At 55.6% G+C, this 136,292-nt stretch overlaps 27 protein-coding genes across 27 annotated transcripts; 16 read left to right on the top strand and 11 right to left on the bottom strand.

Annotated features, from left to right (window-relative positions):
• Positions 1-1,986: 1,986 nt before the first annotated feature.
• HRG_07309 (uncharacterized protein) lies at positions 1,987-2,811 on the top strand (the record flags this gene model as incomplete). Its single annotated transcript, XM_044865780.1, has 3 exons — positions 1,987-2,001; positions 2,085-2,708; positions 2,788-2,811. 3 exons carry the CDS (start codon positions 1,987-1,989, stop codon positions 2,809-2,811), a joined length of 663 nt encoding a protein of 220 aa, XP_044718744.1.
• A 1,912-nt stretch (positions 2,812-4,723) lies between these two features.
• On the top strand, positions 4,724-5,230 carry HRG_07308 (kinetochore sim4 complex subunit FTA2 domain-containing protein; the record flags this gene model as incomplete). The annotated part of the gene is made up of 2 exons (XM_044865779.1): positions 4,724-4,909; positions 4,961-5,230. 2 exons carry the CDS (start codon positions 4,724-4,726, stop codon positions 5,228-5,230), a joined length of 456 nt encoding a protein of 151 aa, XP_044718743.1.
• Positions 5,231-8,417: 3,187 nt separating this feature from the next.
• HRG_07307 (MOZ/SAS family domain-containing protein) lies at positions 8,418-10,031 on the top strand (the record flags this gene model as incomplete). The annotated part of the gene is made up of 3 exons (XM_044865778.1): positions 8,418-8,829; positions 8,897-9,024; positions 9,156-10,031. 3 exons carry the CDS (start codon positions 8,418-8,420, stop codon positions 10,029-10,031), a joined length of 1,416 nt encoding a protein of 471 aa, XP_044718742.1.
• A 927-nt stretch (positions 10,032-10,958) lies between these two features.
• On the bottom strand, positions 10,959-14,083 carry HRG_07306 (reverse transcriptase (RNA-dependent DNA polymerase) domain-containing protein; the record flags this gene model as incomplete). Its single annotated transcript, XM_044865777.1, has 9 exons — positions 10,959-11,073; positions 11,148-11,451; positions 11,497-12,001; positions 12,043-12,912; positions 13,392-13,475; positions 13,535-13,569; positions 13,632-13,680; positions 13,762-13,790; positions 13,846-14,083. 9 exons carry the CDS (start codon positions 14,081-14,083, stop codon positions 10,959-10,961), a joined length of 2,229 nt encoding a protein of 742 aa, XP_044718741.1.
• Positions 14,084-23,107: 9,024 nt separating this feature from the next.
• On the top strand, positions 23,108-23,407 carry HRG_07305 (helix-turn-helix, psq domain-containing protein; the record flags this gene model as incomplete). Its single annotated transcript, XM_044865776.1, has 1 exon — positions 23,108-23,407. The coding sequence occupies one exon, from the start codon at positions 23,108-23,110 to the stop codon at positions 23,405-23,407; it is 300 nt and encodes a 99-aa protein (XP_044718740.1).
• A 357-nt stretch (positions 23,408-23,764) lies between these two features.
• On the top strand, positions 23,765-24,407 carry HRG_07304 (DDE superfamily endonuclease domain-containing protein; the record flags this gene model as incomplete). Its single annotated transcript, XM_044865775.1, has 4 exons — positions 23,765-23,965; positions 24,050-24,063; positions 24,123-24,223; positions 24,283-24,407. 4 exons carry the CDS (start codon positions 23,765-23,767, stop codon positions 24,405-24,407), a joined length of 441 nt encoding a protein of 146 aa, XP_044718739.1.
• Positions 24,408-25,680: 1,273 nt separating this feature from the next.
• HRG_07303 (uncharacterized protein) lies at positions 25,681-26,025 on the bottom strand (the record flags this gene model as incomplete). The annotated part of the gene is made up of 1 exon (XM_044865774.1): positions 25,681-26,025. One exon carries the CDS (start codon positions 26,023-26,025, stop codon positions 25,681-25,683), a length of 345 nt encoding a protein of 114 aa, XP_044718738.1.
• Positions 26,026-34,298: 8,273 nt separating this feature from the next.
• Positions 34,299-34,697, top strand: HRG_07302 (uncharacterized protein; the record flags this gene model as incomplete). Its single annotated transcript, XM_044865773.1, has 1 exon — positions 34,299-34,697. One exon carries the CDS (start codon positions 34,299-34,301, stop codon positions 34,695-34,697), a length of 399 nt encoding a protein of 132 aa, XP_044718737.1.
• A 2,579-nt stretch (positions 34,698-37,276) lies between these two features.
• HRG_07301 (uncharacterized protein) lies at positions 37,277-40,481 on the top strand (the record flags this gene model as incomplete). The annotated part of the gene is made up of 10 exons (XM_044865772.1): positions 37,277-37,513; positions 37,718-37,795; positions 37,890-37,962; positions 38,131-38,214; positions 38,472-38,740; positions 38,828-39,095; positions 39,436-39,753; positions 39,826-40,021; positions 40,067-40,077; positions 40,222-40,481. The coding sequence occupies 10 exons, from the start codon at positions 37,277-37,279 to the stop codon at positions 40,479-40,481; spliced, it is 1,794 nt and encodes a 597-aa protein (XP_044718736.1).
• An 804-nt stretch (positions 40,482-41,285) lies between these two features.
• Positions 41,286-43,052, top strand: HRG_07300 (subtilisin-like serine protease; the record flags this gene model as incomplete). The annotated part of the gene is made up of 2 exons (XM_044865771.1): positions 41,286-42,266; positions 42,765-43,052. The coding sequence occupies 2 exons, from the start codon at positions 41,286-41,288 to the stop codon at positions 43,050-43,052; spliced, it is 1,269 nt and encodes a 422-aa protein (XP_044718735.1).
• Positions 43,053-51,299: 8,247 nt separating this feature from the next.
• Positions 51,300-53,188, bottom strand: HRG_07299 (reverse transcriptase (RNA-dependent DNA polymerase) domain-containing protein; the record flags this gene model as incomplete). Its single annotated transcript, XM_044865770.1, has 7 exons — positions 51,300-51,339; positions 51,393-51,419; positions 51,488-52,014; positions 52,069-52,203; positions 52,252-52,418; positions 52,487-53,046; positions 53,097-53,188. 7 exons carry the CDS (start codon positions 53,186-53,188, stop codon positions 51,300-51,302), a joined length of 1,548 nt encoding a protein of 515 aa, XP_044718734.1.
• A 128-nt stretch (positions 53,189-53,316) lies between these two features.
• HRG_07298 (Endonuclease/exonuclease/phosphatase) lies at positions 53,317-54,083 on the bottom strand (the record flags this gene model as incomplete). The annotated part of the gene is made up of 3 exons (XM_044865769.1): positions 53,317-53,389; positions 53,448-53,909; positions 54,007-54,083. The coding sequence occupies 3 exons, from the start codon at positions 54,081-54,083 to the stop codon at positions 53,317-53,319; spliced, it is 612 nt and encodes a 203-aa protein (XP_044718733.1).
• A 2,937-nt stretch (positions 54,084-57,020) lies between these two features.
• On the bottom strand, positions 57,021-61,472 carry HRG_07297 (endonuclease-reverse transcriptase domain-containing protein; the record flags this gene model as incomplete). Its single annotated transcript, XM_044865768.1, has 15 exons — positions 57,021-57,465; positions 57,540-57,568; positions 57,623-57,694; positions 57,743-57,830; positions 57,909-58,455; positions 58,534-58,710; positions 58,775-59,156; positions 59,234-59,768; positions 59,941-60,029; positions 60,081-60,225; positions 60,365-60,405; positions 60,468-60,600; positions 60,656-60,702; positions 60,751-60,966; positions 61,053-61,472. The coding sequence occupies 15 exons, from the start codon at positions 61,470-61,472 to the stop codon at positions 57,021-57,023; spliced, it is 3,366 nt and encodes a 1,121-aa protein (XP_044718732.1).
• Positions 61,473-69,244: 7,772 nt separating this feature from the next.
• HRG_07296 (heat-labile enterotoxin alpha chain domain-containing protein) lies at positions 69,245-71,081 on the top strand (the record flags this gene model as incomplete). The annotated part of the gene is made up of 4 exons (XM_044865767.1): positions 69,245-70,243; positions 70,307-70,831; positions 70,898-70,903; positions 70,971-71,081. 4 exons carry the CDS (start codon positions 69,245-69,247, stop codon positions 71,079-71,081), a joined length of 1,641 nt encoding a protein of 546 aa, XP_044718731.1.
• Positions 71,082-73,067: 1,986 nt separating this feature from the next.
• HRG_07295 (centromere DNA-binding protein complex CBF3 subunit) lies at positions 73,068-73,574 on the bottom strand (the record flags this gene model as incomplete). The annotated part of the gene is made up of 2 exons (XM_044865766.1): positions 73,068-73,248; positions 73,336-73,574. 2 exons carry the CDS (start codon positions 73,572-73,574, stop codon positions 73,068-73,070), a joined length of 420 nt encoding a protein of 139 aa, XP_044718730.1.
• A 159-nt stretch (positions 73,575-73,733) lies between these two features.
• HRG_07294 (centromere DNA-binding protein complex CBF3 subunit) lies at positions 73,734-75,285 on the bottom strand (the record flags this gene model as incomplete). The annotated part of the gene is made up of 6 exons (XM_044865765.1): positions 73,734-73,811; positions 73,873-74,012; positions 74,087-74,504; positions 74,702-74,793; positions 74,871-75,102; positions 75,163-75,285. The coding sequence occupies 6 exons, from the start codon at positions 75,283-75,285 to the stop codon at positions 73,734-73,736; spliced, it is 1,083 nt and encodes a 360-aa protein (XP_044718729.1).
• Positions 75,286-77,032: 1,747 nt separating this feature from the next.
• HRG_07293 (uncharacterized protein) lies at positions 77,033-78,312 on the bottom strand (the record flags this gene model as incomplete). Its single annotated transcript, XM_044865764.1, has 2 exons — positions 77,033-77,131; positions 77,182-78,312. 2 exons carry the CDS (start codon positions 78,310-78,312, stop codon positions 77,033-77,035), a joined length of 1,230 nt encoding a protein of 409 aa, XP_044718728.1.
• A 3,639-nt stretch (positions 78,313-81,951) lies between these two features.
• Positions 81,952-83,119, top strand: HRG_07292 (RNA recognition motif domain-containing protein; the record flags this gene model as incomplete). The annotated part of the gene is made up of 6 exons (XM_044865763.1): positions 81,952-82,352; positions 82,414-82,504; positions 82,564-82,653; positions 82,709-82,800; positions 82,855-83,020; positions 83,087-83,119. 6 exons carry the CDS (start codon positions 81,952-81,954, stop codon positions 83,117-83,119), a joined length of 873 nt encoding a protein of 290 aa, XP_044718727.1.
• A 787-nt stretch (positions 83,120-83,906) lies between these two features.
• HRG_07291 (rasGEF domain-containing protein) lies at positions 83,907-85,934 on the bottom strand (the record flags this gene model as incomplete). Its single annotated transcript, XM_044865762.1, has 3 exons — positions 83,907-84,032; positions 84,085-85,448; positions 85,496-85,934. The coding sequence occupies 3 exons, from the start codon at positions 85,932-85,934 to the stop codon at positions 83,907-83,909; spliced, it is 1,929 nt and encodes a 642-aa protein (XP_044718726.1).
• A 5,325-nt stretch (positions 85,935-91,259) lies between these two features.
• Positions 91,260-91,889, top strand: HRG_07290 (uncharacterized protein; the record flags this gene model as incomplete). The annotated part of the gene is made up of 2 exons (XM_044865761.1): positions 91,260-91,330; positions 91,388-91,889. The coding sequence occupies 2 exons, from the start codon at positions 91,260-91,262 to the stop codon at positions 91,887-91,889; spliced, it is 573 nt and encodes a 190-aa protein (XP_044718725.1).
• Positions 91,890-92,444: 555 nt separating this feature from the next.
• Positions 92,445-94,580, top strand: HRG_07289 (PIF1 protein; the record flags this gene model as incomplete). The annotated part of the gene is made up of 5 exons (XM_044865760.1): positions 92,445-92,906; positions 93,207-93,462; positions 93,528-93,760; positions 93,956-94,047; positions 94,109-94,580. 5 exons carry the CDS (start codon positions 92,445-92,447, stop codon positions 94,578-94,580), a joined length of 1,515 nt encoding a protein of 504 aa, XP_044718724.1.
• A 666-nt stretch (positions 94,581-95,246) lies between these two features.
• HRG_07288 (PIF1-like helicase domain-containing protein) lies at positions 95,247-96,537 on the top strand (the record flags this gene model as incomplete). Its single annotated transcript, XM_044865759.1, has 5 exons — positions 95,247-95,424; positions 95,466-95,652; positions 95,715-96,053; positions 96,141-96,192; positions 96,319-96,537. 5 exons carry the CDS (start codon positions 95,247-95,249, stop codon positions 96,535-96,537), a joined length of 975 nt encoding a protein of 324 aa, XP_044718723.1.
• A 602-nt stretch (positions 96,538-97,139) lies between these two features.
• HRG_07287 (MYND finger domain-containing protein) lies at positions 97,140-97,706 on the top strand (the record flags this gene model as incomplete). The annotated part of the gene is made up of 1 exon (XM_044865758.1): positions 97,140-97,706. The coding sequence occupies one exon, from the start codon at positions 97,140-97,142 to the stop codon at positions 97,704-97,706; it is 567 nt and encodes a 188-aa protein (XP_044718722.1).
• Positions 97,707-101,295: 3,589 nt separating this feature from the next.
• Positions 101,296-107,197, top strand: HRG_07286 (PIF1-like helicase domain-containing protein; the record flags this gene model as incomplete). The annotated part of the gene is made up of 8 exons (XM_044865757.1): positions 101,296-102,263; positions 102,338-103,073; positions 103,169-103,360; positions 103,435-103,536; positions 103,612-104,403; positions 104,607-104,701; positions 104,772-107,022; positions 107,078-107,197. 8 exons carry the CDS (start codon positions 101,296-101,298, stop codon positions 107,195-107,197), a joined length of 5,256 nt encoding a protein of 1,751 aa, XP_044718721.1.
• A 984-nt stretch (positions 107,198-108,181) lies between these two features.
• HRG_07285 (PIF1-like helicase domain-containing protein) lies at positions 108,182-113,491 on the bottom strand (the record flags this gene model as incomplete). The annotated part of the gene is made up of 10 exons (XM_044865756.1): positions 108,182-108,376; positions 108,458-108,884; positions 108,947-109,460; positions 109,902-110,449; positions 110,520-110,617; positions 110,818-111,588; positions 111,671-112,328; positions 112,772-113,167; positions 113,214-113,363; positions 113,421-113,491. 10 exons carry the CDS (start codon positions 113,489-113,491, stop codon positions 108,182-108,184), a joined length of 3,828 nt encoding a protein of 1,275 aa, XP_044718720.1.
• A 5,137-nt stretch (positions 113,492-118,628) lies between these two features.
• On the bottom strand, positions 118,629-122,728 carry HRG_07284 (PIF1-like helicase domain-containing protein; the record flags this gene model as incomplete). The annotated part of the gene is made up of 12 exons (XM_044865755.1): positions 118,629-118,798; positions 118,849-119,020; positions 119,075-119,453; positions 119,519-119,955; positions 120,165-120,452; positions 120,521-120,928; positions 121,006-121,066; positions 121,127-121,646; positions 121,712-121,997; positions 122,044-122,181; positions 122,268-122,352; positions 122,460-122,728. The coding sequence occupies 12 exons, from the start codon at positions 122,726-122,728 to the stop codon at positions 118,629-118,631; spliced, it is 3,213 nt and encodes a 1,070-aa protein (XP_044718719.1).
• A 6,612-nt stretch (positions 122,729-129,340) lies between these two features.
• HRG_07283 (PIF1-like helicase domain-containing protein) lies at positions 129,341-134,394 on the top strand (the record flags this gene model as incomplete). Its single annotated transcript, XM_044865754.1, has 14 exons — positions 129,341-129,397; positions 129,464-129,484; positions 129,543-129,569; positions 129,620-129,845; positions 129,939-130,726; positions 130,770-131,164; positions 131,207-131,631; positions 131,885-132,041; positions 132,610-133,570; positions 133,642-133,710; positions 133,765-133,815; positions 133,887-133,914; positions 133,963-134,057; positions 134,149-134,394. 14 exons carry the CDS (start codon positions 129,341-129,343, stop codon positions 134,392-134,394), a joined length of 3,546 nt encoding a protein of 1,181 aa, XP_044718718.1.
• Between the last annotated feature and the right edge of the window lie 1,898 nt (positions 134,395-136,292).

Genomic DNA, 136,292 nt, shown 5'->3' with positions numbered 1-136,292 from the left:
CAGAGGGAACAATCCTGCGAATCGTGAAGCCGCTATATGGCATCGCAGAGGCAGGAGCCCACTGGTTCAACACATATCACGACCATCACTGCCGCAAGCTTAATATGGAAACCTCTTCGTTTGACCCGTGCCTTCTGATCACGGCAAACAACATCGCCGACAAGGACCTGTTTGGCATCGCGGCCTTGCAAACGGATGACACATTCATTGTTGGCACAGATGCATTTCTCAAGATCGAGGAGAAAGAACTCTGCTTTAAGGCCAAGCCAAAAGAGATTCTCCAAGAAGGTTCCATCTGCGACTTTAACGGCAGCCGCCTGACCATACAAAATGGCTGTGTCATCGTCAGGCAGAAGGGCCAAGCCCAAAACCTCGAGGAGATCAATCTTCAGGCATCAAGTAGGCATCAGGATTATGCTGCTCAACGCGCCGGGGCATATATCGCTTCGATTTGCCAACCCGAAGCAACATACGATTGTTCCGTTGCGGCACGCCCAAGAGCCCGTTAATACCGACTTCAAGGCTTTGAACAAGCGGATTGAATGGCAGATCAACAATCCCGACCGTGGCCTATGTTACATACCCATCGATCTCGAGAGCGCGAAGATCTTTGTGTTCACCGATGGATCATTCGCCAACAATAAGGATTTAAGCTCTCAAATCGGCTTTGTGATTATCATCGCCAATGAGACCGCGCAATCAACCGATTCATTTTCCATCCGCGGAAACATTCTTCATTGATCTCAACTAAATGCAAGCGCGTTACTCGAAGCGTTCTTGCATCAGAGATCTATGGATTGACATCGGGCTTCGATCTCGCATTTGTGATCAAGCAAACGGTCAATACGATCGCACAACGCCTTGATCTGAAGCAAATCCCGCTCGTCATTTGCACAGATTCATATAGCCTCTATGAGTGCCTCGTCAAACTTGGCACCACAACAGAGAAGCGACTCATGATAGATATCATGGCGCTGAGGCAGGCATATGAATCAAGGGATATTGCGGAAATCCGTTGGGTCAACGGCGCAGATAACCCTGCCGATGCTATGACGAAGGCATCACCAAACAGCGCCCTCACGCAGTTTATTAGCGACAATCAGCTAAACGTGAGGGTGGAAGGATTCGTTCATCGCAATAACACAACAATTCTCGACGAGATTTAATCGGTTTTTTTCGTTCCCTTCTTCTGCTTTACCGTCGTTCTTTTATTCCATTCACATTAACGAGGAGATCCTCGTGTCCATATTCCAACGTGGGACCGATGGAATCAGCTAGCGCATCCGGCGCTCGAAATGCGGCCCATGATGGCGTGTGGCAGAACACACCCAGTGTGGGGGAGGGAGAGCTACAGTCAGAGCACACTATCCAACATAGTGATGCATCGTGGTAGGAGTTTGTTGGTGTTCTTGTTCGTGTTTTTCCTATCTCATCTTAATTCGCTGTGTTTGGTGTGTTTTTGGTGGATTGATTAGTGCGCGATCATCGATTTAGAAAGAGGTTCCAGTGTTGGATCCACCTGTGCACTAGGCACCGATCGCGCACGTATAACTAATCGACCGCGCTAGTCACGTGCGAGTAAGAGGTGAGACACAGGGAGGAAGGTCTTTGCACACAGTTTGTATGGGACACGTTTCCCTAGTTACACAAGATATAACCAATTGAACCAGTTCGAATAACCTCACTGCAGTGAAGAGCCTGTCCACAGTGTAGTTATTTGAGACGCCGAAATGCATATCCAACCGTCACCTGTCCAAATATCCGTGAAGGCTGCAAGGGCTGCGCCATGGTTTGCATGCGTCTCGAGTGATCGGAGCCGCTGGAGCAATTCTTCCAGCTCTTCCCCCCAACTCTCTATGACTTGTTAATTTCGCATTTCTCGTTCTCTTACACGCTCACAGATATTCTACTTGGAGACGCTTATTTTTACAATCCTTTCCCGTTCATTAGTCAAGGAGGGCGGCCCCAAACAAGCTTGCAAGCCAAATGTCAACCCTCGCGGTAAGTGACATCAACCCAGGTGATACCGTAGACTGGAACGGCCTTAACTAACAGCAGAGTCCCTTTCTCTTTCTCTGCTCTAGCGCGAGAACAAATTAGCCCGAATTCGAGACAACCAGAGGAGATCGCGCGCCCGACGGAGAGAATATGTCCAGGACCTCAAACGGCGACTCAGAGAATACGAGACTCAGGGCATCGAGGCCTCTACCGAGGTCCAGATGGCCGCGAGAAGAGTAGCCGAGGAGAACAAGCAGCTCCAGGAGCTCCTCAACAGGCATGGCATTAGCGACGACCAAATAACCCGTTTCTTGCAGTCGGGCACCTTGCCACTTGATTCCAACCAAGGCCAACCCTTTCACGCCGAAGACCCTAGTGCCGCTGTCCAGTCGCTACAACGGCTCCTGATGCCGCGACAACTGGCCAGTCTAGATGAAGACTTCTCCTATATTTGTCGGGACAGTCGATTCGGAACCCTCCACCACCGAGGGTCGACGACAAGTTCGTCCGTCTGGGAGCCGTCGCAGCTCGTGACGTCCTCGTACGGCTATCAACATCACATGGGCATGGCTACTGCAGTCATGGAATCGGCTGTTCATTCTCCGTATCCACCGACAACCCCATTGAGTCGCGCGAGCACCACGCGACAAGGCTGCGTCTATGGCGGGCAACCGTCCCCGTCGATGCACGACAGTCCCGGCCAAGCCATGGTAACAACACAGCCTACGTCTACTGGCGGCCGTACGGTAATGCACTTGCATTATTCTGTGCCGACTTATCCAAACGCAGTGGTACCGCATTATGATTCCCTAGGGAGCACCTGCTGACACGCGTTGACGAGGGCCTGCAGGGGCGTATCGCCGATTCCATTGGTTGTTTTAAATATATATTGAAGATTGGCACTGTTGGCCATGCCCTTACCGATTCACTAAAGCTTTTTGATATCCTTCTGTCTGTGGACCAGGGCAGCCCCGTTAGGGAGGACCTGGAAAAGGGATTCCTGGCCTCTGTAGCAGTAACGCATCAGGACTTCCTGAGTAAGGAAAGCTACCCCTTTATGCGTGGGCACAGCCAAGTATGCACGGTAGAGCCCCATACTCAGGAGGTCTCCAGAACTCCCTAAGGCCTCCTGTATAAATAGCCCCTTCAGACTGCCCTTTAGAGATAGAACATGCATCTTGAATCTAGCTGTGGTGACCCCTTTTCCGATGTGTATTGACACAACATTTCACCAACACCGTCATATAAGAGTAGAACAGACTTCCTGATTCCTGTCGAGCTTCATTGTAGCCCCTGATGTGAGCTCCAGCAAATCATCTCGTGAGTCACAGCAATGCGACTCTAGCCGTCTAGTGGCATCTATCTGCCCGGTTTACTCATGCGCCTTCCTCCTCTGTCGGAACTGTGATCTACTAGTGCTTGGCTGATGCCTGCAAGCCGCCCCTAAGAGAGAATGCCTAGCAATTGGCCTTACTCTTTGGCCACCCTTCCATCAGATAATGCTCATCCTTGGCTGGAACACCGTCAGATTCTGCATCTATGCGCCGGTCATCCGACTCATCCCTCTCTAACGTCATCAGCAAGCCAACTACCAAGCAAGAGTAGGGACAGACTTCCAAAGTGATTAGGTGGTCTTAGGCCAGACTAGCCCACAGGATCCCCCGTAGTGAGGGTCAGGGGGTGGACCTGAGGCAGGTTCACCCCCTGATCTCTACTCCCTCAGCTTAGTCCGAAGCAGGGCAATACATATTGAAGTAACGGAAAGTGGCGAGGCTTGCAGGGAGGCTGCCTGCGTGGCAAGGGCAGGATGCTCACGTCGGGATTAACAGCTTCAAGGAGCGGGTCAAGTTGGTGAACAGGTGGTTGCACGACGTGATGGTCACATTGCGTCTCCAATCTGCAAGGCATGGTCGGTCGCATCTCGGAGAGGATTCGTAGGAAGGAAGGTCGGCCCCAGGATCGTGCCCGGGAAGCCGGTATGACCAGAGGGCGGTCTGAGGGGCGGTCTCGACTGGCTAGAGCCGGCGTAGCTACCCGCTCCGTGGTGTCGTTGGCTGGGATATTTAACGCCGGGGAGAAGGGGTGTAGGGGAAAGTTTGCAATGGAGGGCGTGGAGAGGTGCAAGACGACGATGAGGCCGGATTCTGGCCACTTGATGCACCTCATATTGCCTTGTTGCTCTAGCCTGTAGCATCAGCGAGATATACTGTATCCTGCACGGCTGAATGAAAAGAGACGTGCAAAGAGGCTGGGAAGGCGAAATTGACAGGGAAGGATGGGTGCGACGGGAACCGCGATGCCCATATCGGCACAACGGGAGTAAGTAGTACCTCAATGAGACATGCGTTGCATTTGGGACAAGAACTGGGCGTAATGGTTGGAGTTTTGGTTACCTCCAATCATCCAGCCAGCCCTGACGACCGTGACGCGCGCACTGCAATACAACCGTGGTTCTCTCCAAGTCAGGAAGCTTTGCCTCGCCAGCTCTGTTCTCATCCACTCGCCATCAATCACAGGCTTCATTTCCCGCCTCCATTATTTCCAAATTTCACTCTACTATGTGCTCTATTTTTTGAGCAAAATATGACAACATGGCACGACAAGGACGGCGACAACAAAACGACGGAAGAAAGCCAAAGCGGACGCGGAGCAAATCTTCTCGAATTAGGGCCCCAGGAAGACTACAGCCACCTCTAGATGTGCTGATGGTCTATTCGACGAGGACATGGACGTTCAAGACGGACTTCCGCCTTGCCATGGTCCGAAGTTGCATCCCTCTGCACTCGCCAACGCATCGATCACCTGGAAAGATATGCTCGATGACCACTTGGAACCATATTCGGGCCACTCTGAGATCATGGCACATGTTTTCAAGGTTGAGATCGAGTCTAAGCACTACGCTTTGAAGGTGGTAAGTAGTGGTGAGGAGCTGTGGCAGCTCGAGAGGTTAACTATGCCTTAGTTTATGCCGTACGATATTTCGTATGACTACCACCAATTTTACACTGCGGGTATCCGCTGCACTGAAGAAGAGTTGGAATGGCATGTTATGCCCTTTTACTCAGAATGCCGCGCATACGGTCGAATCAAGCAGGCGCAAGACAGGCGATTACTGCCGCATCAAGTTGCAGTTCCATGCCACGGCTTTATTTCCACTTGGAGGAAAAAGACATCCGAAAACTGGAGGATGAGTGGAACCTTGATTTCAGTGTTGAACAGGACAACGCCCTAGAAACACCAATCCGTCCGATCTATGCCATTGTTGAAGATCTTGCAAGTGCAGGTTCCGGGTCAGTGTCAAAAGCTTGCCGCGCAACCTACGAGATCTGCGATCTTTACACTCGATGGGGATATTTGTCCGTGATATAAAGGAAGATAACTATAGAGATGGGAAGCTTGTTGATTTCGGAACTGCTTGGACTGAACCGCACGTTATATTGAACCACTACGATAGGTGTATGCATTTTGATGCGGTGGAGGAGAGGGTGGGGGATTTGGCGATGTTTGATGATATGGCCAACGGGCAACGGCATCGCTAACCTTCGCAAGGTCAGCGCCATGAAGAACCGGGACTACTGTCATAAGTTGCCCAGTCGTCTAAAGGATTCGGACGAGTTTAAAAGCCTATAGCGGCGTGTAACAAGCATTGGGCCGGCTATGCTTTTTATCAATGTCGTGAAGGACGATGACTTGAGAAGCGAATCTTGCTTAGGTGCAAGGTCGGAAGGCATGGCTTCCCGCAGTCGCAGGAGGAGCCTATTCCGCACCACCTGTCGAAGGCGCCCTGTATGTCCATCATGATCAACGTGGCAATATCGCCCTGGTCGTGAAGCAATGCTAACGCTAGGTCGAGCGCTGAGCATTTGGGCAGGCCACCGCGTGCTGGCTGTGGATGGCCCTTTGCGTGATCGCGACCCAGGCCAGACGGCGGGCTATCAGACGCTCGAGTCCTTGCCGAGGCAGGCCAGGAGGAGATGGGCCTCCAGCCTCTTGGGCAGATAAGTCCCTCCTGCCCGGTTTGGGGATCATCACTACCTCCGCCAGGCGGTAGCAGACCGGGTGGTGGCCCTGGTGTATGCAGCCCTTATACAATTCCCTCACCGCTTCGCCGAATGTGGCTCCAGATCCGACGCAACATCCGAACTGTGATGCCGTCGACTCCCGGGGAGATGTTTCCAGTGGAAGTGCACGAGTGAGCCGCGTCGGCGAGCACGACGCTGCAGTCGAGGGTCCTCTGCCGGACCTCCGGCGCCTAGGGGTCCGTGATGTCGTCTGCAGTCACGCGCCTCTCCAGGATCTCTGTCCGAAGCACGTTTGCCTTCTCCGTCTGGGTCTCATAGAACGTTTTGTGACGGTCACGGACTGAGCCAGAAGGCTGTGGACTCTATTACGAAGATTCTACTCTGAAGAAGAGAAAGGAGAACAGAACAATACAGCCGGGTGTCCTCTCCCTAAATATGTCTTCCGTACGTGTGGGCCGTGGCTTAACAACATGTGGGTCATGTACGCAAACGGGGTGTGACGGTGCTCAACGAAAGCCGTCACACGTTTCGCCTACTTGTATAGGCGGCCTGAACGGACTCGCCTTCTCGGCCACCGCATGATATTGCATACATCATCGTCACTCTCGGCGCCTTCCAGAACCATATTGACTTGCTGATATTGCTGAGAACCGATATTCCTTACGGCGTACTTTTCGATCTTGGTGAGCCGCACGAGTTGGCCGTGTGAGCGCCTGGGTCTGGCAGGGTACTCCTTATGGTCGGTCTGTCGGAAAGGGTTCGGCGCAGTTCGCGCACCTCTGCGGGTGCTTGCAGTCGTTATCACGGTGGTCTTTCCCGCCACATCGTCGGCGGGCCTGCTTTCGGTCGCAGGCGTAGCGGGAGTGGTGATCCCAATCTTGGCGATCAGTCGGGCTAGTCGGCTGGTGCCCAAGAGCCGCCACCTCCTCTGTATCGCCGCCTCGAAGGACACAGTCATCGTCACAGTAGGCTGGTCGCGACGGAGCGTTCGGAGTGTCTCTTAGCAACATGGAGCATCAATTGGTTCGGCGCCTGTCTGGGGCTTGATCCTTCTTTGATAGCTTGGCCAGTCCACGGCGGCCCCCCAGATATCCGTGAGCTGCCTCGGGCAGTCAGCCACAGCGTAAGTGTGCCACTTCTGGAAGCCTTCAACCGCTCCGAGGCGGGCCGGGCCGCCCAGTCGTCCTGCCGTTCCACAAGCAGGTCCCTCGCCTCCCGGTCTGAGGCCCGAATAGCCCATCCAGTCTTCACCCGGGCGATCTGTGGCATGCGTTCTATCCCTAGGTTGAGAGTCTTAGCTACGTGAGCTCTGATGGCATGTCCCTGGTAGCCCCATGCTGGGGACTTGTCGTCGAGCCGCATGAAGACACGCAGGTCATCCTTGTATGTATGTATGTAGTGTATTTCACCCGGAGGATTTCTCCTATAGGGCCTAGACGTAAAAGCTACTGACATTTCAATACATTAATGCGTAACACCTTAAGCCCCACGGACAGGTCATCCTTAGGCGGCTGGACCGGAGGCGTTTCCGGGGCCGTGGGTCGAGGCGGACCGGCAGGGGGCCCCCTGCCTGCACCATCCCCTTCTGGGCCATAGCGGCGTAGGTCGGTGTGGTCCCGTCTGAGTAACGAAACATGCACGGACGATTTCGAATCATGCACGGAGACTTAAACCCCATTTGGAAGAGGGACCCGCCCACAACAATTTGGCGCGCGCCTCCCAACGCCGTGGCCGCCTCGTCGCGCCTACCACTGGCACCGAATAGTGGCTGCTTTACGCTTAGCCTTCCCGGAAGTCTTGCTGTTTGCAACGTTAACGACGTAGCCTTGATCTTGCTGATCATTCCGAAGTGCCTCAAGAGCCTCGGAATATGTGCAAAAAAGTGTGTCCTGGATAGATATAGGCTCAGGGCCTGAGCCCTCGATCGTAGTCATCGTGGCCGCGGCGGCGGCGGCGGCGTTGGCTACAGTGGCCGCGGCAGCCATCGCGTTGGGAACGCGCGCGCCAAATTGTTGTGGGCGGGTCCCTCTTCCAAATGGGGTTTAAGTCTCCGTGCATGATTCGAAATCGTCCGTGCATGTTTCGTTACTTCCAAAATTTGGTGCTCTTCCGAATGGGGTTTAGCTCGGGGGTGCATGTTTCGAAATTGGGGGTGTATGTTTCGTTATTCAAATCCCTTTCCCTTGCAGGCAGGAACCTAACCTAGGTATGCATGCAGCAAAGCCATGGTTCATTCATTATGCTTCTAACAGGGGCTGATAAGATTTCCTGTCTTGACCGCCTAGCGATGAATAATTTACCAGCACCCACCTGCCCTCGGCATCGAGTTTCCAGCATCAGCTACGAGTCCATCAAAAGTCGCCCACGCACCCTTCTCCGGCACCCTCCTTCCGTATCATGAGGTTGATACGCCGAGTGGTGAGGCGGCTGTCGGGTCGGACGCACCGCGAAAAGGGCAAGGCGTCTCCCGAAACTCTGAGGACGGGCTGCATTGCCTGGGTGGAGAAGGAAGGCCAACCGCGGCGAGCCGAGATCCTCAGTATCAAAGAAACGAAGAGTGGCAAGCATTTCTATTGCAACTTCGACAACTTTAACAAGCGACTGGATGAGTGGGTTCCTGTGGCCAGAATCGACTTCAGCCAGGATGTAGAATGGCCGAATCCAGAAAAGGGCAACCTGAACGATTCAAAATCCAAGAAAGCGCCGTCAGTACAAACGAAAAGGCCCCAGTTTCGACGAAGGCACAAAACGCCCCGGAAAGAGGAGCAGTCGGTTCACTCTGAGGCCACAACTCCTCATCCTTGGACAGGTGTGCCCACCATCACAATGTTTTGGAAAGCGACGACAGATCCATCTGCTGACTCCGTCACACCCAGAATTCGTGGAGTCTCAAACCCGAAAATCATCGTCGATTGGACCCGATGGCGATCCCCAGACATTCACCAGCGTCGGGGCTAGTGCTACGCCGGCCGCCACCGACGAGCTGGACGCGGACGAGGAGGAAGTAAGGAATTATGAAGAAAGCGGGTTCAGTCGCGAAGAGGAAATCGAGAAGTTGAGAACCTCAGGTTCTATGAGTCAAAACCCGCCGAAATTTCGCGAGTACGAAATATCTCGAGAGTCCAATTCGGGAAGAACGACTTGTTTCCGTGGTACTTTTCCCCCTATCCAGAAGTGTTCAGCCAGGATGACGTCATCTTCATCTGCGAATTCTGCTTGAGTTACTATGGTGACGAGAAGGCATTCCTGCGACATCGCAGAAAGTGCACGCTGCAACACCCACCGGGTAATGAAATATACAGAGACGACTACGTGTCCTTTTTCGAAATCGATGGCCGTCGTCAACGCACATGGTGTCGGAATCTCTGCCTACTGTCTAAAATGTTTCTCGATCACAAGACACTGTACTACGACGTCGACCCCTTTCTCTTTTACGTCATGTCGACCCGGAGCGACAAGGGCTGCCATATCGTAGGATACTTCTCCAAAGAGAAGGAGAGTGCGGACGGATACAACGTGGCTTGTATCATGACTCTGCCGCAGCACCAGAGGAAGGGATACGGAAGGTTGCTGATTCAGTTCTCATACGAGCTATCCAAGATCGAAGGCAAGCTAGGATCACCGGAAAAGCCGCTTTCAGATCTGGGCCTCTTGAGTTATCGCCAGTACTGGTCCGAAAACATACTCGATCTGCTGCTAGGCTACAACGAGCGAGACGACAGAGTGACGATAGAGGTGATTTCCAAAACTCTAGCCATGATGACTCAGGATGTCGAACACACCCTGCAAGCAATGAATATGCAAGTCTATCACAAGAGCGACCACAAGATCGTCATCCCCGACAAGCTCATCAAGCAAAGGGAGAAACAGAAGCAGAAGCAAAAGATCTCTCGACCCGGCCAGGATACAGTGGAAGCCGCCAGTGTTTACAGCCTGGAGCCGGACGTGGGGCTGGTAAAGATGCGCCGCAACGATATGTGTGGTGGAAGAAAAGGTGTCGCATCGAGCTGACCCTGTTTGGAAGGAGGATACTTGTTTCCTGTGTATGCAGATATCAGGTCCCTCCTGACAGCTATTTAAGCTCGGTCAGTGGACACCCAACGCTCTTTACTCTCTCTTTTGTAACAGTAACAGTGTCACGAAAAGTAGGGCCAAATAGGCATAAAGTTAGTATTTCAGAATCGTCCGGTGCTGCTCCATTTTTCCTTCTGTTCTCTGTGTCTGTTCCTTCCTTCCTCGCCTTTTATTCCTGGCCACAATCTCGATCTTCTCCGTCTGCCTCACACCTCCGTCAATCGTCGGGGTGGCTGCGCCCCACTTTTTCCTAGGACACCGTCCTGACGGCCGGGCTGACTGTCTCAGCCGACGCATCAGAAAGCAGGCCTGACGTCCTGGCTGACTGTCTCAGCAGGAGCATCAGCAAGCAGGGAACCTCTAGAGGTCCTACGAGCGGCTTCGCAACACACCCTTAGTGACGGCCAACCAGGACGTTGCTAGAGATGCGGGAATGTCGTGCACGACTCATCTCTCGCCCTGGGCCTCTTTTATGGCTATCACGGGATGTATCACATCTCGTAATTCTTCAAGCTTGGCCTCTCTACTCAATCGTTCCTTTATATCCTCAAGCCCAACCATTCGTTGGAACTCGAGGAGCTTCTGCCTCGGCAATGCCTTCGTCAAGCCATCTGCTCGCATATGTGTCGTAGGCACCCAATTGACCCGAATTCGAGCATCTTGAACCTCTTGTCGTAGCCAATGCTGATGAATGTCTACGTGCCTCAGTCTCGTCGAGAGCTTCGTACTCTCCTCTTTGAGAAGTCTGATCGTCTGGGCATTGTCGCATTCCACTACCAACGGAGAGGGAATTCGGATGTCCAGGAATTCAACAGACGGCTCAGGAAGATCGCCTCCTTTGACGCCTCTGAGAGAGCAAGCAACTCAGCCTCCGTGCTTGACGTCGTGACTGTCGCTTGCTTTGACGCTCTCCACGCCACTGATCCTCCAAATAGGGTCATGACGTAGCCTTGTGAGCTCTTCCTGTCGACTGAATTGTCTGCGAACGATGCGTCACTCGAACAGAGGAACAGCTCCGCTTCCTTCGATCCTCCTCCGAGACGTAACGCGTACGATCTCGTTGCAAAGAGGAAGAGGATAACTCTGTCTGCTGCTTTCTGGTGCTTCTCATCGGGATTGTGGTTATGTCTTGCCAGTCGGGATACGGCAAACGCAATATCTGGTCGCGTTGAAATTGCTGAGAAGAGCACGGAACCAACCTTCTGGAGATACTGATGTTTTTCCCTTTCATTTGCTTGGCTTGTAGCTGGCAGGAGCTCTTCGTCAGAGATCATTGGCGTGTCTGGGAGCTTGAGAGACTCAGGGGCGTTGTCGTTGTTTAACAGGAACTTATACGCGATCTTGTCGATATAGGCGTCTTGCGTCAGCCAAAGCGTCTTCCTTTGACGATCGCGGAGGATACGAATCCCCAAGAACCAGCGAGGTTCTCCAAGCCGAGTTAGGTTGATCTTTTTCTGTAGTCCCCGAGTAGCTTCTTCGACGACCCCTTCGTCCTCCTTCCGGAATGCCCAGATGATGTCATCAACGTAGAAGAAGACGGTCACCGCTCCCTTCATCATGACACACGGCTCCTGGGGAACTTTTCTGAATCCCAGTTCCTCTAGAGACGACGTAAGCATCTGTTGCCAGAGGAGCGGCGAGCGGCGTAGTCCGTAGAGAGCTTTTCTCAGGCGTAGGACTTTCCCCCTCTTCTGGAACCCCGGTGGCATCCTCATGAAGATAACTTCTTCGTCGTCGAGGGGGGCATGAACAAAAGCATTGACTGCATCCATCTGTTCCAATTCGAGGTCGTGTTTCGCGGCAATGGCCATTAGCGTACGAAACGACATTCCTGCGAGGGTAGTCGCTCGAGTAGGCAGGTCCCCCTTTTCTTGCTGATTGCCACAGACAACGAGGCGAGCTTTGCACTTTGGAGATTGCCGTGCTTATCAGTCTTATAGATGAATACCCACTTGCAACCGAGGACCTGCTTTCCAGCAGCCTTCGTCCAGAAGACCTCGTCAAACGAGCCCATTTCCGCATGTGAGGCCAGGTGGTCTCTCTGAGCCTGGGTGAATTCCTCTCTATACGGGTGTTTTTCTAGTTGCTTCTGCGTCTGTGGAGGCTCGGGTAGGTCTCTCTTGTGGACTTTTGCGCTTTTCGGTCTGAACAACCTTCCTGCTGTGAAGGCTCCGTGCACCCCGTCCTCAATTGGCACCGGGACGAAGTCGGCAAAACGGTCGATGTATGACTGATCCAGCTCTGGTTGATCAAATGGTTCCAGAGCTTTCAAACGCGATTCTTTCATCAGGCCTTCAAGGTCGGCTTGAAATGCCGCTCCTCCAAGAGAGCAACCCACCCTCAGGGTGAGCCTCCTCTTCAGGATCATCCTGAACACGGACTCTCTTCTGAGCTTGCAACGGCTCCAGATCGACTTGGAAAGGGGCTTTACCACCACCCCATTAGGGTCAGCGTATGGAAAGTGAACCGAAAAGACTCCATGTGGTTCTTCCTCCGGGTCAGAAGCTGGTGGCGTTAGGTATGCATCTTCCAGCTCCGCGCTCTCCGTAGTCTTCTTTTCCTGCTCTTCGCTTTGTTGTTGTCCCTGCTCCTCGACTTCGTTATCTTCAGCCATTCTGATGTCATCATCCTCGAGGTCCTCGATATCAGTGTCTTCATCGGTCTCTTCGTCAAGGATGGCCTGATTCGCCGTCTGGTCTTCCGGGATTTCAATCTGTTGGATCATCTCTCCGATGCTCGCAGGCAGCGGCATCCGCTCGCCTCCTCCTTCGAAGAACGTATACTCGTCAAAGACAACATCTCTCGTTGCAATGACCTTCTTCAAGAGAGGATCCAAATTAGGAAGATATTTGTAGACTTATAACCGATGAGGTATCCGATGTGAGCTCTCGGGTCGAGCTTCCACCTCTTCCTCAATCCAAGCTGTGCATTTGCTGTCATTGCGTAGGCTCGGCAGCCGTACGCACGAAGATGTGAGAGCTGATTTTTCTTCCCTGTGAACAAGTCAATGGGAGACTTCCAGTCGGCTTCTCCTTCGTTAGCGTTTTCAGCGGCGAATCGAGGCTCTCTTGGCGTTCGGTTTCGGAGGTAGCAGGCTGCTTCGATGATCTCTTTCCATAGTGAATGCGGTAGTCGAGAGGCAATCCTCATGACTCTCGCTCTCGGTAGAGATCCTCCTGACCTCTCGGCTCCACCATTCTGGTCCTGAGTGTTGGAAGCTGACATCGCCTTTGTCATCCCTTTCTTCCTCATCCAGGCTGAGATTTTCTTCGTGAAGAGCTCGCCGTCAGAGCGCACGACATTCGTCTTAAATCCAAAGCGAGCGAGCATAAAGGAGGAAAAGTCTTTCAAGACAGCTCCGTGTTCCTTTGCCTTGTAGGTCTTCATGAAGTAGGAAAGACCATTCCAGAGAAGGCGTCTGTGATAAACATCACACGGACGTAGTTCTCGTGGTCTCTCGCAAGGTCGGTCCAGTCTATCCAGATCTCGTAGCACGGCTTGTCTCTTTCCTCGTCAGGTGGACGGCGGGAGACTTGCCTTCTGACCTTCCCCTGAGCACAGTACTCGCATTCGACGGTTTTCGGCCCTTAATCCGGACCCCTTTGTAGGCCTAGCTTGTGCAAAGCCATTGGACCAGGGTGACCAAGACGGGCGTGCCAAAGCTTGCCGTCTCCTTGAGAGGCAGGTCGAGGATCTCTTGAGCCGGCTCTTCGAGCTTTCCTTGTCTCCTTCTTCGATGCCTGGAACGCACTGTTGAAATCCGGGAATTCGGTTTCCACGGGCTGGTATTCAACAACAAACTGCTGATATTTCCTCTCGGTGATCCCGATAGTCTGGCCCTTTCGGACTAGCCTCATAGGCTCAGACAGCGTATCCCAAAAGATCTGATCGTCGTCGATAAGAGTCTGCAAAGAAACCAGGCTCGATGAGAAACCGGGACAGTAGGCAACCTTCTTTAATCGGAGTGTTCGGTGGAAGCCGTCAGGCATCGTCGTTGCGACATTGACTCGCCCGAATCCTTCGATTCGAACGAGAGAGTCACCGGCGACGATAAAGTCATTCTTGGCCTTTTTAAACGATCGGAACCGACTGAGCTTGTTGTTGATATGAAGAGATGCGCCGCAATCAAGGAGGGTTGAATTCTTAAGCGGATATTCCGATCCCTTAGGCCAGGGACTCAGCTGAGAACACGAAAGCTGGGTTTGCTGAGCCCACAAGCCTTCCCCTCATCCTTGGTTGCTATTTCTGCATTTTCTTTCGAATATCTTCAATTCTCCTTTTCAGGACAGGATCGTCAGCGACTCTCTCGTGTCATCTTGAGATACCTTTCAGGGGCGGATTATAGCCCTCTGGTCTGGCTTCTTCGATAACCTGCCAGCAACCTCGAGCTCGTGTCCCTTGCGTCTGCAGGCAAGGCAGGGATCTCTTTGGAATATGGCTCCCTTCCAAGGGCTCTCTGTCCAGCTTCTTCTTCTTCGCTGGCGGTACTTCGTCCGCATCGTCTGCGTCTGCTGCTGCTTTGTCCGCATGAAATGCGCCTCCTCTTTGATAGCACCTCGGGTTTTTCTGCTTCTCTGCTTTCGGCCAGATGCTTCACATCTCGCACGACTCTCTCAACAGTCCATTGACTCTCCGTCGGAGCTTGGGCTGCAAGAACGGCGGCGACTGCGGCCGTTGCTGCAGCGGCCATCGCGGCTACTGCAGCTGCTGCCGGATTGTGAACAACGGGGTTAACAGGAGCAGCAGCAGGAGGACCATATCGGTCGAAGTCGAACAGTTTCCCTGGGTAGCCTCTGATTTTGCGTCGAGTATCCTGCTTCCTTGTTCGTACTGGTAGCCTAGGAGTTATCCAGAGGCCTAATCAATGTGGCAACGTCTCTAAGCCACTGGCCCGTTTGGGCCTCCATTAGCTTATACTTATCGGCGTCAGACATTATGTCTTCCCATTTGTCGATCCAGGAGTCTAGATCCTTTGCGTTAAATCTCTTTAGGTGGGTCGAATACTTGGTCCTTGTGAGATTCATCATATATCCCGCTTCAGGGGCCGTCGACGCTTCTAGACGTTTAAACCACTGACGAATTGGAAGGTCTTCGTCGAAGGCGTTCTGCTTCGAGGATACCACTGATTCCTGCATCGCTATGCGAGCGTTGGTAACCAGTTTAGTCTCATCTTTATACTCTTTCCTCCTGATATCATAGTCCCGCATCGCGTCGTTATAATCTCTCTTCTGAACGGCAGAGAGGTCAGCGAGTCTAACAGCATCAGGGGCGTAGTGGCGGAATTCAGGTCGCTCAGGAGGTTCGAGGGGGTCCTCGTTGGTAAAGATCAGGCTATGGATCGTCTTGTCAGTTCGATTCCTGAGCTCCCTTCTCCATTTGTCCCAGTTGCTTGGTCCTGAGAGGATCGCTCGTGCAGGGGCGGCAGAAGACTTCGACATCTCGTTGATTTGAGAGTGGTTTTCGGTCGGAATGGAAGTTACAGGAACGTAGTTCCTCCCGGCTCATGACTGTCACGAAAAGTAGGGCCAAATAGGCATAAAGTTAGTATTTCAGAATCGTCCGGTGCTGCTCCATTTTTCCTTCTGTTCTCTGTGTCTGTTCCTTCCTTCCTCGCCCTTTATTCCTGGCCACAATCTCGATCTTCTCCGTCTGCCTCACACCTCCGTCAATCGTCGGGGGTGGCTGCGCCCCCACTTTTTCCTAGGACACCGTCCCTGACGGCCGGGCTGACTGTCTCAGCCGACGCATCAGAAAGCAGGCCTGACGTCCTGGCTGACTGTCTCAGCAGGAGCATCAGCAAGCAGGGAACCTCTAGAGGTCCTACGAGCGGCTTCGCAACAAACAGAGACCTCTTTTACCCCTTCTCTGCGGGATCAGCTTTCACATCCGACTTGTCCCTCGTGCGTGCCTCGTGGTGAGATCCGACAGCATCTTTAAAAAATGTTTATCGTTCTGCCGATAAATTTGTGTCAAGTGCACGTGCGTAAAGTCACATTGACCCCATGCATCACTCATGAAAGCCCACTTTTCATGCTCGTGGAATGGCCCATCCCTTTGAGTGTCGAGGAGGAGCAAGGGGGTCACGAACAGGGATCTCAGCCAATAAGACCACTAGGCGATTAGGGGTACATTGTTTTACTAGCAAATTTGGCTATGGTAGAAGTCCCAGCAATCCTGCTTAGTACATATAGCTACATCACACTGGTTAACGTAATCTACCCCCTACCCGTACAGACCCCCCACTCGGACAGAAATTCCCCACCAATGCTACTCGCACCTCACCACGACAACAAACTGCGCACATGGAAGACAATTTATTGCTAGAGGCAAGTAAATCAATTTCGGACTATCCATTACACGTACGGGAAGTTGGTTGAAGGACCTGGATTTCTAAGTCTGTGTGGCGCACGCTATCTTGGGGCCCTTGGCCCCTCCTCTTCTATCTGTCGTTGACCCACTCCTCGTCTTCTCGCCGTGGCTCGGCCCGCTTCTCCTGTCCTTTTCTTTCCATCGCTTGACTCGCTCTTCAATTCGCTCGTGGTCACAAAATTTCTTCGGATATCTGACGGCGAGATTGCTTGACGGCGAGCCTCTAAATAACATGAAGTCATATGACGGATCTCGACGAAAATACCCTATGTGAAGAGGGTACTAGAAGGGTGAAAACGTCTGAGAAGTCTGCTGGTATATGGAGTACTACGATGGGATGTGTCGACTTGCCAAAGCCGGCGCGACGTGACAGCCATGCCCGTCGAGAATATGATGCGGATGTGTACGAACCATGCGGCGGCGTTTATTTGGACCAGATACTTCTTTAACCAATCTATGGCAAAGTCATCGGAAGTCCAGCTCTCATTAACACTGATATGCCAGTGTTGGGTTACTCCTGTTTCATACCGACTTGCTTGGCGTAGCTTGCCTTGGAAGATAACCTTGGCTGGTAAAGCCCGTCTTAGCAACCAGCAGACTCGAGTATAGTAACCTATTCGCGATTTCTAGAATGCGTGGGTTGAGGCAAGCCTTGCTGGTCAGACCTGGTAGGGACTGTTGCCGTTACAATGACAACCATTTGAGCACGGGTCTCTTTAAAATTATAGACATCCTCGTCAAGAATCCCCCACTTTTGTTTCGTCGCCGCGAGTCGATCGTACCATTGTTGAATCTTTTGCGGGTCCTCGCATTTGGCACGTTGGTGATCGTATCGGCGAGAGTGCTGCGCCTTGGTTTAGTCGTGACGGCCAACGAAATGCGCATCCAGTTCTCGCCGACAGGATCTTACCTCGCTCTGAAAGGATAGATTGGTCGTCCGGCGAGTGTAAGCTACCGTCGGCAGCATCCTCACTCACCCATGACAAGATCTACTGTACAAGAGACATCTCTTTCGATGCCTTCGCTATTCATCTGCGTGTCGTGCCAGGGTAATACACCGCGCAATCGATCATATTTTGTGGATGGAAGGACGTCGTAAAGTGCGCGATTGCGTCCTTTCGGATAGTTTCGAATTGAGCCTGTTGATAAGCCCTGACGACGCGGAGGAGCCGTTCTTTGCGCAAAACTGAAGGTTGTTGTGACGCAAACATTGTGTAGTTGTACGGTGCGGTCGGTGGAGAATTTCTGTCCGAGTGGGGGGTCTGTACGAGTAGGGGGTAGATTACGTTACATCCCTTACGAGTCTTCGTGCCCGGCTTCTTGCGTGCATTGCTGCTAGCTGTGCCTAACGGCTTGCGCCGACTTCGTGATCTTATTTCCCCAGCTTTAAAGCCTTGACAAGGAAGGCAGCGAGAGCTTTTGCCGCGATTGACATGTTTATGCTGTGTTATAGGCGTAAATATGTCTCCAGCTCGAAATAGTTGTCTTGAGCTACCGTCTTTGCTATAAGCCTCGCAAAGATCTCTCACAATGCGTTGCCGCCACTCGCGCTGTGAGGTTATTCGCGGCCAGCTTGGCTGGCCCCAAAGCTGAAGAAGGTAGCTGTTAACAAGGGCAGTCTCAAGCAGGAAGGTCCACGCAAGTGCCCGCCAATTCCCTACAAACACGGTGGTCTAGTCCCCCCCTGCTCTTAGTTGGTCACCAATATCAACGCCGCCCATTTGATCAATGTAGTCTGCAGAGATAGACGGCACAGGAAGACGTAATACAGGCTCGGCACCGAATTTTTGCTGTATTGGGCGTGCTCGAGGCTGCGTTGTTGTCGGCCGGCGCCGAATTCGCTCTTCGAATTCCTCGCCGGAATAGACTGTTGAGAGGAATAGCACAAGAGCGTTATCTTTCCAAGCGAATTGGTTGACCTAGAAGAAGAAGACGAATTAGTAGGGGAATTACTAGAGAGCCTGTCTTCTAGTACTCGTACCTGACCGTCAGGGGTTGGCGCAGTCTTCAGTGTGCCCCACGGCCAACAGTCCCCCTTTGTGTCAGCTTTCTTCGCCTCCACGAAGGGTTTGTAGAAGCCACAGTTGATTCGGGCTATCGCACGGAGGATGAGCAAGTGGGCATAAAGATCAGGGACTGGAAGACTCTTAATTCTGCTATCTAAGGTGGGAAAGAGGCGAGATCTTTATAGACTGCCTGAATATGAGAATGGAAGGGAATGGTAGTGAATGGAAGCATCTGATCGGATCATCTGGAAGCCACTGATGCGTTGATGATGCCTCCTAGAAGTTTCTGTGGGGAAATGTGGAAACGGACTGTGCGAATAGGGGGTCAGACTGTTGGAGGCTGATATCCTATGTGTGACATACCCCCCCAGGTTGTGCTGGCTAGTGGGCAGTGCAAACTGAAGAAAGAAACTAGATCCCTAGCAACGTAGAGATATCGACGAGACCGAGTTGTTTGACGAAAGTAGCAAATTTCTGGCCTGGCAGAGCTTTGGTGAGCGGGCTGAGCGCCGTGGCTGAGTCACTCGGACCGGGGTCCGGTGTCGGATATGGGTGCTGAATGTCATGAAACTCATCCTGATCATCCGAGTCCTCATGATCAGATGGTTCGGGTTGTACCACAATCGTGGTGGCGTCTCCTTGGTCTGAGGTTGAGGAGATTGCTCAACGGGGTCAGGTTCAGGTTCATCGATTTGAGGGGATTTCCTCGTAATCCGACTCGTCCTCGATGTGGGCTGGAAGCTGTACTTCCACGCGCTGTGGGATAGGTTCTGGTGGCTGATCATTTCCGTCATAGAAGATGCTTTCATTGAAGGTCACATCTCGGACCCTTCGGACTTCTGATGTGGACGGAATCCAGATCCTGAAAATGTTCGTGGAATCATATCCAACGAGATAACCGATTTCTGTGTGAGGGTCGGTCTTTAGGTCCTTCTTCTGTCTGTTCTGAAGGGCCTGGGGTGTCAAGGGATAGGCTCTGCAGCCGTATGCCTTGAGAAACGTGATGTCAGGCTGGTCTTGCTGGTAGCCTATGTCTCTGTTGTTGTCTCGCAGCCACTGATGAAGCAGCTGGAAAGGCGTTCGAAGCTGTGGTTCTGCATGGGCGATCTGTTGTGCAAAACACTGCTGCTTTCCAAGTCTCTGGCCAAAGATCAGATGGTAAATTGGCATCAATTCCCATTGTTCTGGCCTGGGCAGATATTACCCCCAGATCGCTCTGCAGAACCGTTTTGAGCGGGAGTGTAAGGGCAGAAGGTTCATCTTGAATCCCTTCCTCGATCCAGCTCTCATACGCACTCTGAAGAGAACGATCGTTATCACGGTGGATAATGCAAATGTTGAGATTCCATTGGCGTTGAACCATTGCCTCGTGGTTTCTCAAAGCAGTCATAACGGACCCTTGTGTCGCGTCATTCAGAAGGTAGATGAAGATCATGCTTGTAAATTCATCTTTGATAAGAAGAACAGCTTCCTTGCCGTTGAATGAGGTGTTCATACTGAAGATATCAACGTAGATTCTCCAGAATGGTCTGGGGCTCGGTTTTGAGGGGTTCGGCGAGAGACGACCTTCTTTCCCTTCCCAAGGGAACACGCGGTGCAATCGATGGTAACTGGGCCTTTGATCTTCGAACCCGTCGTGTTCTCAACAAGATGCTCTAGGGCTTGAGCGTTCAAGTGACCTAGGCGCTTATGCCAAAGCGTAGCATCTGCTGTTTTCACTGTGCGAGGTGCAGATGAAGATGTGAAATTGGAGGCGTGAGAGTCCTCCTTAATCGGGTTGAACTCGATGACCGGTTGACGAAAGCGGCGTTTCGTATGAAATATAATCTGATCGTCTTTAGAGACGCGTCCAGATAGTGGATTCCAGTTGTATCCCTTCGCAAGAAAGCGGTCGAGGATGCGATGTGTGGAATTTTGGCACGAAGGCAACTTCGTTGAGCTGAAAAAGTCCTCCTTCTTCAAGCTTCATACGGACTGTGCCGTAGCCAAGGATCTGAAGTTGACTATCGCCTGCAAAGAGCTCTTCTGGCTCTGCAGGGGCGGTGTAGTCAAGAAAACGGGATCGGTTGTTGCAAATGTGTGTGTCTGATCCGGAATCAAGGATAAAGGAGTCATACAGCGGGTAGACTGCCTTTCCCGTCGAGAAACTGGTTGATGGAGGTGTTGAGGGGGACGATTTCTCCATTTCCTTCTTCTTGAAGTCTTGTGCTTTCTCCGTCATCTTCTTTGCCCATGGATTGGAGTCGAGGATTTCCTTGATCTTCTTCTCAACCTTCTGATCAGGAGTCCAGCCATCAGGCCGAGCTGATTTGATGAGATAGAAGCAATCTACGAAGCGGTGATATTCTCCGCAGACACACATAGGAACACCATCAGCGTTCTTGCTTGAAGACCACTTAGGCTTGTCCTCTTTCCTCTCCGATTTCTCTCCCTTGCCTTGGAAGGCAGCTCGAATGATCCTTTGCTGTTGTTGGCGGCCTTGATTCGGTGAGCTCGTTCAAAGATCTCACTGATCTTAATGCCGTCCGGGAAGTCCGTCTTCCAATCAGGCTTGCCGAATACGGCCTCGTCTTCCATTTTGTTGACCCAATAGTCTGTGAATGGGGCGTTGATGGACGAAACAGCCTGTAGGAAATCTTGGGTAGGGCGAAGGTCCTGGACATCAGGAAGCCCTAATTGCTTTGCCTCAGTGAGGACTTTCTGCCATTGGGTGACCCAAGCTTCGATCTTGGTCCTGTTTGGCGACTGAAGGGTGGAACGATAACGCTGAACAACTTTCCTCTCGAGTGCCCAGTCGGTTGGGGCCACACGAGCCTGAAGCAAGGCAAGTTGCTTTGCAACGTCGTGTTCCTCGGCAATGGTGCTGTAGTAGTTGCCGATGGTCTTGACGATGTGTTGTTGAAGGCTGGCGAGTGCCTTCACTTGATCCCTATACCCTGAAGCTTCGAGCGGTATTGGGTGTGGAGGAATTCGAGACGGCGAAATTCCTCCGAGGTCAGATCCACGAGATCAGATGCTTCGTGGTTGATTTGTCGGAATGTTGGTTCAACTGGCTGCTGAAGAACCGGCTTACCCTCCTTGACGGCAGGGTCCAGAAAGTCCCAAAGACTGTGGGACGTGGCGAATTTCTTGATGATAGAAATCCATTGTTTCAGTCGCTAGGGCCGTTGAGCACGGTGCCCTTGGAAGAGCCATCAAGATCTAGAGCTGAGCTCATTGTGGAAGCTATTCTGCGCAGCGGAGTGAACAAGAATAAGATACCCAGTCAGTGGCAGACCGGGCTCATAACTATCGCACGGAGGATGAGCAAGTGGGCATAAAGATCAGGGACTGGAAGACTCTTAATTCTGCTATCTAAGGTGGGAAAGAGGCGAGATCTTTATAGACTGCCTGAATATGAGAATGGAAGGGAATGGTAGTGAATGGAAGCATCTGATCGGATCATCTGGAAGCCACTGATGCGTTGATGATGCCTCCTAGAAGTTTCTGTGGGGAAATGTGGAAACGGACTGTGCGAATAGGGGGTCAGACTGTTGGAGGCTGATATCCTATGTGTGACACGGGCTGTGCCTGTGGCCCCAATCTCTAGCTGACGAAGAGCGTTGAGGAGGTTCGGCGAGGAAAAGAGGTTATCAAAGAAGACATGGTATGTCTGTTCTGGTAGTTGCTTGACTAGGGCAACAACGACGCTCTGGGTCGGGTTGAGAGAAATGCTGCCCTCTGCTGTGCCTATGGCCCTCTTCCTTTTCTTCCCAGCAGCCGGGCCAAGGGCATTACCATGCCCCACCCCTTTCGGTAACACCCACCTTTCGGTAGCGCAATTGAAAAATTCTCCACCAAAAGTCTACCATTTGAACTACATGAAATATGATCAGAACTTAACATTATAAACACAAAAAAATATCATTCCGTAGAGAAATGGACGCTCTTATATGTCCCGGCGCTTTTTTACCATTCGCCCGGATCTGGTGGTGACTGGAAGGGCTTCGGGTGCCACCTTGACTTCGATCACTGAAGCTGTCTCCACCTCTGAGACCGCCTCCTCCTCTGTGTCAGAATTCAGCACAACGGCTATCTCTTGGCTTTTAATTTGGGAATGGCTTCCTCAGCCACCAAAGCTTCACTGAGAGTCATGAACCGTCTGTTCGGGTTCGGAATTGCTCTCCTCTTCTTGCCTCTCTGCAGCCGGGCCACTTCTTCCTCTAGCTTCGCGATTCTGTTGCTGTGCTCGGCAAGCGTCTGTTCTGGGCTTCAAAGCCTCTAGCTATCACGGCGTATCGTCTCCGGGTGCCAGGAGTCTTGTTCTTTCCTCTCGCAGAATGTTAAAATGCAGGGTAAGTGTTGGCAGGGCTCGAGCATGAGACAAACTGGGAACGTCGTTCAACCGGTGTGTCGTATTATGCTATGAGGATTGTCTATCTCCAAGGGAGAGGAAGTCACGAAGCTAGCTTTGTGGCCTCAGCCGTACTCAGCCGTACACGTGACTGTGTACGTATGCTAGCTAGGTGAGTGGGGAATAGAGGCGCGGACCCCGCGCCTTTAAGTTAACGTAATCCACCCCTTCCCGGTCACACCCCTACCCGCTCAAAATTCCCCACCGACACGACCCGCACTTCATGGCGAGACAAGCCGAGCACGATGACGGAAATTCGAGACCAATCGATTCCACGCGAAGAACGGGTCCTGCTCGCCGTCAAGGCCTATCAGCAAGGCCAATTCGACAGTACCCACAAGGCCGCAACGGCATATGATATCCCTCACTCGACAGTATCTGGTCGACTGCGCGGTGCCCGCCCCCGACGCGATGCGCAGATGAACAACCGGAAGTTGACGGCGACGGAAGAGACTGCCTCGTACAATGGGTCTTGTCGATGGACGAGCGAGGATGCCGCCGACAGTGGTCTACACTCGCCGCATGGCCAACTTGTTGCTCTCTGAGCGCGGCCAAGAAACTGTCGGCGAGAATTGGGTGCGGAAGTTCGTTGGCCGCCACGACGAAATCAAGGCGAAATACTCTCGTCGATATGATTACCAACGTGCCAAATGCGAAGGTCCGAAGACGATCCAAGAATGGTACGATCGAGTGGCAATGGCGAAGCAGAAATGGGGGATTCTTGACGAGGATGTCTACAACTTCGATAAGACGGGGGGGGGTTCAAATGGGAGTCATTGCGACGGCAAGAGTCCTTACTCGGTCTGACCGGCGAGGTCGGCCTATGGTCATGCAGCCAGGAAATCGAGAATGGGGTTACGGTGATTGAGTCTATCAATTGCCTAGGTTGGGTTTTGCCGGCGATGGTCATCTTCCAGGGCAAGGTGCACCAAGCAAGCTGGTACAAAGCAGGTGTGCCCAAGGACTGGCAGATTGCCGTGAGCGACAAATGGACTTCCGACGACCTTGGATTGCATTGGTTAAAGGCAGTTTTCGACCCATACACACGGCGCCGTACGGTTGGAACACGTCGACTTCTCATTCTCGACGGGCACGGCAGCCATGTTACGCCGGAATTTGACAAGTACTGTACGGATAATGCCATTGTGGTACTCCAAATGCCAGCTAATTCCTCACATCTCTTACAGCCTCTGGATGTCGGGTGCTTTTCGCCCTTGAAAACGATATATGGGCAGAAGGTTCAAGAGAAGATGCTCGCAGGGTCAACCACATTGAGAAAGAGGACTTCCTGCCTCTATACGTCGAGGCCCGCGGACAAGCACTCTCCCCGTCGAACATCAGATGTGGATTCATGGCCACAGGCCTTTCTCCATTCAATCCGACCCCGGGTTCTGTCACGGTTACGCGTTCAGGTTGACAGGAATAGCAACCATGATGCACGGCAACAACTTGTCGAGGAGGAGCAGGCCCGACGGCAGAGAGAAGAAGAGCTATGCGTCCCAAGACAGCGTGCACCACAACGGTGTAGTAAATGCAGGTCTTTGAACACAATGCCCGGACGTGTAATAGCTAGACAGTTCTGAATTGACTTGCTTGTTTGTCTCTTGGACTCAATTGCCGTCTGTTGTGTTCGGTTGGTCGTGACGTGAGGTGCGGGTCGCGTCGGTGGGGAATTTTGAGCGGGTAGGGGTGTGACCGGGAAGGGGTGGATTACGTTAGATGACAACAGGCGGTCTGGTGTCGCGAAGACCGTCGCGCCATGCAGGCAAAGTGGAACGCGCTCCTACAGGTGCGCTGCAATTGACACATATCCAATGACTGCTCCCGACACACCCTCAGGGATCAGGCTCCGCCGGATTCCTGGAAACCAGGCGCGGGAGTCGAACACCATGCACCGCATCCGGGTAAGGGACCAAGGATACCTAAGAAGGGGAAGGATAACAGCCATATGCGGGGTACCCCCGCACCGCGCGCAGCTACCGGAAGTTACAGGGGTGGTTAGCCATCCCCTCCCGGGCTCATAACTTGTCGCGAAGACCATTGCGCCGGCGATGCAGGCAAAAGTGGAGCGCGTTCCACTTTTGCCTGCATGGCGCGACGGTCTTCGCGACAAATAGACAGACGCGAGGACGAAAGCGGGGCGCGAAGGCGAAGCTCGCAGGAGCAAGCAGCCGAGGCAGGGGTGGGGCTCGAGGCGCGGGCCAATTAGGATGCTGGCGGCGTCCCCTTTGGGAAGTCGGCGGCACGGATTCAAAATTTGGGCAACTTCTCCAGGCACGCGGCTGCGATGGATGGATTCCCACCAGTGGCAAGCCGCGAATAAATTTCAGGAATACTCGAGTACGTGAGTACGATGGGTAGCAAACCCATTTGAAACAATAGAGCCCCATGTGTCTTCATGCTCTACCCGAAGGTAAGCACATACCGGTAGTTGTTTCCGGTGAGTAATCAAACATGCACTCCGACTTAAACCCCATTTGGAAGAGCCCCACCACCAAAATTTGGCGCGCGCGTTCCCAACGCCGTGGCCGCGGCGGCTGCCGCCCGGTCGCATTCAATCAGCACGCATTCAATCAGCATTTAATTATCACCAACGCTGGAAGCTGCGTTCCTTGGAGTCGTTCAAATATATCAATACGCCCGGCCCGACCGATTTTCCGATATATATACAATGTGCACACCTTTGACTACCGCCCGTGAGATCAATCAACGCCGTGACTATGACTGTGACGGTGCCGGAGGATCCATAGGATCCGTCTGATCCGTCTGACGCGGCGGAGGACGAGGCACGTAAGGGACGAACGTATGCCCGGCCTGCCTACCAAAATTGTATGGCGCCGTGTCCCTCTGATCCCCTGGCTGTCGGGCAGGCTCCCTTGCCGATATAACAGCGAAAGTCACATCCCGACTTCTTGGTCGAGGTCTTGTATATGCCCTCCTTGGCATCCCAGCACCTATATTGACCACTGTATTCGCAGCGGATATTAGCTTCCTTGCGCCTTGGCTTGCCGGCAGTCTTGCTGTTTCTGACGACTACAACGTAGCCAAGGAGCTCGTGCGTGGCCTTCAGCGTCTCTAACGCCTCGTCATACGTATCGAAAGACATCTCCTCGATAGCCTCAATGTCGCTGTTTGTATTCATGTTGCGATCGGTCGAATTCATCGTGACGGTTGTGCGGTAGGCGGCGGCGGCGGTGGCGACGTTGGTGATAGCTTCAAAACGATGGCTTCAAAACTGTGTGCAGAGGTGGCCTCGGGCGCCGCGCCAAATTTTGGTGGTGGGGCTCTCTTCCAAATGGGGTTTAGGTCGGAGTGCATGTTTGATTACTCCTGGTTCTCAGCAATTCGTTCTGAGATTGGAGGCTTTCGAGGGTACTTTTCAGCTTCCGACTGTCTCGGTCAGCATTTACCGAGGATCTGTCGACTCCTTTGTCGACCAGTCGGCGCAAATCCCGAGCAGTGGGCTGCTGAAGGGCGAGTGAGTCTGCGGAGCTATCGCCAGACTCGGAATCGTCTTCCGCTTTCTCCATGATCTGCGACAAAACGACATCGGGGTCAAATGGTACCATGCCCCACCCAGAACCGGTACACCCCCCACAACCGGTACAGCAAAAAGGCGCCATGACCATACAAACTATATCAATTGAATTGAAGCCATTAGCCCATACTAAATTATAGAAGAAATACTACTCTGTAGTGCGTTCAATGCTTAATCGCCATGGGTTGTTGGGTTTTTGGTTTGTCGCCGCGCCCGTGTGTAAGTAGGCGACGAATCAGGTGACTTTACCCTCCCTCCCCCCTTCTCCTCTTCAACCTGATTAAATGCACCATTAATCGTATCTGGCACCTCTTCTTCTCCCTGTCGAAGCATCTAGACACTACCTTACATATATCAGAGTTTTATGGACATATTATTAGGATTGGGGATCATTATTTCCTTCCTTGGCCTCATACGATCCAGCGTAGCCGCTGAGGCCTGGAATCTCTGATCCTTCAGCACCAACTCTGCTTCATTGCGCTCAAACACTCTAGGTATCTTTCTCAAAGTCCTCTCGAGACTACTAGGTTCGATATTTTGTAGCCTGTGGAGTTGTCGGCTCGTGCTTGGTGTCATTGGATCAGAGCTTAAGAGACCAACCTTTGGCGTCGTTTTTCGGTCCAGTTGCCAACTCGTGCGGCTCACCAAAATCGATTGACACGAGAGAGGCGCTGTCTCCGAGAATTTCATGTCTCGTCGATAACGTGCAGCTGCTTCGACGATCAGCCGAAGACGCAAAACGGGACGCCAGGCAATGGGCATCCTCATCTGGAAATGGCCATCGGACTGTCGCACACGTGGAGGAGGATGGGGCGGACGAGGCGGGCGCAGAATCTACAGCGACGTATCAGTCTAATAGCATCGGAAACGCAACGCGGCTGATCGATGTCCGAGGTGCATGGGACCCGAACCAGGTAACGGCCAAGTCGCCGGAGCTCATGGAGATGATGCAACAGCTCTATCAGTTCCAACAATCAGCGCTGTGCTCGACGGCCGAGCCGGAGGCCGCCGTGGTACCCGAACGAGGGCGAGATGGATAAGCATGTAGGGGTATTTTCCGGGGCCGCACTGCCACAGCAGAATCAGGTCAGGGCCACCAAGTCGCAGCAGATGAGTGCCTCGAAGGAGAGGAGAGGATGATCCAGGGCATACAAAGTATAACCGTGGTCCGGGAAAGCGACCGCCGCGCTGCGTTGCGGAGGGTCATGGCCGGCTTCGGGGAGGACAATGTCGAAATGGCGACGGCCGACTTCGACGAGACCGCAGGCGACGCAGAGGCGGGAATGCATGTCCAATTTGGCCTATCAACCTCTTGCTCTGCGACGGGCAGAGAGTTGGCAACACGGCTGACGCTGAACAAAACGCAGTCGATCGCTTTCTCAATCATATGCCGCCAGCTCGATTTGATGCGACAAAACGACGGAGGCGATGTCGGCCAGCTCTGCCAGTTCGTCCGCGGCGAGGCGGGACCGGCAAGTCGCAAATCATCGAGGCACTCGTCGAGTTGTTCAGTAGGAGGAGCCTTTCGAATCGCCTGCTGATCACGGCGACGTCGGGGACTGCCGCAGCGCGGATCAATAGTAGCACGATCCACTCCACCTGCAGGGTCTCCAAAGACCAAGGGGCGGCCGCGAACACGGCCAGAGATCTCGACGAGGACTGCAAGCAAGCGGATCGGTTCGTCCATGACCAATTTCGGATAGATTGGCAGGAGAAAGACGCGCTGGTCATACCATGCGCTATCTTCGTCAGAACGTGTTTCCATGTTATACCGGTACGCTGGTCTGTGAGAGGAGAATTGTTGCAACCCGCGGTAGAGTGATGGTGAAGTCCAGTGGTTGGCGGAGGGCTGGCATGACCAGATTACCAACTGTTGTAGAGACGAGTTGCGGGAACGGGTTGGGCGAGGAAACTCGGGGTGTCGCTCTTAGACCCTTCCACTGCTGCCTGGTGCAGCAATGCTACTCGACGCCAGCTCACTTTCTGGCCGCAGTGAAGACGATTTTGCTTATGTTGAAGGGGTTGCAGCCCTTGCAGCTCAGTACTACCAAGCAGCCAGAAGCGAGGGTGCTGTCAGTCGCCCAAGACGAGGACCTGCTGCACTGTTGTGAAGCCAGAATCGGTACGGTAACGGGAACCCAGGCACCCATGATCGGCGGAAGGGTCTAGGAGCGACACCCCGCGTTTTCTGTACCCAACCTTCTCCCCCGAACTTCTCTTGTGCGACAGCTGGTAATTTTGTCCTACAGTACCAATCATCCGCCAACCACTCACTTGAGTTCACCATTATTCCGCCATAGGCTAGAACCGCTACTATATGTCCAAAGGCACATGTTCAAAGGCTCATACCGGCGGCACAATCACAACCGCGGCCAGCCAAGCCCCTGCGAGCAGAGTCCCCTGCCTGGCCGACCTCCAGAAGTATCGCTTCCCAGAAAGTGAAGCAATAACAACGACAATAATCATGCCACTGAAGCAGAAAAGAACCGGGCCACGTCCGCCTCCACCGCCGCTTTACTCTCGAGCCCGAGGTGCCCCAGTCCGACATGCCCAGTACGAATAGCTGGAAGGTAAGGAGCACCGCTCCGCTCCGGGACAATACGACCAGGATAACGAGCGGCGGGCGCGCGCGAGAGTCCGTACAGCGCGCCATGCACGACCTCAGCCAGATAGAGCAAAAGCTGCAGGACGAGGCCAAGAAATAGCGCCTTGCCGTCGAGAGCTCCGACTGTAGCGTCCTGGCCGAGGCTGCCTTGGCCGGTCAACCTCGGGAGCCGCGTCCACGAAAACGGGGGTGGAAGATCACCGTACCGACAATGCCGATGGCAAGCATGAAGCAGCCGCAGCACGCACTGCTGGGGGCGGCCCAGATGCCGACAAGAACTTGGCTAACGCCGCTCGACGAAGATGGCCAAGAGAAGGATGCCAGGAGGCTACTTCCCGTTAACAGTGAGCAACTGCCTCTGCCCTGGTGCGGTCGGCTGGGTTATGTGAGAACGCCTGGAGTGCGGAATCGTGGCCTCGCTGCCCGTTTGGTACGCTACCCGCCGCTCAAGAGCTGACTTTGCGGCTAGGCTTGTCTCAACATGTATCTGAGGGCCGCAAACTCGCCGGTGTTCTCCTCAAGGACCTGTCGCCTGAATTCGATTCACGACCATAGGTACCTTTGAGGGCCCGTCCCAGCCCGAGCACGCCACCAAGAACCGTCCGGACAAGACGAAGCCGGGCGACGTCAAGCGAGGCCCCACCTTTATGGAGGACATTGGCATCGCTAACGCCGCCGACATTATCAAGATGATTCGGTGGAACGACAAGTATGGAATCAAGATTATTAACATGCCTCCGCCATTCATTCAAGCACTAGAACCGTCACATAAAGGCCCTATAGGGACTTCTCCGGGCGAAATAAAATCCATCCATCCGTACTGTAGGCATGAATTCTGTCACTCGGTGGCTCTGCTTGCGCTCGCACTCCCGCTATCCTCTTGCCACTCCCTTCTTAAGTTTGCACTTGTTCCCTGTCCCTCCGGTCCTCGACTCATCTTGTTCTTCGGCGATGGACCAAGCAAGGGCGCCCGCCGCCTGATGAGGGCGAATCACACCCCGCCGCGTCGTGGAAATGTGAAAAGTGATTCTGCAAACAACAATTACACCGCAGATAGACTGCTCGTAGGGCCTCGTCTGGCAGTCGCCATTCTTCGAATTTCCCCCTCTTCTTCTATTGCTGATCTGGACGTGGTCCCGATGCTGACCCGTAAACCTGTAAACAAGCGGCGCAGTGATGGCGCTCCAGGTATGGACCGAGTTCAGATCGCGAGGGGAGGTTTTCAGGCGGATTCATTCCTGTTGCCTGCCCAGACCCTAGGGTCACAATTGCCTCGAAGCTGGCATGACCCATGCGGAGATGCCAGAGTTTCAACCAATCCATAGTTGCCTGATCGAACTGATGAGCCATCGTGAATATTGTCCTGGCTTGAGGTGAACCGAGTTATAGTGTGCCTACTCCGTCGAGCGAGGTTCAATGTGTTGCGAGTGGCTCCGGGAGCTAGAATATTGATGACCTCCAGGTCGCCGGGGGGGGGGGGTTGATGGTCTGAGGACGTATTCTTTGTTCTGCAGACGGATGATCTAACATCACATGGCTGCAGGGACTTCTACATCCGCGTTCTGTAATAGCGGGCCAACTACAGGGATTCGTTATCATACTTACAACCGAAGCTTGCGCGAATGTTGGAACCGCTTCGTGGATGGCGCGGAGTCCCTGCAGCCACGCCGCAAGCAAAAAGCTGTCTCATAAAAAGGTCTAGAACTGGGTGTCAGCAATGCAGCCACGGATGAGCTAGCTGGTTTCGCAGTAAACTAACAGGGATTATCGCGCTAAGCAAGGATCAAAAGCCATCGCGCCTTGACTACCCACCAGCTTTTTGAGTACCTACTTAAACGAGTACTTAAACACGCACGGCGACTTAAGCCCCATTTGGAAAAGGACCCGCCAAAGTCGCCGTGCGTGTTGGTGAATCATGCACGGACGATTTCAAATCATGCACGGAGACTTAAACCCCATTAGGAAGGGGGACCCGCCACCACAATTTGGCGCGCGCGTGATTACACGACAGCGTACGGAGTACGAAGGATGCATTCAATCTGCAAAGATCACCAACGCCGGAAGATGCGTCCCTTGGAGTCGTTCAATTGAAACTATTACTAAGCCCGGCCCGACCGATCTTCCGATGTGTATGTAATATGCACACAGCAGCGGAAGGTGCATTTTGGCCGCCTTTGCCTACCTCTGTGACTGTGACTGTGACTGTGAGGAAGGATCCGTCCGACGCGGCGGAGGGCGAGGCACATAGGGAACGAATTTGGGGACCGCCCGCCCGCTAGAATTGCATGGTGCCGTGTCCGCCTGATCCCTTGCTGCTGGAAATGCTCCTTACCGTCCCGTGAGACTGTGCCGGCGGCTGTGCCCACATGAAGCCGTGGTGATGTGCCTGTGCCGAGGGAGGCGGTGGCATCACATAGGATCCTTGTGATGCCGGCGGCGCCTGTGGAAGTGAGGGTACCTGTGATAACGGCGCCGGCGTTGCGGCTGCTTGCGACTTGATGAAATCACCGATCTGCTGGGCAAGATCGTCAACCCGGCTGCTCACGGAAGCAAGCGTATTCGACCTCTTGGTCACGACAGTAGTGCCTGTGCCCTTCCTCTTCTTCTTCTGCGCCCCTGCTGGCTGTGACCCGAGCTGTATTGTAGCCCTATGCTCCTCTTGCTCCCAAGCACTAAGGATCCGGCCAGTCGATGGCTCTAGTGGAGGATGTCTCGGGCCTATTGTTCGCACGCCGGCGAGGCTGGACAATATCGGGATCGGGCTCATGTCGTGATTCGATATACTGCCGTAGTTCATGCTGCCTGTAAATTAGTATATAGCTAGATAGGGGCTTAGTAGTATTACTTACAGTAGGACCATACAATAGCCAGTGGGTATCAATAAGATCGAGGAAATTTCAGCAGCCTCGCCATCAGCTTGAAGGATATCACGGATTGTATGCCGGCAAGGCAGACCCCATTGGGTCGTGAAGGCACCCGTACAATCCGTTGGCCGCTGGCCCCGTTTATCGGATAACTCTTCTGTAGCTAACTTCACTTGCTTGAAGATCTGCTTTATTGGATGCCAACCAATTTTCCGGTATAGTGACTTGAGGATAGGATATTTAGTCCATTCGACCTGGACCTTCGTGAACTCGTCTTGAAGCGCTTCGAGATGCGTTTTCTGCCGTTGGTCAACAAGTTGACGGATAGAGACCTGTAGCTGCCAGAGATCGATAAAACGATGGCGTAAGATACTCTTGAGCTCGTGATGTGTGCTTTCAACACGAGAAGTTACCGTGATATCGTAATTACGGTGCTGTTGGATGGCATACCTACAAAACTGGGCACGCCACGGATAGTAGGCTGTATGGAAGTAGTCAACGAGGGCTAAGTAATTAGCAATAAATATTAATATAACGGTAAATAGGGCTAGGGTTACCTGGCTGGTCGGAAAACTCTATACATAGGATATTCCACTGCTTGTGACGGTACAAGTGCACGAACAAGGTCGAGTGCGACTTGGATAAAGTGATTGTCTACAAGAGAGAAAGAGGTTCCTAAGGAAGACTCTGACTTTCGCTATTTACATTGAATACAAGTGAGACATTTCATAAAGTATGAAAGTCACATGATCGTTCCCTCACACTGCTCACTACATTCCTCAGGCGTGCGTGCCCTAACGACTGAAGCCCAGGCATCACGGATACCGTCAGCTGTATGCTTGAAGGTCCGTTGGGGCAGCGGCGGCGGGATTGGGTTCCCCTCTTCATCCCGTTCCTCATCGAGATATTGGTCCGCTAGCTGGGAGGCAGGTTGTATCTGTGCCTCGGCGGTATGATCGATCGGTCGGTCCTCGATAGCATTGGCGTTCGTTCGGTCGTTTGCGAGGGCAGCCTCGGCGCCGAGGCGAGTGTCTGCTTCATCTGCCCTATCTCCTATAATCTCGGTACCTTCGAGGCTACCAACCCACTTCTTCTTGATATGTAGGATCACGTTTTTCATCATGTGCCAGACGCAGAGTTGTTGCTGTGAATAGGGAAAACAGAGGAAAGGGCGTTCTTGAGGCCATATCAAAATCAGTAATGATAACGCCTGGAGGAGGAATACTAGCCCGTCGGCCGGTATCGTAGAGTTGTGAGAGAATCCAGTTGAAGGCGCCTTCGTCTTCCTTAGCGGCAATACCAAAGGCTACACTATAGCTCTTGTGCAGTCCCGTAGTCCCAATGATTTGCAGGAGTGGCATGTTGAAACGGTTGACAAGGTACGTATTATCCATAATAAGGAGTTCGGGTTACGCTTCCAGTCAGCAAGACCGTCAGAATATATCCAGAATATCCTCCAGATCTTGCCATTAGGGCTACGGTCAACTGCAAAGAAGGCGACTTCCCCGTCGGCCTTTGCAGCGAGGAGTACGTCGAGGAATGCTTGTGTAGATGTAGTAGCGCCGTAGTGTTGAAGACGAAGCTGGCGCTGAATGCATCCTACATCACGATCGTTGATTAGGACCTCAGGATGGTCACGTTGGGTAGCCTCGGCAATATCCTTCCGCTTATTAGCTGCGTTGTTACTATAGGTCTCAACGAGACGGTATAGAATGGCCGCAATGCCTACCTGGCATTTGACAAGACAGTTGTGTTACGACAAGTGTTGCGTCAGCAGGGCGCAGGCTCCTTTTCGCACTGCTCTTCAGAGCCTACGTATAGATGCTCCTACTGTCCTAGACTGGGAGCTGCTCTGCACCCGCGTCCAGGCCAATCTGACCTTAGCTGAGGTTACGTGCTTTGACGGGGCAGTACGCATCTACACAACGAATGCCCAGGTCCGCGAGTTCAACAGGGATCATAAGGAACGCCTAGCTGTGCCTTGCAGACAGGTTCGGGCAACAAATGTCGGTCCAAAAGCCGCCGAAGCTGACTCTATGACTGCTGGCAACTTACATAACCAGTTACCCATTTGCATTGGGGCAAGAGTTATGTTGACTGAGAACGTCTGGACTGATGTTGGCCTTGTTAATGGTGCACTGGGGACCATATATGACTTTGTGTCGCATCGAGCGGACCCTGTTTGGAAGGAGGATGCTTGGTTCCCGTGTATGCAGATATCAGGGTCCCTCCTGACAGCTATTTAAGCTGGGTCAGTGGACACCCAACGTTCTTTACTCTCTTTTGTAACAGAGACCTCTTTTACCCCTTCTCTGCGGGATCAGCTTTCACATCCGACTTGTCCCTCGTGCGTGCCTCGTGGTGAGATCCGACACTTTGCCTATGAGGATCACGTACAGGATCCTCAAGCTCATCATCCCTTTGTCATTATGGTCCGCTTCGATCGCTATACCGGCCCCCCTTATTTCGACGACCCTGAGCTAGCCAACGTCCAGCCCATCTTTCGCTCCTGGCGGGACTTCATCAAGGGTAGTATGCCCTGCTCTCGCACTCAGTTTCCCTTGACAATCGCATATAGCATCACTGTGCACAAGGCACGGGGTGCTACGCTTGAATGGGTTGTTGCCGATATATCCCATCGCGATTTCCAGTCTGGCCTCACCTACGTCGCCGTCTCGCGCGCCAAGACGTTGAATGGCATCATGTTTGATGCGTCCTTTGATCTCAATGATATCCGGCGTCGCACGGATGGCTCTATGGCTGCTCGGGCTGCTGACGCTGCCCGGCTTGCTGGCCAGGTTGTGACTGCCCAGGAAGTATTGAATTGACTGGTCATACATTCGCCTGCTTGCAGCAACTCTCAATGTGACAATTTGGCTCTCTTATGGGTCAGCAACAACGGGGATGGGGTTTTTCTAACTGAGCCATTTGATCATATGCACAGGAGCGGACAGGAGCGTTTTGGATGACGATTCAATAAGGGGAATTGCTGGCTTGCTTGCAATCCTCTCCAAGCACAGCCTTTGTAGCACATAAATTTACAGCTTTGCTTACTCCTGTGACGGCGTATTCGGCGGCAACCCAGGTATCTTACGGGGTACGGAGTAATAAGCAGGGTTGTCTGATCATTTGTACGATAGAGCGCACATCGCAGGAGGGTATCACGTGCGTCAGCAGGGAACAACGTTTACCCGACACGCGCACAACCTATCAAACCTCACAGCATGGTCTAGATAGCGAAGAATAACAAGAACAACACGATCACCGATCAAAGACCCAACTGAGCCTCAGTTAGCCTATCCACACTGATCAGTTGTTACCTTGGCTGGTAACCTCAGAGCAGCAAGATAGAAGAGACTTCCTCAACGCATCCTCACGATCTGTGGCGCTCTGCGAAGAAAGAAGTGCTACAACGCGAGACTGACTACGAAGACCCGACCGGCGCCCACTCTATTCAGTCAACCGTGCCTAGTTGTTTGCCTCAGCCGCTGACCTCTTAGGCGTGCCCTATCGCACATACAAATCTCTGGTATCCCGCTTGATTATCAGCTTCATTGATCACTCTCGATCAATTTGACCTCTCTTGACACCTTCTTGCCCTATTCCCTCGCAGATTTTCCTGTCAAGCCCCATCCGACATCATGAGCAGCAGCGCAAGCGGCACCAGCGCGAACGCGAACGCACCGGCGCTCGACATCAACGAATTCCTCGATATTGCTGAATTCAACCGTGGCCTCGCCACAATCTTCAACATGGACCTCTTCAACACCCCAGTCAACGAGACTTCCGATGAGATCCACTATAATACCTACGTTCTCGCCCGCATCGTTGATTATAAAGTCTCCTCAACATGTCAAGGTCTCGAGCTGCTTGGATCATTCCAAGAAGACTTTGAGGATTGGGAGGAAGACGACTTCAAGAAGGTAGATCAAGGGTCCGTAAGGTCCTACGGAATACCCTAAGGTTCAGAGGAATCTATACAGGAAAGCTGAACGCAAAGATCACGGCATTCCTAGTAAATCTGAAGAACCGTGACCGACTTCCTGAGTGGGATGAAGACGATCTTCGTGATGCCATCTTATACGAGAAAACGGCCGCCTACCGACGCCAACAAGAACTCCTCAGACGATCGCCATCGCTAGCAACAACCCCAGCACCAACCCCAGCACCAACCCCAGCACCAGTCACTCCCGATCTAAACCTCCCGCAAGACCCCCCCAATGACCAATCCCTACCCCTGTCACGATCGAATCAACAGCAGCAGGAACTTATGATCAGACCAGCTATCGACCGCGAAGCTTACCGGACCGTGCCCCCAGTCCAGGTCCCCAATGAAGACCTCGATCCTGCCATCGCCAACCAGTTTTCTAAGCTATGGGATCGAAAGCTCAACTATTCAGGTGACGCCTACGATATCCTAGATGATAAGATCCGTTACTTTCTCGATGCCTGCCTCACAGCTAGCATCAAACCGTCACAATTCCACGCTTTGTTCTCAAATATCCTCACGAAGAGAGCAAAGAACTTCTTCGTGCATCAAGTCAGCCGCGATTCAACGTTCGCGGAGATGTATCAGAAGATGAAGCAGCACTTTGATACGGAAGTCAATAAGCAACAGTATCACACTGACTGGACCTCGATCAATTTCACACAGCTTCGGAAGGAATCTCCGAGAAGCCTCTCTGTGAAATCCTCCAGGCTCTTCTTGACAAATTGCAGCTATGCCAGAGAGCTCTTGGGAATAGCTATGGCGGCGAAGACCAGCTAATTTCAACGACAATTCGAGCATGCCGTGGCGTGCCTGAATTAGAATTCGCCCTCTTCGTGCCGGCTAAGACCTTCGAGGGACTATCTTCACAGCTAAGATCGTCACTCACAACCGTCAGCCAAAGACAGCCCGGACAGCCCAGTCAATATCTTCAAGATCAAGACCAATTCTTTACTGACCGCCGCTATCAGCACCCCGCTGACAAAGGAAGAAGTGGACGAAGCGCTGCTACGTCTGCGGCAAAGAAGGCTGTTTTTCAACGAAGCATCCGGATGACGAGAGAAAGAGGGCCAAGGAAAGATATCTTCGAGAACGAGGATTTCACGGCCAGAAGTCATCTTCCCGTCCATTTACTACGTTCCTTGCCGATTACGAAGGGGACCCAGATGAAGATCAGACCTCTGATTCTGCTGACGATGACTCTGACGATCAAAGCGATAGCTTCTTTGCAGCTGCCTTCCTATCTAGAGCTTTTCGCCACCGCATTCACACCGTCGAGGAGAATCGATATGCGAGGAATCACAGCATTTCTTGCTCGATCGCTACAACCGGACCTCTTTCCAAGGGATCCTGCCTGACACGGGTGCAGCGAAGATATCTACAGCTGGGATCGACCAATTCCGCGCGCTCCAACGAGAGATGCCGACGGTCCAGCTACGGAAGAATGCGACGATCGCAACGGTCAGATTCGGTGGAAACGAGCCGACGAACACGATCGGGATCACAACAGTCATTACCCCGATTGGAGAAGTCGTTTTCCACGTTATCAATATGTCAACGCCCTTCTTGCTATGCCTCAAGGATATGGACCGTCTCGGTGCCTATCTCAACAACGTCACGAACGAATTGATCTGCGGCGATAAGAGGATTCCGATCGTACGCAAATGGGGTCATCCGTGGTTCTTCCTACGGAAGGATGAAGCCGCTATTGCCTTCCTATCCGAAGCCGAGCTTCGGCGCCTACACACTCGCTTTGGCCACCCGTCAGTACACAAGCTACATAAGCTACTGACAAGCGCTGGGCATGATGTTGAATTCGAAGCAATCGCGATGATTCGAAAATTCTGTCATTTTTGCCAGATCAAGGCAGACGCACCGCGCAGGTTCAAATTCACGTTAAAGGATAACTGCGATTTCAACTACGAATTGATCGTCGATGTAATGCATCTTGACAGCCGGCCAGTCCTTCATGCCGTTGACCTAGCAACCTCTTTCCAAGCCGGACGATTTCTTCAGAATATATCGGCTAAAGAGACGGGAAGCACTCAAATTGTGTTGGATTGACACATACCTAGGCCCTCCAGATGTTATCACGCACGACGCTGGTACGAATTTTGCCTCCTCTGAGTTCCAAGCAGAAGCGAAGCTGCTAGGAATAACCTGTCACCAAGTGCCCGTCGAAGCCCACTGGTCAATTGGCAAGGTGGAGAGATATCACGCCCCGATTCGAAGGGCATACGAGATCTTGAAAGCCGAGCTAAAAACAGCATCAGCTGAGTCGTTGCTTCAAATGGCCTTCAAATCCGTCAATGATACCGCCGGACCTGACGGTCTAGTGCCCACACTACTAGTCTTTGGTGCCTACCCTCGGATAACGATGGATTCGCCGCCTTCTGCTTCCGCGATCACACGTGCGAAAGCCGTGACGAAAGCTATGGCAGAGCTACGCAAGCTTGTAGCTAAAAGGAAGGTCAATGACGCCTCGATGCCCGTAATGGGCCCAACACGATTGAGAAGATGCCACTATCATTGCCGCTTGGTAGTGAAGTTCGAGTATTTCGTGAGAAAGGAGGATGGAAAGGCCCATACAAGGTCCTAGCTGTGACAGACACAGAGGTCACAGTTGAGCTAGACAACGGGCCAGCTAAATTTCGCAGCACGGCTGTCCAGCCCTACTTTCGCCACCCGGATTCGCAGCAGCAACGAAGTCACGATGTTCTACAGCAGCCACACGCTGACAATCAGACTGCTGACAATCAGGCTGATAGCATCAACGTTGAGACCGAAGTGCCTAAGCCATTCGAATATCCCGAGCCGGAGAGACCACGCAGACGCGGCAGACCAAGAAAAGTCCCTCGAGATCAGCAGCAATACGATACCTTCGTTCCTTCTAGTTATTTCCTTAGTCTTAGCCCTTTTTCGTTACCTCGATCTCAATTTTCACCCGCTAATATGTTTCTATCGCATAAGGAGTGCGCCGCCCTCGACCTTGCCGTAAAGTTACGTGCAGAGAAGAAAATCACTACCGCCGGACGACCGTTTGAAGCCTCTGATGACCTCGAAATCACGAACCTGCTAGGCGCAGGCGTCATCGTGCCCGAACGATACGATATGAATAAGCATGGAAAACACAGGCTATTCAAGTCACGAATGGTCCGGGAGGTCAAAGGCAAGAACACTGCTACACCGTACGAGAAGTCTCGTCTTGTGGTACAAGGATATGGTGACGACGAGAAGCGTGAGATCCTCACGCAGGCTCCAACAATCTCCCGTCCTGCCCAGCGGGTAGTACTCGCTCTTTCCCCTTTCCTTTGCTCTTTGAAGATGTCTCTTGCTATCCGAGACATTACGATGGCCTATACGCAGGCATCGACCACTTTGAATCGCACTATCCTCATCTCTTTGCCACACGAATTAAAGAGAGATACCCAGGGGAACCATCCTTCGTGTGGTCAAGCCATTGTACGGAATCGCTGAAGCAGGCGCTCATTGGTTCAATACGTATCATGAGCATCACCGCATCAAGCTACAGATGGAGCCGTCAACGTTTGATCCATGTTTAATGATAACGACCGCAGAGATCAACGTCACGACCGCAGAGACCAACGCGGATACCGCACTTCAGGTTAATGCCTTCGGCGTTGCCGCGCTTCAGACTGATGATACGTTATTGGTAGGCACAACAACATTCCTGCAACGTGAAGACCGCGAGCTATGCTTCCAAGCCAAGCCAAAGAAGACCCTACGAGAAGGCGATACCTGTGATTTCAACGGCAGCCTCATTGCTCTAGAGAAGGGCTATCTTCTAGTCATGCAGAAAGGTCAGGTCAACAACCTCAAAATTATCGATCTATCCACGGAAGATCGGGCCCAACGATACGTGGAACAACGTGCCCGTGGCGCCTATATAGCCTCAATTTGTCAACCAGAGGCTAGCTTCGATTATTCAATCGCGGCACAATCACAAGATCCAACCGCGGAGGATTTTCAGGCGTTGAATAAACGGATCCAATGGCAGATCGACAATCCACAAAGAGGCCTTCGATTCGTCCCAATAGGTCTAGAAGCAGCAAAGGTCTTCGTCTTCACAGACGGATCATTCGCCAACAACAAGGACTTAAGCTCTCAGATCGGATTCGTTATAATCATTGCAACCGAGACTAAGTCAGATGAGTCATTCACGATCCACGGAAACCTGATCCATTGGAGCTCGACGAAGTGCAAGAGAGTCACCCGCAGCGTCTTGGCTTCTGAGATATATGGATTAGCTTCAGGCTTCGATTTGGCATATGTGGTTGCAGGGACGATCAACCAGATTACAAGCCGCCTTGGATTACCGCAAATCCCGCTCGTTGTGTGTACAGATTCGTACAGCCTGTACGAGTGCCTAGTGAAGCTTGGCACCACCACGGAGAAACGTCTGATGATCGATATCATGGCGTTGAGACAGGCCTACGAACAACGCGAAATCACCAACATCCGCTGGATCAACGGAGCGGATAACCCGGCCGATGCAATGACGAAGCTATCTCCAAACGGGGCCTTAACCCGATTCGTTAACGACAACGAGATCACGATCCGGCTCGAAGGCTGGGTTCAAAGGAAGGAAGATATGACCGCATGATTGACGATTTTGATTTAAGCTTGCTATCGATTGTTCCTTTGTGTTGAGATACCCGTTTTTACATGTTGTTTGGGTGTTACGTTTAGTGCGTTTTGTTCGATTCTTAAAGAGATGCCAGTGTCTGATCATTTGTACGATAGAGCGCACATCGCAGGAGGGTATCACGTGCGTCAGCAGGGAACAACGTTTACCCGACACGCGCACAACCTATCAAACCTCACAGCATGGTCTAGATAGCGAAGAATAACAAGAACAACACGATCACCGATCAAAGACCCAACTGAGCCTCAGTTAGCCTATCCACAAGGGTCGTATTTTCACTACGATGGCTGGCCCCCCCGCTTCTCAGCAGCGCCTTACTCTTAATTACTCTTAACTTGCACATCTACGCGGACATCATTGTTTGTACGAAATAGCATCATCTTCGACTACTAGGCATTATGGCAAGGTCGCTGCAATGCCTCACGGCAGCGATATTTACTCTTATGCTCCCTTCCGTCGCCTTGGCTCTCGTTACAAGATTGTCTCCGCTGCCGTACCCAACCAGGTCCAACTATCACGTCAAGGGAATACAGCCTGACTTCTGGCCTAACAAGGATGAACTTTCCGGCAACAACGCTGGTGGTGTGTCGATGAACCTGCTCTGGTTGTCATGGGAGCCGAGTATCAAGTCTACCCTTGCGCCGCCAACGAGCAAGAATACGACAGTCGCTGCTTCACTATTCCGACCCAGGTGGACTCGACCATCAAAGACTGGACCGATCGTGGACTCGTCGTGACCGCTATACTCTACGGCACTCCGGAATGGGCACGCCAGGGCCGTCCCTGCTCACCAGCGGCGCCGGAATGGACATCTTCTGCGTGCCCAACAATCCCGACGACTTTGGACGCTTCGCCGGCATGCTGGCCCAGCGCTACGACGGACTTCACGGGCATGGGCGTATTGCCGACTTTGTCATCAACAACGAAGTCAACAGCAACGACTGGTTCAATATTGGCTGCGGCCGGGGCGTACCATGTGACACGAATCAATGGCTCGACCAGATCGGGTCCAACTACAACGCCGCCTACGACCGCATCGTCGTCGAGCAGCCGACTGCCAAGGTTCTGACCTCGTTGGACAACTTCTTTGGCAAGGAACTCGACGACGCGGCTCACGGCCGTCTGTCCGGCATGACAGTACTTGACGGCTTAGCCGCCCGAGCTGGGAACCGCCAATGGCGGGTTGCCTATCACGCCTACCCCCCGAACCTATTCAGTCCCGTCTTTTCCGCAGATGATTATCCCAAGGTCTCTTTCGGTAACATCGGCATCCTGCTGGGTTGGTTGAGGCAAAGATACCCAAGCAACCCGCATACCTGGACCGTCCAGCTCACCGAGAACGGAATCAACTCTGGCGACCAGTCCAGCGAGGCGGCCCAGGACACTTCGGTGTGCCAGACATTCCGCAACGTGCTCGGCACACCTGGCATTGAAAGTTATATATATCACCGCATGCAGGACAATGCCAACGAGGGCGGCCTCAAGCTCGGTCTCCGCAAGGCCGACGGCTCGGCCAAGTCCGCGTGGGCAACCTGGGCGCTTGCGAACCGCAACGACATCTCCCCTGCCCGGCTCGCCTGCGGCTTCGAGGACCTGCCCCATACCGTGCTGCGCAGAGGCTACAACCCCAAACGGGGCCACGTCGCCTCCTCGAGGATGCTGCCCCCCGGATTCACCTCCGAGTCGACTTGGCGTCTGTTCCGTGATGAGCAGCCGGACACGGTCATGCTTTACGAGTGTAAGGTGGGCGGTCACCCTCCTGACACAGCAATCTGGATGCGAGGCCAGTTTCCCTGGGACCCGTCGGCTACATCTACACCAGACAGAAACCGGGATCCGTCCTCTCTACCGTTGCAGAGTCCCGGCCAACGGCGACCACTTCGTATCGTCCCGAGCTGACTGCGAGGGACCTTATGTCAGAGAGATGGTGCTCGGCTATGCGATCCAGTGACACCGCCATATGTACCCCTTTTTGCGGATATGGGAACTCTTGCGGGAACCTTTCAGAACGGTCAACTATATCAATAGGATGTTCACGGTCGGGCGTCCGGCCGACCATCCGGAATGCCGCTGCTTGAGGCTCTCTTATGGCTCGACGAGCTCGTCAAGTTACAAGGGGGGGGGAAGAACCAAATTGGTGTATTTCTACTTCTTCGGCCGTACAATTTGTGCCTTTCTATTCGATCGAAGCTGTTTACAAAATACCATTCCCACCCCTTTGGGTAACACCCCTTTGGGTAGCGCAATTCAAAAAACAATGGTGCCGCCGCCGCCGACGCCCTGGACGGCGCGCGCGGCGATGAGCATGCCTATGCTATTGCTGACAGCGCACAGCAGGCTGCCGATCCAGAAGATAACGACGGCGCTAATGAGGACGAGTTTGCGGCCGAATATGTCCGAGATCTTGCCCCAGGCCGGCACGAAGGTGGCGTTCCCGAGCAGGTACGCGCTGCCGATCCAGACATAGCCTGTGACGGTCACGGACTGAGCCAGAAGGCTGTGGACTCTATTACGAAGATTCTGCTCTGAAGAATAGAAAGGAGAACAGAACAACACAACTGGGTGTCCTCTCCCTAAATATGCCTTTTTTTTTTAATATATTCCGCCATTGACAATAGTCAGAGGCACTGCGTCAGACTCGCTAAGCCTAATCTAGAGCTGTCCAATACTCGGTTCCGAGCCCAAGGAATTCGTCCCGATCTAATCCCTGAATTTCTCTTACATCCTTCAATCCGTCTCTTGCTCACTTGACCTGTCCCTTCCAATTCTGGAGCCTGTCTGATGAGGTACAGACCACTCTCCTCCGCCGCATTTGACGAAGAGTCCACCTGCCTTTAGCCGTCCGGTGTAGCTAACCTACCAGCTGTGGGGCAACCACAGGTATAGGTAGAGGTTTGTGCTGAAAAGAAAAGGTTAAGACAGAGGATGTATGTTAGTAGGGCGACGGTCGTAACTTGGCGAGTTCCCGGCGATATACCGGGCACCCAGGATCTGTAGCCTTGTGTGCTCCTTTTCCACCGCACGCTGCACACTTAAAAACGTCCGAGGTGCAAGTCGACGCAGAATGGCCCGGTTGGGCGCACTGTCCACAGATCGGAGCTGGCGCCTTGCAGCGATAATGCAAGTGTCCGTAGAGGTGGCAACGGTAGCATCTCGCTGGTTGAAGTCCTGAACAAATGGTCGCGTGTATGCACACTCGCCATTCGCCATCTCAACCGTTCGTTGTGCAAGCAACCTGTCCACCTCCTCTTTCTTATCCAGGTGTACCACCAGAGAGCGGTATTCCTTGTCGACAGACGCTGTCCCGAGCCATCGCATCTTGTGCACTTTCACCCCGTTCATCCGCTCAAACACGGCGCATCCGATATCATCCGTCGCAACCCCACGATGGGCTCTATCAACCCGTAGAGGGTACCACTGTTCCCCATATAGCGTTCCCTTGTCGAAGTGTGTCTTTATCCAGGTGTCGTTCTGCCGTACTTTATCGACGTCCGTCTCTCGAAAGAGAAGCCGAAAACGCCCTTTTCCCTTAGAATTGACGCCCAGACAGGTCACACCCAACTTCTCGAGGGCAGCGTTCGCGCGCCGACGAATAGTGCCGGCGTTGCCTTCCTTTATGTCGCTGTCTAGGACCCGACTCACGTCTAAGCCAATGCCAGGCAGTGGCCCTGGGACTGGAGAGGGTGGTGGCGAAAGTGGCAGGTGCTGTTGTCACGAATAGTAGGGCCAAATAGGCATAAAGTTAGTATTTCAGAATCGTCCGGTGCTGCTCCATTTTCCCTTCTGTTCTCTGTGTCTGTTCCTTCCTTCCTCGCCCTTTTATTCCTGGCCACAATCTCGATCTTCTCCGTCTGCCTCACACCTCCGTCAATCGTCGGGGTGGCTGCCCCCACTTTTCCTAGGACACCGTCCCTGACGGCCGGGCTGACTGTCTCAGCCGACGCATCAGAAAGCAGGCCTGACGTCCTGGCTGACTGTCTCAGCAGGAGCATCAGCAAGCAGGAACCTCTAGAGGTCCTACGAGCGGCTTCGCAACACACCCTTAGTGACGGCCAACCAGGACGTTGCTAGAGATGCGGGAATGTCGTGCACGACTCATCTCTCGCCCTGGGCCTCTTTATGGCTATCACGGGATGTATCACATCTCGTAATTCTTCAAGCTTGGCCTCTCTACTCAATCGTTCCTTTATCTCCTCAAGCCCAACCATTCGTTGGAACTCGAGGAGCTTCTGCCTCGGCAATGCCTTCGTCAAGCCATCTGCTCGCATATGTGTCGTAGGCACCCAATTGACCGAATTCGAGCATCTTGAACCTCTTGTCGTAGCCAATGCTGATGAATGTCTACGTGCCTCAGTCTCGTCGAGAGCTTCGTACTCTCCTCTTTGAGAAGTCTGATCGTCTGGGCATTGTCGCATTCCACTACCAACGGAGAGGGAATTCGGATGTCCAGGAATTCAACAGACGGCTCAGGAAGATCGCCTCCTTTGACGCCTCTGAGAGAGCAAGCAACTCAGCCTCCGTGCTTGACGTCGTGACTGTCGCTTGCTTTGACGCTCTCCACGCCACTGATCCTCCAAATAGGGTCATGACGTAGCCTTGTGAGCTCTTCCTGTCGACTGAATTGTCTGCGAACGATGCGTCACTCGAACAGAGGAACAGCTCCGCTTCCTTCGATCCTCCTCCGAGACGTAACGCGTACGATCTCGTTGCAAAGAGGAAGAGGATAACTCTGTCTGCTGCTTTCTGGTGCTTCTCATCGGGATTGTGGTTATGTCTTGCCAGTCGGGATACGGCAAACGCAATATCTGGTCGCGTTGAAATTGCTGAGAAGAGCACGGAACCAACCTTCTGGAGATACTGATGTTTTTCCTTTCATTTGCTTGGCTTGTAGCTGGCAGGAGCTCTTCGTCAGAGATCATTGGCGTGTCTGGGAGCTTGAGAGACTCAGGGCGTTGTCGTTGTTTAACAGGAACTTATACGCGATCTTGTCGATATAGGCGTCTTGCGTCAGCCAAAGCGTCTTCCTTTGACGATCGCGGAGGATACGAATCCCAAGAACCAGCGAGGTTCTCCAAGCCGAGTTAGGTTGATCTTTTCTGTAGTCCCCGAGTAGCTTCTTCGACGACCCCTTCGTCCTCCTTCCGGAATGCCCAGATGATGTCATCAACGTAGAAGAAGACGGTCACCGCTCCTTCACCATGACACACGGCTCCTGGGAACTTTTCTGAATCCCAGTTCCTCTAGAGACGACGTAAGCATCTGTTGCCAGAGGAGCGGCGAGCGGCGTAGTCCGTAGAGAGCTTTTCTCAGGCGTAGGACTTTCCCCCTCTTCTGGAACCCCGGTGGCATCCTCATGAAGATAACTTCTTCGTCGTCGAGGGGGGCATGAACAAAAGCATTGACTGCATCCATCTGTTCCAATTCGAGGTCGTGTTCCGCGGCAATGGCCATTAGCGTACGAAACGACATTCCTGCGAGGGTAGTCGCTCGAGTAGGCAGGTCCCCTTTCTTGCTGATTGCCACAGACAACGAGGCGAGCTTTGCACTTTGGAGATTGCCGTGCTTATCAGTCTTATAGATGAATACCCACTTGCAACCGAGGACCTGCTTTCCAGCAGCCTTCGTCCAGAAGACCTCGTCAAACGAGCCCATTTCCGCATGTGAGGCCAGGTGGTCTCTCTGAGCCTGGGTGAATTCCTCTCTATACGGGTGTTTTTCTAGTTGCTTCTGCGTCTGTGGAGGCTCAGGTAGGTCTCTCTTGTGGACTTTTGCGCTTTTCGGTCTGAACAACCTTCCTGCTGTGAAGGCTCCGTGCACCCCGTCCTCAATTGGCACCGGGACGAAGTCGGCAAAACGGTCGATGTATGACTGATCCAGCTCTGGTTGATCAAATGGTTCCAGAGCTTTCAAACGCGATTCTTTCATCAGGCCTTCAAGGTCGGCTTGAAATGCCGCTCCTCCAAGAGAGCAACCCACCCTCAGGGTGAGCCTCCTCTTCAGGATCATCCTGAACCCGGACTCTCTTCTGAGCTTGCAACGGCTCCAGATCGACTTGGAAAGGGGCTTTTACCACCACCCCCTTAGGGTCAGCGTATGGAAAGTGAACCGAAAAGACTCCATGTGGTTCTTCTTCCTCCGGGTCAGAAGCTGGTGGCGTTAGGTATGCATCTTCCAGCTCCCGCGCTCTCCCGTAGTCTTCTTTTCCTGCTCTTCGCTTTGTTGTTGTCCCTGCTCCTCGTCTTCGTTATCTTCAGCCATTCTGATGTCATCATCCTCGAAGTCCTCGATATCAGTGTCTTCATCGGTCTCTTCGTCAAGGATGGCCTGATTCGCCGTCTGGCCTTCCGGGATTTCAATCTGTTGGATCATCTCTCCGATGCTCGCAGGCAGCGGCATCCGCTCGCCTCCTCCTTCGAAGAACGTATACTCGTCAAAGACAACATCTCTCGTTGCAATGACCTTCTTCAAGAGAGGGACCCAAATTAGGAAGATATTTGTAGACTTATAACCGATGAGGTATCCGATGTGAGCTAGGGTCGAGCTTCCACCTCTTCCTCAATCCAAGCTGTGCATTTGCTGTCATTGCGTAGGCTCGGCAGCCGTACGCACGAAGATGTGAGAGCTGATTTTTCTTCCCTGTGAACAAGTCAATGGGAGACTTCCAGTCGGCTTCTCCTTCGTTAGCGTTTTCAGCGGCGAATCGAGGCTCTCTTGGCGTTCGGTTTCGGAGGTAGCAGGCTGCTTCGATGATCTCTTTCCATAGTGAATGCGGTAGTCGAGAGGCAATCCTCATGACTCTCGCTCTCTCGGTAGAGATCCCTCCTGACCTCTCGGCTCCACCATTCTGGTCCTGAGTGTTGGAAGCTGACATCGCCTTTGTCATCCCTTTCTTCCTCATCCAGGCTGAGATTTTCTTCGTGAAGAGCTCGCCGTCAGAGCGCACGACATTCGTCTTAAATCCAAAGCGAGCGAGCATAAAGGAGGAAAAGTCTTTCAAGACAGCTCCGTGTTCCTTTGCCTTGTAGGTCTTCATGAAGTAGGGAAAGACCATTCCAGAGAAGGCGTCTGTGATAAACATCACACGGACGTAGTTCTCGTGGTCTCTCGCAAGGTCGGTCCAGTCTATCCAGATCTCGTAGCACGGCTTGTCTCTTTCCTCGTCAGGTGGACGGCGGAGACTTGCCTTCTGACCTTCCCTGAGCACAGTACTCGCATTCGACGGTTTTCGGCCCTTAATCCGGACCCCTTTGTAGGCCTAGCTTGTGCAAAGCCATTGGACCAGGGTGACCAAGACGGGCGTGCCAAAGCTTGCCGTCTCCTTGAGAGGCAGGTCGAGGATCTCTTGAGCCGGCTCTTCGAGCTTTCCTTGTCTCCTTCTTCGATGCCTGGAACGCACTGTTGAAATCCGGGAATTCGGTTTCCACGGGCTGGTATTCAACAACAAACTGCTGATATTTCCTCTCGGTGATCCCGATAGTCTGGCCCTTTCGGACTAGCCTCATAGGCTCAGACAGCGTATCCCAAAAGATCTGATCGTCGTCGATAAGAGTCTGCAAAGAAACCAGGCTCGATGAGAAACCGGGACAGTAGGCAACCTTCTTTAATCGGAGTGTTCGGTGGGAGCCGTCAGGCATCGTCGTTGCGACATTGACTCGCCCGAATCCTTCGATTCGAACGAGAGAGTCACCGGCGACGATAAAGTCATTCTTGGCCTTTTTAAACGATCGGAACCGACTGAGCTTGTTGTTGATATGAAGAGATGCGCCGCAATCAAGGAGGGTTGAATTCTTAAGCGGATATTCCGATCCCCAGGCCAGGGACTCAGCTGAGAACACGAAAGCTGGGTTTGCTGAGCCCACAAGCCTTCCTCATCCTTGGTTGCTATTTCTGCATTTTCTTTCGAATATCTTCAATTCTCCTTTTCAGGACAGGATCGTCAGCGACTCTCTCGTGTCATCTTGAGATACCTTTCAGGGGCGGATTATAGCCCTCTGGTCTGGCTTCTTCGATAACCTGCCAGCAACCCTCGAGCTCGTGTCCCTTGCGTCTGCAGGCAAGGCAGGGATCTCTTTGGAATATGGCCCTTTCCAAGGGCTCTCTGTCCAGCTTCTTCTTCTTCGCTGGCGGTACTTCGTCCGCATCGTCTGCGTCTGCTGCTGCTTTGTCCGCATGAAATGCGCCTCCTCTTTTGATAGCACCTCGGGGTTTTTCTGCTTCTCTGCTTTCGGCCAGATGCTTCACATCTCGCACGACTCTCTCAACAGTCCATTGACTCTCCGTCGGAGCTGGGCTGCAAGAACGGCGGCGACTGCGGCCGTTGCTGCAGCGGCCATCGCGGCTACTGCAGCTGCTGCCGGATTGTGAACAACGGGGTTAACAGGAGCAGCAGCAGGAGGACCATATCGGTCGAAGTCGAACAGTTTCCTGGGTAGCCTCTGATTTTGCGTCGAGTATCCTGCTTCCTTGTTCGTACTGGTAGCCTAGGGAGTTATCCAGAGGCCTAATCAATGTGGCAACGTCTCTAAGCCACTGGCCCGTTTGGGCCTCCATTAGCTTATACTTATCGGCGTCAGACATTATGTCTTCCCATTTGTCGATCCAGGAGTCTAGATCCTTTGCGTTAAATCTCTTTAGGTGGGTCGAATACTTGGTCCTTGTGAGATTCATCATATATCCCGCTTCAGGGGCCGTCGACGCTTCTAGACGTTTAAACCACTGACGAATTGGAAGGTCTTCGTCGAAGGCGTTCTGCTTCGAGGATACCACTGATTCCTGCATCGCTATGCGAGCGTTGGTAACCAGTTTAGTCTCATCTTTATACTCTTTCCTCCTGATATCATAGTCCCGCATCGCGTCGTTATAATCTCTCTTCTGAACGGCAGAGAGGTCAGCGAGTCTAACAGCATCAGGGGCGTAGTGGCGGAATTCAGGTCGCTCAGGAGGTTCGAGGGGGTCCTCGTTGGTAAAGATCAGGCTATGGATCGTCTTGTCAGTTCGATTCCTGAGCTCCCTTCTCCATTTGTCCCAGTTGCTTGGTCCTGAGAGGATCGCTCGTGCAGGGGCGGCAGAAGACTTCGACATCTCGTTGATTTGAGAGTGGTTTTCGGTCGGAATGGAAGTTACAGGAACGTAGTTCCTCCCGGCTCATGACTGTCACGAATAGTAGGGCCAAATAGGCATAAAGTTAGTATTTCAGAATCGTCCGGTGCTGCTCCATTTTCCCTTCTGTTCTCTGTGTCTGTTCCTTCCTTCCTCGCCCTTTATTCCTGGCCACAATCTCGATCTTCTCCGTCTGCCTCACACCTCCGTCAATCGTCGGCTGCCCCCCACTTTTCCTAGGACACCGTCCCTGACGGCCGGGCTGACTGTCTCAGCCGACGCATCAGAAAGCAGGCCTGACGTCCTGGCTGACTGTCTCAGCAGGAGCATCAGCAAGCAGGGAACCTCTAGAGGTCCTACGAGCGGCTTCGCAACAGCTGTTGCTGTTGCTGATGAGGCGCACTTGGAGTGGCGGACTCCGGAGGGCTAGCGACGCGTGGGAAGAGCTCGTTTCGAATGAACTCTTCCAGAGACTCGACGCGTTTCTCCGCCCTTTCGGCCCGCCTCGACGCGTTTCAGGAGAGCTTCGATTCGCGCCAATGAATCCTCGTTGGCATTGGGGTCGGCATTCGTCGGTTTCGCTTTCGGACGGCGGATTTCTTTCGTGATGGGCGCGGTTCAGGGTCGAATTGCAGCGTCGGTTTCAGAGGGCGACCGCGGGCGCTGGTCCTTGTCGCGTCGGCCGCGCTTGTCGAATTGGCCACGATGCTACAGGCCACATTGTCGTTCGTACCGTCTTCCTCGTCATCGAGCAACTCGAATTGGTTCGAGTTGCGCTTGGTGCTGTTCTTGCTCTTCCGCGGCATTGTTCCTCCTTTCGATCCCTATCTAAATATGCCTTCCGTACGTGTGCCTTTTTTTTTTTTTTTGGTTGTATTACGCCCGAAGGGTTCCCCCATAGAGCCACTACGCTAAGCTACGTACCTACTATACATGGTTTCTCCTCACCTAAAGCCCAACGCTTCTTTCCATCTGTTTCCAGCCTCGTTCGCTGTGACATGACAGGCCTGCTTGAAGGTCAGTTTCTCCAAGTGTTCAGCGTCCTACCTTCAGCGACTGAAGCGCGGTCTGCCAAGTTGAAGGCTGTTGTGTTAGTATGGTTGTTCTTGATCAGTACATGGCCCGTTAACGGTCCATACTGAAGCGTTTTGTCGCCAATGCGAACTGTATCGTCGCACGCACAGCCCCAATATCAGGTTGCCACTTGTCGTCGTCTGACTCTGCCTTGCCTCCTAGGAAGAAAGACAAGTCTCCCACCTTTCCGCGCGCATATCGCAGCATGGTCTCTCGTTGTACCGTCCATCTTCTGCATCGAAAGAGGAAATGCTCCACTGTTTCTGCAGACTGCCCACAAGTGCACTCATCCGATTCCACCGCCCCGATTTTGCAGAGGTAGCTATTCAGCCGCGATTTGCCAGTTCGAAGTTGTATCAACACTTCGGATTCCTTTCTTGTTAGCTCGTCGTACAACTTGCGGGTGTGCTTGCCCGGCAATGCCTTATCGATGCGCTTTGAGTGCTTTCCAACCCTTCCGGGATCTGACGAACGCGAGCGTTTTCGTTGAGCAGCAGTCGTAACGTCGTTGATCTTGCTTGAAACGTTGCTGGTTCGGCGATGCACTCGTCTCGCGTCGCTCTTTTCGCTTGCATTTTGGCCAGTGGCCCAAGGGTGAACTCCTCATTCTTTGCAGGCACCCAACGAAGTCTGACTCTGCAGCCTCTTTCGCCAGATACTCAACAGATCCGTATATCGCCCGTATCGTGCACTGACCAGACTGTTGCCGTGGCCGCCCGATGACTTGCAGGACAGAGCGGTTGCTCGTCACAACCGTGAGATCTCGGTCATGAAGACCGAGAGGTACACACCTCAGAGCCGTGGCGATTGCCTCGAGTCCTGCTGTGTAGGCATTCTGCTCATCACTGGAGCCGAGAGTGACGGAGTAGCTGGCCAGCACTTCGTCTACGCTGTCGCGGGAAGCATCCCGAACGACGCCTCCCAACCCGACCTTGCCTTTCCTTTGCGAGCTGGACGTCGCAATAGTGATGTCCTCCGGGTCATCCGACTTCAGCACCTCCACTCGGTCTGTCTCATCCGTTGCCTGCACTCGTTCGTCCCACGGCGCCAGTGCGAACTCGTGGATGACTTCCAGGCGCTTGGTATCTATTCTTCCCATCGCCGAGGCGAGCTTCTGCATTGGCGACGCATACCTCCTGTTCAGTTTGAGCCTCAACGATGTCAGAGGATGCGTCTTCGGGAGCGTCCGCATCCTTATCCAGAATTTCGCTGCCGCTTGAGCATGCCGTTCTCGGAACGATTGCACGCCGGCCTCGGCCTCGGCCACTGCCGTTGCCACCGTGCGGAAGCCTCCCGTGACAGCCTGGGCTCCGATTCGCTGGGCCCTGCCAATCCACACCGCTTCTTTCACCCCGCACGCGTGCGACCACACGTTTGAGGCATAGTCCATGGCTGGCGCCACGGTCGCGACGAACAGTTGCCTCGCCACCCGTGGCGAAGCCATCTTCAGTCGTTTCAAACACATGGCCGCGGCCAGCCCCTTGGCGGCCGCTCTGGCGATGTGTTCCTTGAAGAAGCGCTTTGTCCATGATGACTCCCAACAGCTTCACGTTGCTCTTCGGCTTGACATCGTTTTGATGATGAGAGGCAGGTCGCTGTCACGCTCCGCGATGCGTGTGAAGTGGATGAAGGATGTCTTCTCTGCTTCAAATGTGGCGCCGCTGCGCTTCTCCCAATCAAGCGCATCATCGATAATCGACTGGATACCATCTCTGTTTGACTCTGCCGTTGGCCCCGTGACCCAGGCAGAGTAATCGTCCACGAAAAGGCGATGGAGCCACCGTTATTACTGATCCGTCTTTGCACCAGGTCTGCGTTGAAGAAAAGAAAAGCCACTGGCGACAGAGGAGATCCCTGGGGTAGGCCGGCCTGCGGCAGGGTTTGTTGCTCGGATGTGTGCCCGTTGACAACCACCGACGCGGTCCGTCCCGAGCAGAATGCGTCTATCCAATTGACCAGTCGACTCGGGATGCCTCGGGCTTTCATCCTTTCGAGCATTCGCTCTTTGCACACTCCGTTGTATGCGCCTTTGACGTCAAAGCTGATGAGGCTGAGCACTCTGCCCGTTCTCCAGGCCTTGTAGATTCGCTCCTGCAGAAGCACGAGTGCTTGATCTGCGGACCTGCGCTTCCGTGCACCAAAGTGGTTCGCGGGCAAAAGCCCTTGAGCCTCGACTGCATAGCTGATACGTTCCGCGACGACTGCCTCCAGAATCTTGCCAAGCGTCGACAGGAGAGAAATCGGTCGCCACGCCTTGGCCAGGGTGTAGTCTCCTTTATCTGGTTTCCTCAGAGGGATGATCTTGGCCGTTCGCCATTGATGAGGCACGACGCCCTCTCGGAGCGATGAGCTGAAGAGCGTCCACACCGGTGCTTGACCACGTGCCAGAGCTTCTTCCACACGATCGCAGGAAGGCCATCCTCACCAGGCGCTTTCCAGGGCTTCGCCGCCATCACCTTCTCCTCAATCTCTTGCAAGGTGAGGTCTGGCATGGCTATTTCTTCTCTCTGCGGACGTTCACCCTCCGGCTCGATCCTCGTTGGCAGAGGCGGAAAGAAGGTGCTCAGGAGTTCCTCGGCTTGCTCGCCCTTGCTTTCGGTGATCGAACCGTCGGCTCTCTTCAGCGGGGCACCTTGTCATCCGTCATCTCCGTACCAGGCTTCAGATACTTGGCAGCCCTCCAGATGTTGCTCCTTCGATGACGAAGTCATCCCAATGGGCCTTCTTTGTCTCCGCAAATTGTCGTGGTACTCCTTCGCAGCCTCCTTGGCGCGCTGCTCCAGATCCGGACGCGATTGACCGGCTCTTCGCTGCGCCCTTGCTTGATTGCGCCAATACGTGTACGTCCGACGGAGTCGCGTCAGGTCCTTTGTCCACCATCGCTTCGCGTATGGCAGCGGCTGGGCTCGAGGAGTCAGATCTCGAAGCGCCTTGGTGACCACCCGCATGAGCTGATCCGCCTGCGTCTGCACCCCCACAGTCCACGGAAGAGGCCGAAGCTCGTCCTCGACCCTGGTTGCGATGGCGATCCACGGCGCGTTCTTGAGCATCAGGCGCTGCGGAAAGGTACGCTCCGGCACTCGAATGTCGAAGGTCGTCTGGATCGCTCTATGGTCTGATCCGTGCTCTGTTGGATGAATCACGCAGGATGTCAACTCGTCCGCCAGTTCCGCCGATGCCAGCACCAAGTCGATGGTGCTCTCCTCGTCCGACCTTTGCCACGTTTTCGTTCCTCTCGGAGAAGGCTGCTAAGACCAAAGTCGTCCATCAGGTCAATGATGGGCTGGCCCTCCCTTGTCTGCTCGCTGACACTTCATCTCCGCCCCAGAGGAGGTCGTGGCGGTTGAAGTCCCCGCCAAAACCACATCGGTACGTCTCCTGTCCCATTGCGGAAGCGATCGATCACGTCGCGCAATAGTTCCATCGCGTTCGTCAGCGCCTCGTCGTTCTTTCCTTGCACATACACTGACACCACCATCACCTCCCTTCCCTCAAGTCGGAGTACCGCTGCTGTGAGATCGGCCGACGGCACAGGCACTTGCTCCGCCTCAAGGTCACTTCGGATCCAGAGCATGCTGCGAATCGGCCATAGGCCATCACGAACACACGTCGGTATCATCTTTGTCCAGTTATGGTGTCCCGTGGGACTCGTCACCACCTTTCCGTCGATATTGCGCGCATGTGGCTCAGATATAGCCAGTGCGGCAAAATCCTTTAGGTCTTCGTCGTTCATCAGACTCTGCTGCACCACATCACTCTTGTGTGCATTCAGCTGTAGGATGCGGAGGGACTCAAGCATCACTGCTCGGATTCCTCATCCTGCACTTCCAGCTGAATGACTCGTGCGGTCCGCCACACGGGACACATTTTGGTTCAATCGCGGTGCATTCCCGGTGGTGATGCCCAACGTTTGCGCACTTGCCGCATGTCCGCTGTTTCTTGCATGAATATGCTTTGTGACCGATCTCCTGGCAGTTGAAGCATTGATTGGTCCCGTTCTTGGCTCGAATACATAGGTGGTGGCTGACTCTCCCGCTAGGTCAAAGTAGTACCCTTCCAGAAGCCTTTCTGCGTCGCGTTTCTGGTGACATACACCACCATGGATCCGTACGCTTTGCCAGACTCTCGTTTGCTCAACCAGGAAATCTTGCCAATGGTCACTCTGTTTTCGGCACTCAAGGCCTCGATCGCTCCAGGCAGAACGTTGCCTTCCGCGTCAAGGATTGCTGTGCGGTTGGCGTTGTCGACTCGGACCGGATACAGCTGGTCTCGCATAACTCGCGAACCTTCCACGGCTGTCTTCTGCGCAGCCTCTTTGACCATCTGAAGCTCGGCTTCGTCTCTGCAGACGATCTTGACTCGGTCGGCATTCCGGGACTCTTCACGACTGCTGCGCACCTCCAGGTCTCTTGTCCGTTCATCGCTCTCATCTCAGTCTCGATGGCCTGGCGAATTGATCCGATTTGCGCGTTGTTCTTCTTCGACTCGCTGACGCGAGATGTGTCGATGGTACAGTGGAGAGGATCGCTGGCTGTCTGCTGCTTTCTTGGGACAGCTACGCTGGATAGACTGGTCGGCGGGCTCGCTGGCAGTGTACGCGCAATGTCGGCAAACGTTGCTCGAGTGCCGCTCGACAGAGTCACCTCCCGAAGCATTCAGGTTCTGCGTGAGCTGGGCCAATTGCTTTCACAGCGGCAACCTCTCTGAAGATCCCGATGTCCCGTTTTAATTCCGCGTCGTGCTCATCGCTCTTGCGTTGAAACTCTTCCTTGATTCCTGGACTTGGACCTCCAAGCCTCGGATGAGATCTTCCTGTCCTTGAATGATGGTGCTTTGCTTGTAGACAGTGGCGTTCAACTTCCTGATCATGTCGTTTTGCTCGGATACCCGATGTTTCAGCTCCACCATTTCACTGCCCATCTTCCCAGCGTCTCCAGGACTCTCTGCATCATCGATTTGGCGGTCTCCACATTGCTGCGTGACTTCACTTCGTCGCTTCTTTCGCCATCATTGCCCACTGGCGTGACTCGCGTCGTTCGCGTCGTGATTCGCTTCGAAGCCCTTGCGGACGCATTTTCCAGTGATTGCAACGTATCTTGCACTCGTCCGCTGGGCGTCATCCCTCGCGTCGGACGCGTCGATGGCGACGGGCTAGCTGGATCTGGACCCGCCCTCACATCCGCCAGGGGCACCACCTCTGGCATTGCCATGGTGGCACGCGACATCAACACCAACCCAAGAGTAAAGAGTAAAGAGAAATATAACTATCTACAGTTCGAGAGCCGATCCGAACTTTTTTTTTCCCAGCACCCTCAGCACCCACTTTTCTGAGCACCCACTTTTTTTTTTTGGTTGTATTACGCCCGGAGGGTTCCCCCATAGAGCCACTACGCTAGCCTGTCTACCTTCTGTACATTGTTCCATCTCACCCAAAGCCCCACGCTTCTTTTCATCTGTTTCCAGCCTCGTTCGCTATGACATGACAGGCCTGCTTGAAGGTCAGTTTCTCCAAGTGTTCAGCGTCCTACCTTCAGCGACTGAAGCGCGGTCTGCCAAGTTGAAGGCTGTTGTGTTAGTACGATTGTCCCTTGATCAGCACATGGCCCGTTGCCGGTCCATGCTAAAACGTTTCGTTGCCAATGCGAACTGTATCGTCGCCCGCACAGCCCCCATATCAGGCTGCCACTTGTCGTCGTCTGACTCTGCCTTGCCACCTAGGAAGAAGGACAAGTCTCCCATCTTCCCGCCTGCATATCGACTCATGATTTCTCGTTGTACCGTCCATTTTCTGCATCGGAAGAGGAAATGTTCCACCGTTTCCGCCGACTGTCCACACGTGCATTCATCCGATTCTACTGCCCCGATTTTGCAAAGATAGCTATTCAGCCGCGATTTGCCAGTTCGAAGCTGTACCAACACTTCCGATTCCTTTCTTTCAGCTCGTCGTACAGCTTGCGGGTGTGCTTGCCCGGCAAAGCCTTATCGATGCGCTTCGAGTAGTTTCCAACTCCTTCTGGAATCTGACGGACTCGAGTGTGTCCGTTGAGCAGCAAACGTAACGTGGTTGATCTTGCTTGGAACGTTGCTGGTTCGGCGACGCATTCATCTCGCGTCGCCCTTTTCGCTTGCCTTTTGGCCAGTGGCCCGAGAGTGAACTCCTCATTATTTGCAGGCACCCAACGAAGTCTGACTCTACAGCCTCTTCTCGCCAGAAACTCAACAGATCCGTATATCGCCCGTATCGTGCACTGGCCAGACTGCTGCCGTGGCCGCCCGATGACTTGCAGGACAGAGCGGTTGCTTGTCACAACTGTGAGGTCTCGGTCACGAAGGCCTGGGAACACACCTCAGGGCCGTGGCGATTGCCTCGAGTCCTGCTGTGTAGGCATTCTGCTCATCACTGGAGCCGAGAGTGACGGAATAGCTGGCCAGCACCTCGTCTGCGCTGTTGAGGAGAGCGTCTCGAACGACGCCCCCCAACCCGACCTTGCCTTTCCTTTGAGAGCTGGATGTCGCGATAGTGATGTCCTCCGGGTCATCCGACTTCAGCACCTCCACTCGGTTCGTCTCATATGTTACCTGCACTCGGTCGTCCCACGGCGCCAGTGCGAACTCGTGGATGGTTTCCAGGCGTTTGGTATCTAGTCTTTCCATCGCCGAGGCAAGCTTCTGCATTGGCGAGGCATACCTTCTGTTCAGCTTCAGCTTCAAGGATGTCAGGGATGCGTCCTCGGCAGCGTCTGCGTTCTGATCCAGAATCTCGACGCCGCTTGAGCATGGCGTTCTCGAAATGATTGCACGCTGGCCTCGGCCTCGGCCACAGCCGTCGCGACCGTACGGAACCCTCCCGTGATCGCCTGGGCTCCGACTCGCTGGGCCCTCTCGATCCACGTTGCTTCTTTCGCCTTGCATGCATGCGACCAAACGTTGGAGGCATAATCCATGGTCGGCGCTACGGTCGCAGTGAACAGTTGCCTTGCCGTTCGTGGTGAGGCCATCTTCAGTCGTTTCAGGCACATGGCAGCGGTCAGCCCCTTGGCGGCTACTCCGGCGATATGCTCCTTGAAGCGAAGTGCTTGATCCATGATGACTCCCAGCAGCTTCACATTGTCCTTCGGCTTGACATCATTCCCTCTGATGGTGAAAGGCGAGTCGCTGTCGCGTTCTGCGATGCGTGTGAAGTGAATGACGGACGTCTTGTCCACTTCAAACGTGGCGCCGCTGCGCTTCTCCCACTCGAGCGCATCATCGATAATCGACTGAATACCATCTCTGTTCGACTCGGCCGTTGGTCCAGTGACCCAGGCAGAGTAGTCGTCCACGAAGGCGATGGAGCCGCTGTTGTTACTGATTCGCCTCTGCACCAGGTCCGCATTGAAGAACAGAAATGCCACCGGTGATAGTGGAGATCCTTGGGGTAAGCCGGCCTGCGCCAGGGCTTGCTGCTCGGATGTGTGCCCGTTGACAACCACCGATGCGGTCCGTTCCGAGCAGAATGCGTCTACCCACTTGACCAGGCGACTCGGGATGCCTCGAGCTTTCATCCTCTCAAGCAGCCGCTCTTTGCAAACTCCATTGTACGCCCCTTTGACGTCGAAGCTGACGAGACTCAAAACCCTGCCCATTCTCCAAGCCTTATATATCCGCTCCTGCAGAAGCACGAGTGCTTGGTCTGCCGACCTGCGTTTCCGTGCACCAAAGTGGTTCGCGGGCAACAGCCCATGAGCTTCGACTGCATAGCTGATGCGTTCTGCAACGACTGCTTCGAGGATCTTGCCAAGGGTTGACAGCAGTGAGATCGGTCGCCACGCCTTGGCCAGAGTGTAATCGTCCTTACCCGGCTTCTTCAGCGGGATGATCTTGGCCGTCCGCCATTGATGGGGCACCACGCCCTCTCGAAGCGATGAGTCGAAGAGCGTCCACACCCGATGCTTGACCACGTGCCAGAGCTTCTTCCACACAATCACAGGGAGGCCGTCCTCCCCCGGCGCTTTCAAGACTTGGCCGCCATCACCTTTCCTCAATCTCTTGCAAGGTGAGGTCGGGCATGGTTATCGCTTCTCTTTGCGGACGCTCACCCTCCGGTTCGATCATGGTTGGCAGAGGCGGGAAGAAGGTGCTCAGGAGCTCCTCACCTTGCTCTCCTTTGCCTTTGGTGATCGAGCCGTCGGCTCTCCTCAACGGCGGCACCTTGTCATCGAACACATTCACGCCGGGTTTCAGATACTTGACCACTTTCCAGATGTTGTTCTCGTCGGTGACGAAGTCGTCCCAATGGGACTTCTTCTGTTTCCGCACGTTGTCGTGGTACTCCTTGGCAGCGTCCTTGGCGCGTTGCTCCAGATCCGGCTGCGGTTGACCGGCTCTTCGCTGCGCCCTTGCTTGATTGCGCCAATACGTGTACGTTTGCCGCAGTCGCGTCAGGTCCTTTGTCCACCATCGCTTCGCGTATGGCGGCGGCTGTGCCCGAGGTGTCAGATCATGAAGCACCTTGGTGACCACCCTCATGAGCTGATCCGCCTGCGTCTGTACCCCACACTCCACGGAAGAGGCCGAAGCTCGTCCTCGACCCTGGTTGCGATGGCGATCCACGGCGCGTTCTTGAGCATCAGGCGCTGTGGAAACGTTCTCTCCGGTACTTGAATGTCGAAGGCCGTCTGGATCGCTCTGTGGTCTGACCCGTGATCTGTCGGGTGAGTCATGCAGGATATCACCTCGTCTGCCAGTTCTGCCGATGCCAGCACCAAGTCGATGGTGCTCTCCTCGTCCGCCCTTTGCCACGTTTTCGTCCCTCTCGGCAGGAGGCTGCTGAGACCAAAGTCGTTCATCAGGTCGATGATGGGCTGGCCCTCCCCCTGTCTGCTCGCTGACACTTCATCTCCGCCCCAGAGGAGATCGTGGCGGTTGAAGTCTCCCGCCAGAACCACATCTGTGCGGTTTCCTGTCCCATCACGGAAGCGATCGATCAGGTCGTGCAGCAGCTCCATCGCGCTCGTCAGCGCCTCGTCGTTCTTTCCTTGCACGTACACTGATACCACCATCACTTCCTCCCCTCGAGTCGGAGCACCACTGCTGTGAGATCGGCCGACGGCACAGGCACTTGCTCCGCCTCAAGGTCACTTCGGATCAAAGCATGCTACGGATCGGCCACAGGCCGTCACGAGCACACGTCGGTATCATCTTTGTCCAGTTATGGTGTCCCATAGGGCTCGTCACCACCTCTCCGTCGATAACACGCGCATACGGCTCAGAAAGAGCCAGCACAGCAAAGTCCTTGAGGCCTGCGTCGTTCATCAGGCTTTGCTGCACCACATCACTCTTGTGCGCATTCAGCTGTAGGATGCGGAGGGACTCAAGCATCACTGTTCGGGTTCCTCATCCTACACTTCCAGCTGAACGACTCGTGCGGTCCGCCACACGGGACGCATTTTGGCTCAATTGCTGTGCACTCTCTGTGGTGATGCCCAACCTTTGCGCACTTGCCGCATGTCCGCTGCTTCTTGCATGCATATGCTTTGTGACCGATCTCCTGGCAGTTGAAGCATTGGATTGGTCCCGTTCTTGGCTCGAATACATAGGTGGTGGCTGACTCTCCCGCTAGGTCAAAGTAGTGCCCTTCTAGAAGCCTTTCTGCGTCGCTTTTCTTGGTGACATACACCACCATGGACCCGTACGCTTTGCCAGACTCTCGTTTGCTCAACCAGGAAATCTTGCCAATGGTCACTCTGTTTTCGGCACTCAAGGCCTCGATCGCTCCAGGCAGAACGTTGCCTTCCGCGTCAGGATTGCTGTGCGGTTGGCGTTGTCGACTCGGACCGGGTACAGCTGGTCTCGCATAACTCGTGAACCTTCCACGGCTGTCTTCTGCGCAGCCTCTTTGACCATCTGAAGCTCGGCTTCGTCTCTGCAGACGATCTTGACTCGGTCGGCATTCCGGGACTCTCACGACTGCTGCGCACCTCCAGGTCTCTTGTCCGTTCATCGCTCTCATCTCAGTCTCGATGGCCTGGAGAATTGATCCGATTTGCGCTTTGTTCTTGTTCGACTCGCTGACGCGAGATGTGTCGATGGTACAATGGAGAGGATCGCTGGCTGTCTGCTGCTTTCTTGGGACAGCTACGCTGGATAGACTCGTCGGCGGGCTCGCTGGCAGTGTGCGCGCAATATCGGCAAACGTTGCTCGAGCGCCGCTTGACAGAGTCACCTCACCCGAAGCATTCAGCTTCTGCGTAAGCTGGGCCAATTGCTCTTTCAAAGCGGCGACTTCTCTCTGAAGATCCTGGTGTCCCCGTTTTAATTCCGCGTCGTGCTCATCGCTCTTGCGTCGAAACTCTTCCTTGATTCCTGGACTTGGACCTCCAAGCCTCGGATCAGATCTTCCTGTCCTTGAATGATGGTGCTTTGCTTGTAAACCGTGGCGCTCAGCTTCCTGATCGTGTCGCTTTGCTCGGATACTCTATGTTTCAGGTCCACCATCTCGTTCCCCATCTTCGCCAGCATCTCTAGAACCCTCTGCATCATCGATTTGGCGGTCTCCACACTGCTGCGTGACTTCACCTCGTCAACTCTTTCGCCTTCATTGCCGACCGATGAGACCCGCGTCGTTCGGGCCGTGACTCGCTTCGGAGCCCTTGCGGATGCATTTTCCAGTGATCGCAACGTATCTTGCACGCGTCCGCTGGGCGTCATCCTCGCGTCGGACGCGTCGATGGCGTCGGGCTGGTTGGATCTAGCCCGCCCCACGTCCGCCAGGACCGCCACTTCAGGCTCTGCCATGATGGCAAGCAAGAGCCACACCTATCCCAGAGTAAAGAAGGATGAAGAACTATCTACGACGAGGAACTGACGCAATGCCTTCGAGTTCAGTTTTCCTCTTCCCCCAACCTCACTTTTTTCAGCACCCACTTTAGTGGGTGAGCCAAAGCGAATGCCAATAAAGTGGGGGCGGGCACGAGTAATTAGTCCAGTCCAAGAAGATCTGTCGCGAAGACCGTCGCGCCATGCAGGCAAAAGTGGAACGCGCTCCAACAGGTGCGCTGCAATTGACTCATATCCAATGACTGCTCCCGACATTGTCACGAAAAATCAAGCCACCTGTTGTTCAGGTGACATGTTCAATTGAACATCAAATCTGCTTCGCGACAAGATCACTGGAGATATTGCGCCAAAAGTAGAACGCGCGCTCCAACAAGTGGTGCGCAATTGACAGTTATGGCACTTAGTCTGTGTGTGACAGGAGAGCTAAGGCTACTGTTGCCTTCCTAAGAGCCTGGCTTGTGTTGAACAAAAGCAGAACTTGGCGATTAGGTACTGCGGATTGCTTCTTGTGGCTTCATTGCACAGGGCGATGTCACTGTTGTCACAGCCTTGTTCTCAGCCTCATCTTATGCGCTAGTAACTCCTAGAAACCCCGTCCTTGTCAGGATCGTGATCAATTCAATCCACGCCGCACGGGGTGTGTCCAGTAGACGCTAAGGTAAGCCTAGACCATACCCCACCCCCTTTCGGTAGCGCAATTGAAAAAATCCCCACCAAAAGTCTACCATTTGAACTACCGGTACATGGAATAGGTATGACCAGAACTTGAGAATAAAAACACGAATATTATATTATTATGTAGAGAAATGAACGCTCCTATCTATGCAAAAGCTTTTTTATTGGACCGAAAGGGGGGTGGGGTATGGTATATGTAGGAATGTATCTATCTAGTGGTGTGACCAACCATGGTTGGCACGTGACCCGTACGGTCACGTGTGCGGCTGAGGGCAGCGTGCCCCCTTTCTCCACGCTGGCCTCTGCCTCCTTAGATAGAGAATCAAGACGAATACAACATCACAGGTTAACCCTAGTACCGTCTCATTGCAGCAGCTGCCGCAGGTGCCTACCCACACTGATCAGTGACCGGCCCACGCCCGTCACAGACAGCTAAGTAGAAGAGACAAATTCCTCAACCTTCGAAGGTGCTATAGTCCGCGTCACTTTACTGTGGCCCTGAGTAGCGCTCAGAAGAAGGTTATTTGTGCTAAGAACAAGGAATCTCCCGCTGGTTTGCCCAGCCGCGCGAGAGTCCTTCCAACTGTTGATTACGATCGCCCGCTAGTTTGCCTAGCCGTGAGCACCGGAATCGACAGGCGACCACATCGCAAACAACTAGTAAGAACGTTCGACCCTTGACGTTAAGTAGCAAGATCCCCGTCAGTTCAGTCTGGCCGCGAACGACCTACTTAGTACGCGACGCTCGACCTCCTATTAGCGACAACTCGTATACGAAGAGACCAATACGAACCCCACATCGTCTCATTCATTTGATCACGATAGCCCCGACCGCCCGAGCTATGTCCCCAGAAGCCCAGCTCGAAGAAATATGCGACCAGATGCAGGCACTAGACATCCAAGCATCCGCATTCCGACAAATTAATATCGACCTTTGGGACAACGATATCACACACGACGAAAAGGACAAGATCGCAGTAACGACATATGTGGCAAAGTTCATATTCATCGTTCAATCTGGCAGTGATCAAGGATACGACCTCCTTGGTTACTTCCAACAGCATTTTGAAGAATGGACCGAAGACACATGGGACCGCGCCCCGAATGAATACAAGAGAGCCCTCAGGAAACTACTAAGGAAAAGAGGTATCTACACAGGTTCACAAAGGGAAATTCGCAACACAATTTCTCATATTACAAACTATCGAGAACCCACAAACCTGGCCAGAGCAGGAGTTTACGGAGATGGTGTTTGATGAGAGGACTGCTGCCTTCAGGAGGCAGACAGCATTACTAGGATCAAATGCTTCCACTAATCCCCATCCGTCTCAACCTCCTTCACCATCAGTTACGCCCTTAGCAGCACCTCATCAAGGTCTTAACGAACCACAACCTATTAAGACCCTAACGAGCCCTCCTAACGCACCTACTCCTGCTCCGACTATCCAAGATAAACCTGCTCCGACCTCTCTTACTATTCATCCGACTTCCTACCGCTTCCAGAACCCCGATCTCGTCCAACCCGTCACCAACCCCATCCCCGAACACTTATCCGGCCCTGCAACCTTTGGAGAATACATGAAACTCCCCCCGGATAACATCCCGAACGCTATCGTCGATAGCGACATCCAGCAGAAGTTTATGAAGACCTGGAACAAAGATCGGAACTACACAGGAGAGCCGTACGATCTCCTTGATGATAAGCTCCGCCTCTTCTTAAGCAACTGCTCTCATATCCAAGTGAAACCGTCACAATTTCACGCACTCTTTCCCCGGATCCTTGATGGAAGAGCCCAAAGATTCTATCTTGATAAGATCACATGGGCTACGACGTTCCGACAAGCGTATGATATCTTCAAACAACACTTTGACACGGAAGTCAACCATGTCCACTACCATACTGACTGGACAACAATAACCTTTAACTCCATCCGTGCCCAAGATGCGAAGACCCCCACGAAGTGCTTCAAACCCTCTTTGATAAGCTTCAGCTCTGCCAACGAGCCCTTGGCAGGAGTACGGAGGAGACCTTCTACTGCGTACAACGCTTATGAAAGCATGCCGTGGAGTACCCGAACTCCAATACGCTCTTTCAAACCCGCCGATAACGTCGAGCACCTTCTTGCAGATCTTCGTGCATCCGTTGAAACCCATCTTGCCCTCATAACAACTTCTCAATTTCCCTTGACTTTGCTGGATCATTCGATCATAACGATCCACGCCATCAGTACTACCTCGACCGTCGATACAATAACAACCGCTCTCGAGGCAGATACGGATATTCAGGTCAACGACCCAGCCGCGGATACGGACAAAGCTACAACCGTGGAAACTACCGGCCTCAAAGCCGTAGTAACTACAATCCTAGCTACAATAACCGCAACTGGACAAAGAAGTGTTTTGTTTGTGGACAAGAAGGCTGTTGGTCAACTAAACACTCTACGGATGAACGACAAAAGGCCAAGGACCAACATATCACTCAATGCCACTTCATAGGTGTACAACTCACGGACATCGGAGGCTATATTCTAGACTACGAAGGTCATGAGATGAGCAGCTTTGATGACACTGAAGATACATGGGAAGAACATGACAATAGCACCAACGATCACCCGGAACAATGGCAAGCAAGCCAAATGCTCTGTCAACAGGCATTCAATCATTTGATCACAGGAGAAGACGTCTATCAGACGGATCAAACCGTTGTTCCAGCCTCGCAATTTATTATTGAAGATCGCTATTCAGGGATAGATTCAAGGTATCATGATCGACACAGGTGCAGCAACATTCTCCACAGCAGGATATTCTCAGTACATCGCCCTACAACGAGAAGATCCTTCTGTAGCTCTCGACAGCTCTACATCCGGCCAGGCCTCCATCAAATTTGGCAACGGCGACACGATTAACTCCTTGGCACAGTTGCCTAAAACACCCCTCGGAAGGATCACGTTCCACATCCTTCAAACCCCAACTCCCTTTTTGCTCTGCCTTGCTGATATGGATCGACTTGGTATCTATTTCAATAACATCACAGATACCATCAATTGTAGTAATCATTGTACTAATCGCCCTACCAGCATCCCAGTCATCCGCAAATGGGGACATCCCTGGTTCTTCCTTACGAAAGATGAAGAGTCTATCTCGTTTCTTACGGAAACAGAGATTCGTACACTTCACCGACGCTTTGGACACCCAGCAGTCCCTAGGCTCCATCACCTCTTGAAGCAAGCCGGGCACAGTGACGTCTCGATAGACACATTAGAGACTATCTCTAAGTTCTGTCACCACTGTCAAATGCACTCACAAGCCCCACGCCGCTTCAAGTTCACCCTTAACGATGATCAAGAATTCAACTACGAAATCATCGTTGATGTGATGCACCTAGGAACACCACAACGCCCTGTTCTACACGTTGTGGACTCAGCTACTGCTTTCCAAGGAGCCAGATTTTTACCGTCAATGTCAGCTAAAGATACATGGGAGACCCTCCGGACCCTCTGGATCGACACGTATCTTGGACCTCCTGATACCCTCCGTCACGATGCAGGAACTAACTTTGCTTCTCTCGAATTCCGGAACGAAGCAAAGATTATGGGATCAAATGCTCTCAAGTACCTGTTGAGACGCATTGGTCCATTGGAAAGATTGAACGCTATCACGCACCCTCCGACGCGCCTTTAACATCCTCCATGCTGAGATTGGCCACACCACTTCCGCCGAAACAGTCCTTCAAATGGCTGTTAAAGCAATCAATGATACGGCAGGACCTGACGGTCTTGTGCCTACGTTGCTTGTTTTCGGCGCATACCCGCGTATCTACAGACTCGCCCTTCCGCTTCCACCTCAAAAGATCGGAAGCTATGCAGAAAGCGATGAAAATGCTCCGCCAACTCTCGGCAGAAAGACGAGTTAAGGATGCCCTCCATGCACGCAACGGCCCGAGCACGACAGAAGTGCTATCCCTCCCGCTGCAAAGTGAAGTTCGCGTTTGGAGAGAAAGACGGTTGGCAAGGACCCTTCAAGATTGCATCGATTGATAGCCATAACATCACCATTGACACAGTCAACGGCCCCAAGTCTTTCGATCGACCCTTGTACAACCGTATCTGCGTGATGATACCACTCTTTCCGACCCTACACACGACACAGACCCTCAGGCATTCGTTCAGATCTTAATGAACAACCGGCTCAAGACCCCGTTAAGACCCTAACGGACCTGCCTGCCCGACCCGAACCCCGCCCCCGCAAGAGAGGACGCCCACCAGGATCAAAGAACAAGCCAAAGGATTTGATCATGATGGCCCTGCCGTAGACCAGAGCTTCTTGACCCAAAAGGAGGAAGATGCACAAGCTCTTTCCTCAAGCTACGGTCTGATGGCATAATCACCTCTCCTGGTGACCCCTTCGAAGAATCCGATAACAAAGAGATTACTGACCTCGTTGGCCGCGGTGTATTCCAATTTGAACGATACGATCAAATGAGTCATGGAAACTATAGAATCTTTCGCTCTCGAATGGTTCGTGAAGTCAAAGGAATCAACACTAAGCCCTACGAAAGTCTCGACTTGTTATTCAAGGACATAACGACTTTGAGAAGACCACCCTCCTGACGCAATCTCCGACAATTCAACGCGTTAGCCAGAGACTCATCCTCGCTATTGCCCCCGGACTTCTTCAAAACTACGGCATAACCCTCTCCCTCCGTGATATCACTCAGGCATACCCGCAATCCCAGACCAAGCTTTCCCGGACCATTCTTACGTATTTGCCCACGGAACTACAAGGCAAATACCTAACGGAACAATTATTCGTGTTATTAAGCCCTGTACGGTATCGCAGAAGCCGGAGTCCATTGGTTCCGCACATATCAGCAGCATCACCTCGAAAAGCTGGATATGTCTACCTCCACCTATGACTCCTGCCTACTGATTTCGAATACTGGCCCTGACACGCTCGGTATTGTTGGAATGCAAACTGATGACACCCTCATCCTTGGAACGAACAACTTTTCTACCCGTGAAGAAGAAGAGCTACAAAGGCAGAATTTCGTTCCAAGCCCAAGACTGACATCACATACGGAACAACGGTTGACTTTAATGGTGCAAGACTGACGTTGCTGAATAATAACCCCTTAAGAAAGGATCCCTTTACTTCAACAGAAGGGACAAGCAGCAAAATGACCACCATTGACCCTAAAGCAATTGATCGTCACCAGCGCTACGTTGAGGAACGAGCGCGAGCCTCATACATTGCTTCAATTGCTCAACCGGAAGCTTCTTTCGATGTTTCAGTCGCCGCCCAAGTACAGACCCTGAGGATAAAGATTACGCAATTTTGAACAAGCGACTGCAATGGCAAATGGATCACCAACTACGTGGCCTCACGTACAAACCAATTGATCTAGCTACTGCAAAGCTGATGGTTTTCACCGATGGTTCTTTCGCAAACAACAAGGACTTATCCTCCCAACTAGGATTCGTCATTACCCTCGTTAACGAGACAAACCACAAAGAAAAACAGTTCGAGATTAGTGGTAACATCGTACACTGGAGTTCAACAAAGTGCAAACGTGTTACCCGTAGCGTCCTAGCATCAGAGATCTACGGTATGGCCAACGGATTCGACATAGGCATCTCCTTGCGATGACTATGAAGATAATTACGGAACGACTCAACCTTCCTCCTATCCCTCTCATCGTCTGTACGGATTCGTACTCTCTACGAATGCCTAGTCAAGCTCGGTACGACGAAGGAAAAACGATTGATGATTGATATCATGGCCCTTCGCCAGTCATACGAGAGAGAGAGATAACAGATATTCGTTGGATCAACGGCGCAGACAACCCAGCAGATGCAATGACGAAAGCATCACCAAACCGAGCCCTGGAACGCTTCATCGATACCAATAGTCTGACAATTCGAGTCGAAGGATACGTACAACGTTCCTAACCGCTCCTTATACCTATGATCAAATGATTGCTCCTATCAGGAAGACCCTTCACTTCTTCCCAGATATCTACAGCTAAGAACAAGACGTCGGACCCACTTTTTGGCAATAATGACACACGCCCTCACGGCACATTCCTTCACGGCCTTAACGCTACTATCCTTTAGACCCGTTCAAGGTGTTGCTGTGCTTCTCACAGCAAAAGAAGAGTTGCCTGTGTAGGAATGTATCTATCTAGTGGTGTGACCAACCATGGTTGGCACGTGACCCGTACGGTCACGTGTGCGGCTGAGGGCAGCGTGCCCCCTTTCTCCACGCTGGCCTCTGCCTCCTTAGATAGAGAATCAAGACGAATACAACATCACAGGTTAACCCTAGTACCGTCTCATTGCAGCAGCTGCCGCAGGTGCCTACCCACAGTATACGTTGTTTCCCGTCAGGTTCAGCCGCGAACGCAGCTGAATTGCATGAATTGGGGAACGCGTACGAAGTTAAGGACTTCGACCCGCCCGATTGAGCGGCCTCATGTTTTTGTTATCTAATGCTGAAATCATAGCCACGGAGGCGTAGCTGGGTGTATCCACTATACTAGTTTTGGGGGAAGAATTGCTAGGACTGAGGGAGGACTTGGTGTGTCTTGCATTTCATGCATGTTTAGGATAAACCGCAAGCTAACCCTATCCTCAGGCCGTGATAGCTGACACACCCCAACTTGTCAATATGCATGAATTCTTCCCCAGGTTTCAGCGCGATATGACGCAGAGCTTCCGCCACTTTTGGTCTAGCTTTTTTGCTTGGTTATTCCACCTTCCTAGCGAACAACTGCGCCTCGAATCTGACCTGGATTTGGATGTTTCCCTGCTTCGGCTGCCACTGTCTCAACAGGCTTCAAATCCTACCTAAACAAGGGATCAAACAGAAGAGGCGGCTGTGCCATAGATCAGCCGGCCTCTATTTTATAGATAAATAGCTTGCATTTCTCCCTCTTGTATAGTTTCTTTTGCAAGCGCCTTTTCCTAGCCGTCGGAATCAATGATTCACTACCTTGGAAGACACATGCAACGCAGCCGATTCAGAACTCTCGAACATCTCACGATCAATAAACGACTATGCTCACCAATATGCAAAATGCATTATTCGCTATATTAATACCCCTTGTTCTCTGCATTACCCTTACTTCTGGCCAACCTATCAATGAACCTGTCAATCTTTACCGTTTCGACGCTATGGGCTGGAACGAAGTGCAAAAGAGAGGTGGATTTCGGCCTTGGGGAGCGAATTACGACAACCCCCCATTTGGTCTTGGCGAAACCGGGAAAAACGTCATCCGTAACAACAAATTTTCCTTGTATCAAAATACGGGTAGTAGTAGCTCAGGCTTCGGTTCCATGTATACTTCGACTTCCTACGACCCCAAAGTTTCACTCGGGTTTTCAGAGGGAAAAGAGGGCACATTATACAGAATACGGCCTTCACCTAATGCTATTGACGTCGCGTCAAGTCTTGGAGCTGGATATCCCCCAGGATTACGACACGAGAAAGAAGTTTCATTTCTTGGAGGAGTCTACAAGAATCAGATAGTAGAATACGCTGTTGTACCGAAGAACTTCAAGGGCAACGTCGAAGACTTCAAGTGGCAGAGAAATCAGAACTATGACCGAAGGTTCGACACCATGAAACCTGTCACGGCGCCTCAGCTGGCAGGTTTTCCCAGCCATTTAACATTCCCCGATGGTCCCCATGCAGGACAGCTAGCCGTGGAAACCGAGCCATGGAAATCTCACCAGGGCTCGTTGGTGAATGAAGCCAAAAAGATTCGGCTGCAGACAAACAAAGAGATAGGATGGACCAAAAACTTTCCGTTCGAAGTATCAGATACCTCAACGCAAGGGGGACAGTTGTGCAAACGTGGACAAGTATGTTCGACGCATCCAAAGCCCCCGGGGACGGAGCCGAAGCCCCCGGGGACGGAGCCGAAGCCCCCGGGGACGGGGCCGAAGTCCAAGCCCGCCACTGGTGGCGGCAGGATATCAGGCGGATATCGCAGGGGCGCTACCACATTGAACCTCGCTGTAGCGGCTGTTCAATGTTTTTCAAATAAACCTTTGGTATGTTCCTGCCCGTGGTTAACAATAAATTTGATTATCGGCGGTATGCTAATCGGCTCTCAGGTGGTGCAGCAAGAGCCGCCGCCTCCGCCGCCTCCGCCGGAGTCGAAGCCGCGGAAGCCCTGGTATGAACGTCTCTTTGTAGAGGCTCCAGTATTGGCTTTCAATTCGTTTATGAAGTTATTCAGCAAGGAAAATAGCGACGCTTTTATGCAGTCTGCTGGCGACTTCTGGAGAGCACTTGGTGAAATGCCGGAGGCAATAAAAAGCAGTCTACAACGCCTCGTAAGCGCGGAAAATCTCGACGCTTTTAAGAAGTCTACTGGCGACCTCGTAACAGCGATGAAACAAATTCCTGCGGCGGTGGCAAGCGGTGCTAATGACATCGTAGACCCGGAAAATTTCGACGCTTTTGGGAAGTCTTTAACCGACCTCGGGGAAGGACTAGGTGAAATCCCTGGGGCTTTTGAAAACGGTTTTAACATCCTCAAAAATAACGCCACACAGGATATCGCGATGGCATTTCAGAAGCTGCCTGCACAGGTAATACAAGGTCTTCAAAGTTTCATGAATGAGGTCAATAAAAATGTAAGTTTTACCCATGACCGACGAGTTTGACTCCAGTGACAATGCTGATAAACCTGGCAAATCTAGTCACCAGTAAGTTCTCACTATTACTAGACGAGTCTGATTGCCGGCGGCATGCTGATACGGCTGGCAACTCTAGCCTGGTTCCAACGGGAGAAAAATTATCGACTCTGTTTTGGGAAGCATTGCCCCACCAGATTTGACTGATGTTATAACCATGCTATGTGACCAGCTTAAGGAGGTAGGCTAGCTTAGCTTAGCTATCAGGCGGATATCGCAGGGGCCTTTGGGTGCGTGATCGGCGGATGATGTCGCGAAGCACGTCTGAGATCTTGAGCTCGGGGTGACCATAAGGGGTATACAGCTAAGGGCCCCGACGGGCTAGACGAAAGGCAGCCTGCAGAGAGTTCTGTGGCTGCAGAAGACTATTAGGAGACCGCATTAGGCAGCCACATAGGCTGTAGAGAGACTGCATATACGGGGGAAGCTGAAAGAGCCCTCGGCGACAAGGGAAAGTCACTATGCAAAGGGGGGGCTGGGGAAAGGAACCCAGCCCCCTAGATATTGTACCTATACAACTGAGAAGGGGATATAAATAGGGAGCCTAGAAGAGGGCATTGAAAAAGCACACAGACACAAGAAAATACAACACATCACCCCTATTGTTACACAATCAATGCCCACTTGCATCCTCTCTTCGTGAGAGATGACCCCGCAGATGACGGCCCAGCCCGTAATATCCCCGCCGATCTATAAATCTCCTGTTTTCTCTTCCCACCGTCACCCACCCGTTCTTCCGCCGCTACGCGTCCTGGCTTGCGGCCCATCATCCTCGCCTCACTACGGGCGACTGTAGGCCAGACTGTCTCAAAACGCATTTTGGGCTGTGGGCACCCCGGGGTTAGATTACCCGATCGGGTCTAAGTGCAACTGGGTAACTTGTATATACCGATACTCTTCTATTAGCATAGGGCATTGAAAGAAAGGAAAGTAAGCGTTCGCTCTGCGCATTGGTACACATTTTCAGTGCTTTTCTCCCTTCTACGATATCATTGAGCCCGAATAGCGCTTTACTCAGTTAAACAAATATGCCTCGACCACGAATTGATCTTTCCACAGTTCAGGAGGAAATCACCGGCTTGCATCGAGATGGAATGATGGATCCTCTATTAATACAATCCGTACGCATCTTCTCGAGCATCATCAGCTTCAAGTAAGCCGCGCCAGTCTCTATCGATCGATCAAAGACTGGGGACTTCTTCGTCAAGCACGTACGATCACTTCAGATACCTTACGGGACCGAATTAGGTCGCTATTCTTTGATGAATGTCTTAAGGATGATTTCATGCTTAAACGATGTTGCACTGTTACACTGGCACATCAAGTGGATGTCACAGGTCCGGCTTTGGTGGGCGGTCAGCGGATTACCCCGCAGATTACCGCCGATTACCCGCTTGCCCTTGACATCACCTCTGCCGGGTTGATGTCATCTTCGGAGCGCCATAAAGCGCGAAAGCCGGGACCGACGACGAGAAAACCAGTTCGACTGGATAGCCTGCGTTTGTGCGATCAGAATGCACCCTGTCTAAGGTCCTACATCCTGTCGGTTGCGAGGTTGCGGTGATTTGAAGCATTTTCTAGCCTTGACGCACTGGAGCTACAGCGGCGCTTAGCGGATGCATACCCTGTCTACAGGCCACTACCGCTGACTGTAGCGACGCAGCCCCTGACGGCCTGGGGCACTTTCGCCGCCAAGGTCCTCGTCATTCTATCAGACGGGTGTTCAAAATCACTGCTCCATCGACTTTTCGCTACCACCGACGTTGAATTGCCCCGACGCACGTTTGTGTCCCTTTTCGCCTTGCCTGTCCTTTCGGATGGCCTTGAACAACTTATCCAAAGAGCTGGGTCCACGTTCTTCGTCCATTTGCCTCGCCACGATATCTTCAGTTAAGCCGTCCGACTGGGCCCGCCTCCGAACCTCATCGACGATGATCTTGCGCGTGGAAAGGTAATTCTTCTCTGCAGATGGCCGCCATCGAGCACCCCAGTCTCGCTCAAGAGAATCCACAGAAGGCATTTCGCCCCAGCCCTGCCGCCAGAGACGCAGCAGCTCCTGTACAGATTTGACAGAACGGGGAGCTTGAAGCTCGGATGTTCGCGCGGCCCAGGCGGCTCGCCATGCGCTCTTCCCTGGGGCTTGCCTGGCCCGCTTGCACCATTCCCTGCTGCTGCTCTAGAGAGCGGAGCGTATGTCGGACCGCCCGCTTGCGAAGGGCCTATCTCGACCTGAGGACCGTCTCTCGTGGAGCGCGGCGCCTCTGTTGATGAGCTCCCGCGATCTCCGCATGTTGACCTGCAGCACCTTGGCCGGGGCTGAAGGTGACGGTGTAGGTCGCCTGCGCAAACTCATCCAACTTTGTGCATAGTTCGTAAGAAGCCCCCAAAAGGTCTAGATGTCTTCGCTCAGCTAACTGCTCGGCTGCGACCTGTTGAGTCAGTACTGTGCGCAGCTTCTCCGCAACCACCGGCATCGCTTTTGAATGACCGTGGTATGGCTGTCTTCGTGGTCCCGTGTGCATGTGTCTTGAACTTTGCTGGCGAACGCTTCAAACTCGGGGCAAGAGAAGACCGGATCCTGGAAGATAGGATGGTCGGGGTAGGACTCGCGAAGGAAGACAGCGTCCTGCAGGAGCACCTCTCGAAGCCACTCCAGGAGTTCCAAGAAGGCGCCGGCGGCCATGTTCTGCTCCACCCCAGATCTGAGAAAGGGCTACTGTGGGCCTCTTTCCATTTGTCGAGTTGAGGCCAGACCTGCACGAGTAGCACCACAGGCGGCCTTACGTTGGCCGGGGCACGAAATAAGACCCCGACCATTCAGGGTCAAAGTCGGCCACGGCCCTCATGAATTCGAAAGGCAGGAAGTCAGATAGCAGCCGGTCATCTGGTCTCCGTTATTCCAACGACCGGCTCGGCGGATCTGTATAGTTCCGGTCAGCCCAGGCCAGGGGTTGGCGGCTTGCCTAGGGCAGATGACATGCCTGGCCTTCATCCACTCCGGCCATGTCGGCGTTTTGCGTCGCGGCCACTCTAGGCGCGTGGCTGACCTTGGAGACCTTGATGCCGGCCTTCTTGTAGAACCTGGACGTCCATTCTCGGGCAGTCTGGCCCGACAACGGAGCTGTATATTCGGTGAGTGAAAGGGTCGATGCACCCTCTGAGTTATGGGATTCCGGTGAATGCCATCACGCTTACCTTGAGGCTCTTTCGCCGATCGGCGGAGCACCTTCGTTTCATACCAGTCTTCGCTTCTTTGGAAGACGGGAAACCTTTCCGCCTTTTCTACCTGCCAGCGCCAGAAAAGCCAGAACGCGAGGGCGCCGATGAGACAAGACCTGGGATCTCGATGCCGCAGAGCAGATCCATACTCCATGCGGCCGTGCTGGTTGGTCTTCCCACAGTTCATCACGACAACCAGCGCCTTCGTGGTATACCCCTGGGCCTTGAAGCCCTCGTTGGGTAAGTCCAGGGGAAAGCAGTCTGCCAACTCCATCGGCAGGCGGTTGCCGGACCGCAGCAGCATGTGGTTCCCGAGCAGAAAGTCCACCTGCGTCCTCAGGGCGCAGGCGATCTCTCTCCTCTCGGACCATGCCACGTTGGTGTGGTCGGGTATCTGCGCCGGCGCATACACATCTCTCAGAGTTCCAACTCCCCTGTCCATGTATTCCTTCCTCTTCCGGCTCCAAGTCGTTGCAAGAATGCTGCGTTTGAGCGCCTTCAGTGCCACTCCCTGTGGCCGGGCCGCAGGATTGACTCCCGGCTCTTCTGCTCGTCGTAAAGCTTCTGTATGGCCGAGACGTAGCCCCGTACAGTATTATACTGTAGTTTGAGCGTGGACTCATACAACTCCAAGTCGGAGTCTGACTCGTATTCGCTACCTCCGCCGCCTACAACGATGGTATCTGCTGGGGGAAGCTGGGTGTTAGTATGATGGGCTGGCTCAGTCCGACGACCACATCCCGTGATCAACATCTGTTACCTGATGGTGCTCTGCGTCTTTTCACGGCCCTCTTGGCTTCCTGAGCCTCGAGGTGTCGTTTTCTTTCATCGGCGACCCTCTTTCCTTTCTTTGGAGGACGTGATGCCACTACCTCCTTCATGAAGAGCAAGAGCTTTCCTTCATCGACCAGGTCTCCCGGTAGCTGTTGGCCCTGTGGTACCGAGGCCGGCCAAACGTCCGGGATCGCAGGCCAGTTGGCTTGACACCACTCCTGTGAGGCGGTCAATGCATGGATCTACATGAAGATTGCAGGGCGCGCATGCGGGCTTGCCTTCCATTCTTCCTGCTTGGGACGATAATTTCGCTTCGTATTCTTCGGCTGGGTGTTCTCCAGATCTAACAGGTAGTGCTCAATGGCCGCCCTGACCCGGGGATCCTCTATCGCGTTTGACATGGTGCAGGCGGTCGCCGTCGCGACGGGGGCAATGGAGGAGGTGGAGGAGGAGGTGGGAGGAGGAGGTGGAGCGCAACGCGCGTGAGCGAGACCGAAATCGAAGGTCTCGCGCAGGGCCCGCGGGCGTGGACCTTCGATTTTGCCGTCCGATGGCGGTAATCCGACTAAGAAAACGCCAGCCCCGCAGGGCCGGGCCTTGGAAAACGACATGGTTTTGCATGGGGCGGGGCGGTAATCCGATTACCGGATGACCGGTCGGCCGGCCCCGGGACCTGTGACACCAATATATGGCCGGAAGGTTCAAGAGAAAATGCTCGCTGGGATCCATCATATCGACAAGCAGGACTTCCTTCCTATATACTTAGAGGCTCGCCGACAAGCACTTTCGCCGTCGAATATCCGAAGCGGATTTATGGCAACAGGCCTCTTCCGTTCGACCCAAACAAGGTATTATCGCGGTTACAAGTTCAGGTTGACAAAGTTGGTAACGATCACGGCGACAAGAATACCCCAAGCCCCAACAAGAGCCTGGAAGCAGCCAAGACTCCGTATAACGTCAACCAGCTTATCACTCACGCCGAAAGCCTTCTTCAACGCCGGCCACAAAATCCAGACTCGCCAGTCTCACAATCTATCAACCAGCTTATCAAAGGATGTCAAATGGCCATGCATGGCGCGACCCTCCTTGCCGACGAAAACCGGCAACTTCGGTCAGAAAACCAGCGGCGAAAGCAGAGAAAAGAAAAGCGCCGTGAATACATTGGCGACGGCGGTACTCTATCGGTTGCAGAGGGCACGGCTAGGATAAAGCGACGGAGAGAAGAAGAAGAAGAGCGGGTTAAGCGACGGAGAGTGGAGGAAGAGGAGAGGACCAAGCGCCGGCGAGAGAAGGACGAGGAGCGGGCCAAGCGACGACAAGAAGAAGAAGAGCGGGCCGAGCGACGGCGACAAGAGAACGAGGAATGGTTCAAGCTACGGCGAGAAAAGGAAGAGGAGCGGGTCAAGAAACAGAGAGCAAAGGAAGATGAGCGGGCCAAGCGACGGCGGGAAGAAGAGGAGCGGGTCCAACGACAGATAGAAGAGAAGCTAAGTGTCCCAAGACAGCGTGCACCACCACGGTGTAGTAAATTTAGGTCTTTTGAACACACTGCCCGTACGTGTAATAGATAGTCCTAAATCGAGTTACTTGTCTCTTGGAGTAAATATGTCGTGGTTATTGTGCTCGGTTTGTCTTGCCATAAGTGTGGGTCGCGGCGGTGGGGGATTTTTCTGACCGAGTAGGGGGTCTGACCGGGAAGGGGGTGGATTATGTTGGTAGGTCTCGTGCACGTAACAAACAGGGTATACCGGTGTGTCGTGTTATGCAATGAGGATTGTCTATCTACAAGGGAGAGGAAGTCACGAAGCTAGCTTTGTGGCCTCAGCCGTACTCAGCCGTACACGTGACTGTGTACGTAAGCTAGCTAGGTGAGTGCAATAGACTAATACCATTCCCACACTGGCAACTTTTCTTTTTGTGGTTGCGGCTGCTGTAGTGACCGGGGCAAGAAGGTGTAACGACCGTGAGGAAAGAGGGGTTCTTGACCAGGGCTCCGTTAGGATCTTAATGAAGTAGTTTTGTTAAGACTGTAACGAATTCTTCCCACACTGGCAATTCTTCTTTTGTAGTTGTGGTTGCTGTAATGAACGAAGGGAAAATGACCTAGTCAGGTAGGTCATACTAACAAACAATGTCAATAAGAAGGGCCTAGTTGAATAGGTCGTATGTAATGACTGTGAGGGAGAAAGGGCTTTCGACTGAGGGAACCATTCCTTTGGCTTGTTCTTGGATCCAGGTGGGCGTCCTCTCTTGCGGGGTGTCAGAGGTCCTTGAGGCTCCGTTAGGGTTCTAACGACAGGTTGTTCGTTAAGATCGTAACGAGTTGTTCTTGGCGGTGCCTCTTCTTCCTTTTGGGTAGGGGTCTCCTCCTGGGTGGTGGTTTGGGGGAAGGCCAGAATAGGCTTCTCGTGGCAATGTCCTTTGCCCAGATGACGAAAGAGTGCGCCTCGGGAGTCGAAGTGAGATTTGCAGTGCCAGCAATTGGCCTGCTTGGGTGTATGCCTGGCTCGTGGCATAATAGTCTGGGAGGAAGTCTGTGTGCGCTTTATGTGGTGACATCTTTCGTTGAGGTGGCGAAAGAGTGCGCTTCGACACTTGAAGTGTGATTTACAGCGGCGGCATATGGCTGGCTTTGGGGGATGCCGTTTGCGCTGTTGAGGAAGCGGGAGCTTGGGAATGGCGTGCTGGTGAGGAAGTTGGGGAAGCTGCTGTAGCAGCGGCTTCGTGGGTGTGGGGTTCGAAGCAATATCCTCGGAGCTTTCTTCTGATGATTTGTAGCTGCTGGGACTATTGCTGTGAGGGCTGATGGGGGAGCTGCTCGGGGTGGCGGGCGGGCTCAGAGTTGCAGGCGGAGCAACTAGCGGACTTGGGGTTGTGGGCTGGAGACTTGGGGTGACTGGTGGACTTGGAATAGCGGGCGGCGGGTTCGAGGTTGCGGGCGGTAGAGCTGTGATCGTGGTCGTGCGGGTAGTAGCAGGGTTATAAGCAAGCGAGGGATTAACAGTATGTGCTTCGATAGCGGCTTTAGCGGCGGCTTTAGCTGCAATCTTTGCATCCTCCATTAATCTTTCCATGTACTCATACTCTTGGTGGATTTCCATCATGGTATCTTCCTTGAGGTATAAGGGCATTGTTCCTGCTTTGTCAAATACCATTTCGTGGTACTCCCGGTCAGGCCAGGTCGGTAGGTTGTCAACAGTCTGCAGTGAGGCGAATCGGACTGCAAGGGGACTATTGTCGTTGCCTGTGTAAACGCCGCGCCTTCTAAGGAGGTTCCGTAACGCTCTCTTGTATTCCCGATGGGCTTTCTTCCATGTGTGTTCATTCCAACATTCGAAGATCCGTTGGAAGGTGTCCAGCATGTCAAGGCCATGTAGATATATACCATATTCGGATTCGCAAAATGATATCATCTTAGCAACATGCATTGTGACGGCTTTCTCGTTCGGTTCGTCCTTTTTAACGTCTTTTTCCCAAAAAGCAATGTCAACATATTTATAGAAGTTTGGCTTGATAGCTGTGTTCTTAAATAGTTGTATAATTGCTATATTGTCTGTTGTTAAAGGGACAGTTCGGGGGTTTGTCGGATCTGACAGAGTCGTCTGGGGGGCAGTCGGAGCGGAGGGGCTGTGTGTCATGTCGGCAGCAGTGGTGCTCGATCTTGCCATTAAAGGGATCGAGATTTTTGTGGTATGACAAGGGTGAGAAGGAGTCTCTCGGCAGGTTGGACCAGCGGATATGCCTTCTTCTTGTCGGGTGATGCGTTGCTGACGCACTATCGACTTGACGTCGCTCTTCCCTCGTTCGAGGGCGAAGACAGGATCAAGGGATAGCTTGGAAGGAATCTCTCGGCAGGAGAAACCAGCGGAGATACCTTGTTCTTAGCACAGATAATCTTTTCTGGGTGTACAGAACAGGGCCGCGGGGGCAAAGATCTGTAGCACATTCGAAGATTGCGTATCTGCCTCTTCTACCTTGCTTATCTGTGACTGACCATTGTCAATCACTGATCAGTGTCGGTAGGTTTCGTGCACGTAACAAACAGGGTATACCGGTGTGTCGTGTTATGCAATGAGGATTGTCTATCTACAAGGGAGAGGAAGTCACGAAGCTAGCTTTGTGGCCTCAGCCGTACTCAGCCGTACACGTGACTGTGTACGTAAGCTAGCTAGGTGAGTGCAATAACGTAATCTACCCCCTACCCGTACAGACCCCCCACTCGGACAGAAATTCCCCACCAATGCTACTCGCACCTCACCACGACAACAAACTGCGCACATGGAAGACAATTTATTGCTAGAGGCAAGTAAATCAATTTCGGACTATCCATTACACGTACGGGAAGTTGGTTGAAGGACCTGGATTTCCTAAGTCTGTGTGGCGCACGCTATCTTGGGGCCCTTGGCCCCTCCTCTTCTATCTGTCGTTGACCCACTCCTCGTCTTCTCGCCGTGGCTCGGCCCGCTTCTCCTGTCCTTTTCTTTCCATCGCTTGACTCGCTCTTCAATTCGCTCGTGGTCACAAAATTTCTTCGGATATCTGACGGCGAGATTGCTTGACGGCGAGCCTCTAAATAACATGAAGTCATATGACGGATCTCGACGAAAATACCCTATGTGAAGAGGGTACTAGAAGGGTGAAAACGTCTGAGAAGTCTGCTGGTATATGGAGTACTACGATGGGATGTGTCGACTTGCCAAAGCCGGCGCGACGTGACAGCCATGCCCGTCGAGAATATGATGCGGATGTGTACGAACCATGCGGCGGCGTTTATTTGGACCAGATACTTCTTTAACCAATCTATGGCAAAGTCATCGGAAGTCCAGCTTCTCTCATTAACACTGATATGCCAGTGTTGGGTTACTCCTGTTTCATACCGACTTGCTTGGCGTAGCTTGCCTTGGAAGATAACCTTGGCTGGTAAAGCCCGTCTTAGCAACCAGCAGACTCGAGTATAGTAACCTATTCGCGATTTCTAGAATGCGTGGGTTGAGGCAAGCCTTGCTGGTCAGACCTGGTAGGGACTGTTGCCGTTACAATGACAACCATTTGAGCACGGGTCTCTTTAAAATTATAGACATCCTCGTCAAGAATCCCCCCACTTTTGTTTCGTCGCCGCGAGTCGATCGTACCATTGTTGAATCTTTTTGCGGGTCCTCGCATTTGGCACGTTGGTGATCGTATCGGCGAGAGTGCTGCGCCTTGGTTTAGTCGTGACGGCCAACGAAATGCGCATCCAGTTCTCGCCGACAGGATCTTACCTCGCTCTGAAAGGATAGATTGGTCGTCCGGCGAGTGTAAGCTACCGTCGGCAGCATCCCTCACTCACCCATGACAAGATCTACTGTACAAGAGACATCTCTTTCGATGCCTTCGCTATTCATCTGCGTGTCGTGCCAGGGTAATACACCGCGCAATCGATCATATTTTGTGGATGGAAGGACGTCGTAAAGTGCGCGATTGCGTCCTTTCGGATAGTTTCGAATTGAGCCTGTTGATAAGCCCTGACGACGCGGAGGAGCCGTTCTTTGCGCAAAACTGAAGGTTGTTGTGACGCAAACATTGTGTAGTTGTACGGTGCGGTCGGTGGAGAATTTCTGTCCGAGTGGGGGGTCTGTACGAGTAGGGGGTAGATTACGTTAGACTAATACCATTCCCACAGATTACGTTATATATATAGGCGGGGTCCGCACCTCCGGGTGCGGCACCCGCACACTCTTCCTTTTCCCCTTTGTAGAATATTATATCCTTCCTTCGGACCCTCTCTGTGCGTACTCGAGGCCACCCCGTTACACCTACTAACAGCGGTGCCTATACTAGCCGACAGATACAAAAGGCGCTGTTTGGACGGAAAAAGGGCAACGGGGGCAGAGCAATCAACACATGCACATCACAGACTATCAGATCATCTGGGAATCTACCTACGAAAAGTCCCTTTATTCACTTTAATGCCCACTTTTGATCTCTCCTTCGCGAGATGAATCGAGGCATATGACGATAAAGGGATTCCCTGCCTTGGTGGCCTTCTGCGCTGCTGCCTTCGCAACCGGTCCCAATGCAAACCCTACGTCCCTGGCCGGTACCCACATAAGTCTAACAGAACAGCCCACGCTTTAGCAGGCGATTGGTGTGGTCGTATATCTGGGTTGAAGTCCGGCGAGTCACGGGATCCGGCAGATCACGGGTAAATCACTTATGTCCCACACCTCGCACGTGACAGCAGTTGGGCCAAGCGATCTGAGTGGCATCAGTCAATTGATGAGAATTATCTGACGAACAAAAGAAAGAAAAGGATCGATGCACATTCGTGCAACAATATATACCTCGCTCATTGCGGCGAAGCCGCAGCGGAGCCGCGGCGCAGCAGTGAGGTTTCAGGAGCTGTGATACATGACACGGGCGTGATATGGGACACGGAATTTAGGTCTGGCGGGAAAGTGGGTGGGGTTGGGGTGGCTCACTAAGGTGGTGAAGCACCTACGTTATGGTGTTAGCGACATGTTTGATGAGCATGATTCAGAAACAAACCAAGACACTTTGCCAGCATCGTCTATTCTTGCTGTAGCTAACACAGGTAACTGGGATTAAATAGTTGGTTGGCCTCGCTTAGCATAATCAAGCTCCCTTCTGAGGTAGAATTAAGATTATTAGCATCAGGTTGTCGGAAAGACGATCGTCACTGCCACTCACTCAGGCTATTCCAGGCGCGATGGTGCGACAACAGTTAACATTCGTGCCTCCACCAGCATAGCAACGTTCGTTGCCTGTTGCACTTTTGATACGTACCCTTTGCACTTGACACACTTTCAGCCGTATGCCCCCTTTTCCCCTTTTAACTCTTCTACCCTTAGTTATAAATAAGGGACGATCCTTGCACCTTCTTAGATAGAACAGACAGACCTCAATTCACGTCCTGACCCTTTCCTTCCAATTTCAACCCTTGCGAGATTCCCCTCTGCTACTACTTTCATTCAGCGCCAATGTCACCCAAGGAAACATGAACGGACGCCCTTTATTAGAGGCCCCTCAGGTAGGTGGCAATGCCCTCGGCCATAAACATAGTCGCCATGTCGATTTTACAGGCTCGAGTGTCCCCGACTATCCTGAGTGATAGTAGTATTGCCTCAACCCAATTCACAAAGTCAACTACTCCACAGGTCAGCCTCGGCAAGCGTCACGAAGACTTGGACGAAACGACTGCCTCTACTACTCCTCATGGGCGTTTGGATGATATAATTCAAATGGAGCCAACCATCCCAAAAGCTATATCGTCTGACTATGCCCCTTCGGAACAGAGACAAGGCCTGGAGCAAATCTTGGGCGACCGACTTCCCCACAACCGCAATGTTTACATCCAGGGCTTGCATCCTACGACGGACGATAAGCTTCTTGAGAAGTTCGCCCTGCGTTTCGGGTCCATTGAGTCCATTAAAGTATATACTGATAGAATCACTGGAGCTTGCTTAGGGTTTGTGTCCCAGCGCTGCCGCCGGCGTCAATCTTTAGAATCCAATGCTAATAGAGCTTAGCTGCGGCTTTGCCAAGTTTTATGAGGTCCGAAGTGCCGAAGAATGTATCCGGGCATTTTATCGTATGGGCTATAAGGTCGGATTTGCATGCGTAAGTTTGCTACTACGTTAGAAAGACCGCACAAGTATTTAACGACGTATAATGGATAGGAATCGTTCAACTCGCGTCATCAAGCGAAGGGCGACCCTACGTCTACAACTCTTTATATCTTTAATCTCCCCCGGCAATTGACTGAGGCTGTGAGTATTTGTATACGCGCAACTAAAACCCCAATGCAGTTCTAATTAAAGGTAGGAGCTTGCCGGCTTCTTCCCGGGATATACTTGTGTTTCCTGCAATATCCTCCGCGATAGTCGAGGGGATTGCCGTGGCGACGGGTTCGTTTCGTAAGTATCGCCCCCCTAGTCGCCGCGAAGTCACTTAAGCTAACAGTATCTTAGCTTCGACAGTCGTGAAGTCTCCGACGAAGTTATTCGTGAATTCCATGGTACTCTCGTGGGGCCCGGTCAGCGTCGGATCAGCGTTCGCTACGCCGAAACTCCTGCCCAAAGAGAACTCAGGCGTATAACGGCCCAACGCCGCCAGACTCGAGTCACAGAGTACAAGGTAAGTGCCCAGTGGCCGCGCCATACTATCGCACGATTGATAAAAAAAGACGGCTAAATCTTTCAGCAGGAGCGCGCACCATCTTATTTCGTAGACTAAGATTCTATAAAATCTGTCGAGAAGAAGGTCCGAACGAGTTGACGTCTCTAGATCTCTCTAGGTAATACAGCTTGGAACCAGGTAAGAAGGGAAGTCTGCAGACTGTTCTTTCTTTTTCCTGGACCACTGAGGGGTCCGGGGGATCTCCTATTCGAACGGGGACCCTTTGAGGAGTCCGGCATAGCTATTACTGGCTCGGGGACCTCGAGAGACTGAACTATCGATCTCATAGCTAGAAGAGCTATTTGATCGGGGAGATGGAGCTGATGTTTGCTGACGTAGATGACTTACGTGGCCTTCAGTAAGTGGCAAGAAGTGCCCTCTTCCTGATAGAATGTATACTATACCTGAAAACGGGATATCAACTTGGGAGAAGCTTGGAGGGATATAAAAGGGGCTGTTTGGACGAGAAAGGAGGCAACCGGGGAGAGAGCGATTAACATAATATCTGATCGTATGATACTCGACCTTCAAAAAGTCCCTTTATCCACGTTTATGCCCACTTTTGCTCGCTCCTTCGCGAGACGGGGGACTTCGGTTTGTCCTCAAGCCGGAGTAGGGGTCTGGCCACCTCGATCGCAGGACATCCACGCAAACAGACCCGCACACGAAGCCCCTGATCCCGTCGAAATGGGCATCGGTGGCTCATTTTCTCGGCGGTGAGCCGACTCGCGCGGCTCCAAAAGCAAGCTCTTGCGATAGTACGTGACTTGCCCGTTTCCTTGGTCGCCGTCGCGAACCCGCCGGATCTGCGCACCAAGCCAGTCCTGCATATCGGGCACCTCCATCAGCCGGTAGGAGATTTGGAATCCTGAAGCTCCCCGATAATCTTGGCGGTTCGGCAGTGCTTGTCAAAGTTGACAACGGTTAAGCCGCCAGCGCCCGCGTCATCGGGCTCGGTGCCCAGCAACATCTGCTTGGTGGCAGGGTTGCCGATGTCGACAAAAGTCAGGTCGGTCAAGTACATGCCGAGAAGGGAGGCATGGCGGGACGTGGTCGTGCAGCCGCGTCCGCAGCACCTTGTGGTTCTGCGACGGCTCAACGATTTCCTGCATGGCACGCAGCATCTCCTTATGCTTGAACGAGATGGAATCCCAAGTCTTGCGCAGGCGGCTGATGGTGCTGCTGTTGAGGCTGCAGACTATGGCTATCAGGCCGTCGTAGTTGTGGAGCTCCAGGCAGTGGTGGGCAATCTTGATCCACTGCTTAATGACGGCCGCGCGCTTCTTGATCTCGTGGTGCTGGAGAATCGTCTCGGCCACCAGGTTGGACAGGTCCGTCGACAGAGACGACATGGCTTTGACGTTCCGCGCTTCGGCTCCGCCGTTCTTCATCCACTGTGAGGCAAGCAGCTCTTCCGGCAGAATGGAGCAGAATATGGCCATCTGCCTGATAATCAGCTGGCGGGCCAGCTCCAGGGGCTCAAAGTCCAGTAGAGTCGGCGTGCTGCCCCCCGCCTTGAAGGAGTTCAGCGTGTGCAGCTGGCTTTTGGAGATGACCGGCTGGGGTAGCGGCGTGTCCGCGGGCACATACTGGGCAATGGCCGTGTTTGTCTTGCCCATCGACGACACCAGCCGGGGTACCAGCAAGCCATGTTCGGAAACTCGCTTGGCCAGCTCGAGGAGCCGGGGCCCGGCCGTAGGGAGCACGGCGCCAAGTCTCTCCTCGGCAAAAGAAATGATGAGTTTCAGCGCCGCCCGGTCGGTCTGCTCCCTCCAGTGAGACTCGAGCCAGCCCTTGAAGGCGTTGTACACTCGGAGGCGGACGGGTGCCGACATGTGAGGGGATTCGCCCACGTATTCGAAGCGTTCGATGAGGGTCTGTGTCAGCTTGACCGGCGTGCAGAAGAGCCGAAAGGTGAGGTAAAAGGTGGAGACAAAGGCAGCATCGGGCGTGGACTCGTGGGTAGTGAGCCGCTCAACCAGCGCTGGCAAGGAGCCGCCGGTGACCTGGCCCTCCTTGTTGAACATCAGTTCGTGCGCATAGGTTCTCTCGACGAGCCTTGTTTCGACATCATCGGCCTCTTCGGCTTGCGAGAAGCTGCCCGTCATGCTCAGTTCCGACATGGACGGCTGGCTGCGCGGCCCCAGGCCATGATCCGGCGTGGTGGCCCTCGTCGACGTCTGCAAGACAAGACTGGCTTTCGAGTCTCGGCTCAGGTACGTCGCGGTGCTCCCAGCACTCGAGGCCGCGAGGACATCGAATCGCGAGTGCATTTCTTGCTCGCTCCTCAAGGCATCAGCGCCCGACATGCGATCGGCGGGATAGGGAGCGGTGGAGCCCGCAGTCCGAGGACCGGGGGCGGGTCGGGCCGACGAGATGGACGACGCTGCGCTCGAAACGTTGTTATCGTGAACCGACGCCGCCGGGAAGAACCGGGAGCGCGGCTCGGCGGATGATGCTGCTCCGTGGGGAGGCTGCGCTTGGGAACCCGAGGCAGCGGCTTGTCGACCGCGCCGAGTGTCCGCCGCCTCGGCTGCGGCGGCTCAGCAGCGTTGCAAGACTCGGCAGGGCTGGTGGCATCGGACCGGCCCGTGACCGACGGGGTCCTGGTTCGCTCCTGCATGACGGCATCGAGGACGCTCAAATCGATTCCCAGGGTGTTCTCGCCCAGCTCAAACTCGAAGTTCCCCACCCTCTCGACGGCCGCCTTGGCCTGGGCAACGCATTCACCGGCGGCCCGCACGCAGCCTGTGGCCGCCATGAGCAGCGTAGCGTTGTCGTTGGGCATGATGAGGTCCGAGCCATCCTCCGTGGTCGAGTGACCCAAAATGTCGCGGGCGGACAGCACCATGGTCTTGATCCGCTCAAACATGGCCACCCGGACATGACCGAGGGCGTTGAGGCTCGAGCTGTTGTATGCGCAGACACTGTCAATGACGGCCAAGAGCTCCCCACCTGACGTGGCTGATAATTTGATGGCGAGTGCGAGCTCGGGCCGCGAATGCGACTGCAGGTTCAGCCTGCCGATGAAAGAGCCTAGATGCGAGAGGAACTTATCGTGGCTTCGACGTCAATGATTTTGGGCGTGAGTCAAGATGAACACAACGCGTGTCCTACAACACGATAGAAAGATAAAACCTGGCCGAGGAAAGCATTACGCCACGCTCAATAGAATCATACACAATTTGAACGGAATTTCTCTACGGTTCGTAGGCTATAGGGTGGAAGAGTGGCTGGGATGATGATTTCGCCAAAGTCTTAGCTCTCCACATACCAGAGTTTTCCACAAGATACACGCATCTGAGTGTTAAAAAATATATTCTCGGATAGGGAGTGCCTTAATGAACAGCCCAGTGAAATTAGGAGCATATGTAAAACACGTTGATGTGACCATTGATGGATATGTGAAAAAGGGATACTCCAGAGTCGCGAAAATTGTCGAATAGTCAGTGCGAGTGTTGGACAGAATCAGTGTGGCTAACAATCAAGCTCGAACTTGACAAGTCTCAATCAAGTTTGACTTCCCATCAAGTCAAGTTCTCAAGTCAAGTTTAATAGCTGTCGTCAATCAATCAAGTTGCAAGAGTGTCAAGTTGTCAAGTACTTGATGTCAATAATTAAGAGGAGATGACTACCCTGGACCGGTGCGAAATTGGCCAATTACATTGCTTAGAATCGACGTACTTTACCCGTTGTGCGGTTATGGAACGTAAAACGAGAGGAAGGCTCGCCAGCCGCGGCTCGCGCAAAGAAGCCTTTCGGAACGAAATTTGGCGACAAGAGAACCGGAGAAGAGTTGGCTACAGAAGAGAGAGTTGGCGACAGTAGATAGGAGACAGGAAGAAGAGTGAGGTCGAGATACGAGACACGGCGAGAGACGTAGAGCATTATCGTGAGTGAAACCGAGACAGAGCGTCGGGAAGGCAGGCTAGGCCGCTGGAGGAAATTTTGGTTTAAAAAGGCGCAAACTCAAAGGGCGTGGAGAGACGGCAGGGTTGAAGAGAGATGTGAGTGGGTAATGCATGTCTGGGCGAGTGGAAGGCTCGGAAAATTTACATGTGCTACCGGTATAAGTCGTAGGTATAAACAGAATAAGGAGTATATTGGGGAAGTTTTGACTTGATCGTCTTCATGAAAAGGAGAACAAGAAGAGAAGAGAATGTGCTATTCGAGCCTTTGGCAGTTGATTTTGAGGATGATGAGACATGTTGTCATGTTGTATTGTTTCGTTTGAAGCTTTAAAGTTTAGAGAATATTCTTGGGCGGACGTCGGGCGCGCAGTGGTCGGGAAGATATCGACGCGGGAGGTCTGATAGAGCCAGAGGCGGATGTGTCTTGGTGATTGACCTGTTCGGTGTCCGTCTCTGACTCTGCGGGGTCTTCCGGGGACAGAAAGGAGGAGGTATCGGATTTGGGAGTCTTGACCGTCACAGTCTGTGATTATGGTGGAAGTTTCGGGAGAAAGTCGCGGTCTCTTGGTTGGGGTTTGGTAGGGATCGGGCATTGACCGACTTGATGCCAGCATAAGGATCGACTGGGCCAGAAGCATGCGGCGTGGGGGAGGCGGGGCTTTGGGCGGCCTTGGGTTTCTTCGTAGAGGTAAACCTGGCCAACGCAACGCTATAGTCCGAGGGATTGCCGACCGCGCTCTTGGGTGTCGTCGGCAGTAGTTGTGTTGCAGAAGCCTGGTCGGACATGGCCTTGTCGTGGAAAGTCCACGTGTCGGGGACGACGATGAAGATATAGTCTTGGTCGAAAGCCGGGGCATGTTTCATGATCTGGTGATCCAGTAAGCCGGCGATTTTGCCCGTACAGGTGAAGAGAGCGTTCGACTGGAACTGGCTGTCGCGCCTCTCGGTCATCTTCTTGCATAGGGAGGTCAAGGATTAGCGTGAATGGGAAGATGACGAAAACTTGGAAGGGCGAAAGCCCTTGAAGGGGTTTGCCGGGAATCCCAGGACAAATAAAGGTGGAGAGCTGGACAAAGCCGCAGCAGCTCAGCTGGGTGTCGTCAGGGCCGCAGCCGAGTTTCCATGCAGGAGGTCGCGGCCGGAGCCGATGACAGGTCCCGTGAAGGAGACAATGGGTTGTATCGTTGGGAAAGTATCCACCGAGCTGAGGTGCGAGTGACAATTCTATGGATATCGTCAGGGAGGGCAGTGGCGACAGAGATTTGGAGCATAGACTCACGGTTGGTAGCTGTGATCGCGGACTATAAGCGCGGGGACGGTGTATTCTGTGATGTTATCATCGTCCGACTCCAAGCCATCACGTCGCTCGATTTCCCACGTCAGGGCAAAGGGATGAACACGGCCGACCATGAAGAACCATTGCTCGGTCCATTCCGAGGAGATTATCTGTTGGTTGTATATGGAAATATTAAGGCTGAAGAAGATGCAGGTCGATGGATTGCCAGTATCTGACCGGATTGCTGCATACCCGGAGTCGACAGCCATGAGGGCGTGGAAGGAAGACCCTCGCTAGGGTTTCTGCGTTGAGCCCTTTGACACGATGCTCATTCTGGTAGGCGAACCTAGACGGGCAGCCGGGCTGGACAAAGGCCATCATGGACATGTCGGCGCCAGCATTTTCTGGCTGTCAAGAGGTTGCCGCGGGGAGGACGAGGTATCGACGTTGAGCTGGGAGGCCGACATCGTGAGAACATGGCAGATGTAGTCACCGTGGAAGTGTAAATGAGGGGTTACGCAGAGTGGAGGTGGGCATCCTATAAAGCAGGTTTTCTTGCTGCTCGAAAGAGGGCTCGCGGCTAGGGTCGGGGAGACTTAAGAGTCAGAGAATGCTACCTAGGTGATAGATTAGAAGCGGGGGTATGCGGGAATGAGCTGGCGAGGTTCTTGAACAGTCTCGACCATCTGGTTCTATGGTCGTGAGTGAAGTAGGGAGCCGGGGGTTGGAAGTTGAGTAGGGGTGATGGCTATGTCGCGAGAAGTTGGAGGTCGGCGAACGGTAAGGTTAGTGTGGGTAAGTCTGCGGAGAAAGAAAGTCCAGCAGTACCCTTCGGTGTCATCGTTGCATGGAGTAGATAGCAAAGGCGACAATAACGAATGAGAGTGAAGGAAAGAAAGAGGTTATGGTAGTATTGCAGGGTCCCTTTGACGGTCGTCGGTAGTTGGATGGGCATTGCGTGCGGCTGAGCGAGGCGGGTGCCGACCGTGTCGAGTCCACTATTGGGACACGGTGAAGTCGGATATAGGGGACGAGCTGAGGAGGAGGATGCGAGTTGGTCACGAGAACTCTCCAAGAGGGTTTGCAAGTCGAGACTCCGGTGGCTAGCGACTACAAGAGGACAGGCAGGGGGATCCTGGCTGTCGCTTTAGCATGAAGGCCGTTGATGCGACGTTGGTGGTGGCGAGGAGCAAACCTAGCCGGGTAGTCCGGTTGCACGAGGACACCGTGGACATGTTATCGCCGGCAGCCTTTTGGCTGTTGCTCGACGAGGTGGAGTGGCAGATATTGATGGAGCAACTGATGCGCAAGGTGGGTGGGACGGCGTTGGAAGGGCCGGAGAGTATGGTTGGAAGTGTGCGGCGGGCGGTTGGCGCGGCCACCCCATGTGCCGGAGGTCGGCAGTAGCCAGGGATTGGCTGGAGTGCGCAAAGAGAGCACGGCGATGGAAGGGCCGCCTTTGGCAAAGCTGGGGTAGCAGGTCGCACGTGGAGACCAGCCGAGGGTCGGGACGGTGGACGCACATAGGGAGGGTAAATGGGGATTACAAAGGGTAGTAGTATTGCATCGCTTCGGTACCATAGGCAAGCATTATAAGGGAAGAAATGCCACGGCCATGAGAGTAGTGATCGTTAGGAAGCTTCCACTCGGAAAGAAATAGTGTACGCCAAGAAGCGAGATTATCCAAGTGGAAGTGCTCCGGAGCCAAAACTTTCTAGCCTGTTGCCAATCCACGCTAGTCGACGTCGAGGAGGCAGTAGCATGGCGGACAGTCCTGCAGGAAGCTAGGCGAGGCGGCCGCTCACCGTGGAGCCTGTTCGTTGTCAGTCGAGGATGGAGAAGAGGGTAGGAACGGGGAGTGCCTGTTTCGGGGTGCGGAGATGATACAGGGCAACTCCGAGAGGGGCACGGAGCACGGGAGACAAGGTTGGGGCGGTTCGGGAGATACAGATCAGTGGCGAATGAAGCATTAACGTTCCGGCTGATTCAGCCTAAGCAGTCTGCGGTCGAAGAAACCGCATGGAGAAAGCATGCAGGGCGATCGCAAAGTCACTGCCGAGAAGACCGCCGCGAGGCGGTTTGCGGTCAAGCAGAGCACGGAAGTCCCGTAATTTGGTCAGCAGCGGAAATTCCGCGCAACGTCAGTCACCGAGTCCGCTTCCGAGGTTCGTGTTGCCTACAGAACGTGGAGACCAGGGGGCAGTGGGCTCTGACAGTCCGCCCTTCATCGGCCGTTTTGCCCCAGGAGAGGGGTCCTGAAGGTGACGGGCAGGGAGATAAGGCGGCGACCGGCGGTGTCCCGGGTGTTCGTTCGAAAGGGGACCGACGCTCCGACCTATCCAGCCCAAGGATACGACTTTCCAAGACCTAAGACGAACGGCGCAATTTGCAGCATCGATTGCATGGGGTTTGCCCAAGCTCCGTCGGGGACCGGTTCGGCGGCCAAGGGCACAGGTGGGTGTGGACGATGGCGCAGCAGAGGCAGCGGACGGCTCGCTGCGCGGACAGAGGCAGTCCCGGAGGCGGGAGAAGAGAGCCCGTCTTCCTAGCCGGGATGGGCGCCCGATAAAACAGGTCCGAAGTGGAATCGGAAGGCATAGGAGACGGGAGCTGCAGGCCGAAGACCTGGCGAGTGTGCTGCGCTTTTTGGAGGAAGACTTTGCCTTGAAGGAGAGATTGTCTAACGATCAGACGTGGTGCACGCCAATACCGCTCGAGAGGAAGGTGTCGACGGTGCGAGACTTCTATCAGGCGTTCCACGATGCGAGCACGTTGCCGATACGGACCTGCATGGTGTGCTACCGCAAGTGTACGAGAGAGAGTTGAGGAGATTACATGGGATCATTGGCTGTCAAGTTGCGTACCAAAGGGCGGCCGCTCACCATTTTCATGCCGGAGTTGCTTTCCTGAGGGCGAGTCCGTGTCGGTGTGCGCCGAGTGTGGCCGATGCCTGGCGCGCAGGAGCCTGTCGCCGGCGATCCACCTTCACAGTCGCCTTGGCTGCGAGCACATGTTCCCCGATGAGCTCAAGGGACTGACGCCGGTCGAAGAGAAGCTCATCTCGCTGAACTCATGTTACGGGTTTGTCACGAGATATAGCATTCCGGGCGGGCAGAGACAGAGCGTGAAGTATCCGAGGCATGTCAGGGGCCACATCACAGTGTTTCCGAACAATGTGCAGGAGCTGGCCCAAAGTGCTCCCGCACCCCTTTGCAAGCACTGTCTGGGAGACTCGATACACGGGGTACCGTCGTCGGTGTGCGATCGTATGGAGCGGAACGAGCCGTCTGGGTGGGAGAAAGCGCGGACGGCGCACGTTGTGCCGCCCACGGAACGCGCCGTGGACGAGGAGGGGCCGGTGGAGATCGAGGAGCTCTTCGCCCTGCTCAACCAAGGACAAGAAGCCGGCGGCCAGGGTGAAGGTCACGGGCCCAACGGAGAAGGCGCGGTTCGCGATGGAAGTGACGCCTGCCCCGACCAGAACGTTCCAGCGATCAACGAGGTGACGTCTTCTGGCATGTTCGCGCTCGACGGACCGCCAGACGTCGCGGACGTGGAGAAGCTGCAGTTTGCCTGTGACGCTGTTGGTGAAGGTGCCGACGACGGCCGTGCGGGCCGAGAGCGTGGGTCGGGTCCCTAGCCGGGGTTCGGGGCGTGGCGACGGTGGTTGTGAGCCATACATCCGGGTTTCGCGGGGTGAGTTTACCGATTCCTTTGAGGCGTCCTTCTTTGCCAGGACGTTCCCGACCCTGTTCCCATTTGGCGTTGGGGACCAAGGCTGGTTGAAGAGACCATGGTCGACGCGGGAAGGTCACGGCCAACTTGCGAGGCAGGGCTGTCGAGGCAGAGGCGGCCGCGGAGACCCCGTATCGTCTCGAAGCTTGAACCTTCAGGCGTGGGCCGAGATCGTGCTCCGGCGCCATGGTGGTCGATTTGCACTGCACCACATCTTCGCATTTCTCGTCTTCAACATGGGGTGCGGTCGAGGAACCGCCGGGTCAGCATGTTGAGTGTGGGAGGAAGAACTTCCGCAAGGTAGAGCGCATCGTGCGTTCGATGACCACAGAAAGGCTAGCGGCGGCGAGGGTCGAGTTGGAGAGCTCGGGTAAGACGACCGATGGTGACGTGAAGGAGCTTCTCAGGAGCCTCTCGCTTTACGGCCACCGGCAGCCCATGTCGAGAGGTCCGTCTCAATATGCGGCGGAAAATCCAGTCGCTCATCGTCGGATATGGCGTGCCGGCCATCTGGTTCACCATCAACCCGAACGACATTACGAACCCGGTGAAGCTGCGACTGGCGGCATACCGCACACGCGATCCCGACGCGGCCGAGGAGTTCTTAGAAGGCCTTGGGGATGCGTATAAGCGGGCACGGCTGGCGATATCGGATCCCATGAGCTCGGCCGTGTTCTTCCACCGCGAGATGAAGCTGTTCTTCGATCATTACGTGAAGGTCGGTGAAGAGTCGGTATTCGGGCGCATCGGCAAGTACTATGGCGCCGTGGAGACGAACGAACGAGGGGCGCTTCATGTTCACGGCTTGCTCTGGCTGCACGGGAACGCGCATCTCAGCTCGATGCTTGCCGACATCCACGGGGAGGATCAGGCGGCGTATCGCGAGCGAATCGTCCGATACATCGATAGCGTCTTCTCAGAGGTAAGAATGCCTACCTAAGATGTGCCACCGGGAGCCTGAAGTACTCTTCTGATGGCCAAGTGGGGCCGGGTTGACGTGCAAGGCAGGATCTGGACCAGGAAAGTTTTGCGCCGTGCAAGCGGAGCGATCTGTGACGGGCGGTATTGGTTCCCTGCTGGACAACGCCGCGCAGTTCTCGGCCGCGTTTATCGAGGAGGCCAACTTCTGTGCCGGCGCGACGCAGGTGCACACGCATAGCCCGACCTGTGTGAAGTATTCCTTGGGCAAAGGAGGGCGGAAGGGGACCTCTGCCGGTTCAAGGCGCCATGGAGGTTAGTCGACAAGACCGCCCTCACGGCAGACGGGGTGCTGCAGATCCGGAGGACACACAGCATGGTCAATCGATGGAACGAGGCTATTGCTGTCGGGCTCCGGCACAACCATGATATTTCCTTCATTGCGACGCAGCGCAAGACAATGGCCCTCATCTATTATGTCACGAACTACGCGACCAAGGTGGAGGACCCGGTGTGGAAGCGTGTGGCGGCCGCGGCCGAGCTCCTGGCCGCCTCAACAGGTGATGGCACGGCAAACGGAGGGCGGGACGGTGGCGGAGACGCTGCCACCGATGACCCTGTCAAGGGAACAGGACGCGACAGTTCCTGATGAGAGTGGCGAACCGCGTGTTCACGGAGCGTCCGCTATCACAGGTCGAGGTCGTCGCTCACCTTCTCGGATATCCGGCCGAGTTCACCGACAGCAGCGCGTGGGCGTACCTGAACTGTTCTCTGCTGTACTGGGAAGTCTTTCGGCGATGGCGGCATCTCCGAGAAGCCAGTGGCGCTGCGGCTACGGATGACACCTTGGATGAGTCGGTCGTCGTCGAAGAAGAAGGCCTGAGAATCTCCCACGTCGAGGCGTACCAGCACCGGGAGAGCTGCTGAAAGGCCTATGCCTGTATGACTACATATCGATCGTCAGACTGAAACGCATCGGCAACGACGAGAGCTGGGCGGCTTGGGGAGATGTCTTTCGAGGATGGATGGGCGCCGGGACGACGCTGGGTTCAGGTGCTCAGGCGGCCGGGCAAGCACGCTACCGTCTGCCTCGACGGCTACCTGAGCAAGGACTTCACCTACGATGACGAGTCGTGCTACCGGAGGTGTGTATGGCAACTGCTCTGTCAGCGGGCATTATCGGAGAGGCTAACCCACCCCCTGAAGGGCAGCCGTGCAGCATCTTGCGCTGTTCGTGCCGTGGGAGTCCTTCCTGGGCGAAGGAACAGGTGAGATCAACAGCATCTGGGCGCGGGCTCGAGACGCTATGGCCCCGAGAATATCATGTCTGGTCGACAACGTGCAGCTGCTTCGACGATCCGCCGAAGACGCAAAACGCGACGCCAAGCAATGGGCAGCCTCGTCCGGCGATGGCGACCCGACGGTCGCACACGTCGAGGAGGGTGGAGCAGGCGAGGCGGGCGCGGAGTCTGCAGCGACATATCAGCCCAACAGCATCGGAGACGCAACGCGGCTCATCGACGTCGTCCGAGGTGCAGTGGGAGCGAATCAGGTGACGGCCAAGTCGCCGGAGCTCATGGCAATGATACAGCAGCTCTGTCGGTTTCAGCAATCGGCGCTGCGCTCGACGGCCGAGCTCGAGGCCACGGCGCTGATCGAACGAGGGAGAGGCGGTTAAGCATGCCAGGGCGGGTATTTTCCGGGCCGCACTACCGCCGCAGGATCAGGTCAAGGCTATCAAGTCGCAGCAGGTAAGTGCCTCGAAGGAGAGGAGAGGATGATCCAAGGGATACAAAGCACGCCCGCCGCCTGGGAAAGCGATCGCCGCGCAGCGTTGCGAAGGGTGATGACCGGTTTCGGGAGGACGAGGTCGAAATGACGATGGCCGACTCCGACGAGACCGCTATCGACGCAGGGGCGGGAATGGACGTTCAGTTTGGCCCATCAACCTCCTTCCTCGCGGCGGGCAAGGTGTTGGCAACACGGCTGACGCTGAACAAGAGGCAGTCCATCGCTTTTCTGATAATATGCCGCCAGCTCGATTTGATGCAGCAGACCGACGGGGCGATGCCTGCCAGCTGCGCCAGTTCGTCGGTGGCGAGGGCGGTACCGGCAAGTCGCGAATCATCGAGGCACTCGTCGAGCTGTTCAGTAAAAGAGCCTTTCGAATCGTCTGCTGATCACGGCGACGTCGGGGACTGCGGCGGCGCGGATCAACGGCATCACGATCCACTCCGCCTGCGGGTTCACTAAAGACCAAGGGAGGGGGCGCGAACATGGTCAAAGACCTTGACGGGTGCGGCTGCCGAAACAGGCGGAGCGGTTCATCCACGGCCAGTCTCGAATGGATTGGCAGGAGAAGGATGTGCTCGTCATCGACGAGGTGAGCATGCTCGGGGCGCGGACGCTGCACGCCGTGAACGAGCGGCTTCGCCGGCTTCGCGGATCGCGGCAAGATTTCGGGGGGATCCCCATCGTCCTCTTCTGCGGAGATTTTCAGCAGTTCCGGCCGGTCCAGAGAGGTCGATCGTCCTGCCTAGCGCGGCCATCTCGTGGGACGTAGACAACTCGTTCAAGGCCGAGCAGCGTCACCAGCACGACAAAGCGCACGCACTGTGGAAGAGGTTCACGACGGTCGTCATGCTGGACGAGCAAATGCGCGCCGCCGGCGACCCGGAGCTGCAGAGGCTGCTGAAGCGGATCCGTCTAGGCGTGCAGGATCGGACGGATCTAAACCTCCTCAACTCAAGGTGCTACCGGGAAGGCGGATCCCTTGGGAGACGGGCATCACCGTGGTGACGCCGCTCAATAGGAATCGGTGGAACCTGAACATGGAGGCGAGCCTGGCGTTCCGGGTCCAGCAGCGGTCGACGATGCGCATTTTCATCTCCGAGCACAAGTGGAAGGAGGAGCTGCCGACGGAGGAAGAGGCGATCATGATACTCAACCAGGGCGACGATAGCGCGATCCCGGTGCCGGCCGTCTTCATGTTCGTGGCCGGGATGCCCATCGTCGTGAACCACAACACCCACCAGGGGCTGAAGCTAGTGAACGGCGCGAGCTACTCGGCGGTGGAGGTCATTGTCGACAAGGCGTACCCGGGGCATCGGATCTCGGCCGATATGACGATCCACTTCGGGCCGCCGGCGGGGTCATTCTCGAATCGGAGACGACGAGATATCTCCACTTCGTCGGGATGCCGCCGGGCACGATCTTGTTGACACCTTTGTCCGTTAAGATGCGGTGCCGGGGAAAAGGCCCGTGGCAACGCAACGACGTCAGCCGAAAGGGTTTGCCGTGCGCAGCAGCGTTCGCGTGCACGGACTACAAGGTGCAGGGCAAAACGCTGGAGCGCGTGGCCTCGAGCTGCGAGGACACGGACGACGAAGATGGATGGAACGGTGGTGCCCTCGCAGTGCGACCCGTACGGCCTGTACGTGCAGCTATCGCGCTGCCGAACTCTAGACGGCATCATGCTCGTGTCCAAGGTGCGGGACAGAGACTTGGTGGGCAACCGGGTCCCCGAGGAGATGACTGCCGCACAGGCCAGGCTCGAGGTACTGAGCGAGAGGACCGTTGAGGAGGCGTTGCGCTGGCTGGACGGTGATGCTGAAGAGTCAAGGCGGCCGCGCTAGGTGACGCGATGAAGAGTTCGGCAGGCGGGAAGAGTCGGCAGGCGGCAGACAGGGTGGGAGGCGCCTAGTGGTGGGATAAGGCACGCGAAAAGGCAACAGAAGCCGGGAAGGGCAGCGACCAACGAGGAGGGAGGCAAGGAGGGACCAATCACAAGGGACCAATCAAGGGGCGGAGAACTTTTGGGGGGAGAGGGCGGGGTCTGCGGGGCACGTTAGAAGGCCTTTCGTTCCTCAAGGCACTTATTCTGATTAATGTACAGGTAAGGCAACCCCTCATGGGTTGCGCAAAAAGCCTTGAGGAACGAAGACTGAGGATTGAGACAAACAAGACGAAGACAGAGGGCGAGAGCAAAGAACGCAAGCAGGCGGTAGCGCCAGGAACTAATGCATGCAAGAAGGTAGGCAAATAAATTGGCCATTCGGGCACCATCCCGCAGCGGGAAGAGGGAGAAAAAGCAAGAAGGCAAATACAGTGATGATAACGGTTGCGGGGTAAGAGAGAGGAAGGGAGTATAAGAGAGGCACCAAGGCACGAATAGGAGAACAAGAGCAGAAGCGTCTACCCTAGCTACCGATCGAGCAGTTAGGAAAACAACTACAGCATGGCCACTTGCAACGTTTCCGTGGAGTTCTGGTGCGAATTCGGGGCCACGGAGCTCAAGTACAAGCATAGCATCCCGAAGACGCTCGTGACGCAGGTAGGCCAGGCGAGGCCGAACCACGAAGGCAGCGCACGGTTCCTACAGTGGATAAGGCCGATCCTACGGGAGCACGAGGCAGCGTGTCGGAAAGCAGCAGGGGTGCGCTGCGAGAGCTGCGGCGGACTCGCAAAGGAGATTCTACAGAGCCCGATATCGTACCTACATGCAGAGAGGCCGTTTGTGCTCGTGGTCGTGTCGTCATTCTGCGGCCAAGAAGGATGCGAAATAAGGGCGAGGCAGGAAATGCAGGACACGATGGCAGAGGCGGGGCAGGCGGACGGAAGTATGGGCGCAAAGCAAATGCAAGGGCAGGATGCACAGAGCACAGAGGAAGGTCTGCCGGGTTTGTGGAGAGATGGCGGGGCGAGGAGGTGCAGCCGATGCCTGGCGGTCGCGTATTGCAGCAGGCAACACCAAAAGGAGGACTGGAAGGTACACAAGAAGGGATGCAAGCCAAAGGCAAGCTAGGAGCTAGTGAGGGGCAAGCAACGCCGTCGAGGCGGCCTTACGGCCAGCCTCAAACGCCGCAACGGCCTTTGTAGAACCCGCCGACTTCAACGACCGTCGTCCCTATGGCTTGCACAACTAAGGAACGGCATATAATATTTTATAGTAGAAAACCGTATCCTCCATGTAGAGCAATGACCGATAGGCGAGAAGCGGAGTCGGCTTCCGCAACAAAGACGCCTTTTGCCGAGGCGCAACTACAGGCCCCCCGTCGTCGCTAAATGCAGCCGAGAGGTGCGGCGGCAAGCTGGCAAGGAAAAGAGAAGGGGCGAAGCGCAACGCACAGGACACAAATGAGGTCACGGAGAACGTCTAGAGGCAGGCACTTTCGTAAGAAACGGGTTCGGAAGCTAAAACTGTCCTAAAAGGGACAAACGCTGTAATGTGCAGAGTAATAGTAATTCTAGAGCGACAATTTGCGTTAGGAGCAGCACCCGGGAGGAGAACAGTTCGTTTTAGTAAAGGTAGGAGGCTTAAGAGAGCGATGGGTCTATAGTAGGTAGCTTATTTCTGCATGCGATAGCGAAGAGGGCGTGCGGGCGGGTCGGAGGTGCTCGCGACGATAGAGTTGAGAGGAATCCGGGCTGGCCGTCGGGCGGGAACAGGTGGGGCGCCGTCCGGTCGAGACGGAAAAGCGGCCGGCGGAGGAGAGGAGGAGGGCGGCGGAGCCGACGGTGTTCGAAGACGAGGAAAGCGGCGAATACTGCTGCTGCAGGAAGCGCGCCCTCTTCATGGGCGTATCGGCCAGGGCCGGGGGCGATCGCTTAGGCGGCGGCGTGACGGGGTCGAGGGCTGGCGGGGCCGGGGCCGAGGAAAGGGGGGGCGGCGCGGTCGAGGCTGGCGCGGCAACAGAGTACAAGGCGGCACGGACAGAATCGAAGGTAGAGGAGGCGGATTGGGTCTGACGCCTAAAGGGCGTAGCGAGGGGGGAAGCCGAGGCGGCGGCCGCCGCCGCCGAGGGCCGATCGACAAAGGTCCAGCTGTCCGGGACGATGATAAAGACGTAATCGCGCTCCGAGCCCGGGGGGGAGAGCATAACGCGGTGGTCGAGAAGGCCGACGACCTTTCCGGTGCAGGTAAAGGGGACGCCGGGCAGGAAGGAAGAGTTAGGCTTTTCAGCGATTTTCTTGCATAGCACGGCCCAAGGGTTAACGTAGACGGGAAAGATAACAAAGACCTCGAAGGGGTGGTAGCCCTTAAATGGAATCCTGTCCGGCAGGCCAGGGCGATGTAGGTCGTGAGCCGGACGAAGCCGCAGCAGCGGAGCTGGTCGGGCCCGAGATTGGGCAGGAAATCTCGACGCAGGAGGTCGAGGCCGGGCCGGCTACGACGCCATGGAAGGAGACAACGGGAGGCGTAGACGGGAACTGGCCGCTAGAGGCCAAGGAGCGCGGCAGGACGCTAGGGGGCAAAGTCAGCGGGGCGGTGGGTGAGGAGGCGCATTAAAATGAAAAGGGGAGGGGGGCCCACGGCTGGTAACCTTGGTCGCGGACAATAAGGGCGGGCACGGTATAGAGAATAGTATCGTCCGGGCCGGCCTCGAGCCCGTCGCGGCGCTCCACCTCCCAGGAGAGGGCGTAGGGGTGAACGCGGCCGCTCATAAAGAACCACTGCTCGGACCAGTCGGTATCGACGACCGGCTGGCCGTAGATGGAGAGGTTTAGACTAAAGAAGAGGGAGGGCCCTAGATCGTCGCCCTCGGCCCGGAGGGGTGCATACTCCGACTCTAGCAGCCACGAGGGCACCGGCAGGAGGACTCGGGCGATGGCTTCGGCGTTAAGGCCTCTGATGCGGTGCTCGTCCTGGTGGGCAAACCTCGCGGGGCAGTCAGGCTGGGCGAAGAACATCATGGACATGTCGCCGCCCGCGCCCTTGCTAGTGACAAGGGGCTTGCGGAGGTGCGGGGCAGAGCTGTCCGCCGACGGAGACGAAGACATGGCGAGGCCGTGTAGTGGAAGAGCAACGTTGCCGGAGCGAAGCTATAAGCGGCGAGGAATAGGGGCAGGAGTGCTCCCTACCAATATGCCGTCTTAAGAGTTTAGTGTAGTAGGGAAGGGCTGGTGGCCGTGGTGTATAAGAGAAGTCAAAGGATACTAAACGAAGACGCAACGTAGCGTTAGCGGTAGGCTAAGATAAGGAGCCTATATAAAGTAGGTCTATAAGATGTGTATACAGAAAAATGCGACAAGAGGAGAAGAGGAAACTTCGAAAGGCGGTCTAGTAAGACGTAGAGGGTTTTAAGACAAGCAGGACGCGCGAAGCTATGTTCGAGGAGAAGGAGGCAGACTTATTCGCAACACGTGTAAGACATGGGTTCAAAATTCAGCAGGCGAGCGTCTAGGGGCGTACTGAGGCTTTGACCGACAAGACCTAGATGACAAGACGGAAAAGTGTACCATGCAAAGCACAGGCAAGAAGAAGTTGTCTTGGCGACCTACATGTAAGGACCGGCCGAGGCCGTATAGCCCGCCGCCTTTAGCGGCGGGCAATAGCGGGCGGGCTCGATAGAAAGGCGGCGCCGGTATAATGTAAAGAGCAGCGGCACGCCTGTAGACGTACTAGAGAGCTACGAGTAAGATATATAGACTTTCCTAGAGGATCCTGTACGCACAGGAGGGTGCCAGTCAGCAAGACAAGTGCAGGATGAATGGTCGAGGCAAGGACTTATACGCCGTTATTACACTTACACTTATGAGGATTTACGCCGGGAGCCCAGTAGCACCGCAAGTAGGCGGGGCCGGAGAGGCAGCGCAAGCGAGGAAGACAAGAGGTCCGCGGGGCCTCGGTAGACCGGTGTCGCGATGAAGCCAGCTAACGGGAGGGTCCAGTCCGGAGCGGGTGACAGGGCAAGCCCGGCGCCAGAAGCCCGAGCAGCGCCGTACACAGGACCAGAGATCCGGCCGATCACAGCAGCGCCGGCACTCGGTCGCGGCGCCTCTCGGAGAGAGCAAGAAGAGGCGTCAAGGGAGGCGCCTCCGAGGCGAGGGCGGGGAAGACCGAGGCCGAGTCGCGCCGCGGGATATCCAGCCTCAGCCGACACCGAGTGCGGCGGCAACTTGGCTGCCGCCGACACCGAGGGCGGCGGGGCACTGGCTGCCGCTAGGCGGGCCCAGCGCCGTCTCGGCCTCAGGGAAAGGCCAGCGCGCACCAAGAGAAATCCGGTCTCTGCCGACGGTGGAGACCGCCGGGCCTTCGCCGCCGTCGAACGGGATGGGTTTGGCTTCAGCCTTGGCCGGAAGGCGGGGGGCTCCGCAGGATGTCCGGCCCCAGAGGAGAGCCGCCGGCCCGTCGCCGCGAGCCGTCCAGTCCCGGCCGGCCAGTAGGGCCGAGGCTCCTGCCACAACTCCCGCCGCAGCCGGGCCGCATGTTAGCGGCAGAGATAGCGCATCGGCAGGTACGGCCGTAGAGCGAGGTGAAGGTGTATGGCGGCGACAGCTAACAGGACGCAGGCAGAGCGGCGATAAGACGGCAGGCGAGAGAAGAGCAGAAGAGGAAACGCCATCTTGGTAGTGGGCAGGCCGGGCGGAAACGCGCCAGGGTGGGTGAAAAGATGCCAAGACGAAGGGAGCTGCAGGCCGAGGACCTAGCCAGCGCGCTACGGCACCTCGACGAGGAGTTCGAGGCGGGCGAGAGGCTGGCCAAGGAGCAGACGTGGTGCGCGCCGGTGCCGCGCGAGAGGCAGGTGAGGACGGTGCGGAGGTTCTACCGGGCGTTCCACGACGCAGGCACGCTGCCGATCGCGACCTGCACGCTATGCTACCGGAAGCGGGCCAAGGGGGAGCTGAGGGAGACGGCGTGGGAGGGGTGGTCGCGGAGCAGTGTTGCGGGAGGCGGGCGGCCCCCGTTCGGGTGCCGAACCTGCTTCCCGGGGGGCAGGCCGGTGCCGGTCTGCGCAGAGTGCGCGCGATGGGCCGGGCGCGAGGGGGCGTCGCCGGCCATGCACCTCCACGGGCGGCTCGGCTGCGAGCACGCGTACCCCGACGAGCTGAAGGACCTTACGCCGCTCGAGGAGAAGCTCATCTCGCTCAACTCGTGCTACGGCTTCGTGACGAAGTACAGCATCCCCGGCGGCCAGAGGCAGAGCGTAAGGTACCCAAGGCACGTCAAGGGCCACATTACCGTGTTCCCAAACGACGTGCAGGGCCTAGCCGCTAACGTGCTGCCACACCCGCTGCTGCGGGTCATGGACGAGATCCACGTCTCGTGGCAGGGCGCCGAGAGACCTGGGCCGCGGGACCTATCGGGCCTGCTGTCGTTAAGGCGGTCGGCGGTGGAGAGGGCGCTGGCCTGGCTTAAAGAGAACAATCCGCTCTACGGCGAGGTCGAGATCGACACGGCGGAGATGGCGAGCTGGGGGGCGCCGCCGCACGGGGTGCCGCCGGTGGTGTGCGAGCGGCTAGAGCGAAACGAGCCGTCGGCGCGGGAGAGGACGCGGACGGCGCAGGTAGTGCCACCGTCGGAGCGGGCCATGGACGAAGGGGGAGCGACCGAGATCGAGGAGATCCTCGCGATGCTAAGGCAGGGGCGGGGGACCCCGCCGAGGGGAGCCGCGACGTCGGGGTCACGTGCGAGGACGACTTACACGACGACAGGGACGGCGCTAGGCCTGAAGAGGACGGGGGCGTAATCAACGAGGTGACGTCTTCCGGCATGTTCCCGTTGGACGGGGCGCCAGATGTGGCAGACGCCGAGAAGATTTGCTTCGCCCGCGACGCCGTCGGGCCCGAGGGAGCGCGCGCCGGCCCGAGGACGTGGGTAGGGACCGCGGCCCGAGGGGCGGCGGGCGATGGCGGCGACGTCGAGCCGTACATACAGGTGCGGCGCGGCGATGATTTCGCCGACTCGGCGGACGCCTCCTTCTTCGCAAAGGCCTTTCCGACCCTGTTCCCCTTTGGCTTGGGCGGGCCGAGGCTCGCCGACGAGGACGCCACAGGAGAGAGCGCGTGCCCTAGCGTCGGGAACCAGGGTACGCAGGCGGAGCGGGTCGCGGAGGGCCTTATGTCGACGCGGAACATGAAGCTCCAAGCATGGGCCGACGTCGTGCTGCGGCGCCACGGCGGCCGGTTCGCGACGCACCCTATCTTCGCCTTTCTTGTCTTTAACATGGGCGTGCGATCTAGGAACCGCCAGGCCAGCATGCTAGGCGTAGCGAGGAAGAACTTCGCAAGGGTCGAGGGCCTGCTAAAGTCGTTAACGGCGCAGAGGCTCGAGGCGGCGAGGGTCGAGCTCGAGGCCACGGGCAAGACTAGCGACGACGGGGTAAAGGAGCTCATCCGGTCCCTCTCCGTGTCGGCTACCGGCAGCCGATGTCGAGGGAGAGCCGGCTTAGTATGCGGAAGAAGATGCTCTCCCTCATCATAAGGCACGGGGTGCCGGCCATATGGTTTACGCTGAACCCGAACGACATCACGAACCTGGTAAAGTTACGGCTGGCGGCGCACCGCGCCCGCGACCCCGACGAGGCCGAGGCCTTCCTAAGAGACCTGGGGACCGCGTATAAGCGGACGCGGCTGGCCATATCGGACCCGATGAGCTCGGCCATCTTCTTTCACCGGGAGATGACGCTCTTCTTCGAGCACTACGTCAACGTCGGGGAGGAGTTGGTGTTCGGGCACGTCGGCGCGTACTACGGGGCGGTCGAGACCAACGAGCGAGGCGCTCTCCACATCCACGGGCTCCTCTGGCTAAGGGCAACGCGGGCCTTGGCGAGGCGCTCGGCGGCTCCGATACGGAGGAGCAGGCGGCGTACCGGGAGCGCATCGTCCGCTACGTAGATAGCGTCTTCTCCGAGGTAAGGCGGCCGCCTTAAGATGATAACCCCCATCCGTAGCAGGCCGAAGGGCCCCGAGCTGACCCGAGGCTATAGGAGCTAGACGCAGAAGGTTACTGCGCCGTGCAGGCGGAGCGGTCGGCCACGGCGGACATATCGTCGCGGCTCGACGACGTCGCGCGCTTCACGGACACCTTCGACGAGGAGGCCAACTTCTGCGCCGGCGCGACGCAGATCCACACGCATAGCGCGACCTGCGTAAAATACTCGCTCGGCGCGAGGGCGCGGAAGGGGGACCTCTGCCGGTTCAAGGCGCCGTGGAGGCTGGTGGAGAGGACGGCGCTGACGGCGGACGGGGTGCTCGAGATCCGGCGGACGCATAGCATGGTGAACCGGTGGAACCGGGCGATGGCAGTAGGACTACGGCACAACCACGACATCTCGTTCATCGCGACGCAGCGCAAGACCATGGCCCTAATCTACTACATTACCAACTATGCGACGAAGGTAGAGGACCCGTGTGGAAGCGTGTGGCCGCCGCGGCCGAGTTCCTCCCGCGCTAGAGCCGACGGGAGAGGGCAACGGAAGTGGCGCCGACCGCGACGCCGGCCGAGGGGCGGGGCCGAAGGGGTGGCGACGGCGGCGGACCCCAGGGGGAACAAGACGAGAACGTTCCTGCTCAAGGCGGCGAACCGAGTATTTACGGAGCGGCCGCTGTCGCAGGTCGAGGTGATCGCGCACCTCCTAGGGTACCCGGCAGAATTTAGCAGCGGCTCGGCGTGGGCGTACGTGAACGCGAACCAGCTCTACTGGGCCGTCTTCCGCCGGTGGCGGCACCTCCGACGGGCGAGCGGCGCGGAGGCGACGGGCGACGCGCCGGACGAGACGGTCGTCGTCGAGGAGGCCGGGCCGAGGATCCCCCCTCGTCGAGGCCTACCGGCACAGGGGGCGAGCTCCTACGGGGCCTCTGCCTTTATGACTACGCATCGCTCGTAAGGCTAAAGCGAAACGGCCGCGGTGCCGACGGTGGGACGGGCTGGGGCGAGGTACCCTTCGCGGAGAGCTGGGCGTCGGGGAAGGGCTGGGTGCAGGCGCTTAGGCGGCCGGGTAGCGGGGCGACCGTATGCCTCGACGGATACCTCAGCAAGGAGTTTAGCGAGGGAGACGACGAGTCGTGCCACCGAAGGTGCGCACCATAAGACGGGGAGCGCCCAAGGGAAGGCAGCGCGGCTAGGGCATCGGCTAACAGCGCCTAGGGCGGCGGTACAGCACCTGGCCCTATTCGTGCCGTGGGAGTCCTTCCTCGGCGAGGAGGCAGGCGACATCGACGACATCTGGGCGCGGGCGCGGGAGTCGCTGGCGCCGAGGGTCGCGCGGCTCGCAGACAACGTGCAGCTCCTCCGGCGGTCGGCGGAGGACGCGAAGCGCGACGCCAAGCAGTGGGCCGCCACGGCCGAGGAGGGCGGTATGACGGCGCCGCATGCCGGCGACGAAGGCAGGGGGGCGGCCGAGGGGGGCGAGGAGGCGTACCGCGCCGGCGGGGCGGGCGACGCGGCGCGGCTCATCGACGTCGTCCGGAATGCCGCCGGCGCGGGACAAGTCACGGCGCAGTCAACAGAGCTGCTAGCGATGACGCAGCAGCTCTGCCGGTTCCAGCAGTCGGCGCTGGGGTCGGCGGCCGAGCTCGCGGCGACGGTAGTGGCGGAGGAGAGGGCAGGCAGGCGGGTGAACCTACCGGGCTCGGAGCTCTCGGGGGCGGCGCTGCCACGGCAAGAAGAGGTGCGGGCCATCAAGTCGCAGCAGAGGAGCGCGGCGCGGGAGCGGGAGCGAGCCATCCAGGGCATCCAGGGCGGCGGGGCGGCGGCGGGCGTCGGGGCCGACCGCGGCGCGGCTCTTCGCGGGGTGATGGGGGGCTTCGGCGAGGACGACATGGACGTAACGGCGGCCGACGGCGACGTAGACGCTGGCACGGCGGCGGGGATGCGCGTGCGGCTCGGCCCGTCGAGCTCGTTCGTCGCCGCCGGCAGGGAGCTGGCGGGGCAGCTAACGCTCAACGAGAAGCAGGCCATCGCTCTCCTAATCGTATGCCGGCAGCTCGACCGAATCCGGCAGGGCGACGACGCAGGCGGCGATGGCGGCGGCCAGCTCTGCCTGTTCATCGGCGGCGAGGGCGGCACCGGCAAGTCGCGCGTCATCGAGGCGCTCGTCGAGCTGCTCGCCCGGAGGGACCTATCGAGCCGGCTGCTGGTGACGGCGACGTCGGGGACGGCGGCAGCACGGATCAACGGCATCACACTACACTCGGCCTGCGGCCTTACGGTCGGCCAGGGCGGCCGGGCGGGAGGGGCGACGAGGGACGTAGACGGCGTACGGCTGCCGGGCCAGGGCGAGCGCTTCGTCGACGGCCGGTCGCGGATGGACTGGCAGGAGAAGGAGGTGCTGGTGATCGACGAGGTCAGCATGCTCGGGGCGCGGACGCTGCACGCCGCCAACGAGCAGCTGTGCAGGCTGCGGGGGTCGGCGCGAGACTTCGGCGGCATCCCGGTGGTGATCTTCTGCGGCGACTTCCACCAGTTCCGGCCGGTGCAGGAGCGGTCGATCCTGCTGCCGAGCGCGGCGGTGGCGTGGGACGAGGACGGGGCGTTCGCGGCCGAGCAGCGGCGGCAGCACGACAAGGCGCACGCGCTGTGGCGGCGGTTCACGACGGTCGTCATGCTGGACGAGCAGATGCGGGCCGCCGGCGACCCGGAGCTGCGGCGGCTGCTCGGGCGCATCCGCCGGGGGGAGCAGGACCGGTCGGACCTAGAGCTGCTCAACTCGAGGTGCCACCGGCCGGGCAGGCGGATCCCGTGGGAGACGGGCCTGACGGTGGTCACGCCTCTCAACCGCAACCGCTGGAACCTCAACCTAGAGGCGGCGCTCGCGTTCCGGGCGCGGCGGCGGACGGCGGCGCGCATATTCCTGTCCGAGCACAAGTGGAGGGAGGGCCTGCCGACGGAGGAGGAGGCGGTGTTAATGCTGCGCCAGGGCGACGACAGCGCGACGCCGGTGCCGGCCGTCTTCGTTTTCGTGCCGGGCATGCCGGTCGTCGTGAACCAGAACACGCACCAGGGGCTGAAGCTAGTGAACGGGGCCGGCTACACGGCGGTAGACGTCATCCCCGACCGGGCCTTCCCCGGCCACCGGGTCTCGGCCGAGCTGACGATGCACTTCGGGCCGCCGGCGGGCATCGTGCTGGCTTCGGAGACGACGAGGGACTTCCACTTCGTCGGGATGCCGGCCGGGACGATCCTGCTGACGCCCATCGGCGTCAAGATCACGGCGCAGCGGAAGCGGCCGTGGCAGCGCAACGACGTCAGCCGGAGGGGCCTGCCGTGCGCGGCGGCCTTCGCCTGCACCGACTACAAGGTGCAGGGCGGGACGCTGGAGCGTGTGGCGCTGGAGCTGCGGGGGGCGAGGATGACGACGGTCGGGGGCGGTGCCGTCGCCGTGCGACCCGTACAGCCTGTACGTGCAGCTGTCGCGGTGCCCGACGCTCGACGGCATCATGCTCGTATCGGAGGTGCGGGAGCGGGATCTAGTCGGGAACCGGGTGCCCGAGGAGATGACGGCAGCGCAGGCCCGGCTAGAGGAGCTTAGCAGGCAGACGACGCAGGAGGCGGCCGACTGGCTCCGCGGGTAACGCGGGCGGCGTAGGCGTCTCGCTCGCAGCGGAGGAGATCCTGCCCTTAGGACGACTACCCTAGCACACAATCAGGGGGCGGAGAAAGCAAAAATTATGGGAAGGCGCAACGTAGAGAGATAGAAATAAGAGCAACAATCTCAAGGTAGTTAGTTAATGGACATCGACGGGTGCGTGTCTAATATAGACGGACCGCAAAGGCGGAGATTTAGACTTCACAGGCCAGCCGGCTCTAGGCTAGCGGGCTTGCCGTAGCTACCGACGTAAAAGGAGCACAGGTCAAGGGCCAGGAGGGGGGCAAAGAGGAAAGGGCGGATTCCGGGGCGAGCTTGAAAGAAAGGGCCAGGAAAGAAGACGGGCTTCAAGGAAAGAGGGCAAAAAGGGGCGGCGACGAGGGCGGTGAGGTTGTATTTTTAAACCAATCTGAAGAGAGCAAGCCGACGAATTAGAGGACGGCAGCCGACGAATCAGAGGGCGGCATTTAGGGGGGGGGAAATTGATGGCGGTGTTTTTTTTTCTTTCTCCCCGGGGAGGAACTCCCCGGGGAGGAACCAGAAGAACCTTTTCGTCACTAACGTTCCTCAAGGCACTCCTGTTTACCCCCTTGCCAATGCCAATGCCAACCTTTTTCCTTTCGTCCGCCGGTTTTCTTATTGTGTCTAAAACTTGCGTCTTTTGTCTTTGCCCTTTTCGTTCATGCCTTTCTAGCGGGTTCTTCCTTCAAGTCTAAAAGTCGCCCCTCGTTGATCGCTGCTGCCCAGTGCCCTTGTCTTCTTGCCCGCCGGCGCTCCTCCGTCTTCTCCCCTCGTCACCTCACCTGACAACTCTCCTTGACTCTTCAGCGTCGCCATCCGACCGACGCAAAGCTTCCTCGACAGTCCTCTCGCTTAGCACCTCCAGCCTGGCCTGCGCGGCGGTCATCTCTTCGGGGACTCGGTTGCCCACCAAGTCTCTCCCGCACCTTGGACACGAGCGTGATGCCGTCTAGCGTTCGACAGCGCGATAGCTGCACATATAAGCTGTACGGGTCGCATTGCGAGGGCACGGCCCTTCCATCGACTTTCGTCGTCCGTGTCCCCGCAGCTCCAGGGCCACGCGCTCTGGCGTTCTGCCCTGCACCTTGTAGTCCGTGCAGGCGAAGGCTGCTGCGCACGGCAATCCCTTCCGGCTGACGTCGTTCTGCTGCCACGGCCGCTTTCGTTGGCAGTGTATCCTGACGCTCATCGGCGTTAACAAGATCGTGCCCGGCGGCATCCCGACGAAGTGGAGGTCCTTTGTCGTCGCCGATTCCAGTAATATCCCCGCCGGCGGCCCGAAGTGGATCGTCATGTCGGACGAGATCCGATGCCCCGGGGACGCCTTGTCGACAATGACCTCCACCGCCGAGTAGCCGGCGCCGTTCACCAGCTTCAGCCCCTGATGGGTGTTGTGGTTCACGACGACCGGCATCCCGGCCACGAACATGAAGACGGCCGGCACGGGGATCGCGCTATCGTCGCCTTGATTGAGTATCATGATCGCTTCTTCCTCGGTCGGCAGGCCCTCCTTCCACTTGTGCTCGGAGATGAAGATGCGCATCGTCGACCGCTGCTGGACCCGGAACGCCAAGCTTGCCTCCATGTTTAGGTTCCACCGATTCCTGTTCAGCGGCGTCACCACGGTGATGCCAGTCTCCCAAGGGATCCGCCTGCCCTCGCGGTAGCACTTGAGTTGAGGAGGTCCAGATCCGTGCGGTCCTGCACACCCTGCCGGATCCGCTTCAGCAGCCCCTGCAATTCCGGATCCCCGGCGGCGCGCATTTGCTCGTTCAACATGACGACCGTCGTGAATCTCTTCCACAGCGCGTGCGCTTTGTCGTGCTGGTGCCGCTGCTCGGCCTTGAACGAGTTGTCTACGTCCCACGAGATGGCCGCGCTCGGCGGGACGATCGACCTCTCTTGGACCGGCCGGAACTGCTGAAAGTCTCCGCAGAAGAGGACGATGGGGATCCCCCCGAAATCTTTCTGCGATCCGCGAAGCCAACAGAGTCGCTCGTTTATGGCGTGCAGCGTCCGCGCTCCGAGCATGCTCACCTCATCGATGACAAGCACGTCCTTCTCCTGCCAGTCCATCCGAGACTGGCCGTGGATGAACCGCTCCGCCCGTTTTGTCAGCCGCACCCCGTCAAGGTCCTTGGCTGTGTTCGCGCCGCCCGCCCCTTGGTCTTTAGTGAACCCGCAGGCGGAGTGGATCGTGATGCCGTTGATCTGCGCCGCGGCAGTCCCTGACGTCGCCGTGATCAGCAGACGATTCGAAAGGCTCTTCCCACTGAACAGCTCGACGAGTGCCCCAATGATCCGCGACTTGCCGGTGCCCCCCTCGCCGCCGACGAACTGGCAGAGCTGGCCGGCATCGCCCTATTCGTTTGTCGCATCAAATCGAGCTGGCGGCATATTATTAGGAAAGCGATCGACTGCCTCTTGTTCAGCGTTAGCCGTGTTGACAACTCCTTGCCCGCCGCGAAGAAGGAGGTCGATGGGCCAAACTGGACGCGCATTCCCGCTTCTGCGTCGCTAGCCGTCTCGTCGGAGTCGGCTGTCGTCATTCGACGTCGTCCTCCCGAAGCCGGTCATCACCCTCCGCAACGCAGCTCGGCGATCGCTTTCCCGGACTGCGATTGTGGTTTGTACGCCTTGGATCATTCTCTCCCTTTCCCTCGACGCACTTATCTGCTGCGACTTGATAGCCTTGACCTGATCCTGCGGCGGTAGTGCGGCCCCGGAAAATACCCGCCCTGGCATGCTTATGCACCTCAACCCTTGTTCGGGAATCGCGATGGCCTCGAGCTCGGCCGTTGAGCAGAGCGCCGATTGCTGGAATCGACAGAGCTGCCGCATCATTGCCATGAGCTCCGGCGACTTGGCCGTCACCTGATTCGTGCCCACTGCGCCTCGGACGACGTCGATCAGGCGCGTTGCGTCTCCGATGTTGTTGGACCGATATGTCGCTGCAAATTCTGCGCCCGCCTCGCCTGTCTCGCCCTCCTCGACGTGGGCGACCGTGGAATCGCCATCGCCGGATGAGGCCGCCCATTGCTTGGCGTCGCGCTTTGCGTCTTCGGCTGATCGTCGAAGCAGCTGCACGTTGTCGACGAGACATGATATTCTCGGGGCCAGCGCCTCGCGCCCGCTCCCAGATGCTATTGATCTCACCTGTTTCTTCGCACAGAAAGGACTCCACGGCACAAATAGCGCAAGATGCTGCACGGCTGCCCTTTAAGGGGAAGGGGGGGGAGGTTAGCCACTCTGATGATGCCTGCCGGCAGGGCGGTTGCTATACACACCTCCGGTGGCACGACTCCTCGTCGTCGTTGTGGCCGAAGTCCTTGCTCAGGTAGCCATCGAGGCAGACGGTAGCATGCTTGCCCGGCCGCCTGAGCACCTGGACCCAGCGTCTCCCTGGCGCCCATCCATCCTCGAAGGGCACCTCCCCCCCCAGGCCGCACAGCTCTCATCCTTACTGGTGCGTTTTAGTCTAATGAGCGATATGTAGTCGTATAAGCATAGCCCTCGCAGGAGCTCTCCCCGGTGCTGGTACGCCTCAACGTGGGAGATCCTCAGGCCTGCTTCTTCGACAACGACCGACTCATTCAGAGCATCATCTATGGCCGCCGCGCCATTTGCTCGTCGGAGATACGGCCACCGTCGAAAGACTTCCCAGTACAGCAGAGATGTGTTCAGGTACGCCCAGGCGCTGCTGTTGGTGAACTCGGCCGGATATCCCAGAAGATGAGCAATGACCTCGACCTGAGACAGCGGACGCTCCGTGAACACACGATTCGCCACCCTCATCAAGAACTGTCGCGTCCTGTTCCCCTTGGCGGCGTCATCGCCAACAGCACCTCCACCGTCGTCCTGTCCTCCGTTGGCCGTGCCGTCACCCGTTGAGGCGGCCAGGAGGTCGGCCGCGGCCGCCACACGCTTCCACACCGGGTCCTCCACCTTCGTCGCGTAGTTCGTGACATAATACATAAGGGCCATGGTCTTGCGCTGCGTCGCAATGAAGGAAATGTCGTGGTTGTGCCGGAGCCCAACAGCGATAGCCTTGTTCCATCGATTGACCATGCTGTGAGTCCTCCGGATCTGCAACACCCCGTCTGCCGTGATGGCGGTCTTGTCGACCAACCTCCATGGAGACTTAAACCGGCATAGATTCCCTTTCCGCGCTCCTTTGCCCAAGGAATACTTGACACAGGTCGGGCTATGCGTGTGAACCTGTGTAGCGCCGGCACAGAAGTTGGCCTCCTGGTCAAATGCGGCCGAAAACTGCTCGGTGTTGTCCAGCAGGGAGGAAATATCGGACGTCACAGATCGCTCCGCTTGCACGGCGCAGAACCCTTCCTGATCCAGATCCTATCTTGCACGTCAGCCTGGCCCCGTTTGTCCATCGGACGAGCAATTCAGGTTCTCAGTGACACGTCTTAGCTATTCTTACCTCGGAGAAGACACTATCGACGTATCGTATGATTCGCTCGCGATTCGCCGCCTGATCCTCCCCGTGGATGTCGGCAAGCATCGAGCTGAGATGCGCGTTTCCGTGCAACCAGAGCAAGCCGTGAACATGAAGCGCCCCTCGTTCGTTGGTCTCCACAGCGCCATAGTACTTGCCGATGCGCCCGAATACCGACTCTTCTCCGACCTTCACGTAATGATCGAAGAACAGCTTCATCTCCCGGTGGAAGAATACGGCGGCGCTCATCGGATCGGACATGGCCAGCCTTGTCCGCTTGTACGCACTCCCAAGGCCTTCTAGGAACTCCTCGGCCGCGCCGGGATCGCGTGTCCGATATGCCGCCAGTCGCAGCTTCACCGGGTTCGTAATGTCGTTTGGGTTGATGGTGAACCAGATGGCCGGAACGCCGTAGCCAACGATGAGCGACTGGATTTTCCGCCGCATATTGAGCCGAACCTCTCTCGACATGGGTTGCCGGTGGCCGTACAGCGAGAGGCTCCTGAGAAGCTCCTTCACGCCCTCATCGGTCGTCTTGCCCGAGCTCTCCAACTCGACCCTCGCCGCCGCTAACCTTTGCGCGGTCATCGAGCGGGCAACGCGCTCGACCTTGCCGAAGTCCTTCCTCGCCACACTCAGCATGCTGACGCGGCGGTTCCTCGACCGCACCCCCATGTTGAAGACGAGAAATGCAAATATGTGGTGCAACGCAAACCGGCCACCATGGCGCCGGAGCACGATGTCGGCCCAAATCCGGAGGTTCAAGCTTCGGGAGGATACGATGTCTCCCGCTGCCGCCCCTGCCTCAACAGCTCTACCGGTGCCTCGCAAGTTGGTAGGGCCTTCCCGCCTCGGCTATGGCCTCTTCGGCCAGCCTTGGTCCCCAACGCCAAATGGGAACAGGGTCGGGAACGTTCTGGCGAAGAAGGACGTCTCAAAGGAGTCGGCAAACTCATCCCCGCGAGACTCGAATGTATGGCTCACTGCCATCGTCGCCACGCCCTCGACCCCACCGAGGATCCGACCCACGTTCTCGGGCCCGCGCGGCCGTCGTCGGCACCTGCGCCAACAGCGTCACAGGCAAACCGCAGCTTCTCGACATCCGCCACGTCTGGCGGTCCGTCCAGCCCAAACATGCCGGAAGACGTCACCTCGTTGATTGGTCGAACGTTCTGATCGGGGCTAGCACCAACTCCATCACGACCCGCGCCTTCTTCGTTGGGCCCGTGCCCTTCAGCCTCGCCTCCCGTTTCCTGCCTTTGCTTGAGCAGAGCGAAGAGTTCCTCGATCTCCACCGACCCCTCGTCGTCCATGGCGCGCTCCGTGGGCGGCACAACGTGCGCCGTCCGCGTTTTCTCCCATGCGGACGGCTCGTTCCGCTCCATGCGATCATACACCAAGGCCGGCACCCCGTCTATCGGGTCTCCCAACTCTCCATCTCCGCCACGTCGATCTCGATCTCGGCGTAGTGGGGTTGCTCCTCTTCAGCCAAACAAGAGCCCTCTCGACGACCCGCCGCCTCACCGACAAGAGACTCGACAGGTCGCTCGGTGCCGGCTTCTCCACGCCCTGCCACGAAACGTGGATCTCGTCCAGTGCTTGCAAAGGGGTGCGGAGCACCTTGGTCGCCAGCTCCTGCACGTTGTTGGGAAACACTGTGATGTGGCCCTTGACGTGCCTCGGATACCTCACGGCCTGCCTCTGCCCGCCCGGAATGCTATATCTCGTGACAAACCCATAGCAGGAGTTGAGCGAGACGAGCTTCTCTTCGACCAGCGTGAGTCCCTTGAGCTCGTCAGGGAACATGTGCTCACAGCCAAGGCGAGTGTGAAGATGGACCGCCGGCGACAGACTCCCGCGCGCCAGGCATCGGGCACTCCGCACACACCGACACGGGCTCGCCTTCGGAAAGCAGCTCCGGCATGAAAATGGTGAGCGGCCGCCCTCTGGCACGCAGCTTGACAGCCATTGATCCCATCTGATCTCCTCAGCTCTTTTCTCGTACGCTTGCGGTAGCACATCATGCAGGTCCGTATCGGCAACGTGCTCGCATCGTGGAACGCCTGATAAAAATCCCGCACCGTCGACACCTTCCTGTCGTGCGGTATTGGCGTACACCACGTCTGATCGTTAGAGCCTCTCCTTCATGGCGAAGTCTTCCTCCAAAAAACGCAGCACACTCGCCAGGTCTTCGGCCCGCAGCTCCCGACTCCTCTGCCTTCCGATTCCACTCCGAATCTGTTTTCTCGGGCGCTCGTCCGGACCAGGAAGACGTTTTCTCTTCTCCCGCCTCCGGGGCCGCCTCCGATCCATGATTTCTTCTCTCCGTGGCTGATTCGCTTCTTCGCAAGCCGTCGGATGCGGCAGCTTTGGCGACGACTGCCCGACTACGTGCGCATCCCCTGACACGCCATCCGGCCCTTTGCACTGGACAGGCACCGGGCCGTGCTGGCGAACGTTTTCCATGCCGAACCTTGACCTCAGTCCTTGCCCTTTCCAGCACTCTCCTCGTTCTTGCTGCCGATCAAACTGCACGGGCTCCCCAGCCGCCACCCGCGATGAGCCGCCCACCTCCCTTTGTTGCAGCCTCCGCCCGCTCAGCGAAGCGTCCGCTGGCTCTGCCGCGGCGTCGCCCACCCCCACAGGAGACGGCCCCGGATGCTGCGCCGTACCTGCTGCGTTGGAGACACCCCTGCGGCCTGGTACTCCCTTTACCCGCCAACTCCGTCCCCGACGGCGCTTGGGCAAACCAGACGCAATCGCTGCTGCTAATTGCCCGTTTTCTCTTAAGTTGTCGAATACCGGTTCCCTAGGCTGGATGGATCGAAGCTTCGGTACCTCCTTCGAATGAACACTCGGGACATCGCCCGCCGCCGCCGTAACACGTTGCTCCTCATCTTCAGGATCTCCTCCTGAGGCAGAAAGTGCCGATGAGGAGCGGACGATCAGAGTCCGCTACCCCATATCTCCACGTTCCCTAGGCAACAGGGGCCTCGGAAGCTGACCCGGTGACTGATGTTGCGCGGAACTTCCGCTGCTAACCATATTATGGAACTTCCGTGCTCTGTTTGACCGCAAACCGCCTCGCGGCGGTCTTCTCGGCAACGACCTCGCAATTGCTTCTGCGTGCTGTCTCCATGCGGTGTCTTCAACCACAGGTTTCTAGGCTGAATCGGCCGGAACGTTGATGCCGCATTCGCCCGTGATTCGTATCTTCGTAACCGTCCCAGGCTCTCCCCCCGTGCTCTGCGGCCCCTCTCAGAAGCTGCCACCACATCTACACCGGCTCCTGTCGCACCATCTCCGAGCCCCGAACCCGACCCGCTCACGTTCTCACCTCTTCTCCATCCCCGACTGACAACGAACAGGCTTCAGGGTGAGCAACCGCCTCGCTTAACTTCACTGCAGGACTGTCCGCCATGCTGCTGCCTCCTCGACGTCGACTGCCGTAAATTGGCAACAGGCTATAAAGCTTTGGCTCCGGAGCACCTCCACTTGGACAGTCTCGCTTGTTGACGACGCTACTTCTCCCGAATGGGAAGCTCCCTAACCATCACTTCCCTCATGGCCGTGGCGTTTCTTCCCTATAAAATGCTTCCCTATGGTACCGAGGCGATGCAATACTACCCCTCTATATTCCCCCGTTACCATGCCTATCTATGTGCGTCCACCGTCCCGGCCTCGCCTGGTCTCCACGTGCGACCTGCTACCCCAGCTTTGCCAAAAGCGACCCTTCCATCGCCGTGCTCTCTTTTGCGCACTCCAGCGAATCCCTGGCCACTGCCGACCTCCGGCACATGGAGATGGCCGCGACAACCGCCTGCCGCACACTTCAAACCATACTCTTCAGCCCTTCCAACACCATCCTACCAACCTTGCGCATCAGTTCACCATCAATACCCGCCAATCCGCCTCGTCGAGCAACAGCCACAAGGCTGCCGGCGATAACATGTCCATGACGTCCCTCATGCAGCCGGACTACCCTTCTAGATTTGCTCCCTCGCCAGCACCAATGTCGCATCAACGGCCTTAATGCTAAAGCGATAGCCAGGACCCCTGCCTGTCCTCTTGTAGTCGCTAGCCACCGGAGTCTCGACTTGCAAACCCTCTTGGAAAGTTCTCGTGACCAACTCGCATCCTCCTCCTCAGGTCGACCCATATATCCGACTTCACCGTGTCCCAATAGTAGACTCGACACGGTCGGCACCCGCCTCGCTCAGCCGCACGCAATGCCCATCCAACTACCGACGACCGTCAAAGGGAGTCCTGCAATACTACCATAACCTCTTTCTTTCCTTCACTCTCATTCGTTATTGCCCCCTTTGCTATCTACTCCATGCAACGATGACACCGAAGGGGACTACTGGACTTTCTTTCTCCGCAGTCTTACCCACACTAACCTTACCGTTCGCCGACCTCCAACTTCTCGCAACATAGCCATCACCCCTACTCAACTTCCAACCCCCGGCTCCCTACTTCACTCACGACCACAGAACCAGATGGTCGAGACTGCTCGAGAACCTCGCCAGCTCATTCCCGCATACCCCCGCTTCTGATCTATCACCTAGGTAGCATTCACTGACTCTCAAGTCTCCCCGACCCGAGCCACGAGCCTCTTTCGAGCAGCAAGAAAACCTGCTTTATAGGATGCCTACCTCTACTCTGCCTAACCTCCTTTACACTTCCACGGTGACCACATCTGCCATGTTCTCACGATGTCGGCCTCCCAGCTCGACGTCGATACCTCGTCCTCCCGCGGCAACCTCTTGACAGCCAGAAAAATGCTGGCGCCGACATGTCCATGATGGCCTTTGTCCAGCCCGGCTGCCCGTCTAGGTTCGCCTACCAGAATGAGCATCGTGTCAAAGGGCTCAACGCAGAAACCCTAGCGAGGGTCTTCCTTCCAACGCCCTCATGGCTGTCGACTCCAGAGTATGCAGCAATCCGGTCAGATACTGACAATCCATCGACCTGCATCTTCTTGAGCCTTAATATTTCCATATACAACCAACAGATAATCCCCTCGGAATGGACCGAGCAGTGGTTCTTTATGGTCGGCCGTGTTCATCCCTTTGCCCTGACGTGGAAATCGAGCGACGTGATAGCTTCGAGTCGGAGGATGACAACATTACAGAATACACCATCCCGGCTCTCATCGTCCGCGACCACAGCTACCAGCCGTAGGTGTATGCTCCAGACCTCCGTCACCACTACCATCTCTGACGATGGCCACAGAGTCATCCCTCGCACCCTCGGCTCGGCGGATGCCTTCCCAGCGATACAACCCATTGTCTCCTTCACGGGACCTGTCATCGGTTCCGGCCGCGACCTTCTGCATGGAAACTCGGCTGCGGCCCTTGACGACACCCAGCTGAGCTGTTGCGGCTTTGTCCAGCTCTCGACCTTTATCTGTCCTGGGATTCCGGGCAAAACACCCTTCAAGGGCTTTCATCCCTTTCAACTTTTCGTCATCTTCCCATTCACGCCAATCCTTGGACCTCCTATGCAAGAAGATGACCGAGAGGCGCGATAGCCAGTTCCAGCCGAACGCTCTCCTCACCTGCACGGGCAAAATCGCCGGCTTACTCGATCACCAGATCATGACACATGCCCCGGCCTTCGAGCAAGACTATATCTTCATCGTCGTCCCCGATACATGGACTTTCCTTGACAGGGCCATGTCCAACCAGGCTTCTGCGACACAGCTACTGCCGACGACACCCAAGGGCTCAGTCGGCAACCCTCGGACTATAGCGATGCGTTGGCCAGGTTTACCTCTACCAAAAACGCAATGCCGCCCCAAGCGGCGCCTCCCACGCCGCCTGCATCTAGGTCAGTCGATCCCCTTATGATGACATCAAAGCGGTCATTGCCCGATCCCGACCAAACCCCAACCAAGAGACCGCGACTTTCTCCAGAAATTTCCACCATAGTCGCCGCCTGTGATAGTCGAGGCCCCGCCAAATCCGACACTTCCTCCCTTCTGTCCCACGAAGACCCCGGAGACTCAGAGACGGACACCGAGCCAGTCAATCACCCAGCCACATCCGCCTCTGGCCCTATCAGACCTCCGGCGTCAATCTCTTCCCGACCGCACCGCGCCCGACATCCGCCCAAGAATATTCTGTAAAGCAACGAACGAAACAACACAACATGACAAGGAACATGTTTCATCATCCTCAAACTCAAGTGCGAAAGGCCCTAATGGGATATTTCCTTCTCCTCTTGCTCTCCTTTTCACAAAGACAATCCAGTCAAAACTTCTCCAATATACTCCTTATTCTGTTTATATCCACCACTTATAGCACCTGTAAATCCTCAGAGCCTTCCACTGCCCACACATGCATTACCCACCCACAACTCTCTTCACCCCTGCCTCTCCACGCCCTTTGCGCCTTTGCAAAGCAAAATCTCCTTGCAGCGGCCTAGGCTGCCTCTCTGACGCTCTGTCTCGATTTCACTCACGATAATGCTCTACGTCTCTCGCCGGATCTCCATCTCATATCTCTTATCTCACTCTTCTTCCTGTCTTCCTCTCACTTCCCCTGTCTCCTATCTCCTGTCGCCAACTCTCTCCTCTCGCCGACTTTCTCCTGTCGCCATCGCCAACTTTCGTTCCGAAAGGCCTCTTTGCGCGAGCCGCGGCTGGCGAGCCTTCCCCTCGTATGAGGGTTTGCCTTGAGGAACGAAAGGCCTTCTATTTGCCTTGAGGAACGAAAGGCCTTCTAACGTGCCCCGCAGACCCCGCCCTCTCCCCCCAAAAGTTCTCCGCCCCTTGATTGGTCCCTTGTGATTGGTCCCTCCTTGCCTCCCTCCTCGTTGGTCGCTGCCCTTCCCCCGGCTTCTGTTGCCTTTTCGCGTGCCTTATCCCACCACTAGGCGCCTCCCACCCTGTCTGCCGCCTGCCGACTCTTCCCGCCTGCCGAACTCTTCATCGCGTCACCTAGCCCGGCCGCCTTGACTCTTCAGCATCACCGTCCAGCCAGCGCAACGCCTCCTCAACGGTCCTCTCGCTCAGTACCTCGAGCCTGGCCTGTGCGGCAGTCATCTCCTCGGGGACCCGGTTGCCCACCAAGTCTCTGTCCCGCACCTTGGACACGAGCATGATGCCGTCTAGAGTTCGGCAGCGCGATAGCTGCACGTACAGGCCGTACGGGTCGCACTGCGAGGGCACCACCGTTCCATCCATCTTCGTCGTCCGTGTCCTCGCAGCTCGAGGGCCACGCGCTCCAGCGTTTTGCCCTGCACCTTGTAGTCCGTGCACGCGAACGCTGCTGCGCACGGCAAACCCTTTCGGCTGACGTCGTTGCGTTGCCACGGCCTTTTTCGCTGGCACTGTATCTTAACGGTCATGGGTGTCAACAAGATCGTGCCCGGCGGCATCCCGACGAAGTGGAGATATCTCGTCGTCTCCGATTCGAGAATGATCCCCGCCGGCGGCCCGAAGTGGATCGTCATATCGGCCGAGATCCGATGCCCCGGGTACGCCTTGTCGACAATGACCTCCACCGCCGAGTAGCTCGCGCCGTTCACTAGCTTCAGCCCCTGGTGGGTGTTGTGGTTCACGACGATGGGCATCCCGGCCACGAACATGAAGACGGCCGGCACCGGGATCGCGCTATCGTCGCCCTGGTTGAGTATCATGATCGCCTCTTCCTCCGTCGGCAGCTCCTCCTTCCACTTGTGCTCGGAGATGAAAATGCGCATCGTCGACCGCTGCTGGACCCGGAACGCCAGGCTCGCCTCCATGTTCAGGTTCCACCGATTCCTATTGAGCGGCGTCACCACGGTGATGCCCGTCTCCCAAGGGATCCGCCTTCCTCCCGGTAGCACCTTGAGTTGAGGAGGTTTAGATCCGTCCGATCCTGCACGCCTAGACGGATCCGCTTCAGCAGCCTCTGCAGCTCCGGGTCGCCGGCGGCGCGCATCTGCTCGTCCAGCATGACGACCGTCGTGAACCTCTTCCACAGTGCGTGCGCTTTGTCGTGCTGGTGACGCTGCTCGGCCTTGAACGAGTTGTCTACGTCCCACGAGATGGCCGCGCTAGGCAGGACGATCGACCTCTCTTGGACCGGCCGGAACTGCTGAAAATCTCCGCAGAAGAGGACGATGGGGATCCCCCCGAAATCTTGCCGCGATCCGCGAAGCCGGCGAAGCCGCTCGTTCACGGCGTGCAGCGTCCGCGCCCCGAGCATGCTCACCTCGTCGATGACGAGCACATCCTTCTCCTGCCAATCCATTCGAGACTGGCCGTGGATGAACCGCTCCGCCTGTTTCGGCAGCCGCACCCCGTCAAGGTCTTTGACCATGTTCGCGCCCCGCCCCTTGGTCTTTAGTGAACCCGCAGGCGGAGTGGATCGTGATGCCGTTGATCCGCGCCGCCGCAGTCCCCGACGTCGCCGTGATCAGCAGACGATTCGAAAGGCTCTTTTACTGAACAGCTCGACGAGTGCCTCGATGATTCGCGACTTGCCGGTACCGCCCTCGCCACCGACGAACTGGCGCAGCTGGCAGGCATCGCCCCGTCGGTCTGCTGCATCAAATCGAGCTGGCGGCATATTATCAGAAAAGCGATGGACTGCCTCTTGTTCAGCGTCAGCCGTGTTGCCAACACCTTGCCCGCCGCGAGGAAGGAGGTTGATGGGCCAAACTGAACGTCCATTCCCGCCCCTGCGTCGATAGCGGTCTCGTCGGAGTCGGCCATCGTCATTTCGACCTCGTCCTCCCCAAACCGGTCATCACCCTTCGCAACGCTGCGCGGCGATCGCTTTCCCAGGCGGCGGGCGTGCTTTGTATCCCTTGGATCATCCTCTCCCTCTCCTTCGAGGCACTTACCTGCTGCGACTTGATAGCCTTGACCTGATCCTGCGGCGGTAGTGCGGCCCCGGAAAATACCCGCCCTGGCATGCTTAACCGCCTCTCCCCTCGTTCGATCAGCGCCGTGGCCTCGAGCTCGGCCGTCGAGCGCAGCGCCGATTGCTGAAACCGACAGAGCTGCTGTATCATTGCCATGAGCTCCGGCGACTTGGCCGTCACCTGATTCGCTCCCACTGCACCTCGGACGACGTCGATGAGCCGCGTTGCGTCTCCGATGCTGTTGGGCTGATATGTCGCTGCAGACTCCGCGCCCGCCTCGCCTGCTCCACCCTCCTCGACGTGTGCGACCGTCGGGTCGCCATCGCCGGACGAGGCTGCCCATTGCTTGGCGTCGCGTTTTGCGTCTTCGGCGGATCGTCGAAGCAGCTGCACGTTGTCGACCAGACATGATATTCTCGGGGCCATAGCGTCTCGAGCCCGCGCCCAGATGCTGTTGATCTCACCTGTTCCTTCGCCCAGGAAGGACTCCACGGCACGAACAGCGCAAGATGCTGCACGGCTGCCCTTCTGGGGTGGGTTAGCCTCTCCGATAATGCCCGCTGACAGAGCAGTTGCCATACACACCTCCGGTAGCACGACTCGTCATCGTAGGTGAAGTCCTTGCTCAGGTAGCCGTCGAGGCAGACGGTAGCGTGCTTGCCCGGCCGCCTGAGCACCTGAACCCAGCGTCGTCCCGGCGCCCATCCATCCTCGAAAGACATCTCCCAAGCCGCCCAGCTCTCGTCGTTGCCGATGCGTTTCAGTCTGACGATCGATATGTAGTCATACAGGCATAGGCCTTTCAGCAGCTCTCCCCGGTGCTGGTACGCCTCGACGTGGGAGATTCTCAGGCCTTCTTCTTCGACGACGACCGACTCATCCAAGGTGTCATCCGTAGCCGCAGCGCCACTGGCTTCTCGGAGATGCCGCCATCGCCGAAAGACTTCCCAGTACAGCAGAGAACAGTTCAGGTACGCCCACGCGCTGCTGTCGGTGAACTCGGCCGGATATCCGAGAAGGTGAGCGACGACCTCGACCTGTGATAGCGGACGCTCCGTGAACACGCGGTTCGCCACTCTCATCAGGAACTGTCGCGTCCTGTCCCCTTGACAGGGTCATCGGTGGCAGCGTCTCCGCCACCGTCCCGCCCTCCGTTTGCCGTGCCATCACCTGTTGAGGTGGCCAGGAGCTCGGCCGCGGCCGCCACACGCTTCCACACCGGGTCCTCCACCTTGGTCGCGTAGTTCGTGACATAATAGATGAGGGCCATTGTCTTGCGCTGCGTCGCAATGAAGGAAATATCATGGTTGTGCCGGAGCCCGACAGCAATAGCCTCGTTCCATCGATTGACCATGCTGTGTGTCCTCCGGATCTGCAGCACCCGTCTGCCGTGAGGGCGGTCTTGTCGACTAACCTCCATGGCGCCTTGAACCGGCAGAGGTCCCCTTCCGCCCTCCTTTGCCCAAGGAGTACTTCACACAGGTCGGGCTATGCGTGTGCACCTGCGTCGCGCCGGCACAGAAGTTGGCCTCCTCGATAAACGCGGCCGAGAACTGCGCGGCGTTGTCCAGCAGGGAACCAATACCGCCCGTCACAGATCGCTCCGCTTGCACGGCGCAAAAACTTTCCTGGTCCAGATCCTGCCTTGCACGTCAACCCGGCCCCACTTGGCCATCAGAAGAGTACTTCAGGCTCCCGGTGGCACATCTTAGGTAGGCATTCTTACCTCTGAGAAGACGCTATCGATGTATCGGACGATTCGCTCGCGATACGCCGCCTGATCCTCCCCGTGGATGTCGGCAAGCATCGAGCTGAGATGCGCGTTCCCGTGCAGCCAGAGCAAGCCGTGAACATGAAGCGCCCTCGTTCGTTCGTCTCCACGGCGCCATAGTACTTGCCGATGCGCCCGAATACCGACTCTTCACCGACCTTCACGTAATGATCGAAGAACAGCTTCATCTCGCGGTGGAAGAACACGGCCGAGCTCATGGGATCCGATATCGCCAGCCGTGCCCGCTTATACGCATCCCCAAGGCCTTCTAAGAACTCCTCGGCCGCGTCGGGATCGCGTGTGCGGTATGCCGCCAGTCGCAGCTTCACCGGGTTCGTAATGTCGTTCGGGTTGATGGTGAACCAGATGGCCGGCACGCCATATCCGACGATGAGCGACTGGATTTTCCGCCGCATATTGAGACGGACCTCTCGACATGGGCTGCCGGTGGCCGTAAAGCGAGAGGCTCCTGAGAAGCTCCTTCACGTCACCATCGGTCGTCTTACCCGAGCTCTCCAACTCGACCCTCGCCGCCGCTAGCCTTTCTGTGGTCATCGAACGCACGATGCGCTCTACCTTGCGGAAGTTCTTCCTCCCACACTCAACATGCTGACCCGGCGGTTCCTCGACCGCACCCCATGTTGAAGACGAGAAATGCGAAGATGTGGTGCAGTGCAAATCGACCACCATGGCGCCGGAGCACGATCTCGGCCCACGCCTGAAGGTTCAAGCTTCGAGACGATACGGGTCTCCGCGGCCGCCTCTGCCTCGACAGCCCTGCCTCGCAAGTTGGCCGTGACCTTCCCGCGTCGACCATGGTCTCTTCAACCAGCCTTGGTCCCCAACGCCAAATGGGAACAGGGTCGGGAACGTCCTGGCAAAGAAGGACGCCTCAAAGGAATCGGTAAACTCACCCCGCGAAACCCGGATGTATGGCTCACAACCACCGTCGCCACGCCCCCGAACCCCCCCGGCTAGGGACCCGACCCACGCTCTCGGGCCCGCACGGCCGTCGTCGGCACCTTCACCAACAGCGTCACAGGCAAACTGCAGCTTCTCCACGTCCGCGACGTCTGGCGGTCCGTCGAGCGCGAACATGCCAGAAGACGTCACCTCGTTGATCGCTGGAACGTTCTGGTCGGGGCAGGCGTCACTTCCATCGCGAACCGCGCCTTCTCCGTTGGGCCCGTGACCTTCACCCTGGCCGCCGGCTTCTTGTCCTTGGTTGAGCAGGGCGAAGAGCTCCTCGATCTCCACCGGCCCTCCTCGTCCACGGCGCGTTCCGTGGGCGGCACAACGTGCGCCGTCCGCGCTTTCTCCCACCCAGGCGGCTCGTTCCGCTCCATACGATCGCACACCGACGACGGTACCCCGTGTATCGAGTCTCCCAGCTCTCCATCTCCGCCGCGTCGATCTCGATCTCGGCGTAGTGGGGTTGTTCCGCTTCAGCCAGACAAGGCCCTCTCGACCACCCGCCGCCTCACCGACAAGAGACTCGACAGGTCGCTCGGTGCCGGCTTCTCCGCGCCCTGCCACGAGATGTGGATCTCGTCCAGTGCTTGCAAAGGGGTGCGGGAGCACTTTGGTGGCCAGCTCCTGCACATTGTTCGGAAACACTGTGATGTGGCCCTGACATGCCTCGGATACTTCACGCTCTGTCTCTGCCCGCCCGGAATGCTATATCTCGTGACAAACCCGTAACATGAGTTCAGCGAGATGAGCTTCTCTTCGACCGGCGTCAGTCCCTTGAGCTCATCGGGGAACATGTGCTCGCAGCCAAGGCGACTGTGAAGGTGGATCGCCGGCGACAGGCTCCTGCGCGCCAGGCATCGGCCACACTCGGCGCACACCGACACGGACTCGCCCTCAGGAAAGCAACTCCGGCATGAAAATGGTGAGCGGCCGCCCTTTGGTACGCAACTTGACAGCCAATGATCCCATGTAATCTCCCTCAACTCTCCTCTCGTACACTTGCGGTAGCACACCATGCAGGTCCGTATCGGCAACGTGCTCGCATCGTGGAACGCCTGATAGAAGTCTCGCACCGTCGACACCTTCCTCTCGAGCGGTATTGGCGTGCACCACGTCTGATCGTTAGACAATCTCTCCTTCAAGGCAAAGTCTTCCTCCAAAAAGCGCAGCACACTCGCCAGGTCTTCGGCCTGCAGCTCCCGTCTCCTATGCCTTCCGATTCCACTTCGGACCTGTTTTATCGGGCGCCCATCCCGGCTAGGAAGACGGGCTCTCTTCTCCCGCCTCCGGGACTGCCTCTGTCCGCGCAGCGAGCCGTCCGCTGCCTCTGCTGCGCCATCGTCCACACCCACCTGTGCCCTTGGCCGCCGAACCGGTCCCCGACGGAGCTTGGGCAAACCCCATGCAATCGATGCTGCAAATTGCGCCGTTCGTCTTAGGTCTTGGAAAGTCGTATCCTTGGGCTGGATAGGTCGGAGCGTCGGTCCCTTTTCGAACGAACACCCGGGACACCGCCGGTCGCCGCCTTATCTCCCTGCCCGTCACCTTCAGGACCCTCTCCTGGGGCAAAACGGCCGATGAAGGGCGGACTGTCAGAGCCCACTGCCCCTGGTCTCCACGTTCTGTAGGCAACACGAACCTCGGAAGCGGACTCGGTGACTGACGTTGCGCGGAATTTCCGCTGCTGACCAAATTACGGGACTTCCGTGCTCTGCTTGACCGCAAACCGCCTCGCGGCGGTCTTCTCGGCAGTGACTTTGCGATCGCCCCTGCATGCTTTCTCCATGCGGTTTCTTCGACCGCAGACTGCTTAGGCTGAATCAGCCGGAACGTTAATGCTTCATTCGCCACTGATCTGTATCTCCCGAACCGCCCCAACCTTGTCTCCCGTGCTCCGTGCCCTTCTCGGAGTTGCCCTGTATCATCTCCGCACCCCGAAACAGGCACTCCCCGTTCCTACCCTCTTCTCCATCCTCGACTGACAACGAACAGGCTCCACGGTGAGCGGCCGCCTCGCCTAGCTTCCTGCAGGACTGTCCGCCATGCTACTGCCTCCTCGACGTCGACTAGCGTGGATTGGCAACAGGCTAGAAAGTTTTGGCTCCGGAGCACTTCCACTTGGATAATCTCGCTTCTTGGCGTACACTATTTCTTTCCGAGTGGGAAGCTTCCTAACGATCACTACTCTCATGGCCGTGGCATTTCTTCCTTATAATGCTTGCCTATGGTACCGAAGCGATGCAATACTACTACCCTTTGTAATCCCCATTTACCCTCCCTATGTGCGTCCACCGTCCCGACCTCGGCTGGTCTCCACGTGCGACCTGCTACCCCAGCTTTGCCAAAGGCGGCCCTTCCATCGCCGTGCTCTCTTTGCGCACTCCAGCGAATCCCTGGCTACTGCCGACCTCCGGCACATGGGGGTGGCCGCGCCAACCGCCCGCCGCACACTTCCAACCATACTCTCCGGCCCTTCCAACGCCTTCCCACCCACCTTGCGCATCAGTTGCTCCATCAATATCTGCCACTCCACCTCGTCGAGCAACAGCCAAAAGGCTGCCGGCGATAACATGTCCACGGTGTCCTCGTGCAACCGGACTACCCGGCTAGGTTTGCTCCCTCGCCACCACCAACGTCGCATCAACGGCCTTCATGCTAAAGCGACAGCCAGGATCCCCCTGCCTGTCCTCTTGTAGTCGCTAGCCACCGGAGTCTCGACTTGCAAACCCTCTTGGAGAGTTCTCGTGACCAACTCGCATCCTCCTCCTCAGCTCGTCCCCTATATCCGACTTCACCGTGTCCCAATAGTGGACTCGACACGGTCGGCACCCGCCTCGCTCAGCCGCACGCAATGCCCATCCAACTACCGACGACCGTCAAAGGGACCCCTGCAATACTACCATAACCTCTTTCTTTCCTTCACTCTCATTCGTTATTGTCGCCTTTGCTATCTACTCCATGCAACGATGACACCGAAGGGTACTGCTGGACTTTCTTTCTCCGCAGACTTACCCACACTAACCTTACTGTTCGCCGACCTCCAACTTCTCGCGACATAGCCATCACCCCTACTCAACTTCCAACCCCCGGCTCCCTACTTCACTCACGACCATAGAACCAGATGGTCGAGACTGTTCAAGAACCTCGCCAGCTCATTCCCGCATACCCCCGCTTCTGATCTATCATCTAGGTAGCATTCTCTGACTCTTAAGTCTCCCCGACCCTAGCCGCGAGCCCTCTTTCGAGCAGCAAGAAAACCTGCTTTATAGGATGCCCACCTCCACTCTGCGTAACCCCTCATTTACACTTCCACGGTGACTACATCTGCCATGTTCTCACGATGTCGGCCTCCCAGCTCAACGTCGATACCTCGTCCTCCCTCGGCAACCTCTTGACAGCCAGAAAATGCTGGCGCCGACATGTCCATGATGGCCTTTGTCCAGCCCGGCTGCCCGGCTAGGTTCGCCTACCAGAATGAGCATCGTGTCAAAGGACTCAACGCAGAAACCCTAGCGAGGGTCTTCCTTCCCACGCCCTCATGGCTGTCGACTCCGGAGTATGCAGCAATCCGGTCAGATACTGGCAATCCATCGACCTGCATCTTCTTCAGCCTTAATATTTCCATATACAACCAACAGATAATCTCCTCGGAATGGACCGAGCAATGGTTCTTCATGGTCGGCCGTGTTCATCCTTTGCCCTGACGTGGGAAATCGAGCGACGTGATGGCTTGAGTCGGACGATGATAACATCACAGAATACACCGTCCCCGCGCTTATAGTCCGCGATCACAGCTACCAACCGTGAGTCTATGCTCCAAATCTCTGTCGCCACTGCCCTCCTGACGATATCCATAGAATTGTCACTCGCACCTCAGCTCGGTGGATACTTTCCCAACGATACAACCCATTGTCTCCTTCATGGGACCTGTCATCGGCTCCGGCCGCGACCTCCTGCATGGAAACTCGGCTGCGGCCCTTGACGACACCCAGCTGAGCTGCTGCGGCTTTGTCCAGCTCTCCACCTTTATTTGTCCTGGGATTCCCGGCAAAACCCCCTTCAAGGGCTTTCACCCTTCCAAGTTTTCGTCATCTTCCCATTCACGCTAATCCTTGGACCTCCTATGAAAGAAGATGACCGAGAGGCGCGACAGCCAGTTCCAGTCGAACGCTCTCTTCACCTGTACGGGCAAAATCGCCGGCTTACTGGATCACCAGATCATGAAACATGCCCCGGCTTTCGACCAAGACTATATCTTCATCGTCGTCCCCGACACGTGGACTTTCCACGACAAGGCCATGTCCGACCAGGCTTCTGCAACACAACTACTGCCGACGACACCCAAGAGCGCGGTCGGCAATCCTCGGACTATAGCGTTGCGTTGGCCAGGTTTACCTCTACGAAGAAACCCAAGGCCGCCCAAAGCCCCGCCTCCCCCACGCCGCATGCTTCTGGCCCAGTCGATCCCCTTATGCTGGCATCAAGTCGGTCAATGCCCGATCCCTACCAAACCCCAACCAAGAGACCGCGACTTTCTCCCGAAACTTCCACCATAATCACCGACTGTGACGGTCAAGACTCCCAAATCCGATACCTCCTCCTTTCTGTCCCCGGAAGACCCGCAGAGTCAGAGACGGACACCGAACAGGTCAATCACCAAGACACATCCGCATCTGGCTCTATCAGACCTCCCGCGTCGATATCTTCCAGACCACTGCGCGCCCGACGTCCGCCCAAGAATATTCTCTAAACTTTAAAGCATCAAACGAAACAATACAACATGACAACATGTCTCATCATCCTCAAAATCAACTGCCAAAGGCTCGAATAGCACATTCTCTTCTCTTCTTGTTCTCCTTTTCATGAAGACGATCAAGTCAAAACTTCCCCAATATACTCCTTATTCTGTTTATACCTACGACTTATACCGGTAGCACATGTAAATTTTCCGAGCCTTCCACTCGCCCAGACATGCATTACCCACTCACATCTCTCTTCAACCCTGCCGTCTCTCCACGCCCTTTGAGTTTGCGCCTTTTAAACAAAATCTCCCTCCAGCGGCCTAGCCTGCCTCCCCGACGCTCTGTCTCGGTTTCACTCACGATAATGCTCTACGTCTCTCGCCGTGTCTCGTATCTCGACCTCACTCTTCTTCCTGTCTCCTATCTACTGTCGCCAACTCTCTCTCTTCTGTAGCCAACTCTTCTCCGGTTCTCTTGTCGCCAAATTTCGTTCCGAAAGGCTTCTTTGCGCGAGCCGCGGCTGGCGAGCCTTCCTCTCGTGGTGCTGACAGGGATTCGTTAAGTTTTTCGGCTTCTGATTGGTTGAGGTTTTGTAAAACGTAACTCAACTGGATGATGACTCCCGAAAAAATGGGTCCAATCTTCGTAGCCGCCCCTGAGCATGGCGATCACACCGCGTCTTTCTGTTGTTTCTTTCGTTTACAATGAGTCCCGTACCTACTCATCGAGGGGCCCAAGATGGGGTAGTTTCCATCGTGTGCATTCGCTGTCGCGAAGAGAAACTCGCGGAAGACTTCCTCGGCAGACGGAAGTCGGTTGGGCACACCAGGAGCTGCCTGAGCTGCCGCAATCAGCGCGCCTCTCATGTTGGCTTTTATCCCTAACTCCGTGAGGTGTTCAATGCTGATCAATTGAAGTACTCCAGGTCCAGAGGCGCGACCCAGACCTTGAGGGACGTCGCAATCCGTCCTCCCTCGCCTCAGAGACCCGCATCAAAGAGAACCGACCCAGTCGTCGGATTATCGCCTGCGCAGAACAGATCTGGAACCCGGCCTGCGTCATCAGAGACGTTACTGGGGCGTCATACGGCGAGGTCTTTCGAAGAGTCGATTGACCAGCCGCGGGTAGTGCTGGGGACGCCAATTCCACCAAGCCAAGGAAGTGCCCGCTCCTTTCGGACTCTTGCGCCACCCTTGATGCAGTCGACGACTGAGCAGGCCGCGCCACACTCAGGCTTGTCTGCGAGAAGCAGCACAAGTGGTATAGATTACTCTTATGTGGCTGCTAGATTCCATAAGGGGAAGAACTCTCAAGATGATCCTCGAAAGCCAGGGCAAGGACCAAGGTAGCCGCGATCCAGCGCGACCACCGGTCACGACGTCGCGCAGGAGGTTGTGTCACTGACGCCAACGATATCTCAGCTGGGCGTCTTACAAGGCTCGGAGTTGGCTGGAGAATGTATTTATCCTCGTGCTGTGGTTCGCAATAGCTTCTACGGGCTGACCATGGAACATAGATGCGAGCCCAGATCGACTACGGACGGGTGGGTTTCAAGGTGGGGTATGATACCTAAGGAAGGAGACGACAGGCCAGTTCTCAGAGTCTGATATTGACGCTGAGGATTATGTCAACGTCCTGCTTTCACCCGCTCGACCACGCAGGTATCTCGAGCGATTGGGGATCGAGCCGGACTCTGAACCTGGTGAGGAAGACGAGGACGGTGACAGGAACAATGATTCTGTGGATAGAAGCCCACTTCGCCGTCGGCCGCCGCAGCCGTCCGCACGGCCAAGGCGTGGTCGCCGAGGTCCCGCCCCAGGTACAGGAGGGCGGCCAAGAAGGTCTCGGAGAGAAACACGATCGTCGAGACCGCCACGACGTCTTCGGAGTCCAGTGATAATTCCACCGGAAGAATTGGCGGTCTTCCATGCGCAAGATCCGGTGTGGAATGGCGACCTCGACGCTTGTGCCTTGACCGACCGCGATAAGGCCACCCTGCGCGAGTTCTGGACTAAGCTTGACAATGACCAGATGGAATACTGCAGCCGATGCCGCGAGTGTTGGTTTCAGATGGAAATAGATTATGACGGCATTTGCTCGCGTTGCTATCGAAAGGATGAGAAGCGTGGCCCCGACGAACCTTATTTCTTCTCTGCCGAAAATCAACTCGACTTTGGCCCTGTGCCGGCCCGATTGCCTGAGCTTACGCCTACTGAAGAGTCGTTGATCGCTCGCGTGCACGTCCACGTCAATATCATGCTGGTGCGGGGACAGCAGTACAAGTATCGGGGGCACGTCGTTCACTTTCTCCGCGAGGTTGGCTTGGTGTACAACCAGCTCCCGCTTCTGCCGCGGGAGTTGAACACGGTGTTGCTGCGTCCTGCCAACACGTCGTCACACGCCAATCTCAGTCGGCAATTCACCCGCCAGTTCCGTGTGCGCCGCCAGGCGGTTATGATATGGCTTGACTACCTCCGCCATCATCATCCTGGCTATCGATGCATCGTCATCGACGAAGAGCGACTGAGCCAACTGCCCGAGGACGGCAATGCGGTGGATGCCATCCCCCAAAGTCAGGTGGAGGCTGCCGATGTGGGACCGGAGGAAGATCAGGAGGCAGAGCCTGAGCTAGAGGACGCGGCTGCGGTGCCTGACCTGTTGGCCAAGGACACGGAGCTCGATGCTCTGCGGTCTGTTCTCGCGGGCGAACCAGAAGCGAACGCAAGGCTTCCTCTCGCCACAGGCTCCCAGGGCGGGGCAGCACGGGCTGCGGCTGCCGAATATACGGCACACGCCGATCAATGAGTTCAATCGCTCTCATGCCCTGCTCTCCTTGGCATTCCCCTGCCTCTTTCCAGACGGCAGAGCCGACTTTGTGGAACCTCGCTTGCGGTCAATTGAGTACAAGGATTACATCGAGCACGCGATGCGGTGGCACGACGGCCGTTTTGCACGGCACCCGACCTTCCGTTTTGTCGCGTTCAACACTCTGATGCGGTCCCAAGCACGCGCGCGGTCGAGATTCTTCGTGAAGCAACATGACGGCACCCGCGAACAACTCACGCGAGAGCAGCTTATTCAGGCACTTGAACACAGCGAAGATCCCGAGGCGCAGGCGCTGATCAACTCGATCACAAGGCATGCGGTGTCGATTCGCGGTACGCGCCCCTTTTGGAACAGAAAGAGGCAGGACCTCGAGGCGTATGCATACAGCCTGGGCTGTCCTGGCGCATTTATCACATTCAGCCCAGCCGATTTGCACTGGCGGAGCCTCTACCAGCACATGCCCCGATATGGAGAATGGCTGCGCGTTTCCGAGCCGGAGAGGATGGCATTGTCGCGGTACTTATTGCGACAGAACCCTCACATTGCTGCTTTCCACTTCTACCGCCGATACTGCTTCTTTCGAGATATCGTGTTGCGGAAGAAGTTCAACGTCACGGATTACTGGGATCGGTACGAATGGCAAGGGCGTGGTAGTCCGCACAACCACGGTCTGTACTGGATGAAGGAGGGCCCCGCCGCCGACATGGAGGACGAAGCCGCTCGAGACCTGTTTGCACGCACGTGGGGCTTCCACATCACGGCCGTGAACCCGGAGCCCCGTAGGACTGTGCCTCGGGGGGAGGGTAACCCGCTGAGCGTAGATCCGCTGGGCGTGGAGATGACATTCCTGCGGCTCTCGCAAATTGTCAACCGTTGCCAGCGCCACAGATGCAATACCACGTACTGCTTGCGTGTCAGAAAAGGAAGCGGCGACCTGGCGAGGGACATGGAAGGATCTGCTGCCGATATTGAGGCGGCCAACGCAGCCAATCCGGAAAGGGAGTGTCGTTTGACTTCCCCGTGCCTTGCGAGAGCTGGCCGCGGTCATCAGGAAGGAAGGCAAGTCGTACTACATCTTCGAGGCGGCCCGCAACGACAGCCTTATGAATCATTTCAACCCTGCCATCATTCTGGGATGGCTGGCCAACATTGACATATCTCCATGCACCAGCTTGCAAGCAGTCATTACGTACGCTGCCAAGTATTGCAGCAAATCGGAGAAGAAGACAGAGCCTTACTGCAGGCTGGCGGATCAGGTTTTGCCGCATACAGCACACCACCAACCCCTGTTGTCTTTCTCCTCTCGCCTTATGAATAAGTTGATTGCCGAGAGAGATTATTCAGCGCAGGAAATTTCCCACTTGCTGCTCAACATCCCTCTGCAGGAAGGGACTCGGATGGTTGTGTACGTCGACTGCCGCCCGTCAGAGCAGCATGCACGGTCCTACCGCGTCGATGATGATGTCAGAGAGGCTGTCGGCAGCTACCGGAAATATCTGCAGAGAAATGACCAGCATGAGAGTATTACTTATCTCGAGTACCTGCAGCTGTACAATCTCAAGACATGGAGGAGACTCGGTGCGAACGCGAAGAAGAGGGTTCTGTCCTACTTTCCTCGGTACAGGCCAGTGGAAACCTCAACCCAGTTTCATGACTTCTGCCGTGTCAAGTTGATGATGGCCCATCCGCACCGCGCTCCGGAGGAGTTGCTTGCTGTGGACGGGCAGCTGTGTGAGTCCTTTGTTGCGGCGTACCAGTGCTGTCGGCGGCGACACCATTTCCATGAGGACGACCATTACGGGGGAGGTGGGGACAAACGAGCTCCAGGCGGAGGACGATGAGTTTGTGCAGGAGGTGCATGACGAGCCCATCGCAGAGGAGGACTGGCATGAGCTCGCCCACATGCTGCCAGACCGGCCGCTGGAGGAAGAAGACATCGACGTACTTGGCCGGCGAAATATCGACGTGAATTATGACTGGACTCCTCACGTCGGACGATACACCAACGACGACATTCTCAGCGGCAACTACTGGGAGCAACGCAAGGCGGAAAGCTCCTTTCACCTTGATGTGGAGCATCAGCCCTTGGAAGCACGCGATGCCCTGAATCCAGAGCAGCGCATAGTGTATGACACGGTGATGGGTCACTTTCTCGCCCAGGACCGTTCCCAGTTGCTACTCCATGTGGATGGTGGCGGTGGCACAGGCAAGTCATATCTCATCAACCTGCTCTCGGCGCACCTCCAGGCTGCGACACGTGGGAGAGGGACACCTGTCTGGCGTGCCGCACCGACAGGCGTCGCAGGGAATCAGATATCAGGCACTACTTTGCACTCGCTGCTTCACCTCCCGATCAACAAGGACTTCAGGCCGCTCTCCGCCATCGACAAAGCCCAGCTCCAGAAGAAACTGAAGGATATTCAGTACCTAATCATCGACGAGAAAAGCATGCTGGGACTGCGTATGCTATCCTGGATTGACGACCGTCTCCGCGAGGCATTTCCGCATAGGAACGAGGAGTTCTTTGGCGGACTCAATGTCCTTTTGGTGGGCGACTTCTTCCAGCTTCCTCCTGTTCTACAGAAACCGCTATACTACGACAAAGAGGTGCAGGGAGTAGAGATCAAGGGAAGGAACGCGTATATGCGCTTCGATAAGACTGTCTTCCTGAGCGTTGTTCAGCGGCAGTGCGGCGATGACCAGGCGGCCTTTCGCAAGGCTCTCTCGGGGAACTGCGGCTGCTCCAACTATCCTACGAGTCCTGGAAACTTCTCTCTGGCCGCGTGCAGGCAAAGCTAGACGATCAAGAGGTCGCCAGGTTCGCCGACGCCTTACGGGTATACGCCACGAAAGACCGGGTGAACGAATATAACCATTACCACCTTGACCGCCTCAACCGACCAGTCATCCAGGTCATCGCTACAAACGTTGGCCCCGGCGCGACAGCTGCTCCGGACGACAAGGCGGGCAACCTTGCGAAGCAGATTCCGTATGCATTGGCGCCCGTCTGATGCTGACGTCCAACCTTTGGCAGCCAGTTGGCCTCTGCAACGGCGCACGCGGTACGGTATACGATATCGCCTGGGCGCCTGGAGCTGACCCCATGCAAGACCCTCCCTGCGTGATCATGATGGAGTTTGACAAGTACACGGGGCCGGTATTCCTGACCACCGCAGATGGCAGGAAGATTGTCCCCATTCTGCCAGTAGACAGGGACTTCCTCGTCGGAGCCACACTCTGCACTCGTACGCAGTTTCCTGATCGTGTGTTACGCCATTACAGTTCACAAGTCGCAGAGCATCACCGAAGACACGATCGTGACGGATCTGTCCTGCCGTGACTTTCAGACCGGATTGAGCTACGTGGCCGTCTCGCGTGTGAAAACGCTGCAGGGTCTGATGCTGGATGCCCCGTTTGACCGCAACCACCTGACTTATGCGTCGCCACCGGAAGGAATTAAGATGAAAATGAGGGATCAGCAACTTCGCAAACGACAGGTTCTCACCCAGAATCCGTACAAGACAGGCCACGGGCATACGTAACTCCACTTGATGCTACTCGCGACAAGAACGACACTTTCCAAGGCACAGATTGTATGATTGTAGATACTGTATTGATTGTTCGGTGACTGCTCGACTGGTAGCCAGACTCGCAGCCTTCGGCTGATTGTACGCCTTGCACCACAACCCTAAAGACTAAAGTGCAAGGCGTAGCGCAGTATTTTATACCTCTGGCCGCGCGTCGTGATCCCCACTTCGGTTTCAGATCGTACAACCCACAGCTTTAAGCGCGTGACATGCGCGCCTCAACGCCGCGCAACGCCGCAAAACGCGTGTTTTCTGCATCGTCAATAGCCTCAAATAATAAGGGCAACTGGCTCTACAATTTGCATGTCCAGAAAATTTATCTAGACACTCATAGGATGCTGTGGCGGCTGTTTGCCCGGATTTGCCCGGATTTGCCCGGATTTGCCCGGATTTGCCCACCAGGCGCGCGTCCGGGAGTTTTGGGGCTGTCCGGGAATTTTGGGCCCAACTAAGGGGCCCCTTCCCCTTAGTTGGCTGCCAGAGGCCCCGCCAACGGGTATAGCCTTCTGAGAAGTCTCTCGATAATCTCGAATACTACAAAAATTAACTTACATAAATACTGATCCGCCCGTCCTAGGCAAATGGACCGAAAATAAGCACTTTCAAAAGCTCTGCCGAATCCTCAAAATATGTCGGTCCAACGCGTTCGAATCCGCGATTGTACACAGTTACACACTTGTAGAGCCTCAATCCTCCGAAGCCTCCATTGTATCTGGACAGGGGGTTGATATCGCAGACTTATCGGCTTGGGAGGCAGGAGGTTTGGGGGGTAGGAGGTTCGGTGGGAGCCTCGGTAGTAGCCTCGGTGGGAACTTCCGCCGGAGCAGGGGGTTGAGGAGGAGGATTCTCGCCTGAACGCATATTAGCATATACACAAACAATGAGGGTATATTCACACCATCTACCAGCTTGCCCAGAAATTGGAATGTTGTCGCGAAGCACGTCTGAGATCTTGAGCTCGGGGTCCCATAAGGGGTATACAGCTAAGGGCCCCGACGGGCTAGACAGAAAGGCAGCCTGCAGAGAGTTCTGCGGCTGCAGAAGACTATTAGGAGACCGCATTAGGCAGCCACATAGGCTGTAGAGAGACTGCATATACGGGGGAAGCTGAAAGAGCCCTCGGCGACTAGGGAAAGTCAGTATGCAAAGGGGGGGCTGGGGAGAGGAGCCCAGCCCCCTAGATATTGTACCTATACAACTGAAAAGGGGATATCAATAGTATTGCAGTACGAGATGGGCAGCAAGCATTAATCTTGAGTGGAATAAAGCTCTTGATTCTTCTATCTAGAGAGGGAGTGTAAATGATCTTATATAGCTAGAAGAACAGTGGAAGTGAATGAATAACCCAGCTGTTGGGTTGTGGCTGTGAAAAGCGTAGGCAAAAGGAAGGTTAATTGCCTGCATTAGCCTAGGTTGACTGGAAGACAAAATGAGTCTTGGCTGAGTATACGGCCGAATATGCCTCGGCTGAGGGAATGGTGAATAAGCCTTGCAAAAGAAAGGTTGATGAGGCTTGTAGATATTGATGTGCCAGTGTAACAGTGCAACAAATAGGGAACCAAGGGATATAAATAGGGAGCCTAGAAGAGGGCATTGCAAGAGGGACAGACACAACGGAATACAACACATCATACCCATCGTTACACAATCAATGCCCACTTGCATGCTCTCTTCGTGAGAAATGTGGTCTGGTCTTCAAATAATAGAGCGTGCCGTTGTTGGCGGCGTTGTCTCCCGTAATGGCGAGAAGCTTTGGCTTGAGCCTGAGCTCCTCAAGTGTCTTCTCAACTATCTCGTGTTTGCCAGTGTGAGATCTTTTGAGCTCGATAAACTCAATAACCTCTATCGCACGG

Source organism: Hirsutella rhossiliensis (assembly GCF_020360975.1).
Source record: "Hirsutella rhossiliensis strain HR02 chromosome Unknown scaffold00008, whole genome shotgun sequence".
Classification (NCBI taxonomy): Eukaryota; Fungi; Ascomycota; class Sordariomycetes; order Hypocreales; family Ophiocordycipitaceae; genus Hirsutella; species Hirsutella rhossiliensis.
Note: the sequence above shows the minus strand (reverse complement) of the source record. Positions and strands in the feature narration are given on the sequence as shown.